This window comes from Diabrotica virgifera, chromosome 2 (genome assembly GCF_917563875.1).
Source record: "Diabrotica virgifera virgifera chromosome 2, PGI_DIABVI_V3a".
Lineage (NCBI taxonomy): Eukaryota > Metazoa > Arthropoda > Insecta > Coleoptera > Chrysomelidae > Diabrotica > Diabrotica virgifera.
In genome coordinates, this window is record NC_065444.1 from 30114333 (window position 1) to 30257240 (window position 142908).

Below are 142908 nucleotides of genomic sequence, written 5' to 3' on the forward strand. Positions count from 1 at the left end.
ATGCCACTAATGTTCTATTATTTGAATATGGTACATAAATAGGCTGAAAAGTTGTATTCACTAATTGAATATTCTTGGTTTACAAATTTGGCTAAAATTCCAAAACAGTTTCAACAACAATTTCTATAATTTGTAGAAAATATACAGGGTGTAACAAAAATACAGGTCATAAATTGAATCACATATTTTGGGACCAAAAATAGTTCGATTGAACCTAACTTACCTTAGTACAAATGTGCACATAAAAAAAGTTACAGCCCTTTGAAGTTACAAAATCAAAATCGATTTTTTCCAATATATCGAAATCTATTAGAGATTTTTTATTGAAAATGGGCATGTGGTATTCTTATGGCAGTAGTATCTTAAGAAAAAATTATAGTGAAATTTGGACACCCCGTGAAAATTTTATCGGGGTTTTGTTCCTTTAAACCCCCCCAAAGTTTTGTGTACGTTTCAATTTAATTATTATTGTAGTACCATTAGTTAAACACAGTATTTTAAAAACTTTTTTGCCTCCCAGTACTTTTTCGAAAAATCAGTTTATATCGAGATATTTTGAATATTTTTCAAATCCACCACATATTTGTATATGGTTAAGTACGATTATGGAGACTTGGTAATAATATGAACATTTTATTTATGACTTAGATTTTTAGATATATTTTGACCATATTAAAAAAGAAGCCACATCTTGAAAAAAATGCCTTATCGGAAAAATACAAAGAGATAAAAAAGTTTTAAGAACACTGTGTTTAACTAATGGTATCACAGTAATAGTTTAATTGGAACGTACACAAACATTTGGTGGGTTTAAAGTAACAAAACCCCCATAAAATTTTTATGTAAACATATTAAAAAAGAAGCTGCAACTCGATAAAAACTGCCTTATCGAAAAAATACTAGAAGGCAAAAAAGTTTTAAAAATATTTATTTCAACTAATGGTACCACAAAAATAATTTAATTTGAACGTACACAAAAGTTTGGGGGGGTTTAAGGGAACAAAACACCCATAAAATTTTTATGGGGTGCACAAATTTCACTATAATTTTTATTTAAGATGTTCCTGCCATGAGAATGCCACATGTCCATTTTCAATAAAACATCTATAATAGTTTTCGATATATTCGAAAAAATCGATTTTCATTTTGTAACTTTCATAGGGCTGTAACTTTTTTTATGTGCATATTTGTACTAAGGTAAGTTAGGTTCATTCAAACTATTTTTGGTCCCAAAATATGTGATTTAATTTATGACCTGTATTTTTGTTACACCATGTATACCTACCTAACTCAAATTAGCAACCAGCAGTTATTTGTAAAAATATTAATATTGCTAAAATTATTATATTATACCTAAATAGCTCAGTAAATGAACGGGAAATACGGCGATACCCGATACCGTGGAATTTTTAGGGGCAACTCCGAATTGCATGAAAATTTGGATGTAGGTTCTACTTCAAAGTTGAATTTGTGCCGTTGGTTGCTTTTACTTGGGAAGTGACAGTAACCCCTTCTTGGGGCTGAAAAAACATACGTTCAAGATAAGACCAAGATAAGACCTTCTTCTTCTTCTTCTTCTTCTTCTTCTTCTTCTTCTTCTTCTTCTTCTTCTTCTTCTTCTTCTTCTTCTTCTTCTTCTTCTTCTTCTTCTTCTTCTTCTTCTTCAGGTGCCATCTCCGCTACCTAGGTTGGCAATCATCATGGCCATTTTAAATTTTGAGGCAGTAGCTAAGATAAGACCGGAAATGGATAAATTGACTGATCATAAGCAACTTTCATTCTACAGTCGAACCCGCTTATTGGAATGGCCTTCGTGCCATGCAAAAGTATTTCTATATTCTTAACCGATCATTGGTGGCTAATATAATATAGTAACGTTCCGGGACCTCAAAATTTTTATTCCTTCAAGTGGGATATTCCTATAAATGGTATTCTAATAAGCGGCTTCAACTGTACAGAGTTTTTTATGTAAGTCAAAACTTTTCGAGTTATTTGCGATTGAAAATGTTTATTTTTCGAGAAAAAAACTACGTTTTTAGACGGTTTTTCGAAAATAACTCAAAAAGTAAATATTTTATCGAAAAAACTATTTTTAGCAAAAGTGTAGCTTAGAAAAAAACAAAAAGAGTTGTGTAGTCGTGAAGTGTATAGATCCATCAAAAGCAAATATGTAGCTCATGAAAAATACGTTTTTATTCGTCCAATTCCAAATCGAATATTTTATCGTGAAATAACCAAAAAATTAAGCACTTTTCGGGAAAAACCCATTTAAATTTTAAAAGGTGTTTAAAAAAAGCTTTATTTTAACTGTTTACAAAAGTCTAGCGTTAAGAATAAGCGAGTTACGCTCAAAAGAAAGTTGGCCCCTTTTTTTTGGTAAAAAAAATCATGAAAATTTCCCCGTGTTTAGCTGGTGTTTTTTTTTTATAATCTACACTTTTGCTAAGAATATTTTTTTCGATAAAATATTTACTTTTTAAGTTATTTTCGAAAAACTATCTGAAAACGTAGATTTTTTGTCGAAAAATAAACATTTTCAATGGCAAAGAACTCGAACAGCATTGACTTACATAAAAAAACTCTATAGAACGAAAGTTGCTTAGAATTATTAGTCAATTTATCCATTTCCGTGCTTATTTTAAACACGCGTTTTTTCACCCCCGAGAAGAGGTGACTGTCACCCCCCAAGTAAAAGCAACCAACGGCACAAATTCCAATTTGGAAGTGGATGGTAAGTAAAACCTAAATCCAAATTTTCATGCAATTTGGAGTTGTCCCTGAAATTTACACTCCAATTCGGTCATTTACTGGGCTAAAATTAGCATTGCAGTTAATTGTTAAAGTTAAATAACATTTGTTTCATTCGATGGGGAAAAGTACAGGTGACAAAAAAGACTAAAAACAGCCGAGTTGAAAAGATATTATAAGTAAAAGAACAAGCCAAATAATATGAACTGTAATTAAATAGTAATAGGCTACGGTACTGAAAACTAAAAATATTAAGAATAAAAAATTTAAATTAAATTAAATTAAAAAAAGGTATTTTTACAAAACGCTGCGGCCCCCTTTTGCTTGCGGCCCTAGGCCGCGGCCTAGTCGGCCTAGTGGTAAATCCGGCACTGAAGACATTATAAAACATCGATTTCATCTTTATCTTTGTCTCCTGTTGGAGCGTAGACCTGTATCAGGTTTAGGCTATTGCGTTTTTTACTTGCATTAATACAGCAATATCTTGATCTGAAAAGGGAGTGTAGTTAAGAAAGAATGGAGTTTCTCAATTTTTTGGATACCATGGCAACCCTGTAACAGAAGAAACAGGACATAAAAAGACATCAACATAAAAGAAGAAGAAGAAGAAGAAGAAGAAGAAGAAGAAGAAGAAGAAGAAGAAGAAGAAGAAGACGAAGAGTTTATATGCTATAAAAGGTAATGATTTACCCTAAAAAATTATAAACTAAACACTATCACTTGAATTTACACAGAAAGACGTTAATTATTTTACGTGAATACATCGCGCGTCACCTTTCAAGCATAATATTTTTTAATATAAAATTAACAATAATAAACAATAATTAAATTATGACTTCATGTTAACAAAGTTCATATTACAATAATTAATTAATCGTAAACCAATTACTCTTAATATATTTTTAAATCTTGATGCTCCCTGTACTATTCACTATTTCTACTTCCCGAAATAAAATATAACAAACATTTGTAGGTACCTTTTTAATCTTTGGATTAAAATTAACATTCTAATGGCAGGGGAGCCCAAGCGGGGATTTTTGCAGTTACTCGAGCGCGTCAGATTATCATATGGGGAGAAACCTTGTACCCTGTAAATGTACCTCTACCATATATTGGCTCTTAACACATGGGAGTTTGTTAAGGGGGACCCGAATCTATCCTTAGAAAAACTCAAAATCGTCAGCATAAGATAAGGTAAGACATGCAAAAGAGTGTATATTTAAAAAATCTGACGATTTGAGCGAGGCGTAAGGAAATGGGTGAGTCACAAAGTTTTACAAAAAAGCGAATATTTCGCGAAATGAACGTCAGATCGAAAAACTAAAAAATGCGTGTTCAATATTTTTCAAAAATCTATCGAATGATACCAAACACAAACCCCACGGAGAGGGGTGGGGGATAAATTTAAAATTTTAAACACGAACCCCGCGATATTTCGCGAAATGAACATCAGATCGCAAAACTGCAGAATAAACGTATTCAATATTTTTGAAAAATATATCGAATGGCACCAAACACGACCCCCTACGAAGTGGAGCCGGGGGTTATTTTAAAGTCTTAAATAGGAGCCCCCAATTTTTATTGCCGATGTGGAGTCCTTATATAAAAATAAGCAACTTTTATTTGAGACATTTTTCGAATTATGGATAGATGGCGCTATAATCGGAAAAAACGATTGTTGGAAATGGAAAATTAAATTAAAAAATGGAAAGTCCCCACTAAAATGAAAAACTTAACTTAACTTTTTTTGGTTTTAGGACTTACTCTTCACAACCCAATAGGTCGCCAAAGCGCTCGAGTAACTGCAAATTTAGCATAATTTCCTCCGCTACTATAAATAATAAAAAGCGTCAAAAAACTGTTAAACACGTTTTTCAAAATTCCTTCCGAATTTTTAACGTTTACCCAAACATTGCAAAATTGACAAATTCATTCACATGTTGCATTGGGTGCAGATCATAAAAAGGCATGTATCCACTATGCTCCGCTCCTACAACTGCTCTACATAGTAGATACATTCGCGCTTACGGATCGTGCAACGGTGCGCTTCAGCGCTCCAATCGGTGGCGGTTTATATGTAGAGGAGCGCATGGCGCATGTCGTATCCATAGGAGCAATTGCAGGGAACACCAAGCGCAAGAGATTCTCGAACATAGTGGATACGTGCCTTTAGGTTAATAGCGGATTAGTACGAGTTTTTATCAAATTTGCAATATGATAGTGAAAAGTTGACACGATTAATTGATTGCTGACTACCAATTAGGTGAATATTATTTGGAATTGCATATTTGTTTGAGAATATAATAGGCCTGTCACTGAGTTGCAACTGAGATCTGAACTCACATTTATTTGTACCTATTTTTCAACATTTCAAATCCAACTTCACACACAAATTTCTGTCCCATCAACTTCCGGTAAACGATCTAATATAAAATTTTTTACGAAATAAAAGGCAGATATCGAGCACTGAATTTTATTTAATCTTGCCCAAGTATACTTTCGCTCCTAGAGCATCTTCAGGGGCATTTCGTTAAGAAAAGGAAGGTATCCTCGAATGTCATTTATTATATGATTGGTGGCAACTTAAATTAACATATATCTAACAAATACATTACACGAAGTACAAACAGATAAATTTGAGTGCCGGTATACTTCTACATTTATTGAAGATGGGAGGTACAATGATCTCTGATGGAGGACATAATATCTTCTTCTTAGGGTGCCTGTCCGTTCCGAACGTTGGCGATCATTCTGGCTATGATGACTTTGTTAGTTGCTATACGGAATAGTTGTGTTGAGGTCTTTCTATACCATGTTCTCAGGTTAGCAAGCCAGGATATTGTTCTTCGTCCTGGGGACCTTTTTCCTTCAATTTTACCTTGTAAAATGCACTGGAGTAGCTCGTATCTGCCTTGATTTCTCATTATATGCCCTAAGTACTGCAGCTTACGGCCCTTCACGATGTTGACTAAATCTGCGGTTGTGTTCGTCCTCCATAGTACTTCTTCATAGGTGACTTTGTCTGTCCATGGTATCTTCAGGATCCTTCTGTACAACCATAACTCAAAAGCTTGAAGTTTCGATAAAGTTTCCGCCTTCAAGGTCCACGTTTCTACTCCGTATAAAAGCACTGAGTACACGTAACATTTAAGGAGCCTTATTTTTGTTTTTAGAGTGATGTCATGGCTCTTGAACACAGAGCTCATAGTCAAGAATGCACTCTTTGCCTTTCCGATGCGACATTTAATCTCTTGAGTATTGTCCCATGACTCATTGATTATAGTGCCCAAATAGTTGTATTGTGAGACACGTTCAATTCTCATTTGGTTCACATACAGATTTACTCCAGTTATGTTTTGCTTGCTGATGATCATTAGCTTGGTTTTGGTGGTGTTTATATCTAGTCCATAGTTCTACTGGTTTCAGTTATTTTATTCATTAAGTTTTGCAGCCCTTGTATGGTATTGGAAAACACTATTGTATCATCTGCATATCGCAGGTTACTGAGCTTGACTCCATTTATTGAGATGCCTTCATCAATATCTTTTAGAGTTTAGAGCCTCTTCAAAAATGTGCTCTGAGTACAGATTGAATATCAGCGGTGAAATTAAGCATCCCTGTCTCACTCCCCTTAAGATTTTGACCTGATCTGTATATTCTCCATCTATTCGGAGCACTGCTGATTGATTCCAATAGAGGTTAGCTATTATTTTCAGGTCTCTTCCGTCAATCCCTGTTCTCTTCAGCACTTCCAACAGTTGTTCATGTCGGACTCTATCGAAAGCCTTTTTGTAGTCAATCAGGCATGCAAAAACATCACAGCTGACATCTCTACATTTCTGAAATAACACCTGCACACTAAATAAAGCCTCCCTCGTACCAACGGCGTTCACAAATCAAAACTGATTGGGCGCAATTTGTTCTTCGCATTTTCGGTAAATTCTATTATGGATGACTTTTAAAAACAGTTTGAGAAGATGGCTCATTAGGCTTATGGTCCTATAGTCTTCACAAACTTTTGGTCCTGGTTTTTTGGGCATAATAAGTATAAAAACATATTCCTAGAACATAATATAAAAAATACAAATAACACTTCTGCTTTTAGATCTCATGCAGTGCTATAATATAGAGCGCTTATACTCCAGCAAAATTGCCTTCCCCTCTATGCCGTCTCGACACCAAGCGATCATTATGACTTTAAACCATAGGTAGTATTGTTGCTCCCAAAAACTTGTGCCATCTGCAAACTTCTTGAAAAAATGATAAACAAAGCAGCTGTAGATTTTTAACCAATATCAGATCGAATATGTTACTTGAGAGTAATGTATAGAAAGATAAGTATCATTCATACATGCAGTACCGGCGCTAGGGTATAAAGCGCCCGCCTGCAAGACTAGTATAGGCGCCCTTTGATTTCTATTAAATTAATATTTTGTATAACAACAGCACAAAAAAACGCTCATTTTGGCGCCCCTCCAAACAGGGACGCTCGCCTGCAGTGCATCCTTTGCAGGCCCGTTATCGCCGGCCCTGCATACATGCATCTACTGAAGATACAAATTTGGAAACCGTGTTCTACAATAGAATATAATAGAATAGAAATATGTTTTATTGTCATGAAAAATTTAACAATTTTATAGACAAAGCTTACAAGAATCATAAATAAAAACAATAACAAATACAAATTGCATAATCTACTTTAAGAAATTTAATAAGTTAAGCTACTGCATATGACACTCAAATATAGATTAAGATTCTACTTATACATAAGAATACTGTAATTTCTTAGTTATTGGTTAAGAAACTCTGCTATTGAATAATATGGTCTTTCAGATAAATAGGCTTTTGTCATTTTACGGAACTTGGGGAAAGATGTTGCAGATTTAAGTTGTAGAGGGAGATGGTTGTATAGTTTTTTGCAGAATATAATATATTTACTAACTCACTGGACGGGATCGGCAAATAGATGTCAAAGCTAGAATTTCTGGTGGAATAGTCATATCTAGGTCTTGCTGGAAAGACATGTAGATGTTTACGAATTAAGCAAACAGTTTCTAAAATATATAAAGAAGATAGTGTTAGAATCTTGTGATCTTTGAAGTAGCTTCTGCAATGTGTTGTTATTCTGAGGCCAAACAGATATCTTATTGCTCTTTTTTGTAATTTAAAAATAACATCGGATTGGGCAGCTGTACCAGAACCCCAAAAAGGAAGACCATATCGAAAATGGGACTCGAACAAAGAAAATTATGTTATCTTGGAAGAGGCTAAATTCATCTTCTTCGAAGCAGATATTGCAAAGCAAGCTGAGGATAGTTTCTTGCTTAACCCGTTAAATAAATAAATAAATAAATAAACACCGATATGAAGGGACCATTAAAGGTTGCTATCTAAAAAAATACCAAAAAACTTTACAGAATCAACGATAATGATCTGGCTGTAATGAAGGGGTAAGGGTTGAAGAGCTCCTTTATAGGATAATGCTACTGTTTTATCTACGTTAAAAGAGAGTCAATTAGAAGCGGACCAGGACTTTATTGTGAGTAGATCAGAAGTTATAGTAGCATGAAGAGTTGCGATATTTGAGTTGCTCCAAGTGATACTGGTATCACCAGCAAAAAGAAAAACTTTTCCATCGATTTTTAAACTAGTGATGTCTTTAATAAAGATAAGGAAAAGTAGAGCACCCAATACTGAACCTTGTGGTACCCCACATACAAAATTTTTGAGACTAGAGTCTGTATCATTTGCTTTAACCAGTTGTTTCCTATTATACAAGAAGCTAAGAAGAGCTAAACTGCTAGTCTACAAGACAATAATTAATGTACCCACAGTAATGTACCTATACCAACTAAACGTGGATCATGAACCAGCAGGAAGAACGGAAAGAAGAGATAAGAGAAAAAAGGTGATCAGGAAAATCTTTGGAGGAATACAGACTGCGGAGAATATTTGGAGAAGCTGAACAAGTAAAGAAACAATGAGATGTATGGAAAACCAATAATTAGGTCAAAAATACGAACCCAAAGAGCTAGATGGCTTGGTCACATATTGCAAATACTAGAGAACCGAAATGTTAAAACAAGACTGATGAAGGGAGAAATGGGGAAGAAAGAAGAGGACGCCCAAAGAAGAAAGGGCTGGAGGCAGTAGGTAAAGTAAGACTTGTTAGAAATGCTGTAGGGAAATGTTGTTAGAAATAGGCGTGAGAGATTGGAGATGAAAAGCAAGGGACCGGAAAAATTGGGGGGAAATAAAAGGTTTCCGAAGCCAAGGGCCTACAAGGCCTGTAGCGGTGTTATAACAATTTTCAACTAAACATCAACGCTTACATAGAAAAACAGTAATTTATTTCATGTGAATACACTGCGCGTCACCTTCCAAGCTTGATATTTTTCAATGTAAAATTAATGATACTAAACAAAAACCCAATTATTTTAAACTTACTATTACATTAATCAAATAGCAAAACAGTAAACCAATTTCGCTGAACATTGTAATTTACCCGTGTATACCGTTTTGCTTAAATGCACTTCTAACGAAAAACCCCACCTTTAGAATAATTCGGTAAAAACGAAAGTAAGTCACCATTACAACCGATTGCAAACGCATTAGGTTAGTCGAATACGACGACAAAGAACAGTTGCACTTGCAGTTTTTCTCGGTGACAATAATTTGTTTTCCTAAATAGAGGGGCACCGTTTGACCAGTTCGTTAGATAGTTGTGGGGTATTCGATAGTTGGTTATTGTCTGAAACAAATTGTGACAATTATTATTGCGCAGAGGAGTTTGAATCAAAGTGAGTTATTTTTTTTTGAAATTTTAATAATTTTTGAATATATACAACAGTAAAATAATTATACAAATTTATTATTTTTAATAATATTTTACGATATTATTTTATTATTAAACGCTTTTATTTAGTTCAATAGTTTGCGTCAAATCTTTAGACGTTAATTTGACTGCCTTTTCTTCAATGCAAATGAATGAAAATTTGCAGACGTATGCATTGGCGGGAACAATACACGAATAGTCAATAAAAAAAGTTTCATGTTTATTAATTGTTTAAATAAAAAAAAAAACGATTTTAATGGAAAACGCTTAAATTCTCTTGTTTTTTACAATGTAAAAACTTGAAACTGTTACGGATTGTATAGCTAATGATATGAACAATACATAATTTCACTTTTTACGTAAATTGTTTACGTTATGCTTAATAAATAAACAATAATGTTTCAAATTTTTTGCCGATTCCGACTACGTTTCATGTTTGTACATCATATGTTTTATACATATTTTTATAAACATGACGATATATTTTAATGTTTGAAAAGTGTAAGACTAAAAAGTAAAAAATAAAAAATATGAAAAAAAAAATTAAGAAACGCTTTTCTTTAGTTACGAGTGACTAAAATTAAAAATATTATAAAAAAATCAACGAAAAAGCAAAAAATAAAAAAATAGAAAAATCTAATACATTCGTTAAAGAAAAGCGTGGGGGAAAACCGTTTATTCGATGAACACGCGCCACGCTTTTCTTTGACGGATGTGGCAGATTTTTTCAATTTTTTTTTTATTTTTTGCTTTTTCGTTGATTTTTTTATAATATTTTTAATTTTAGTCACTCGTAACTAAAGAAAAGCGTTTCTTAAAATTTTTTTTTTTCATATTTTTTTATTTTATAATATATCATAATCATCATCATGGCATCTACCCTCCTAGGGGAGAGATTGCCATCCTCTTTGGGCTTTTTCGATTCGTGTGTTGCGGGAAATCAGTCCAAATTAACAAGACTTGGCGTCTTCTACAATATTTTTCAATAGTACGTTCTTTAAAAGTAAAATATTGCAAAACCTCTAAATTTAAAAAAACCGCTTGGATTGACATGAAATTTGGCATACACATAGCTAACAAGTCAAAGAAAAAAGTGATATTGTGTCGATGTGTGCTTTTGCCCTAGGGGTGAGTTTCACCCCCTTGTAAGTGTTCACCCCCTAAAAATATATGTTCGAAATAAGTCCGGAAATGGATAAAATGACTAATTCTAAGCAACTTTTGTTCTATAAAGTTTTTTCACCAAGTTAAGACTTTTCGAGATATTTGCGAGTGAATATGTTAATTTTTCTACAAAATAACCACGTTTTCAGACGGTTTTTCGCAAATAACTCAGAAAGTAAGTATTTGGTCGACAAAAAATCGTATCAAAAATATAGCACGTAAAAAAGTGAAAAACATGGTGTATATATTAGGTCACTATACCCAATAGAAGCAGAGTTATAGCTAATGAAAAATAGGTTCCAAAAACCAAACCATAGGTTCCATAACCAAAAAACGAAGCACTCTTTTGGGGAAAACTCATTTTAACTTTTTTCAAGTGTTTAAAAAATGCTTATTTTTGTTAAAAAAAAAAATTAGCATCAAAAGTAAACAAGTTACGCTTAAAATAAAGTTGGTCCCTTTTTTTTGGTGAGAAATCGGGAATATCACCCCCTAATTAGCATTTCAAATGAACTTAATTGTTACCACTTCACGAGTTTTTTACTCGCGTATGTATTGATCATATTATGATCTGTAAGTTTCATCGGTTCAAAGTCCTTATTTTGAAAGAGCTGTAGTTAAAAGGGCTTGAACGAGTCACTTATCATGAGTGTATGCAAATTTAGAAACACCGAATCCTAACCAATTTTTGTCTTACAGAAAAACAAAAAAGTACAAAATATTCAGAAAAGTAAATATAAAGCCGACTTTTCTTATTGTTTAAGATTTTTGGTATCTCTAACAACTTTTATACTTTGAAACTTTTTTACTTTGAAAAAAGCATTTTTTTCAAAATTAAAATTATTAAAAATTTTACTTTAAAACCAAATTGACAGATCATATAAACACAACATAAGTAAAGTAATTTGTGAAGCGGTAACGATCAATTTCATTAAAGTTGCTAATTGGGGGGTGATCTTCCTGATTTTTTTGCCAAAACAGAAGGGACCAACTTTATTTTGAGCGTAACTTGCTTACATTTGATGCTAGAAATTTTTTTTATAAAATCAGAAATAAAGCTTTTTTTAAACATTTTAAAAAAGTTGTAATGTGTTTTCTCCAAGGATGCTTCATTATTTGGATATTTCACATTGAATTATTCTATTTGGAATTTTTCGAATATGAACCTATTTTTCATTAGCTATAACTCTGCTTTTGCTAGGTATAGAGACCTAATATATACACCTTTATTTCACTTTTTTATAGGTTATAGTTTTGCTAAGAGTATTTTTTCGACAAAATGCTTACGTTTTGAGTTATTTGCCAAAAACCGTCTAAGAATGTGGTTATTTTGTTGAAAAATGAACATATTCACTAGCAAATAACTCGAAAAGTATTGATTTGGTGAAAAAACTCTATGGAACAAAAGTTGCTTAAAATTAGTCAGTTTATCCATTTCGGGACTTATCTTGGACATATATCACTTTTTTTCTTTGCATTGTTAGCTATGCGTATGCCAATTTCATGTCAATCCAAGCGGTTCTTTAAAATTTACAGCAAAAACCGTGAAAGAATGTAGTATCTCTAACTCCCATCTTCTTAAGGTCCGCAATTATCTGGTTCTCCCATCTCGTCTTCGATCTTCTTCGTGGTCTGCTCGATACTGGTCTCCATTTGGTGATTTTCTTGATAACTGCTTCTGGATTTCTCCTTTCTATATGTCCCATCCATTTGAGTCTCTGTGCCATGACAAATCTGACGATGTCTTCTTTTAAGAGTTATATTATTTCGTTTTCTAAATTCATTATTGCCGAAGTTTAGTGGTAGTCCAGAGAAATAAGATTTTTCTCGTGACACATCCCCCTCCAGGCCGAAACCAAATTTTTTGAGTATATTAGTCTATATTAATAACCTTTATGTTTCCTGCAGCCGATTTTGATGATATGTATACATAGTTATAAACAAATGAAGATAAAAAAACGGTAAATTTTCGCTTTTTTCGTCTATAACCAAAAAGTTAAGCAGTTTAATGAAATTTGAGAGTAAGAATCTTATAAATCGTCTAAAAAGTTTTAATATGGCGTTCGCTGAATATGTCTATCCTTGTTGGTTGCTAGAAAATTGCAAAATAAATCATAAATTTTGAGTTTTTATAAATATTCATAACTTATGTAAAAATTAACTTAGAACCTTCTTATTACACAAATTGCTGAGACTTCTAGTGTTTAAATTATATTTTAAATTTCAAAGGAATTGATCAAATAGTTTAAAAGTTATTTAATTTGTTTATCCTAAATTCATTTTTTTTGGAACACTATAAGTCAGAAAATTATAAGGTTACAGTAAGACTTCTGGCAGTTTATGGAAGAAGAACGTTTATACTATTGACTTAATTAAAAAAAATTACAAAAAGTAATTTTAATCAGTGTAAAATTATTTTGCAAAAACACGTCGATTTTTTGCTTACTTATAAACAATTAGAATAACTTTTAACCGTTACCCGTAGAAAAAAAGTTAGCACCCCCCTCATTTTTAATTCACATGTTTTTGCAAAATAATTTTGCAGTATTTAGAATTATTTTTTGTCATTTTTTTTTTAATTAAGTTAATAGTATAAATTTTCTTCTTTCATAAACTATCCAAAGTATTAGTGTAACTTCATCATTTTCTGACTTATAGCGTTGCAAAAAAAATTAATTTGGGAAAAACAAATTAAATACCTTTTAAATTATTTAACCAATTGCTTTGAAATTTAGGGTATGATTTAAGCACCAGAAGTCTCAGCATTGTGTGTAATAAGAACGTTCTAAGTTAATTTTTACATAAGTTATGAATATTTATAAAAACTCAAAATTTATGATTTATTTTGCAATTTTCTAAGCAACCAATAAGGATGGACATATTCAGCGAACGCCATATTGAAGTTTGTTATACGATTTATCAGTTTCTCACTCTCAAATTTGTTTAAAATACTTAACTTTTTGGTTATAGAGGAAAAAACGAAAATTTACCGTTTTTTGATTTTCATTTGTTTATAACTGTGTATATCATCAAAATCGGCTGCAGGAAACATATAAGTTATTATTATAGATGTCCATGCTACTCAAAAAATTTGGTTTCGGCCTGGAGGGGGTTGTGTCACCAACAGGATATTTTTTTCCCTTATTTCTCTGAACTATTGGCCTGCCATTCTTCGAATTATTTTTCTCTCTAAGATCCTCAATAGTGCAGTCATTGAAGCTTTTTAGCTCAGAAATTTTTTACTATGAACCGATTTACTTGAAATTTTAGAATTAGGGTTATCCTACCCTTAACTTCAAAAGTGATATTGTCCCGAACTCCGTTTTCACCCTGTGGGTGGTTGCCGCCCCTTTTCGGTGGTGGACATTTTTTTTAAATAGCCTCAGATATCGATAGGAAACCTATTTTTAAGCAAAAAATGTTGTATAAAGTTTTTTCAAAAACGTAATACTTTTCAAGATATTGGCAATTGAAAATTCGAAATTTTCTCACGATTTTCAACAGTTTCTTGCAAATACCTCCAAAAATATGCATTTTAACGATAATATTATACTAAATAAAATTGTAGCAGGTAAAAAAATAAACAAATTGGTTTTTTAAGGAGTGTTCTAGGAGCCAGATTAAGCGAGATATTGAAGATCAAAGCCGTTTTTTATTTTGTGTGAAATTTAATCGATGTATTCAATGCCATCTAGCGGAAAGCGAATAAATTTTATGCATGCTAATGAGAAAGGACTTTATAGTGCTTAAAATTAGCTTTAAAATGAGTACTGTTAAAAGTCTTTTGTATGTAAAATGAGTAAGCTGTAATGAAAAAAAGAGGAACATCTAATGGTTTTTTTTTTAAATCAATGGATTTCATAAGTGTCATTTCCACCAAAATTAAAATTAATCGTATTCCATCTAGAATCAACTTTAATATAGAGTTTGATGGATTCTCGCAGTTTCGCTGCTTTGGAACACATACTTTTTGAAAAAATCACGATTTTAAGAAAAAAAATTTTCGAATTTAAAAAAAAAAACCAATTTCTTTTCATAATATGAAAGATATTCAAAAATAATGAAAGATACGTAAAAAAGTTTAATAATAAAAAAATAGGTTTTTTTTCTGACAAAAATGTCTGTTAGTTGTTGTTTGGTTTGTTTATTTTTCATATCACACCAAAATTGACGAAGATATGATTGATTAAAAAGCGCGCGGTAGCGCAACCAAAGTCTCTCTCGAGCCCTTTGATCCTTCACCGTTTCAAAATAAAAGGTTTTTCACTACATATTATACTGGAAAAAGTTGTAGCTCTTTTAATTACCTTTAAAATGGTTTTTTATAAGTTGTGATAGCTTCAAAATTGAAGTAGTTATGACCCAAAAACTAAATCATACATATTCAATGTTTTAATTTAGGGGTAGTTTTAAGGGTTAAAGAACTTGAGCATATGATTTTCCAGCATACCTTTTTCGAGAACGTGGACGTGGAACTCTTCGTGGACATTTAAATCCTTTTTAGTTTATCAAAAGAATTTTTATACAATTTTTAATCGAGGGGTTCATTTTAAGGGTTGAAAGGGGTAAACAATTAAATAATTAAGATAGAGAACGTAAAATATTATTTACTCTATATTTAAGTCTTCTTATCAAGCCAAATTAAGTTTTTGGAAATTTTTTCTATTTAGGGGTTGTTTTTAAGGGTTGAAAGGGGGTTAACAATATGATAATTAAGATAGAGAACGTAAAATATCATTTATTCTATATTTATACCTTTTTATGTCATACTAAATTAATTTTTTGTAAATTTTTTTGATTTAGGGGCAATTTGCAATGATTTTACGGTTTTCAAGGGGATGAAAATGAGTGTAACATGAGGTTATTGTGTTAGAAAACACTTCACAATGTCACTCTTTATTAATTAACACGTTTTCCAATTTTTCCATTAAGGGGTTGTTTTCACCCCTTAAAAATAAAAAGCGGAGTTCGGGTCAATACCACTTTTGAAGTTAAGGGTAAGATAAGCCTAATTCCAAAATCTCATGTATATCGGTTCATAGCAAAAAATTTCGGAGGTAAAAACCTATTTTACGTTTCAATGACTGCACTACAATCTTTCTTCATCTTTCTTCTTTATCGAGCACATTATTTTAGCATCATATAAATGTGATTACTGGTCTAATTGCTACTCTGTAAATTTTCAGTTTAGTATTCTGAGTAAGCTTCTTATCTTTGAGGAAGTTGTTATATTTCCACTAGGTTATGTTTCCGCCCAGGATTCTTTCATTTAAGTGCTCTCCCTTTTCAAACTAATATTCGCCAAAATTTAACCTTGTCACATTAACTGTATTTTTTCTTGAGCATATTAGGTATTTTCTTTTATTTTGATTTATTGCCATACCCCTTTTGCATGTTTCCTTGTACAACTTCGCAAATTCTTCCTTTAAACTGTTTAGGTTTCTGCTAATCACTGCTATGTCATCAGCGTACGCCAGAAGTTTTGACGTCAATGTTATAATTTTATCTTATTTTGGTAGGACTTATTGTTCCTTCTATAACGACATTAAATAGTGACGTTGATAGAGAGTCCAAAGCCGGGGCATCTCAGGCATCTGGTTATTTCTATCCTTGCTTCTATAACTCGGCAGGAGGTATAATTTACCTTTATTCTTCTTTATTCCACATCGACCACGGTACTTATCATCCCTCTTACTTCGCCTCGTGTCTCGGTCCAGACTTTTACGATGTCGCATGCCCGCTCTTTACCTGCTGCTTTTGGGTGTTCTCCTGCGTTGAGTTGAGTGAGATTTCCTGCAGCAAGGTTCTTTTCTTTACGATGTCTTCCTTTGCCACAGCTCTCCCTTCCTCCCCTGTTTTCCTTCCTCTGCCCAGCTTCAGTGATATTCCTTGGTTTCTGCTCTGTCTTATCCTTTTTATATCGATGCTCTTTCTTCATGCGAGGTTATTTTTTTTGCTTCTGTTATTAGATCCACAAATTATGTTTCTTTGCTTTTACTAATGATTATTACTCCATTCTGTCCTCCGGGCTGGGTGTTGATGTTCGCCCACCCTCTTCTAGCTTTTTTGCCTAGGAGCGTGATCGTCATACTCCTTCTTCCTCTTGCAACCTACTCCAGGATTCTCTTCAATGTCTCGACTCCTAGTACTGCTGGCGTGTAGATTCCCACGTTTTATCTTCCTAGCTCCTCCATATTTTGTACCAGTTTCCTGCATGTGTTGAGGAACGTCATCGGCTCGGATTCTTCTTTTTCGTTTGGAAGACGTTTGAATCCATACCTACTTCTCCTTGTCAATCCACGTTTCATCTTTATGGGCAGACATCGTGATTCTCATATTTCCCAGGCCACCATCCTCGTCCACCTCCGTTGGAGCGCATGGTATCTCAGGAAATATACCTTTCATCGTTTCCATGGCTTTTTTGTCAGGTTAATTCTTGGTAACAAAGACTTACACGTCTGCTATTATTTCAGAAATGTCCCCCTCTTTGACTGTAGTTCTCGTGAAGACGTTATCCGGTCAGTCCTCATTTAGGATTGCCGTTTTGTCTGCGATAGTGTCCATCCTCCTTTTAAAATTCTGTGTTCTCTAGGTCAACTTGAATACCCATTGTCACCATCTTCTTAACTTTCAAGGATTCCATGATGGTATGCATGCCTCTGGATGTCGTGCAAACAGACTTCCTTGGAACCTCTTTTTGTTGCCCTTCACTTCCTTGGTATACTCGAAAAACCGATTTCTCAGGATCTCCACCTCACTCTTTCAGACTAGCTTTGTATTTGTAACCTCGACCATATGTAAGTTTCTCAAGTGCAGCTACACTATCTTGAAGGCGTTCCAACTTTGATCTGGTTTTGTAGTTGAGTGTGTCTTACTCTTCTTCCGAACTGGTCGTTTCTGTTCTCTTGTTTAATCTTCCTTTTGTTGATTCCTGTTTTTGCCACTCATCATCGGAGCTGCTTCCGCTGTCCGAACTGCTCGTGCTCCCTTCTTCTTGCTTTACGTTTTCTTTCCCTAGAATCTCCTTCCTTTCATTTTTTCCATCCTTCTGTCTGTTCTCTTCTCCCTCTTTATCTCTTTCTGTTCTCTTTCTTCTTCTCTCTTAATATGCTGTTTCTGTCTTTCTTCTCCCGTTTCCCTCTTATCTTCTCTGTCTTTTTAGTTGCTTTTGCTTGTGCTTTCTTTACCTCCGATTTCTTCCTTTTGAAACGAGTAAGCGATGGACTACCCCAGCTAATTGAAACAATAGTCGAAAATATTACCCCAATCAACTAAGATAGCCATCGCTACACCCTTAGCTTAGCTCAGTCACTCAGGTGTGTGTTCGTCTTGTCCTAACCTTAGATATGAACCCTGAAAATTTAGAATGGTAGCAAACAAAACAATATTTTTAACTAATCATGTTTATTGTTCATAAATATATAATAAATAAAATGACTTAGTAAATTGCATTAACAAATGTATTCAAATTCTTGCCAAAAACTAACAATTCTGGATTATACTTATGACTTTTGGTAGCTGATGGTATCTTCTTGATGTTGAATGGTACTGCTGCTGGTTCTGCAACTGGCTCTGGAGACGTGGATGTTCTAGGCCACCAGGCCTACAGGTGTTGATTGGTTGCAGTCAAGATGGAATGTGGTTGCAGTCTAGATGACATGTCCCTCGTTGTTATATCGCCGGCGATTGAGGATTCCTGAAGCTCCCGGAGGGAGGACGTTGATTTTTATCCCAAAAACTAGAAGAGTAAAACACATATCAACGATCAAGAAGTTAATAACCAAAGTGTGCCAGTCTACCATTCTTCAAGATATAATCAAAAAGAGTAGCAGATGACAAGAACAAATTACTTAAATGAAATTAAGATGAGGAGAATAGTTAAAATTTGATTCACACATAAAAAAAATATAAAAACCAAACACATGATAGAACATTTGAAGGTTAGATATAAAAAATGTTATAAGAAGGAATGGAATGGATGGAATATAATGACTGTAAGAAATTATTAAAAAAAACTATATGTAACTCACCCCAAGAGGAAGATTTTTTGAAATAGAAATGACTTATTTTTGAAGCTGCTCTGCCTTTTAAAACATTACCCCTCCATTTTGAGAATGAGATATGGGGGTTGTCACTGTCTGACATGACAACGAACCTTGAACCGAAATTTGAAATAACGAACATGGAACACAAGAGATGATACAATGTAAATAGGGTTGCCTATTATAAAACGGACGCCAACCAATTTTTAAAGGGGAAATGGGTAAACCAAATAGAAGAAGATAATTATTAATGAAATATTAAAGAAAATAAGATAAAATAATTATTTAAAAATAAAATATCAAAGATGTGACGTTTGCAACGTTACACTTTTCTTCAACTTTTCTCCTCCAGCTTTTCTACTCTCGAGTTTCACCCATTTGTTTTCTTCCCCTCTTCTGTGTTCTCTTTCGCTTCCGCTGCTCTCTCTTCAGTATTTATTGCTTTTTTTCATCTCATTTTTTTTCCACGAGTTGGGTCGTGCTGATGGGTCCAGTGGGGCAGTGTGCCTTTGCCCCTCCAAGGCTGTTTCTTCCCCTCGGGTGGTTACCCACCTTCTAAACCACTATGTTACCCCTGGGATATGCAGCCCTTCGGCACGATGGTGTTACACCTTGAGGTTGGGATGGAGGTATCTTAGGATGATGTATAGTATAGATGTATATGCCCCATGGATATTCGTTTGTTTTTAGTGATTTCCTCCACTGGTTTTTATATTCGTGGATGTTTTTTCTTCAGATATGGGTGTGGGTATCAGGACGTGTATGATAGGTAGACATGGTTATCGTATGATAGTTGGGGGTATTAAGTATCACACAGGTAAAGGCTAGGAACTTGGATAAAAGTCAGCGGACAGCTACTCTGATTTGTCGCCTTTTACGATGAACAGGAGAAGATGTGGAGGTATTTTAGTTGAACGAGGAGGGCATTTCAGATACCTGGATTTGTCACAGTCCATAGGTCTTTTTTTTATTTCTCTAATATATAAGTGTGCCATGTAAAATTGACAGCAACCTAATTAAAAAAAATGGCGTTTATATCAATTTGTTATTTTATAACTGAGACATAGCAATTTTTCAAATGAAGAAATAAATAATTAATTGATGATAATTTTGATATTGTTTCATTGCAAACAAAACTTCATGTTATAAAATATCTGTAGTAACTAGAAATTATATAATTAAAAATATTAATTGGAGTAAATGTTGTCTATTAAATATCAATATATTATTAACTTTTATCAACACGTATTTTCTGTCAGAAATTATTATACAGGGTGTCCAGAAACTCTACCGACAAACGAAGACGGGAGATACCTCAGATAATTTTAAGACAATTTAACCAAATTCACCTAGTCCGAAAATGCTTCCTAAGGGAGCTAGAGCTCTTTGAAGATGGCGTCTTTTAACTAGTTTTTATTAAATACATCCAGAACGCTTCTAGTTAGAAAAACGAAAATTGGTACACATATTTATCTTCCAGAGTTAAATCGATTCCATCTATTGTGAATTTCTAGTACTAATCATAGGCGTCCGTTTTGGGTGGGACAACGGTTATTTTATTGCATAACTTTTTTGTCTTTAACTTTTAAGCTTTTTGATACTGGATTCTTAAATTGTGAGGTATTTTAGTACTAAAAGGTACCCTTGCTTTAAGTCGGTAGGACACACCGTTTTCTAGAAAAATCGATTTGAAAATTTTTCGTTTCCTGAATTTGATAAAAAAATTGAAAATTTGTTTAAAAAAAAACGGTGTATTTTACCAACTTAAAGCAAGAGTAACTTCTAGAGCTAGAATACCTCATAATTTAATAATTTAGTGTCAAAAATGCTTAAAAATTAAAGACAAAAAAGTTATGCGATAAAATAAGCGTTGACCTACCCAAAACGGACACATATGGCCGATATTAGAAATTCGCAATTAATAAAATCGATTCATCTCTGGAATATAAATAAACGTACCAGTTTTCGTTTTTCTAAATAGTTTTTTTTTTGAATTTTTTTTGATATTCAAAAATCGAAACATTTTCAAATCGATCTTTCTAGAAAACAGTGCATCTTATCGACTTAAAGTAAGAGTACCTTTTAGTGCTATAATACCTTACGTTTTAACAATCCAGACTCAAAAATGCTTAAAAATAAAAAACAAAAAAGTTATGCCATAATATAACTGTTGTCCTACCCAAAACGGACGCCTATGACCGGTACTAGAAATTCGCAATGGGTGGAATCTATTTACCTTTGGAAGATAAATAAGTGTACCAATTTTTGTTTTTCTAAATAAAAGCGTTCTAGAGATATTTAAGAAAAACTAATTACCAGACTCCATCTTGAAATAGCTCTAGCTCCATTAGGAAGCATTTTCGTACTGGGTGAATTGGGTTAAATTGTCTTAAAATTATCTGAGGAATCTCCTGTCTTCGTTTGTCGGTAGAGTTTCTGGACACCCTGTATTAAAAAACATAATCGTTTTTCTCACAATTACAAAGATGAAGATAAGCATCTTATAAAATAATAGCATATAAGTATGTACCTATACAGGACATGAAATAATTTAATTACAGGGTTTATAAAAAATTTTAAAAATCTCAAGAGTAATTATTTTTGTGACGATGGTTCTAATGAAGCAATTTGAAAGTTTGCGTGCAACAAAAGAGTTGAAATAGTATAAAATAAAATATTTTAAGAAACGCGTTGAAATTGTAGGGTTTTAAAATTTTTTATTAAGATTATTTTTATTTTTGATAACTGTTTCAACACTACAGTTCGACAAGAAATTGTAGAGGGTGACGCATAAATTTATCCTGATCTACTAATTGTACGATGCCAAAATCAAATACGTCGTTTACTAATAAGAAAATCAAAAAAGTCAATTCCTTTTCTATGTTTATAGTTATACTCGTTTACTCAACACTCTTTATTTTATAACGTTTTGGTTTTCAGTTCCTCAGGTAGCTTTACCTCCGTGGCTGCGTTAGTCGTCGCCCTGAAAGGCAGGGTCTTTTAACATTGTTGCCAAAAAATGGCAACATTTCTCCTGTAGTGATCCTTTCCCAAGTTAACATGCTACTTTTCTAACTTGCTTACATCATACTGAAGGTCATTTATGACTTCTTGTAACCATATAGGTTTTCCACGTTTTCTTTTGCCAGATGGTCTCCATTCCAATATTGAGAATATCGACGTAGTTGATCCTGATCTCCATATATATCGTAGCCATTTTGTGGATTGCTTTTTTATTTTACACACCATATCTTCCTTAATTTCTTCTAGTAGTTCAAGGTTCGTTTATTGTCTAAATTCATTTTTATTTATTAATATTGGTCCTAATATTGCTCTTAGTACTTTTCTTTCTTGGGTTCTAAGGGTTTCCTCTTGTTTTTTGCCATGCTTAGAGTTTCGGCATTACTTTTCCTTCTCTTACCATTTCGTTTAATATTCGTTCCGTTGTTTTTCTATTTTTTGTTATTAGCACAATATATTCAGCGTATGCTGTCCTTCTCTTATTCTGAGGGTACCTTTGTTGATTTTCCTGATGATGTATTCTATGGTAAGATTACACAGAGTTGCTGATAATGAATCTCCTTGTCCAACCCCTTTATTTATGACAAATTCTTGTGTGTCTCGTACTTGAGTTTTTAAACTCACTAGAGTTCTACTCATTGTCGATTTTTATTGTCTTAATTTGTTTTGTATTCCCATTTTTTTCAGAGCTACCATTGATTTTGATCTTTTTATTGTATCAAATGTTTGTTGAAAATCTATAAAAAGCAGTTCAATCTCTGTTTTATATCCATGACCTTTCTCCATAACTTGTTTAACCGTATGTATGTCATCTGTTGAAGACCTAAATCCTCATTGATGCTGTCCTATTGTATTCGTCACAGTATTTTATATGCTGTGTTTAATAGCGTGAATCCCCTGTAGTTATTACACATTTGTTGGTCTCCATTTATATGAATCGTGATAACTTGTCCTTTGTACCACTCTTACAGCATTTTTTTTTCGTCTCATATGTATTTTATTAAATAGTACAATTTTCTTTTCATTCTTCTCCACCCTATTTTATAAGCTTCGTATTGATACCGTCCGGTGCTGAAGCTTTACCATTGCTGCTGCTATTTAGAATCTCCCCAAGTTCCTCTTTTGTTGTTCTGTTAATAATTCTTTAATATAGTTGGTCCAAATTTCTTTAAACTCTTCATCATTTTCTGATACTTTTCCATTTTTATCTTTTATGCCTTTTATATTTCCTTTAAAGATTTTGTTCTGGTTAATAATTTTCTTATAGAATGCTCTTGTGTTTCTGTTCTTACTTTATCTATTTCTAAATATGTTTTAAACTTTTCGCTTGACCTGTTATTTGTTATTTTGTACGTTTAATATATTCATCAAATAATTATTATTATACGTTTAATATATATACTCAAATAATTTTGAAACAAAGGAAGGTTTAAGACAAGGAGACCCACTATCAACGACTCTTTTTAATGTAATATTGGAAGGAATAATTAGAAAAAGCAAAATAAACACACAGGAAACGATTTTTAAAAATGGCCATCAATGTATAGCATTCGCAGACGATCTAACACTATTAACGACAAGTAAGACAGAGCAAAAAAAATTAATGAGAAATATAATAAAAGAAGCAAAAAGTTTGGTCTCCTCACAAATAAGGAAAAGACAAAATACATGATAATGGGAGAAACAGATAAAGAAAAAGAGGACAATTTCACAAGTTAAGATAGAAGGAGAAAATTCATGCTCGTTTAAAAGAGTTTCAGAATTTACTTATCTGGGTGTAAAAATATATAAAAAGGGACATGGGGAAGGCGAGATAAAAGCAAGAATAGCAAAAGGAAACAAAAAGTATGGGGCATTGCGATCATTAATGAAATCAAAATATGTCTCAAGAAAAACAAAAATAAGAATCTACAAAACCGTTATCAGACCTACAGTTTTATATGCATGTGAAACATGGGTGCTTAAAAAATCAGAAATAGACCCTTTAGAAAGATGGGAAAGAAAAATACAAAGAGCAATATATGGAGGCGTGAAAATAGATGGTCAATGGAGAAGAAGAAATAATAAGGAACTTGAAGAACTCTATAACGAACCAAAAATAACGACGGCAACCAAAGCACAGAGAATCCGATATTTAGGACACATTGAAAGAATGGGAAGGGAAAGAATGCCAAAAATGGTACTATTACGTAAGCCAATCCAAAAAAAGAAGAATAGGTAGACCAAGAAGGAGATGAGCAGAGAGCGTATATGAAGACTTACAAAAGAGTAATATTGTGAACTGGAAAGAAAAAGCTTTGGACAGAAAACAATGGAAGGAAGTGGTCAAGAAATGTATGGAAAGTCTATAAGGAATATTAAGTGTTTTATATAAATGAATGTAATATTGTATACAGGGTGTCCAGAAACTCTACCGACAAACGAAGACAGGAGATTCTTCAGATAATTTTATGACAATTTAACCCAATTCACCTAGTCCGAAAATGCTTCCTAAGGGAGCTAGAGCTCTTTGAAGATGGCGCCATGTAATTAGTTTTTCTTAAATACCTCCACAACGCTTCTATTTAGAAAAACGAAAATTGGTATACATATTTACTTTCCTGAAATGAATCGATTCCATCCATTGCGAATTTCTAGTACCGGTCATAGGCCTACGTTTTGGGTAGGGCAACGGTTATTTTACTGCATAACTTTTTTGTCTTCAACTTTTAAGCATTTTTGATACTGGATTATTAAATTGTGAGGTATTCTAGTACTAAAAGGTACTCTTACTTTAAGTCGATAGGATACACCGTTTTCTAGAAAAATCGATTTGAAAGTTTTTAGTTTTGGGAATTTGAAAAAAAAAGTTAAAAAAATAAAAAAAAAACCGATGTATTTTACCAACTTAAAACAAGAGTAACTTTTAGTACTCGAATATCTTATAATTGAATAATCTAGTGTCAAAAATACTTAAAAATTAAAGACAATAAAGGTATGCTATAAAATAACTGTTGACCTACCCAAAACGGACGCCTATGACCGGTACTAGAAATTCGCCATTAATGAAATCGATTAATCTCTGGAATATAAATAAATGTACCAGTTTCCATCTTTCTAAATAGTTTTTTTTAATCTTTTTTTTTTTAATTCAAGGAACGAAAAATTTTCAAATCGATTTTTCTGGAAAACGGTGTATCCTATCGACTTAAACTAAGAGTACCTTTTAGTACTAGAATAACCCACAATTAAATAATTCAGAGTCAAAAATGCTTAAAAATTAAAGACAAAAAAGTTAGGCGATAAAATAACCGTTGCCCTACCCAAAACGGACGCCTATGACCTGTACTGGAAACTCGCAATGCATGGAATCGATTCATTTCTGGAAAGTAAATATGTATACCAATTTTCGTTTTTCTAAATAGAAGCGTTCTGGAGGTATTTAAGAAAAACTAATTACATGACGCCATCTTCAAAGAGCTCTAGCTCCCTTAGGAAGCATTTTCGGACTAGGTGAATTGAGTTAAATTATCTTAAAATTATCTGAGGAATCTCCTGTCTTCGTTTGTCGGTAGAGTTTCTGGACACCCTGTATAGTTTAGTAGTATTATAGGATACAGTGTTGTGAATATATAAGCCCTAGGTCTTAAACTCCTGTTGAGGTTGATAAATAAATAAATAAATATAAATATATTCATGTTAAGCTTTATATGGCTATTTATTTGATTTAATTTATTCTTTTATATACATATTTGGCTCATTTTTGTGTATTGTATAATAGTCATTCCAAAATTTCACATGTTTTCTTATTTCTATGCATAATATAGCTAAACTGGGATAGTTTATTTAAATTACAACTTAATCATTTAATAAAAAGCAGGAAGGAAATTAGGCACTCATTTTATCAAATGATACAGCGGTAATTACTAATGAAGTTTAAATTGATCAAGCAATTAATAAAGGAGTGAATGTCTTCATATTAACTAATTAAAATATTGGCAACGCGATGAAAATGAGAAATAATTGATAGTTCAGTTTTTTGATCGAATTAGAATAATAATAATTACTTTTCTACCACTTTTTTAGGGGGAGGGTGTTTGGAATTTACTCGTTTCCTGTCGCTGATAATCGAAATAAACACTAGTGGACTGTATGATACTTGTAATTAATTGAAAGAGGTACAAATTACACAAAATACACTTCTTGGTTCGCGTATTCGTCTGTAGTCTGTTTTCTTGTCTACACTCTTAACAACATTAGTTCCCGAATTCTAGTTTTTAGGTGTCACTGAGGCGCGCGCGGTGTTGCCACCGTTGCCATTTTTTATAAAGGTTAAAAGTCCTAACAGAGGGGGTCCCGTACTTTAGTATATTATTGTACCTGAAAAAAGTAGCCCATAGCTAATTTTTTACCCCTCTAGATGACCTTGGACCCTAAGATATGTCTCTCGACAGGGTCAAAAATAGCCCTTTTTACCCTATATTTAAAGAGCTATATCTCTGAGCCCAGTGGACCGACTATAGGGCACACGGTCTCATTTTTCTTCTTATAATGTCAACCTTTTTGGCGAAATAATTTGCAAACCCGCAAAATATACGTTGTATTTTATAGGTTAACTAATTATAGAGGTTATAACTACACATAGTTTCAAAAGTTGCAATGATATGCATCACCCCTCGTATTCACGATGTTTACGCTTTTATAAATCCGTATCTTTATCACATATTTAATGAGCCTTTTTATAAAAAATATACCTTTTTTGGTTTTTTATTTTATTTGAATACCCACTTAATCGACCTGGTTTTGCCAAGGTGTAAACATTTGAAAAATTTATTCTGGTGAAATTTTTGAAAACGTGATTAAAAATGAATCGTACTTTAATTTCTGAGTTGGACCCTATAAGAATTATCGATTTAGTTGAAGAAGGCCATTCACAGCGTTTCGTGGAGGAAAGAGTGGGTGTTTCTCAGAGTGATGTCTCACGGATATGGAATAGGTTCCTGGAGACAAACTCGATACGGCATAGAGCTCGGTCTGGTAGACCCCGAGTTACCAATGATCGACAGAATAGATATATCAGAATTTTTATCTGTAGAAATTCTTCTATGTCTGTACCAGACCTCCAAAGAGAATTCAGGCATGCTACAGGAGTCAGAGTATCGTTGGCTACAATAAGAAGAAGAATTTTAGACTCAGGTTTGAGGAGTCGTCGACCAATAAGAGTTCCTCAGCTACAATCTAGACATGTTTTGGACCGCCTCCAGTGGGCTCAAGAACACATACAGCTTCCCCAACAGTTTTGGAATTTTGTGCTTTTTTCAGACGAGACCAGAATCTGTTTAAATAGTGATAACCGGCGAATTCGTGTGTGGCAAGAGCCAACAAAAGCTGCACAACTAGCCACACACGAATTCGCCGGTTATCAGTATTTAAACAGATTCTGGTCTCGTCTGAAAAAAGCACAAAATTCCCAAACTGTTGGGGGAGCTGTATGTGTTCTTGAGCCCACTGGAGGCGGTCCAAAACATGTCTAGATGTAGCTGAGAAACTCTTATTGGTCGACAACTCCTCAAACCTGAGTCTAAAATTCTTTTTCTTATTGTAGCCAACGATACTCTGACTCCTGTAGCATGCCTGAATTCTCTTTGGAGGTCTGGTACAGACATAGAAGAATTTCTACAGATGGAAATTCTGATATATCTATTCTGTCAATCATTGGTAACTCGGGGTCTACCAGACCGAGCTCTATTCCGTATCGAGTTTGTTTCCAGGTGTTTAATATTTAATATTCCGATAACTAATCGAATAAAGGATTACAGATTACGGTAAATATTTATTAAACATATATGATTACAAACTTTTGTACATGTTTTATTTTAGACCGTGACAAGTGCTCTGCTCTGATTGACGTTGACAATGTGACAAATACACTGACACCTAAAGGTGTGTTCACACTATACACTAAACACCTTCCCCTTAAAGATCAAGTTTCACTGGGGTTTTAATAGATCGTCCAAACCGAGATCTTTGATAACCTGAAGTACCTGGGTCAGAGATTACTTGTTCATTTTTATTAACATCTATTGTCCTAAATAATAGATTGATATCATCTACAATATCATTATTACTTATAGGAATCTGATTATTCAAATATGTTTTTTGTTCAGGTATATACTGGTCGGGAAACAATTCGGGTTCCAACATAGCATCATAATTTGATTTTGTTAAAGATGGTTTTAATTGACTGCTGTTGCGCCTAATAACTTTATTATTACTTTCCTTACGTATCCAGTATGCTCTTGGTTCTCGAGCTTTCTCTAGAACAACTGCCTTATACCATATTTTATCTCTATTACTTTTAACTACTACTTTATCTCCCTTTTTATATTCTATTAAGGATTTAGGACTCGTTTTATCATAATGTATTTTCATCTTTTGTTTTTGTTCATTTAGATAATTGACAATATGCATTTGAATTTCTGGTTCTAATTTATTTTGGGTCACTGGAATTTGTGTTCGAAGTGTTCTACTTTGTAAAATTTGAGCTGGGGAGGCTTTTAAACTAATGATAGGGGTATTATTGTATTCCAAGAGCAAGTCTCTAAAATCACTTTTTTCTGCTAAACTTTTCCGTAAAATTTGTTTTCCTAAGCTAACAGCCTTTTCAGACAAACCATTGCTCTGATGATGGTATGGTGTACAAGTAGAGACTGTGATATCCTTGTTCTTGTAATATTCCCTGCATTTTAATGATACAAAGGGTAAATTATCTGCGATTAAGTGCTGAGGGTAACCAAATTTTGTAAACGCATTCTGCATCGCATCTATAACAGATTCCGAAGTTTTATTTTGTAAAGGACATATTTCAATCCAATGAGAGAAATGATCTATTAAGATTAGATATGCCTTTGCTCCAAATTCCAGTATGTCTGCTCCTATTTTATTAAAACGTAGTTTTGGGACTGAGTGGGGTAATAGGGGTTCCCTACGATTACTTGGCATGTACTTTTCACAAGTTCGACATTGTTTGATAAATAATGTAATGTCAGATGACATATTTGGCCAAAAAAATAACTGCCTAGCTTTATGTATAGTTTTATTAATGCCTAAATGCCCTTTATGTATTAAATTTAAAATAAAAGACTTTAAACTATTTGGTACCACTATCTTGTCACCCATAAAAATCAGACCTGCTTCAACATATAAATCATTTTTCAGGACATAGTAAGGCTTGCACAATGGTGAAATACTATTTATTCTTGATCAACCATTATAATAAAAATCTGAAATTTTCTTTAATATTTTATCATTGGCAGTTTCCCTTCTAAAATTTAATTTTCTCTCATCAGACATAGGCAAATGTATTGATACAGTGTGTACCATTTCTAACATCTCAAGATCAAGTGTCTTGACTTTAAGACTAGCTCTGGATAACATGTCTGCAAAATGGACATATTTCCCAGGGACATAATATACATTTAAATTATACTTTAATAATTTTAATCTTAAACGTTGTAAACGTACAGACCCTATCTTACAAATCGGTTTTTTCATTATCGAAATTATAGGCTTGTGGTCTGTCTGTATATCTACTGTTGCACGATAAATAAAATCATGAAATTTTTGTGTGCTAAAATATATTGAAAGCAGCTCCTTTTCAGTTTGACTATAGTTAATTTCATGGTCGTTCATTGTACGAGAAGCGCATGCTACTAATTTAAGAGTATTTTCGTGCTCCTGAAACATACAACACCCCAAACCATTTTTAGAGGCATAACACTGAATAACAATTTTTTTATTTACGTCAAAAGAAACTAGAGCTGGTGCCTCATTAATAATTTTTTTTAAATTTTCAAAAACTTGTTGGTGTTTTGGCAACCACTGCCATTCAATATTAGACTTTAATAATTCACATAAAGGACTCATGTATTCAGACATATTTGGGACATATCGTCTCACATAATTAAAAGAACCAATGATTCTTTGAAGTTCTGTTTTATTTTTAGGCGATTCTAATTTATTTAGGGACTCAATACGATCTGGATTTATTTGCATACCATTTTTTGAAAATATTTGACCCATAAATTTAACCTTTAATTGACAAAATTGAAATTTCTCTTTGTTAAATTTTGCGTTTACTTGTCTGGCCCTCGCTAGTACTTGTTTGACTGCCTTGTCATGCTCCAATTGAGTGGCTCCAGAAACGATCATATCATCATGACAAATTGTAACATTTTCAAGATCACCAAAATGTTATTCAACTTCTTCTTCAAACAAGTCTTGTGAGTCTGAAAGTCCATAAGGTAACACCTTGTACCTATATACTCCAAAGGGGGTAGCGAAGCAACATTTCCAGGATGATTCTTCATCAAGCTGTAAATGATGATAACCTTCCGATAAGTCAAAGACTGTAAATATACTTTTACCACTTAATTTTAAACTTATTTCTTCAATACTTAAATTTGTACGGGGTTTTCTAATTATACTTTTATTTAAGTCTAATGGGTCTAAACATAACCTAATCTTTCCATTAGATTTCTCAACTAAGACTATTCTATTTATACTCGCTCTATAGTCAATTTGTTCAATTTTTTCTATGGCATTTCTTTTAACTAATCTGTTTAACTCGCTTTTAAAAGCATCACGTATGGCTAAAGGTATTTTAGTTGGGGGATGACTAACCGGTTCAAAATTTTTGTTAGTGGTTATATGGCATGTACCAGGGAAAACACCTGAACCTGAAAAAATATCCATATTTTTCTCTATAACTTTTAACTACTACTTTATCTCCCTTTTTATATTCTATTAAGGATTTAGGACTCGTTTTATCATAATGTATTTTCATCTTTTTTTTTTTTTTTTTTTTTTTTTTTTTGTACGGTAAATATTTATTAAACATATATGATTACAAACTTTTGTACATGTTTTATTTTAGACCGTGACAAGTGCTCTGCTCTGATTGACGTTGACAATGTGACAAATACACTGACACCTAAAGGTGTGTTCACACTATACACTAAACACCAGGAACCTATTCCATATCCGTGAGACATTACTCTGAGAAACACCCACTGTTTCCTCCACGAAATGCTGTGAATGGCCTTCTTCAACTAAATCGATAATTCTTATACGATCCAACTCCGAAATTAAAGTACGATTCATTTTTAATCACGTTTTCAAAAATTTCACCAGAATAAATTTTTCAAATGTTTACACCTTGGCAAAACCAGGTCAATTAAATGGGTAATTAAATAAAATAAAAAACCAAAAATGGTATATTTTTTATAAAAAAGGCCCATTAAATATGTGATAAAGTTAGGGGTTTATAAAAGCGTAAACATCGTGAATACGAGGGGTGATGCATAACTTTTGAAACTATGTGTATTATAGGCTACGTAATTCGAAAACTTACAAAATGATTTCCAACTACGTATCAAAATTTAACTAAACTAGAAAAAAATGTAAATACCTTCAAATGAAAGCGTTTTTAAATAGGTACCTTTCAAACGAGCATTGTTAAATTAAAATCCATCTAAGCTTTGTTTTTAAACCAAGAGGAGTAAACTAAAAAGACAGATTCACACACAAGAAAGTCACTAGTAATATCACCATGCATCTTCTTTTTTGGTTGATCATATCGGCTTTCAACGGTAATCCATACATATTATATTATACTAATACGTCGCTAAAGAGTTCTAAAAACAACTGTTTAACAACTTAGTAATAAAAGCAGACTAAAAATCTAAAAATTAAAGGAATAACGCAGAAATACAAAAAATCGCTGAAACACAAAAAACACAAAAAATACAAAAAAATAGTGTCAAAATTTTATAAATGTCATTAGTGTCAAAATTTGATAACAGTGGAATAAACCATAGAGGTATATATTAACAGAGTGAGCCTAACCTTTGCGCTTCCTGACGACAAGATCACTTGGACTGGGTTGCGGTATCTTTTTCTACCACGTTGTATCGAGAAACTAAGATGACATTAAGTGTGAGTATAGGCACGGAAGGGGAGGACTACTGTCTCAGCTTTACTATGCGTAAGAGTGAAACAGCACTGAGTCAAATAAAAAAGATGGTGTCGTGACTTCGCTCTGAATGACACTCTGTCTATGATAATATATAAGTCTATGGAGTAAACTTGCCTAAGGTTGGACCAATTACAAACAAGCTTTACGGCGCGGGAAATTTGAATTACTCCTGTTGATTTAACAATAGACTATAGTACCTATATTCGAAGATACAGCTGTTGCAACAAAATAATTTTGGCCAAGGGAGGTCTATATGCATACAACAATCTCTTATTATTGCATTTCTTGGACCGAGCCTTTAATTTTTTTGACCGTCTAAAAATTGAGCTTTTTGCTTCATAAGTACGTTGTTGTTAATGATTTCTCTCATATGTTTGATTATTCTGCAATATTAGAACTCGACGAAATATTAAAATAGATAACATCTCTGATATCATTGACATCTCTGTTGTTAGTTGCATAAAGTGCTGTCACATTTAAGGCCTTAAGATCTTTAATCTTTATGCGAACTATTCTTTATGAAACAATCTTCAACTTGGTTTGCAAGTTTCTAATATGTACTTGTGTGTATTTAGTGTACTAATAGGGCGACTTCTTCTTTGGCTTTGGATTCCTAAAACAACACCACTGTAGAACATTGATCTAAGACAATTTGGCTTTTTCCCTTTTTCTTTGTCTCTTGAAGTGCACAAATGTTTCGCTTTAAGTTCTTTGGTTATTTCTTATTTTTTGTGGTTAGTGTTAGTTAGGTTAGTTTTTCGTTTTTCCTTTTCCTCGCATTGGTCGTCACCGTTGAATCCGTCTTGTTCCGAGGCATATCCATGTCTGTATGAACAAAATATTTATAACCATCAGTAGGATGCTAACTGGAGATGGGAAAAACCTACCGGTTATAACCTAAAACCGGTTTTTCCTCAGCAACAATCGGTTTTTCCGGTTGTTTTTTTTGTCCCGGTTATAACCGGTTTTTTCTTTTTAAAGTAATAACCGGTGAAAAACCGGATAAGTGGAAAAAATACTGAATTTAGAGAAAATGGGAAAAATGTTCATCCCCGCGCGTAAATGAGAAATTTTAAGCTGGCTGAAACCGATTTCACAACACTGATAACTGATTGTTATACTGATATGGACTGATATCCATTCGAATGGAGTATCGCAAACTAAAGCGCAATGCAAATGTATCCTATTGGGTATTGGCCATGACTAAAAAAACCGAACACCGGTTTTTGGAACAACCGGTTTTTGAAGTTATACTTCGTTACCGGCGATAGAGGGTGAATTTTTATATGTTAAAACCTATCAGCCCGGCGCATGCGCATTATAACTTTGTTGTGATTGGATGTTCAAATGACATGTCAAAAATTATCCGATATGGCAGCTGTAGGACAGCTGTGGTTTGGAGGTAAAGGTAAAGGTAAACAAATGTATAATATATTAGTTTTATTGTTGTGAGGACAGAAACAAAAAAGTTTATAATATTGTAGTGACTTTTAAATAGTTTTTAAAAGCAACAGGCACGTAATAATTGTTAATGTATCATGGGTATAAACCTACCTATTTGATCTGCCAAAATACATAGTAGGTATGTAATACTTTTATTTATATAATTTGATTACCATCAAAATTTCTATCAATATTCACCTAATATATTGTTTTCTTACTCTATGTTTTGTTGTATTTTTTCAATTCTAAATCATTTCAATTCAAAATTAAAATAATTTGATCAATTTTCAAAATATCAAAATATCACAAGTTTAATCCGTTTAGTTAGTCGATCTTCGTAAATAATGACACATAGTGTCGGTGGCTAAGCGTTGAAGGCGAATGAATTCCAATACCAACCGCGCTTATCAGCGCTGGTTCGAGTCCCAATAGAAACTTTCTTTTTTGTTTTTTTTTAATACATTTTATGATTGTAAGTATATTTATTATATAATTGTATTTTCAGAAAATACGTATTTAGTTAAAAAACTTTTCGACAATTAATGTTCAGACATCATTTGTGGCTTGTTTAATGTGTTTGTGTGTGTATTATTCTTTTATTATTTTAATTTTTGGCACTGTTCTAATAAAAATGTTTGAGAAGTAGTAAGTATAAATTAGTTTAATATTTAAACAAAATATAAATAAAAAGTATATTAATTTCGTTTAAATCATATAATAGAAGTATAACTTCTTACGTGCGTACAAAGTACACACACATTCTTTTTTGACCGGTTATAACCGGCAGGTAAAACCGTAGGTAAAAAAAACCGGTATCAACAAAAACCGGTATTTTGTCAACAACCGCCATCCCTAGCTAACCTTGCTGAAGACTCCCTCCTACTTTATTCGGATTTGGAACGCTCTATAAAATAGGTGTTTGAATATATTCGAAATCCTTGTCGCCCGAGACATCGATTTAAAAAAAAAAGATCAAAATCAGATAGCAGGAAGCCGATAAAATATAACTTTTGGAATGAGTTGTGATTTTGAACACGCCGATTCACATTTTGCTCCACCACCATAACATTAAAAAATAATCTAGGCGCTCCTAATTGAGCGATTTAAATTTTTCAAGTACGTTTGAAACCTTGAGCCCTTCTTTATATGAAAAACATTTTTCGGCTATTTAAAGTGCTTATTTTGGGCCCAGCATAATTCTGAAAATTTGCAATTTCTTGCGGACTCTGGATTGTCTTCTTCTTCCTTCTTGTATGTAGGCTTTAAAGCCTGTTTCTTCTTCAATATTAGCCTCCTAAATTGTTTAAGTTATCGCACCATCTTTTTCTTGGTCTGCCAATACTTCTCCGTCCATTTGGTGACTTATCTCGTGCTATTCGTACTATCCTATCCTCTGCCATTCTATTACTAATGTGTTCGTTCCACTCCTCTTTCCGTTTTGTCACCCATCTATAAATATCTTCTACATTGCAAAATTATTATGAACAAATTATTAAACCAATCCTAACGGGTTTCAGTCGTATTATAAAGTATTTCTAGATGGAATATGAATACTTTATGTTATGTTTAATAGGTCGAAAAAATTTAAAGCAAAAACTTCATTTTTTGCACCATTTTTTTCCAATTATTGCTATTTTTTAAACAATAAGCATTAAATTTTAAATTTAGAGCTACTAGTAAAATATTATGCAAAATTAAAAAAAAAGGATATTACTACCTTCTATAATTTTTTTGTTGGAGCAATACCTCTTGACTTGTAGGTAAAAATGTGAGTACAAAAAGCAAAATATTTACTATTAATTAAAAAAATTAAGCACAAGGTTTGCGACTGGCGCGTATCGTGATTATTGATGCAAGATATATCTTAAAGTAATTCCATCAAAAAAGTAGACTGCTATGAAAGATGTCCATTATTCAGCCGTGTGATGAATCGCTCACGTTAAATATAAAGCAAGTACGACACTCTCGGCGAAGTTACTTCGCCAAAGTTGACCGAAGTCCGAAGTACCCTACTACACACTCGTTGTACTTCGCGAGGAACACATTGACGCCGGGTGACAAGGACTTCATTTCTTTGACTTGATCGCAGAGACCGCCACCGAATGGAAGTAGAACGAGGCGCAGCAAAGTAGCATAAGGTGGCCGTCTACACTCTCGTACTTGTTGAACTTCGATCGACTTCGGCGAGAGTGTAGACGGCGTTTAACGTAAAGTTATCCTGTATTTAAGTTATAATCCTCGAATTGGTGTGATGTATCATACATTTAACTTAACTACTTGCGTTATATGTTGACAGTTCTTGAGTAATCTGATATATCAACTGTCACTTTATAACGCGACGTTAAACCTCAAGTTATGAGATAACTTTGCAGTTATGTAAGGATGTGTAAGGAAGTTCATCTTTTGACTTGTTTTTAGACAGAAATCAAAGGAATTTAGAAGCTAATAATTTAATAATTAAGAATAGAAGGGTAATACAATTTTAAAAATTATACATAAATCAAATCGAGAGATATAAGTTGAAATTTTATTAACATAGGGATTTTATTTTAAGTACGTACTGTTCTTTCTATGCAGAGTTGCCAGATGAGATTTTATAAATCCCCCGCTTAGAAACTGAAATTTACTCAAATTGAAGCTCAAATCTGCCAAATTTAAATTTTTGCCGTATTTTAATAAATTAGTAGAAAAATGAAGAGAACAGTAAACCAAAATTATACTACTTATCAACGAGGGCCCTTGAAATAAATCCTAGTTCCTATCGTCTTCGATTATATGGGAGTATAATATACTATGTAAATTCGCAAATTTAATTTACCATGACCCTTTAGAATTCTCCATAATTTTCCGCCCCCATAAAATCCCACTACAATTCCTGCTTAGAAAAATTTCCCTAGACGCTTTCAAATTACCCCAAAATTGTGGGAAAATACACCAATCTGGCAACCATGTTTCTATCTACTTTTTGATACACCACCGAACCCACCCGAACAGCTATTTGCTGTTCGGTCATCGGCGGTGGCCGACGACGGGTATTTACTTTTACGGTTATCTACCCATCCTGTACCATGTTCCGAACAATCTCTCGCACCCACTCCAACTTGTACTATTTCTACATAAGGTTCTCTTTGTTACTTCAAACTTTGTTACTCAAATGTCATTTCTCTTTTAACGTTTAATAAATAACTATCTCATAACGGTGACGGATACATCACACTGAATTTACGTAAATAGTTATGGGCATCGTTATACCTGAGAGTTATCTTAACTTTAACTCAAACGTTAAAGATAACTTCGGTAATCCGTCACAGGGCTGCTCTACTTGTTGCCAGATTCCGCCTGGACTAAAGCTGGAAACCGAAACGTAAAATATAATAATTAAAATTTTGGATTATTCCCAATAATAATAGCAGAAAATATGGAAATAATACAAGAAAATAGTTTCGGAACTATGTATTATGACGTCATTTTTGAATAACCAAAGGTTTAAAAATTCAATAGATTATATTTTGAAGAAAACGTACACTGGAACATTAGCCATTTCCTAAGCTTTACGTCAACGATAGACGTTTGAATTAAATATTTCAATTTAATTTGTATTAATTGAATGATGACGCATGTGCGCATTTTAAGGCCAATGACCAATATTATTAGTACCTAATAAATTTTTTTTAAAAAGTATGGAGTATTTGGCTATATTTAAAAAAATTATGATCATTATATCGTAATAGCTATTTGTATAACAAGGGAGGAAAGTGCTACTTTTCCTCCCGAGAATGAAGTTTACTGCCCGACGCGTAGCGGAGGGCAGTAATCATTCAAGGGAGGAAAAGGCACTTTACTCCCATGTTATACATATGGTTTTTCCACCTTCCTCAAATAACAAGTCATTTTTTCATTTTTACAATTTATTTATGTAACTAACCAACAAAATTTGTTAGAACTAAAACTAATAAGTAGGTACAATATAACTGTCAACTGTCAATAATATAAGTCAAATTATTAATGTAAACATTGTTAAATCAGAATAACAATTTACTGTTTTTTACCATTCTGCAAAATACAGAGTGTTTTTAAATAAACGTTAAAATGTATAGATACTTACGTAATAGAAAAAATAGATATTGTACAGGGCGTCAATAAGTTATATTTCATGAATGAAATACCATGACGTCACTTTTACTTTTCCTCCCTAGGGAGGAAAAATATTTTCCTCCCTAGGGAGGAAAAGTACAACTTTGCTCCCTACAATCAGGTCCGGAAAAGTATACTTTCAGTAGAGGTAGGTGGAAAAATATTTTTCCACCTACCTCTACCGAAAGTATACTTTTCCGGACCTGATTGTAGGGAGCAAAGTTGTACTTTTCCTCCCTAGGGAGGAAAATATTTTTCCTCCCTAGGGAGGAAAAGTAAAAGTGACGTCATAATATTTCATTCATGAAATATAACTTATTGACGCCCTGTATAATATCTATTTTCTATTACGGAGTATCTATACATTTTAACGTTTATTTATAAAACATCCTGTATTTTGCAGAATGGTAAAAAACAGTTAATTGTTATTTTTATTTAACAATGTTTACATTAATAATTTGACTTATATTTGACAGCTGACAGTTACATTGTACCTACTTGTTGTTTTAGTTCTAATAAATTTTGTTGGTTAGTTACATAAATAAATTAAGTAAAAATGACAAAATGACTTGTTATTTGAGGAAGGTGGAAAAACCATATGTATAACATGGGAGTAAAGTGCCTTTTCCTCCCTTGAATGATTACTGCCCTCCGCTACGCGTCGGGCAGTAAACTTCATTCTCGGGAGGAAAAGTTACACTTTCCTCCCTTGTTATACAAATAGCTATTTAAGCAATGATCTTGGAAGTATAATTACCAATGATGGAAAAATAGACATTGAAGTAACAAACAGGAAAAAAAATGAACAAACTATATATACTATTGTCCTTTTCATGATCATTTTTCAGTGCGTAACAAATGATAGGAAAAAGGGTAAGTCCGTGATAATACACATTTATGACATTTATTCTAACATGACATTTTAGTTAAATCTGACAGTTGTCACATTTTATTTTCAATTTGGAATAAAAACAAATCAAATGCGTTTCTTGCATTTATAAAATGGTATTTTCTTTGATTTGTATAGTCATAAATTATACAGATTATATTTGTAATATTATTATCTAATTAAAAAAAATTATTTTTTTATTATGGCGCCATCTATCGACAACTAGAATAACTAGAGTAAATGTTATAAAAATGTCACCGACGAAATGTAATCACCGACGTGCCTTTTTTTCTGTCACATACAATTTAATGCGTTAGAAAGAAATCGAAAAACTGTGACGCACTGAAAGATGATCATGAGAAATATTGTAAATACTAGCGCTAGTTCTGAGAAAAACGAAATGTCCCACGAATCACGAAACAAAAATGAAAATATATCATGTAGAAAAAGCATAATAGTAGAATAAACGCAATGCAGTAGTTGGAAAGATCAAATGGGATAGGATAATAAATGATACAATAAGAGGGATAACAAAACAGGCACCAATAATGAACAAAAGAATAAAGAGATAATTAAACTGGTATGGACTCCTGATGAAAATAAAACCTAGTAGACTAACGAGAAAAACGCACGAAACAAGAAATACGACAAAAAATAAAAACGACTGACTGAGGAAAAATGGAGACATCAAATAGTAGATGCGGGAAAAATTAAACAGAAAACGCATAAAGAAATGAAAATAATAGCACGAAGCAGAAAAGAATGGAAGAGATGTGAATATGTAGCATAACTGAACCCAAATCCGACACTTAAAAGGGTATAAGGAAGGGGAGAAAAAAAAAAAGATTTAAAATGCGTTTATCTCGAAAACAGTTGAGTTTACCGAGATGAATGTAGTATACCTTTTTTAAGTAAAAATATTACGAGAATAAAAATTTTGATTCAAAAAGTATGTAGAGTGGGGGATAAAAAAAAACTGAACGTATTAAATGAGCACTGAAAGACGTATGTGGCGCCCTCTGGGTCATACATCATTTTTGGTGGCGAATTTAGATTTCTCGTCCCAAAAAACACCCGCTTACCAAATTTCGTGTTGATATCCCATGCCTGTCAGGAAATATTCAAGAATAAATAAAATAAAAGTTTAACTTTGACACCCTGTATTTCAGTTAATATCAACTTTTGTACTAAGGTAAGTTAGCTTAAATCGACCTATTTTAAGCTCAGGAATATGAGGTTAAGCTATGGCCCATTCTTTACCAAACACCCTGTATAGGCTTCCTGCCATTGTTTAAGAATGTCGTCTACATTTATGGCGCTTTCCTTGATTCGTCATCATTTTTCTTAATTTCTCTGTTCCATATTTAATAATTAGCTCCCCCACAATTCCTTCTGGTCCTCCAGCTTTATTATTCGTTATGGAATTTATTGCTTATTTCATCTCTTTGTCTGTTTGAATATTTTTTCCTCCTCTGTGATCATTGTTTTTTGTTCGTCTGGTTCCATGCTGAACTCTGATCTTTGTTCTATCGTAGATTTTTATATTGGTTCTTCCACTCGTCGTCCTGTATGCATTGTATACAAGTTTTCTCTTTACCGTTGGTTTCGTAATGATTTTACAATTTTCCAGGGTTCTGAGCTTCTTGTTCCTCTCATATTCTGTTCTATGCTTCTACACGACCTTTTCCATTATCATGTGCACATTTAGTTCAGAGAAATAAGGGAAAAAATATCCTGTTGGTGACACAACCCCCTCCAGGCCGAAACCAAATTTTTTGAGTAGAATGGAAATCTATATTAATAACCTATATGTTTCCTGCAGCCGATTTTGATGATATACATAGTTATAAACAAATGAAGATCAAAAAACGGTAAATTTTCGCTTTATTCGTCTATAACCAAAAAGTTAAACATTTTAAACAAATTTGAGAGTAAGAAACTCATAAATCGGATAAAAACATTTAATATGGCGTTCGCTGAATATGTCTATCCTTATTGGTTGCTTAGAAAATTGCAAAATAAATCATAAATTTTGAGTTTTTATAAATATTCATAACTTATGTAAAAATTAACTTAGAACGTTCTTATTACACGGAATGGTGAGACTTCTGGTGCTTAAATCATACCCTACATTTCAAAGCAATTGGTCAAATAATAGTTTAAAAGGTATTTAGTTTGTTTATCCCAAATAAATTTTTTTTGCAACGCTATAAGTCAGAAAATGATAAAGTTACACTAATACTTTGAATTGTTTATGAAAGAATATTTATACTATTAATTTATTTAAAAAAAATTACAAAAAATAATTTAAATACTGCAAAATTATTTTACAAAAACATGTGAATTAAAAAAAGGGAGGACTAACTTCGTCCCTAATTGTCCTAGGACAATTGTTTTTCTTTCTAAATGTGTATAAAAATTCAGTCTTTCCAAATATGAAAAAATAATTTTTCTACGGGTAACGGTTAAAAAGTTATTCTTATTGTTTAGAAATAAGCAAAAAATCGACGTGTTTATGCAAAATAATTTTACACTGTTTAAAATTACTTTTTGTAATTTTTTTAATTAAGTCAATAGTATAAATGTTTTTCTTCCATAAACTGTCAAAAGTCTTACTGTAACCTCATAATTTTCTGACTTATAGTGTTGCAAAATAAATGAATTTGGGATAAACAAATTAAATAACTTTTAAACTATTTAACCAATTGCTTTGAAATTTAAAATATAGTTTAAGCACCAGAAGTCTCAACAATTCGTGTAATAAGAAGGTTCTAAGTTAATTTTTACATAAGTCATGAATATTTATAAAAACTCAAAATTTATGATTTATTTTGCAATTTTCTAAGCAACCAATAAGGATGGACATATTCAGCGACGCCATATTGAAGTTTTTTATACGATTTATGAGTTTCTTACTCTCAAATTTGTTTAAAGTGCTTAACTTTTTGGTTATAGACGAAAAAAGCGAAAATTTACCGTGTTTTGTTTTTCATTTGTTTATAATTATGTATATCATCAAAATCGGCTGCAGGAAACATAAAGGTTATTATTATAGATGTCCATACTACTCAAAAAATTTGGTTTCGGCCTGGAGGGGTATGTGTCACGAGAAAAACCTTATTTCTCCGGACTAATTTTATAACCAATCTTAGTAGGTATTTAAAAAACAAGTACTTGGATATAATTAAAAAATTTATGATCGTTATATCGTATAATATTTTTAAGCAATGCATCATTAACAATAAAAATTGCAATAGCTACTTTCATTATTTCCTAATTTACCTATTTCAGCACCAGCAATTTTTGCTTAGATGACCTTAAGTCTTCAGTTAACGAAAAAAGTTTAAGTACTTTTGTACTTGCTTCTTTGTAATTCTTTCATCGTTAATATTTCCACTTTCGTTTAATGGTGCGATATGAGCGTACTTACTTCAGTTGTGTAAACATTGAGACATTGAAAGTTATATAAGAGAAATACAGAGACCTACATATCGAGAATTTAACCTCAATATGTTTGTGTTTAAAGGCAGTCGCTCTAGCGGAAAAAGCGATCGAGTGCTCGAATGAAATAGAAAAGTCTATGTCCTCTGTCTAGTCGATATAATTTATCAATGAAATTATACCAAAAACATTTTTGTTTAGTAACTACCTATACAAATAATAATTGTAATCAGTGCTATGATTCCCTTTATAGAATTATAAGATTAGGGATCACTAGTAAAATAGTAAAGAAATGTAGGGATCCCTTGAATTATTTTAGACACTGCTAACAGGGCCGCGTTTAGGTCAATTGACGCCCTAGGCAATTCTCTAGTAGCCGCCCTTCAAGCATGTACCATTTTTGCCAAAATAAAATTGCAAGCAGATTTTTTTATTTAAATAAGAATACATAAAAATTGGCATTCGAGTTCGATCACATCAGATTTCTTTCTTGATTTTTCTTTGGAAAAATCATCTATAATGTCGTCATAATTTATCGCCTTTGTTACGTCACTTTCTATGGACAAAATCGAAAAATTGTTAAAACGTTCTTGCGTCATACTTGATCGGAAATTATTTACATGACTATTTTAAATTCTTGACATTTTCGAAAATTACCTTTCAGCGGACACGTTGGTTGGCAACTGGGAGGCACAAATAAATGCGCAAAGCAATATCAAAATTAGGGAAAATATCTTTCAATCCACTCTTCTTTAAATATTTAGATATGTCAATTATTGGTGATTGGTGATTTTATTGTTGTATTCAAATGAACCTCTAAGTAAATGCATTCTTGTATGAATGATGTAGGTATCTATTAGTGCAGTCAGTAAGGGTATTTGGCTCCGACTTCCATCCTACTGCATTAATTTACTTGATATCTTCACTGTAAGTAGGGAATAGCTCAAGAAACAAAGTCTACGCTACATCCTATGACGCTTTTAACTTAGGGGTGGTTCCGACCCGTTGTCGGAGGTGGAAATTTTTTTTTATCAAACTAATACCGGAAGTGGCATGAGAACCTAATTCTAAGCAATAACTGCCATTAAAAATTTGCCATTTTCATTGAAAAATGACACTTTTCGGAGACTGCTTTTTTGGGAATACCATAAAAATTGTGCATCTAATGAAAAAAACTATATAATAAAACATTTTTGTAGTTTATGAAAAATCAGAGAAATTCATTTTTTCATAAATCTTCTAGTTTTAATAAAAAAAAGAGATGATGGTAGGCGAAAAAAGATTTTTTTTTGGTGCATGCTCAAATCGGTGTATTCAACTAAAAATAACAGAGAAATTGTCGATTTTATAGGGGTATAATGCTACGAATCCCTTTTGTAGTGCTTGAAAAGACCTTTAAAACGAGAACTGTTAAATAAATGTCGGTTACATTCAAACTAAGCGAGATATGGTGTAAAAAACTAATGACTAATGCATTTTAAGGGAAAATGAGAAGTATATTTAACCCATCATCCACCAGAATTTAAATGCATCGTTTTTCTTCTAGAATACCTTCTACTATAGTATTACATATTTCTATATTCAAAAAGTTGGACGGGTTTAAAATGAATGGTTTTTGAAAAGAATAAGATCAAATTATAGAGCGCATTTTTAAATTTTCTTAAAAATTTTCCTTTTTCTTCATGTAATTCGAAAGTGATAAGAGATACGTAAAAAAATACCTTTCAAAAATGTAGGTTTTCTTTTAGATAACAATTTTATTTTTCTTTCATTACTGTATCTCATTATCATTTTCGAGTTACATGGAGAAAAATGAAGATTTAAAAAAAAATTAAAAATGCTGTCTATAATTTGATCCCATTTTTTTTTCAGAATCCATACATTTTAAGCCGGTCCAACTTGTTGAACATAGAAATAACACTATAGTAAAAGGTATTGTAGAAGCAAAACGATGCATTTAAATCGGGTGGATGAGGGGTTAAAATATACATACTTCGCATTTTATCTTAAAATAAATTAGTCATCCTTTATTGTTGCACCATATCTCCCATTAGTTTGAATGTAATCGAAATTTAACAGTGCGGTCGTTTTTTCAGGCAGTAATTACAAAAGATATTGATAGTATTATACCCTTAGAATCGACCATTTCTCTGTTATTAAGTTGAACACCCATTTGAGCAGGCACAAAAAAAATTCATTTCACCTACCATATCTCTTTTTATGTTATCACTAGAAGACTTATGAAGGAACGAATCTCTTTGATTTTTCATAAGCTACAAAAATGTTTTATATAGTTTTTTTCGTTAGATGCATAATTTTTAAAGTATTCGTAAAAAACCGTCCGAAAAGGCGACATTTTTCAATGAAAATGGCAAATTTTCAACCACAAATAACCCAAAAGGATTCAGTTTAAAAAAAATTATAGATCAGTGCTCCCGCTGCCTTTGCTGTGCTGCCGACGACGGCCCAGTAATCCCTAAATTTACGACTTCTGTTCTTTTTGAATGAATAGTGTTAAGAAAATGCAATTTGGTTTCTAGAAATGAATGCCCACTTATATTCCATTAATGGATGTACGATGTACTTAAATGTTATTCGATTTTAATTTTTATATACAAATATTTGTTGTAGAGTATTTTTGCCGCCCTCTCATAATTCGCCGCCCTAGGCAACTGCCTATATTGCCTAATGGATAAAGCATTAGACTGCTAAAATATACCGTCAGCTTTCAATACTAAGTTAAACCGCGATTTTATCCCTTATGTCTTTTTTTAGTTGTCTGCTAATTTTAGTTGTTAGTTTAGTAGTAATAGTTAGTTTTAAGTTAGTATTTAACAAGTTGACACCTCTGTAGTTTTCGGGCTTTTATCTCCTTTTTTGAACAGTAGAATTAGTTCACTCGTTCTCTATACTTCCGGTATTTATTGTGTTTTATAATTAGGTATGTTGATTAATATTCTTAATTGTTTTGTCATTGCTATTCCACAACATTTTTTCCTCCACAGCTTTTCTGTTCTTCAGCTTTTGAAATGTCTTTTGAACTTACTGTGTACTTATCTTAACTTCTTCATTTGTGGTAATTTCTGGTGTTTTCGATTTCTGCCTTTTTATGTTCTGAAATTATCATATTTATGAGATAAGCAAAAAAGGAAATTTAGAGTTGAAAAGGGTTCGTTTTCTGAAAACCCAATTTTTCTTACTTTCCGCGGTATGGTTTCCACGGAATGTTTCCAAGGTAAAATTTTTCGTTTTCATGATCTGCGATTATGCAATTTTTTAGAGGTTCCTTATCATGAAAACTGGCAAGCTTTCAAGTGGTATGAAAGAACTAGGCGAATTATGAAGCCCCTAAATGCAATCTATGTGGTTTAAAATCATTGAATAGGAAAAGGCTTGTTTTCCTACTTTTTTGTATTTATTGCTATTTTGCAGCAAGGGTAATAAATTAAAACTTTTTTAACCCATCGTATGTCATAGGAAATTTAATTATCTTTATTTTATTTTACTATAACTTTGCTCCGTTTTAAACGTCGTTTTAAAGTTATAAGCAAGGAAAGTAAAAAAAAACGATGATTCAGTAATTTTCAAATATTTTAGTTTTTTAATGTCCTGGACCTATTTAAGAGGGATGATAAGTCAATTATTATTGCTGAAGTTAGCATATAACTTTTTCTGCAAAAATCTGAATGCCACTTGTTACATCAAAATTTAGACGTTTCTTCACATATCCGCCCTGGTCTACCTGTTGCACAGAAATTCGATAACACCCTTCAGCTGTATTCTATGAAATGCTTTCCAAAAGTCTACGAAAAACAAGAATACTTGTTATTTTAAGCCACACAGCCTTGTTGATATTTTACTAATATTGTGAAAATATTTATTTGTTAAAAAAATTGATTAAATATACAGTCAATATAATTAAATTAAAAAAAAATGTCAATAACATATTTTCAAACATTTATCACAATTACAACATTACATCATAATTATGTGTTTTCTAATAAATTTTCATATAGGAAAAATATTATATTTTAATGACCCATTATACCATTATAGGTACACGTGTTTTATACCCTGGGACATAAATTGTTCTACTTAAATGATTACAGTTTTGCAACTATTATTTTTTGGTTATAAAATGATTTTTAAACAAATTAAACATTAATCTTTTATTGACAGAACATTAACAAGTGTTGCAATAACTCATTAAAAGGGAAGTTGAGCAAGCATCTAATTTTCATAGCTTGTTTGCATTTCAAACAATTAAATATTAGGACATACTTCCTTCCTTAAGCCGTCCTCTTATACTTTATTGTGTCGAGGTAAGTGGAGAAATCAGACGTTTCCATGTCTTTCGGTCAGTAGCTAGTCTTTCTGCCTTTCTGCACCCTTTTCAATAACTGCGTTCCATGTTCTTGCTGGCCTGCCTCTTAGTCGTTTTTATCTGATGCAGCTTTCCATACCCTTTTTACACTTCTACCTTCACTCATTCTCGCCATATTGCCGAACCACGATAACGGTTTCGTTTCAAGTTTTTCTAAGGTCATTCCGATACCGCACTTTTCGCGTATTTCTTCGTTCCTTTACGATCGTCTCTGGTCACCCCAGGTACCGTTCGCAAATATCGCATTTCGCATGCTTGAATTTTACTACGAAGTTTGTTGTTCACGTATCAACTTTGACACTTGTTCAACCCGAGTTCTGTTTACCTTACCTCTATATTATTTTGCAATTTTAGTGCGTTGTTATTCCTTAGAGTGATGAATAATAAAGGAGTTAGGACACCACCCTGTCTTACACCTGTAATCATATATACTCTTTATTGCTTGGATTAGCTTCAGTTTCACATGTCTACGGTTTAACATTTCCCAGATTTTGTTACGTGGTGCACGAGGCTTTTTCCATGTCCACAAAATAGTAAAACAACTTACTGTTATGCTCTAGGGCTTTTTCTGATAGAGGTCGGCTGTACCTCGCCCAGGAGTAAGCCACATTGACTCATCCATTGTGGCCTCGATATTTTCTCTCGGCTTTTTCTCTAGTATTATTTCGTAGATTTTACTAGCAACTATTAAAAATGATATTTCCTTGTAGTTTGAAGACTTGTGTTTATCACTTTTTTGTAATGGGAGAATTGTTGCAAGAGTCCAATCTATAGGTATGCATCCGGTATTCCAACAGATCCTTATGATTTTTCATAGTAATTGTAATCCTTTTCCTTCCATATATTTAATTCGTTCAGCCATAATATTAACGTGTCCTGCAGTCTTAAAATTAATGAAATCGCATATCAATCGACGCAAAGTTACACGAAGAGTTCAAATTTCACCTTTAAGTTCTACTTCTGGTCACGTTGGGTAAAAACCTAGGACTTACGAAGTCCAGTTACTTGTTTGTACCATCAATCGATTACCTAAATTACGTTATTGGTCATAAAAAACTTTTAATTGTTAAAGTAAGGTTATCACGTAATTGATACACACAATGACTATGTTTTTTTATAATGGTTAAATTAAATAGAGTAGAAATCTGTGGAAGCCTCATTAAGTTTAAACAAGAAAAATATTATTAAATGTGACAAAATTGTCTTTTAATTATTTTTTTCCGGTTAATAACTATATACAATACATAAAGGTAAATAAATCAATTTGTAAATGAATACTTCAATGCTAATTAGAATTTTTGTGTTGTAATAATAGTTATTCTTTTTAAGGCAACAACATTGTACAACATAATTTTATAATGGTATACCGACACAATAAGTGCGAAATATTAAATATACGGCTTTTGATTAACCAACAACCAATTGACAGGGTGGACAGCTATATATACCTTTAGTCCAATAAGGTTTTTTCCATGACACTCGAGCAGCCAGGGTACTGAAGCGTTTTTTCGACAGGTAATACCTATGAGAACAAATTGTAACTATTTCCTGCGTAAGATCTGGCGGCCATTTTTATTCATAAACAATTTAGTGTCAAAAACCGCCTTTTTTCCTTTTTTTTTTTAAATCAAGGAAAACAGTGGACCTTATGGTTACTTTAGAACAAACATCTTAGAGAGCATGGAAAAAGCTTTAAAATGACTTATTACAAAGGTTGCTATACTTATTTATTGTTAATATAATTGAGAAAAAAGCTCTAAATTGCAAAAAAATTAGGGCACTCGTGGGAGTGCCGACAGAAGTGAAAACTTCTTACGAAGCAAGCCCCTTCGGGTACACACTCTATCCCTCCTCCAACCATTATAACTTCGGTCGAACTTATAAGCAATTCAACCTATAGTATGTATATAAATTACTGATATTTGCCGTGTCGATAACGATCGCGAGTTCAATGCTGTTTCCCCATCCAAAGAGAAGTGATATACCTACATTATAGACCCATAGGGTGCATCCCATACTATTTATATATACATACACATAATACATAAACGTACAGAATGTATTTCGGCGAAGCGATGACGGTCACGAATTCAATGCTTTTTCCCCATCCAGAAAGTGTACAAAATCGCTACAGAAGTTTTCACTTCAAAAATACTTTAAACTCTAATCACTTATAATGATTGGAGTAGGGACCGTGTGGCCCCTTATGCGCTTGCTTCGTAAGCTCCTTCGGGTACACACTCTATCCCTCCTCCAACCATTATAACTTCATTTGAACTTATACATACGCAATTCAACCTATAATATATAAATTACTAATATCTCGCCGTAGCGATGACGGTTGCGAATTCAATGCTTTTTCTCAATCCCAAACGAAGTTTTATACTTATATTATACACGCGTTGCGTACGTCCTATACAATATACAGGGTGTTTCATTAATAATTTTATATATAGTAACTGGAGAGACCTTAGCACAAAATACGAAGATTTAACCTAAAACACTTAAATAAAATGTGGTTCCTTACTGAGTTACAGGGTTTTTTATCTAAAAATTTAAAAACTATTTTTGCTCAGCATTTTGAAACTATTCGACGTATCCTTTTCATACTTAGCAGAAAGTGCGACTACTATACAGTACGGCCTACTAAATTATTATAAACAAACGTTTCTAGCTACTACCACAGTACGACAGGCGTACTACAGGGGATAGAGGCTGGTTGTCCCTTCCCAAATTCTACGCCACTGACGACATTGCTATTTTAGTGTAATTTTTGATTTTCCGATAAATTTTATGTAAATAATTAAACGTTCGTAACGATAAAATGATTAGTTTTCGAGATATTTGAAATTAAAAAAGAAGCGACACAATACATTAATCAAAATAACCGTTTCGTTTCATTTTTAACTTCAAAGATCTCGAGAACAAATGACTTTATCGTTACGAATGAAGAGTATATTATTTTTATAGAAAGTATTGGAGAATCCAAAAATTGAACTAAAATAGCAATTCCGCCAGTGCCGTAGAATTTGGAAAGGGTCACCCATTCACTTTCCCCATCGTACGCCTGTGATCATATCCAGAAACGTTTGTTTAACATAATTTAGTAGTTTGTACAGTACCTATACTTCCTGCCAAGTATGAAAAGGATACGTCGGATAGTTTTAAAATGCTGAGCAAAAATAGTTTTTAAATTTTTAGATAAACTCAGTAAGGAACTCAGTAACTCAGTAAGGAACCACATTTTATTTAAGTATTTTAGGTTAAATCTTCGTATTTTGTGCTAAGGTTTCTCGAGTTACTATATGGATAATTATTAATGAAACACCCTGTATATACATACACCTAATATGTAGGTACCACAAACGCGAAAATTTCAAACCAATAAGCCTGTTGCCACATCCGTATAGAATCGTGACCCGTCAAAATAGCCCGGTCAAAACAGCCCCGTCAAAATAGCCCCAACACAAAATAGCCTCGACAAAATAGCCCGCAAACAAAATAGCCCCGACAAAATAGATCGCACACAAAATAGCCCCGGTCAAAACAGCCCCGGCTAAAATAGCCCCGGCTAAAATAGCCCCGGCTAAAACAGCCTCTTATAAACAATTACATAATTATTTATACAAGGTGTCCAAAAACTTTTTTTTAATTTAAATTATTTGACAAGAAGGAAGAATGTATTTAATTTATTTAATTTAAAATGCATTTTACTGTTGCCCGAAAACAGAAAAAAATGTTTATATCATAAATTAACATTGATTTTCGCTTAACTTAAATGTTCAAACTTCCAAGAGGGAGGAAAGACAGGACTCGAGTTCTCTGAAAAGACAATTTTTATTTAATGTGGTTAAGATAAACATCTGAATAGAGGATAATTACCATTTCCGAAAAAATGTATTTTTAAGGAATTATTTCACGATGAATTCTGAAGGGTGTTTTTTTCGGGGCTATCTTGACGGGGCTATTTTGTCGGGGCTATTTTGTCAGCGGGCTATTATTCCGCGGCTATTTTGTCTGCAGGCTATTTTGTCGGAGCTATTTTGTGTGCGGGATATTATGTCGGGGCTATTTTGTCGGAGCTTTTTTGACGGGGCTATTTTGACGGGGTACCACAAAAGTGATGACAAATCAGTATATCACAATCGACTTAGATGGAAGTGATATCGAAAGTGTCGAAAAGTATACCAAGGTCACACGATCAAACTATGCAAACATAATCAAACGGCAGAAATAACTAAAAGAATCCGAATGACCTGAAAATATACCAATAAATCCAAAGAAAAGGGTATTCAACAGTTGTATTCTACCAATTATGACGTATAGAATGGAGAAGATGACACTTACAGAAGTATCAGCCAATATATTGAGAACGACACAGATCACTGAGGGAACATAAATATAGAAAATGAGGACGTGCGAAGCAGGACGAAAGTGGAATATGTAATTGGAAGAATTGAAATGCAAATGAAACGGACCTGGGTAGGACACAAAACATCGAAGTGGACGAGAAACGTTGTACATTGGAGACCACGCGAGCAGTCATAGTAGAGAAAGACCACAAAAACGATGGCTAGACGACATCAAAGCAAAAATGGTGAGAAACTGGCACCAAATAGTACAAAACAGAGAAGAATGGAGAACTCATGGGGAGGCCTTTGTCCCGGAGTGGATGCAAACAGGCTGAAGAAGAAGATAATATATATAGATACAAAATTTATTTCGACCAAACGATGACGATCGCGAAATCAATTCTTTATCCCCATCCAAAAATAGGTGTTATACCAATATTATATAAGCGTTGCGTGCCTTGTACACAATTTATATATACATACACATAATAATATATGTATACGTACAAAATTTATTTCGCCGAAGCGATGACGGTCGGAATGACGGTCGCGAATTCAATGCTTTTTTCCCATCTAAAAAGTGCACAACGTCCTTAAAGAAGTTTTCACTTCAATAATATTACTATTATTATACGTAGATTATAATAATATACGTACAAAATTTATTTCGTCGAAGCGATGACGGTCGCGATGACAGTCGCGAAATCAATCATTTCTCCCCATCCTAAAATAGATTTTACATTTATTTGAAATTTAAATATTTCTACACAATTTATATATACATACACTTAATAAATATACGTACAACATTTATTTCGCCGAAGAGATGACGGTCGCGATGACGGTCGCCAAAAAAATCCCTTTTTTCTCCATCCAAAACTAGGTTTTACATTTATTTTAAATTTAAATATTTCTATACAATTTATATATACATACACATAATATACATACGTACAAAATTTATTTCGCCGAAGAGATGACGGTCGCGATGACTGTCGCCAAATAAATCCTTTTTCCCCATCCAAAAATTGGTTTTACATTTATTTTAAATTTAAATACTTCTATAGAATTTATATAAATATATACATACACATAATGTATATACGTACAAAATTTATTTAGCCGAAGAGATGACGGTCGCGAAATAAATCTTTTTTCCCCATCTTAAAATATGTTTTACATTTATTTTAAATTTAAATACCTCTACACAATCTATATATTATACATACACATAATATAGCATAAGCTATGACGGTCGCAATGACGGTCGCGATGGCGGTCGCCAATTCAGTGCTTTTTCCCCTATCTAAAAAGTGCACAACGTCCCTAAAGAAGTTTTCACTTCAAAAATTAATTTTTCAATAACTAGTGTAAAAATTAGTGTAGAGCTTTGAAATTTTTGTCAAATGAGAGTTCTTTGGTGCGTAATATGGGACAGAAATTTCGAAGCGAATCATTTAATTGTTTATATTTTATTCAAATTGTTTATCCTAGAGAGCTTTTTTTGCAATAACATAAGTCAGAAAAACATACTGTTAGAACCATTCTGCAGGTGTCAAATGAAAGAGCATAAGCTAAACTTTTAAACTTGTTTAAAAAAAGTTAATAAAAAATGCACTTATTAGTAATAAATAGTTATGAAAAAGTCTCGTCAATTTTTCCTTATAAACAATTTGAATAACTTTCTTGTTATGGCCGGTACATTTTTTTTACACATTCTAAAAGATGGCATTTTTACAATAACTTAAAAAAAATAAGTTAGCCTAGGTCAATTCTGTACCTTGGAAGAAGAAGGGCCAAAGTCCAATTTCTTACTTTTGAGTAATTCTACTTATTATTCTCATTAGGTTTCTCGCCCTTAAAATTCGCTCTGTTCCTTAGGGTATTTTATATACAGGTTTTGTTTTATTGCAGCTGTATTTGTATAACAAGGACCATTAGTGGTGTGAATTTATTTTTCAAAATTTAGTAGAAATGTTATTTTATGTGGATATTGGCCTTTTTCAATTTACCGTATAATAATTTGGTTTGGACTATGGCCCTTTTATTGTGCATCTGTGCCACTCACTGTCTTGACTTTACATGGTTAATGAAATAATAATTTCGATTACTAATAAAATTTATTCAAGAGAAAGTTCCAGGTTTACAAAGTATGGGTATTATTAATAATAATAATAATGATAAAGAACAAAACACTATTATTTTTAGCCGTCAGAATATGAAAAATCATCTTCTTCGTGTGCTCGAAAATCATCTAAGTTTCCTTCAGAATAGCTAATTTCTTCATAAAATCGTCTATGGTATTGACTGATGCAGGGAAATAGTTCCTTAAGGGCAGCCAAAGTCCGAAAATTGAATTTTTTAAGTTTTTTTGGGGTAATGATTAAAAATTATTCTCTGAAATCTTCTCTTTCCAACGATATATATTATAGTAGAAAATATCCATGGTTACAAATTATTTGTTTTTTGAACGTCAGCACTCAATTTATCGTATACCGGTAGCTTTATAGCCTATTAGATTGATATATGTTTTTGTGCTTTCCCGCGAGTACTAGGTTTTTAACTTTGATGTCAAATATCTCTGAATCGTTATATGATAGAAGGTCCAAATTTTTACGGTAGTTGTAGATAGATAATATCAAGTCCCGCGTACAGTTTGATTGAAAAATGCACAAAAACAAGTAAAATAAAAAATAGAATCTAAACTTTTTTGGGTTTTTTTTAAAGAGCATTTAAAAAAAAATAAAAATAAATGTTTCTTTCACTCTAACTTTACAGAAATCTACGCGGGACTAAACAATGCATCTAGATTCAAAATAAACAAAAAATTAGGTCTCTAAGTGCTTTGGTTACAGAGCTATGTGACATAATGTTAACATTATCGTTAAATGGGACTTAGGGTACCCTTAAGGCTTTCATTTTAGGTTCAGGTAATGGTAGAGGTTCGCTATTAATGGGCGCCAATAAAAAAATCTATTTTCCTTTCTCATTTTCGAAGTGATCCTCTCCTAAGTTCAACTTTTTTGAATTTCGTGGCATCGAAGTTCGTACTAGAGAAAAAAACAAATGCTTCTTTGGTGAATTTTAGCCACTTGATTTAAATCCATGGTATTACTTCACCTTCTTCGTTCTTTTTCCTGTGAGCAAGCTTGTTAGTCAATAGCTCGCCAAAATTTAGAAAATCAGTTTGATTCATTTCGAGGACATTTAAAGCGGATTTTCTCTGTACACTCCTAATGAAATTGCACCAGTCATATGGTACCTCAATGTCCATTGTGATTTTCTTTTTTATTTCCTCTCAAATGAGGCATGAATTGTATCTGCTTCCATGTGTATGTACCAAGGCTCCATAAACTTATAATTAATTTCAGTTACGGAACCTTTTTCTTGCATAAAAGTACAAAATATTGTTATTAAGTAGATGTTCTTATTTTGTCCTGAGCATGAGCTGCAGTAAAAATTTACTTTTGTTATTGATTCTGGTAAAGACAACACAAATCTTCTAACACTTCTCTTCCAAATCAAAAGAAGCTGTAACTGTTGCTCCATCCCTTTTGGAACTTTCTTTATCTGATGCTTTCATTGAGTAAGCTTTTTCTGCGAGAAGCAAATGGTCCTCTTTTTGTTTTTCCAGCATCACTCCTTCTTCCTGTTGTTGCTCATTAACCTCCTTTAGACTAGCTAAGGATTTGAGAGCTAAGTTAATCCTGTCACACTTAGAACATGTGTCGTTAGCAGGATGATGAAAGGACAGGTTATATTCTTCGTTAAATATATGTCTGTACTGTCATTCCAGTTGTCCAGAAATGCTAACTCTTCATCTGACGAAAACGTCGCATCAGTTGAGTAATACCTTTCACAACAATAATTGCACTTAGGTTTGATTTTGTAATTTAATAAATTTTAGAGATGGTATTATATCCATATAACTGTTATTTGTCTACATACCTTGGTTCTTTGTCATTTCAAGTATTATCCGAGTCCTGTCTGAATACATATTTAACGCCGTTATTATAAACTGGAAACACAAAATAAAACACACACACACAACAGAAGTAACCGACTTCCATAAAAGTAAGGTTATGCGACTGCGTGCGTAAAACAAGTAGAAGGGCCAATCTCCACATTGGCTTAGCTTATCCTGCGTATTGAAAGGGCCAAAGTGACACATTGGCCTTTATAAAATTCAGTTAGTTGGCACATTGGCCGTTAAAATAGATGTTTAATTTTTAAATGATCAATTTTAAGAGATTGGCCCCTTTACTACTGAAAATATGAAAAAAGACATGAATATTGGTACCATAAGCTAAAAACCGCAATTTATGGAGATTGGCCCTTATTCTTCCAAGGTACAGAATTAGGGCCAAAGTTAGCAATTTTTTTTTAAAAATTCATAGCTAATTTGTTTATAATAAATATGGATCGAAAATAGCGCTCTATCGCTTTCAAAGACACGAAGTATTAAAAAAAAATTGGTTGTATTTTCTCTTTAAGGGAGTCGGCAAAGCTTCAAAAATAAAGTACAAACGCGACCCGCTTGCAACCGACTAAGTAGAAGCATAAAATCCGTGCCACCTAAAATTGAAATACCAACTTCAAAATCCTACAGTTTTTTGTATCTTGGGAACCAACCAATGGATTTTAATGTTTTTTAATTCGTATGTACTTTTAGCGTACTTTACAAATATGGAGTCAGTTGATAGACCAGGGCGCATCTGTAAAAATATTAGTACATTTGGACGTTGAGAGGTGACTCAAATTTTTTTGCAGAAATTGCTTGAAAATAAATCAAATAATAATATTTGAGTTATCCTCCCTCTCAAAAAGGTCCGGAACATTGTTTAAATAATCAAAATGTCAAGAATTGAAGGAAAAATTCGATTTTTTTCTTGGTTTTTGATTATAACTTTAAAAGTATTCATTTCCGAGAAAAGTTGTACTGACAAAAAAGTTGCGTAATTAAATTGCCTACAATATAGAATTGGTTAAAAATTTAAGAAATAGTCACCCTTGTTGCAAAATAGAAATAATTGTAAAAAAAACATACAAAAACAAGTATTGGTATTTTACGTTTTTCAACCATTTATGCTACACTTAGGACCTCCATATTTCACCCTGAAAATTTTTATGATACAGTAAAACAATACTGTAAATTTCATTAAGATCGGTTCAATAGATTTTGCAAAATAAATTTTGCAATCCAGCTTTCGTAAAAAAAATTCATTTTTTCAAAATGTTACAGGACTGAAAATAAAGCAGATAGCAAGTTGAAAATTTTTTTGCATATAGAAGTAGACTGTACCTTTCATTTGCAATTTTGCAGAATTAAAATCGCTTAACACCACGGCGTCAGGAATTTTTTTTAAATAAACATTAATTATTGGTGCTACGCGCAGGACAGCGGATAGGTTGCTATGATTGGGCATTCCAATGACCTTTGATAATGATTGATACATTTTAATTTTTATGACATTTCGATATAAATAAATAAATTTGTTTATTGCAAAATAAAAACACATACTCTATCCTTTGAAATAACACTTTTATTAGCAAAAACTTTCTTTGTTCATATATTTTAACTTAAATAATAAAAGTTTATTATTTTTAAACATATGCAATTGTTTAAACAATATTTCACAAACAATAATAAAATTAGTTTGATTTTTGTGGAATTAAAAAATTAAAATATAACAAAATATAGAATAAGAAAATAATATATTAGATAAAGATTGGAAGAAATTTTGGTGGAAATCAACCTGTGTGAATCGAACACCACTGTCCTGCGCATAGCACCAAAAATTATTGTTTATTTCAAAAATTTTCTGACGCCGTGGTAATTAATCGATTTTAATATTTGAAAATTGCAAATGAAAGGTACAGTACACTTCTATAAGCAAAAAAAAATTCAACTTGCTATCTGCTTTATTTTCAGTCCTGTAACATTTTGAAAAAATGAATTTTTTTTGCGAAAGCTGTATTTCAAAATTTATTTTGCAAAATCTATTGAACGGATCTTAATGAAATTTACAGTATTGTTTTACTGTATCATAAAGTTTTTCTGGGTGAAAGATGAAGGTCCTAAGTGTAGCATAAATGGTTGAAAAACGTAAAATGCGAATACTTGTTTTTGTATGTTTTTTTTCGCAATTATTGCTATTTTGCAACTAGGGTGACATTTTTTTAAATTATTAACCAATTCTGTATTGTAGTAAATTGAATTACGCAACTTTTATGTTAGTTCAACTTTTCTCGGAAATGAATACTTTTAAAGTTATAATCAAAAAACGAAGAAGAAAATCGAATTTTTCCTTCAATTCTTGACATTTTCATTATTTAAACAATGTTCCGGACCTTTTTGAGAGGGAGAATAACTCAAATATTATTATTTGATTTATTTTCAAGCAATTTCTGCAAAAAAATTTGAGTCACCTCTCAACGTCCATCTCAAAACAGATCCGCCCTGGACTATGATTCATAAATTATGTAATAAACAATTTAACTTGTTTATAAAAAATTATTTAAAAATAAAATTTTTTTTACCGTGTTTTAGGTGCACAACTATAATGTTATGTATGTAATAATTGATAAAAAATTGTAATAAATATATATACAGAGTTAGTCCGTAATTTGGAATAAATTCAATAGTCAAACACTGATTGTTTTCTTGAAAAATACTCAGACCTGTCAATTAGTATTTCAAATCTAAATTTTTTACATACAAAAATAATTTATACAGGGTGTCCCAATTTAGAGATATGACGTCATCGTTGATTTTCTTAAATAGCAACACTGTTATTTTGATAGCTATTTAAATAGGGCGTGTAAAGTTACACATAACTGCAAAATATCAAATTTTATTTACCACCATTTAAAAGATAATAAAAAATAAAGTTGTGTCTGTAATTTGGAATTAATTTAATAGTTAAAATACTAATTGTTTTTTTTTTGAACAATGCTCAGACCTGTCGATTAGTATTTCAAATCGAATTTTTTTACATACAATAATAATGTATACAGGGTGTCCCAATTTCAGATTTAAAATTATGTTTTATTATCTTGCTAATGGTAGGGAATAAAAAATTGATATATTGCAGTTATGTATAACTTTACACACTCTATCAAAATAGCTATCAAAACATCAGTGTTGCCATTAAAGAAAATCAACGATGACGTCATATCTCTTAATTGGGACAACCTGTATACATTATTATTGTATGTAAAAAATTTCGATTTGAAATACTAATCGACAGATCTGAGAATTTAAAAAAAACAACTAGTATTAGAGCTATTGAATTTATTCCAAATTACACACTCACTATGTATAAATTACTAGGTATATAAAAAAGAAAAAATTTAATAAAGTGCGACTTTTACTCTATAAATTTGTTTACAGTTGCAGTAATTTGAATCTTTTAATTGACTATTTAACAAATCATTAACATGCCTTAAAACCCCCTCTATGGCTCAGTGGTAAGAGAGCCTACCTTTGGATCGAAAGGTCCGAATGGTAGTGAGGTCGAGTCTCACCATGGTCAGAAATTTTTAGTTTATTATAAATTAATAAATAAAAATAGTTTCTGTCCTTGCGGAATCGGTACTCACCGGAGAGACTACTGACGTTCGCATACAATTAGCGTCTCTTTGCAAAGATAATGACGTCGAATTTGCAAAGTAACAAGACACTTACTCAGCACACACACTACACATGACACTAGGTACCTAACTGCAAAAATTCACCGTACCTACCATGCCAATGGCCATTAGTTGTCGAGGCATTAGCTAAGTAAAAAAAATCATGCCTTAAATTAAAAATATATGGGAAAACGTTATGAAATTATTATAAAAACAAACATTAATTTTTTTTCTTTTCAAATAAGTACAGTGTTTTACATTTATAATTGTGCACCCAAAACAGGGTAAAAAATTAAATAAAATGTTTTTTTTTGTTTAAACAAATTAAATTGTTTATTATAATTTACGAATCAACTGACTCCATATTTGTAAAGTACGCTAAAAGTACATACAAATTTAAAAAACATTAAAATCCATTGATTGGTTCCCAAGATACAAAAAACTGTAGGGTTTTGAAGTTGATATTATTCCAATTTTAGGTCGCACGGATTTTATGCTTCTACTTCGTCGGTTGCAAGCGGGTCGCCTTTGTACTTCAATTTTTGAAGCTTTAGTGACGACTTCCTTGAAGAGGAAATAAAACCAAAATTTTTTTATGAATACTTCGTGTTTTTGAAAGCGAAAGAGCGCTATTTTCGATCCTTATATATTATAAACAAATTAGCTCTGAATTTAAAAAAAAAAATGTTAACTTTGGCTCTAATTGACCTAGCCTAACTTATTTTTTTTAAAGTTCGTGTAAAAAGGCCATCTTTTAGAATGTGTAAAAAATATTTTTGTACCGGCAATAACAAGAAAGTTATTCAAATTGTTTATAAGGAAAAATTGACGAGACTTTTGCATAATTATTTATTACTAATAAGTGCAATTTTTATTAACTTTTTTTAAACAAGTTCGAAAGTATAGCTTATGATCTTTTATTTGACACCTGCAGAATGGTTCTAACATTCTGTTTTTCTGACTTATTTTATTGCACAAAAAGCTCTCTCGGATAAACAATTTGAATAAAATCTAAAAAATTGAAGGAATCGCTTCGAAATTATTGTCACATATTATGCACCAAAGAACCCCCATTTGACAAATCTTTCAAAGCTGTGCACTCATTTTTACAACAGTTATTGAAAAATTAATTTTTTTGCAATTTAGAGCTTTTTTCTCAATCATATTAACAATAAATAAGTATATCAACCTTAGTGTTACGTCATTTTAAAGATTTTTCCATGCTCTCGAAGATGTTTGTACTAAAGTAACCACAAGGTCCACTGTTTTCCATTGATTGGAAAAAAAAGGAAAAAATGCCGTTTTTTGACATTAAATTGTTTATAAATAAAAATGGCCGCCAGATCCTACGCAGGAAATAGTTACAATTTGTTCTCATAGGTCTTACCTGTCGAAAAAACGCTTCAGTACCCTGGCTGTTCGAGTGTCACGAACAAGGTATATTTTTGGCTTATTACCCTGGTCTACTTGGTACTACCAACATAAACAGCCAATAAACAACCATAAAGAGCGTTCATAATGATGAAGTCTCTTTTCAGTATTTACGTTTTACCACTCTATCGGTACCAAAATCTCTATCGTCAGATGCTATGCATTTTCTACGTTATTATAATATGGAGGCTGGAATTTTCCGAAGCTTCTTTTTGAAAACTCGAGACATTCGAGATGTGGTGTTACAGAAGCATTATAAGAATTTCGTGGGTGGATCGTGTGACTAATGTTGAGGTCCTACGTAGAATGGGCAACGAATGCGAGATTATTATTATGAGGAATGAACAGAGCAACTCACTCTTCAGGCCAAGGTATACGGAAAGAGGGGACCAGGGAGAAGAAGAATATCTTGGCTTCAAAACCTGAGAAAGTATTTCAATATATCGACAAAAGGATTATTTCGAATAGCAGCAAACAAAGTTAGGATAGCCATGCTGAATGCCAACATCCGGAACGGATAGATACCGTAAGAAGAAGACACAATTATTATTAACCAACTACATAAAATAATAAGGTATCTCTATGGTATACATGGCGTATCAAGCCGTGTTGGAATAGTATATTGTGCAACAAGTGCAGAAAGGTACTAATTTCTCACGAGTTTGAAAAGTTGCGGTACGAGCGCAAGCGAGTGCCGCAATTCAAACGAGTGAGAAATTACCTTTCTGCACGTGTTTCACACTATACTTTTTCTACAAGCACAGTTTTTCCTAAAAATAAAAATCACAATTTCCAAACGACGATTAATTATAATAGGTACCTATGTGATAAATTTTAAACTGTATTTAATTAATACCTACTAATCAATTTAAATTCCTTATACCTAAATAAATTGCACAGAAATCAGTTAAAAAATTAATGCACTGCCTTAATTTGTTTAAATTTAAACAATTATTACACATTATTGACATTATATTTATGCAGTCACGGATTTACACAAAACCTACTTCATTCGACGTCTCTTGCACAGGTTGCTAAATCCTTATTGGTTATTTGATAATTATAAAATGTTTAATAAGAATAAAATTGTAAAATAAAACAGTTGTAACATCCATAATTTAGTTTCTATGCTATAGTTAAATATAATAATTGTCTTATAGGTTATATATTTGTCTAAAGTTTAACCACGGATGTAAACAGAATATAACGTTACTCAGAATGCGGTAGTCAACTGTGCAGAAAAGAACTTTGCGGCACAGAAACGTCACTTTGCGGCACAGAAACGTCACTTTTCTGCACACTAATGTCAAATATCTTATACTGTGAGAAAATATCAAGTTTGCTAACATAAAACCGTGCAGAAAAGTGCACTTTGAATAGTGGTTGTAGAAAAAAGGTTTTTGAAGCATAGAATTATCTAAAGGTCTTTTGCGATATTTGGTATCTTATGATCTTAAAAATATCTCTTTATTGCGTATTTAGGACGAGGTACAAAAAAACTACAGAATTTTAGACGTATCTCCTGTCACAAAAGTCTTGATGCAAGGATGTTCTTTATCTTCAACTTTATTCAAAATCTACATTCAAGAAGCGTTAAACAATTGGAGGAGATAATGCACATGGGTGGCAGTTAATAGAACTTTGAAACAAGTACATAACAAATCTTTTCTTCGAAACGATCAAGTGATTATGGTAAACGATGAGGAAGCGATGGAGTATGATTAGAAAGTTAATGAAATAATAAGAATATTGAAAATAACCATCAAAATTAACAAAATGGAATGTCTTCGAATGTTTTCGAAGTCTTCGAATAAAGGACGAGGAAAGAGGCTCACAACACTCGATTAGAAATATAAAAAAATGCGAAGAATTGAAACACCTAGGGACGCTGATAGCGAAGGAAGGAAGATCGAAAATTAATATTTAGCATAAAATAAAATAGGACGAAATGTGGCACAAGCTCATTACTTTGGTCTTCTAAAATTAGTTTACAAACAAAAATGACAATCTACAAGTCGGTTCTAGAACCACCTTGATCCGAATGTTGGCAAATGACAATTGGCGAGGAACCGCAAAGTGGGGGACGCCTGGTGGAGAATTTGAAAAGGATCAACTCAAGGAAAACATTGACTTTGCCATTAATTTGTGTACATATTTGCGGTCAGTTTATGTTGTAACTAACAATAATTTCGACTTAAAAAAACCATTGCAGTGTTTCTCAGTATTCATTCCTATTATACTCTACACTCTACGTAATGACCTAAATTAACCAATGTGAAATCACACATTTTGTTAATTTAACGTTTGTATTAAACGTAGTATTTTTTAATGTTTAAGCGACTGCAAAATTAAATAAATAAATAAAATGTAGTATATATTCTGTACATAGAATGTACATTGTTATGCAAAATATCCCGACCACTTCGTAATTTCCAGAACACAATTATTATAAAATAAATTCACCTATTTAGTTTCCAAGTTTCCAGTTTTTATTTAATTAAAAATTGTTATCTGTTGGTGTAAAATAAACTGTAGTGCACCTATTAATTAAATTAAAAACAAAATTAGAAATCCTAAAAAAGATTAATAATTTTTAGAACGCTGTCTGATTATCGGGGGGGGGGGCAGATTTTTTTATGAAAAAAAGGTAAAAACAAATCAGTAGTTAGCATCAAATTTTAATGAATGCATACAGATTAAACATAATTTTGAGTCATCCTTAACTTATAAGATGTCTTAGTTGCAAAACTTAGTGGTTACTTTGGCAAAACTCTCCTGTAAATAATTTTAATTTAACGTTTTAGAACTGTGAATTCAAATGACAAAATGAATTGTTTTCCTAGAGTTGTCGTTCATCTTTGAAATTTTGACCGCCCTCTGTTGGAATTTAATTTTGCGAATAAACAAGAAAAAAACTGGAACTCCAGATTTTTTAGTGCTTTTCTTATTAGGGTTTGGAGGTCTAGTCCTGTCCGATCCTTGATGTTACGTAGACACGTCATTTATCTTCTGCTAGGACCACATTTTCCTCCTATTTGACCTTCCGTTGTTAGTTGAAGGATGTTATATCTCTCGTGTATGAATATACAGGGTGTAACAAAAATACAGGTCATAAATTTAATCACATATTCTGGGACCAAAAATAGTTCGATTGAACCTAACTTACCTTAGTATAAATGTGCACATAAAAGAAGTTACAGCCCTTTGAAGTTACAAAATGAAAATTGATTTTTTCCAATATATCGAAAACTATTAGAGATCTTTTATTGAAAATAGACATATGACAGTCTTATACTAGTAGTATCTTAAGAAAAAAATTATAGTGAAATTTGGACACCCCATAAAAATTTTATGGGGGTTTTGTTCCTTTAAACCCCCCCAAACTTTTGTGTACGTTCCAATTTAATTATTATTATAGTACCATTCGTTAAACACAATATTTTAAAGACTTTTTTGCCTCTTAGTACTTTATCGAAAAGTCAGTTTTTATCGAGATATTTTGAATATTTGTCAAATCCACCACATATTTGTATATGGCTAAGTACGATTATGGAGACTTGGTAATAATATGAAAATTTATTTATGATTTACATTTTTAGGTATATTTTGAACCATATTAAAAAAGAAGTAATATCTCGATAAAAAGTGCCTTCTCGAAAAAATACAAAGAGGCAAAAAAGTTTTAAAAACACTGTGTTTAACTAATGGTACCGCAGTAAAAGTTTAATTGGAACATACACAAACATTTGGGTGGTTTAAAGGAACAAAACCCCCATAAACTTTTGATGTAAACATATTAAAAAAGAAGCCGCAACTCGATAAAAACTGCCTTATCGAAAAAATACTAGGAGGCAAAAAAGTTTTAGAAATATTGAATTTAACTAATGGTACCACTATAATAATTTAATTGGAACGTATACAAAAGTTTGGGTGGGTTTAAGGGAACAAAACCCCCATAAAATTTTTATGGGGTGCACAAATTTCACTATAATTATTTTTTAAGATGTTCCTGCCATAAGAATTATACATGTCCATTTTCAATAAAAAATCTTTAATAGTTTTCGATATATTCGAAAAAATCGATTTTCATTTTGTAACTTCAAAGGGCTGTAACTTTCTTTGTGTGCATATTTGTACTAAGGTAAATTAGCCTCATTCGAACTATTTTTGGTCTCAGAATATGTGATGAAATTTATGACCTGTATTTTCGTTACACCCTGTATTTATGTATGCCTAACAGTACATTATTTGACGGTTTTTGCTGTAAATTTTAAAGAACCGTTTGGATTGACATGAAATTTGCATATACATAGCTAACATGTCAAAGAAAAAAAGTGATATTGTGCCGATGTGTGCTTTTGCCCTGGGGGTGAGTTTCACCCCTTCTCGGGGGTGAAAAAATATATGTCCAAAATAAGTTCGGAATAAGATAAACTGATTAATTCTAAGCAACTTTTATTCTATACAGTTTTTTCAATAAGTCAATATTTTTCGAGTTATTTGCGAGTGAATATTTTCATTTTTCAACAAAATAACCACATTCTTAGACGGTTTTTGGCAAATAACTCAAAACGTAAGCATTTTTTTTACGCAAAAACACGTTTTTAGACAGTTTTTCGCAAATAATTCAAAAAGTATTTTATCGAAAAAACCATTCTTAGCAAAAATATAACTTGTAAAAAAGTGAAAAAAAATGGTGTATACATGAAGTCTCTAGACCTAGTAGAAGCAGAGTTATAGCTAAAAAAAATGGGTTCATATTCGTCAAATTTCAAATAAATATATTTCAACGTGAAATAACCAAAAAACGAAGCACTCTTCGGAAAAAAACTCATTATAATTTTTTTTAATAGTTTAAAAAGCTTTATTTCTATTTTTATAAAAAAAGATTCTAGAATCAAATATAAGCAAGTTACGCTCAAAATACAGTTATTCCCTTTTGATTTGGCAAAATAAAATCGGGAAAATCATCCCCTAATTAACAACTTAAATAAAATTAATTGTTACCGCTTCACAAGTTGCTTTATTTATGTTGTTTTTATATGATCTGTAAGTTTCATTGATTCAACGTGCTTATTTTTGAAAAAAATTGATTTTAAAGTAAAATTTTTAAAATTTTTAATTGTGAAAAAAATGCTTTTTTTCAAAATAACTTAAAAATTATTAGTAATACCAAAAATCTCAAAGAGTAATGAAATGTACGTTTTGCTTTTCTGGATATTTTAGATTTTTGTTTTCCTGTTAGACAAAAATTGGTTATGCTATGGCTGTTCAAAATTTGCATACACTCGGGATTAGTGACTCGTTCAAGCTATTTTAACTACGGCCTTTTCAAAAATAATCACTTTAAACCGATGAAACTTGCAGATCGTATAAAGATTAAATAAGCAAAGTAACTTGTGAACTGGTAACGATTAATTTTATTTGGGGTGCTAATTAGGGGGTGCTTTTCGCGATTCTTTTTACCAAAAAATAAAAGGGACCAACAATATTTTGAGCGTAACTCACTTACTTTTAATGTTAGAAATTTTTTTAAAAATTAAAAATAAACCTTGTTTTAAACACTTTAAAAAAGTTGTGATGAGTGTTTCCCAAAAAGTGTTCCGTTTTTTTTATCGGATATTTCTCGATGAAATATTCGATTTGGAATTTGACGAATAAGAACATACTTTTCATTAGCTACAACTTTGCTTCTACTGGGTCTACAGACTTTATATATGCATCATTTTTTCATTTTTTATGAGCTATATTTTTATTAAGAATATTTTTTTCGACAAAATACTTACTTTTTAAATTATTTGCGAAAACGAAAACCGTCTAAAAACGTGGTTATTTTGTTGAAAAATTAACATATTCACTCGCAAATAATTCGAAAATTATTGACTTGGTGAAGAAATTCTATAGAACAGAAGTTGCTTAGAATTAGTCAGTTTATCGAATTCCGTACTTATTTTGGACATATATTTTTTCACTCCCGAGAAGGGGTGAAAGTCACCCCCAGAACAAAAGCATATTTCGGCACAATATCACTTTTTTTCTTTGACTTATTAGCTATGTGTACCTACGCCAAATTTCATGTCAATCTAAGGGGTTCTTTAAAATTTAGAGGTTTTGCAATATTTTACCGTTAAAGAACGTACTATAAGATAACATGTTTTACGTTTTTTGATAAGTTCTTAGAAGTTCACAATCTGTATTTATACGTCTTAAAACTTCTTCATTTCTAACATGGTCAGTCCATGGACTTTTTAAAATATAGCGGAATATCTACATCTCAAAGTTTTCCAGGTGTCGTAAAGAGCTAATTGTCAACGTCCAGGCTTGTAGTAAAATATTGGGTACATAACATTTAATTATTGGATATATGTAGTAGAATTAGAACAAGATCTCGGTTGGTGAAACATTGTTTTATTTTTACAAATGCTTTTCTGGCCTGGAACTTTTACCTTCTAATAAAATGAAAATTTACATTAAAGTTAAATAACATTCCTTGTCCATAGTTGTGCTTTTATGCTGATTTGACTAAATGTTTACTTATTTAATTACCTAATTAATTTAAAATTTAATTGGAAACAATAAAACGTTAATGTCTAACAATATTATCAATAAGTCGAGCAACTTTCTCAATGTCTAAATTGCCGATTGCGGACATTTTATGTATACCTACTGAACGAAAGAATACTCCAGGGAAATAAGCTAGAAATAGACCATGTTCGAGACACTCAAAGATCCAAGTAGTTGACTACTTTTTTAGTTATTGTAGACCTATAGGAAGAAAATCTACCTGTTTCCTGACTAGAGTTCGCGTCAGTTTTTTAATTATTAACAATTTAGTGCAAAAATCGCGATTTTTTCGATTTTTTTTTACCCCATTCAAAAGCTAAACAGTTGACATAAAACTACAAAATTTAATTTTTTAGAACTTTGAAAAATCTTCGAAATGCCTATTTTTGAAAGTTAAAAAGTTAATTTGTTGCTACGTAAACTGAAAAATAAGTGAAAATCGTTATTTGTTAATAACTTTTACTAAAACTAATTTAGAATTTTAGTGTTTTACCCAACGCTGGGTATTGCGGTACTTAACAAACCCTCAAAATTTGAGACCGATCCAATAATTAGTTTAAAAGTTATTCTATTTGTTTATCCCAGAGACCTTTATTTTGCAATTACATAAGACAGAAAACAATGAAGATAGGGCAATTCTGCGTATGTCAAATGAAAGTAGAAAAGTGAGGCTATCAAAATATACTAAAAAAAGATAAAAAAATTATCTAATACAGTCAAAAATCTTAATGCCAAATTTTTTAAATTTTTTAGTTTATCAACATTTAGAATAGCTTTAAAAATATTGTAAGTAGAAAAAATCATTTTACATATTCGAAAATTTGGTATTTTACACGAATTTTTAGTAGAATGTAGTTCAATTGGTGACTAGTCGTGGTAAGTGAAAGGTTAGCTGGGAGCCGACAAATGCACGAGTTCAAAAACTAAAAAAGGCAACTTAAAACTACTAGCATTTTCTATATCTCGGGATCTACTGAATATATTTTGATCTTTTTTTTTTTTTAATTTGTAGGTATGTAATTTTTCTGTACATTACAATTTGATATTTATTAATTAATAAACAGTCTAATTTGTTTAAACAATTTTTGAAAACATAATTTTTTCACAAAAATCCATGTTTTTAATCATACTATCATTTTATTCATATAAAAAGTCAAGGTGTACTTTAATAAATAAATTATCTTCAATAAATAATTATCCAATAAAAATAACTTATTTAGTAAAGTGTACTGTAACTTTTTATATGATCATTAATTATACTATGATTAAAAAAATAGATTTTTGTAAAAAAATATTTGTTCAAGAATTGTTTAAACAAATTAGAATGATTATTAATTGATAAATTTATAAATAAATTGCATATTTGTAATGTACGTAAATTACATACAAATTAAAAAAAGAAATATCAAAATCCATTGAGTCGATCCGGAGATACAGAAAATTGTATTAGTTTCAAATTTCAAATTCAAATTCAAATTTATTCAAAAATATGTGTGTACAATATTTTACATTTAGATCTTATATTATTATTAGTATCGACTGACTCAGCACCATGCCTAGGCAAGATTTGCCTGTTTTGCACTGTACTATGTCAATCGAAACTGTATCAATTGTACATAAAAGTAGTATTAAGGTTGGAACTAAGAAGTAACATACCTAACTATCGAAGAGATAATGCAGTTTGAAATCGCTTTTTCGATATTTTAACTCGGTGGATTCGTAGGTTCCACCTAGTAACCGTTTGAAATACATTTTTGAAAAATCGTAGGGGGTGCTGTGAAGGTACAATGTTGTGCAAGGTTTGTGCAATTTTTTTAACAAAATATACAAAATCACATTCTTTAAAATGGCATCAATAAAATTATTATAAACAAATTAGCTGTGAATTAAAAAAAAACACATGGTTAACTTTGTCCCAAATGAACCCAGGCTAAATTTTTTTATTTGATAATTCGTGTTAAGATACTATAGGTCTGGATCCCGCGTATGAAAAAAAAGTTAATTAGTAGCAAGCTGAAAATTTGTTAATAGCTTAAGGGTGTCTAGTCGGACAAACTTTGATATATGGGAACACTGAAACAGGGGAAGTTTTAATTGTGTAACAGGTTAAAAATTTGGAACGGTCAGACCACGAAAACGTTACATGTATTTTGTCCGACAGAACTTCCAATTGATTTGTTACCCTTTCATTAAACTCTCATGCAAAAATCAGACTGCTATTTATCACCTGTCATAATTCCTGTCATTTGACATGTTCTACGTGTTCCACTCATTAAAATGCCCATTTGGTGATAAATAGCTGTCTGATTTTTGCATGAGAGTTTAATGAAAGGGTAACAAATCAAGTGGAAGTTCTGTCGGACAAAATACATGTGACGTTTTCGTGGTATGACCGTTCCAAATTTTTAACCTGTTCCACAATTAAAACTACCCCTGTTCCAGTGTTCCCATATATCAAAGTTTGTCCGACTAGACACCCTTAAGCTATTAACAAATTTTCAGCTTGCTATTAATCAACTTTTTTTTATACGCGGGTCCAGACCTACTAGCTTTTCGAATATATAAAAAGATTGTTCCTACGGATTATACTTTTAAAGTTATTTTTGATTATATTAATTAATTTTTTTATCTTTTTTTAATACATTTTGATAGTATCAGTCTTCTACTTTCATTTGACTTACTTAGAATTGCCCACTGTTCATTAAATTCTGTCTTATGCTATTGCAAAATAAAGGTCGCTGGGATAAACAAATAGAATAACTTTTAAACTAATTAATGGATCGGTCTCAAATTTTTAGGGTTTGTTAAGTACCTCAATACCCAACTTTGGGTGAAACATTTAGTTTTACTAAAAGTTATTAACAAATAACGATTTTCACTTATTTTGCAGTTTGCGTAGCAACAAATTAACTTTTTCTCTTTCAAATATCGGAATTTTGAAGGTTTTTCAATGTTCTTAAAAATTAAATTTTGTAGTTTTATGTCAACTGTTCAGCTTTTAAATGAGGTGAAAAAAATCGAAAAAATCGCGATTTTTGCACTAAATTGTTATAGTCTAAGAGCTAGTGAACCCTCCGCCTAACGGTCGTCCTGTAAGGCTAGAAATTTCTCTAGTGATAATTCATAGCACACCAAGGCTAAAAACCATGACCTGGCAGGCCTCAGTGGTGCACGTGTATCTACCAGGTGAATCGAAAAGTGCAAATTTAGGGGATAAAATAAACTTTCTCCTGTAAGGTTTAAATTTAAGTATGTGTTTGAGTAAGTCATTCAGAAGAAATGTGTACAATGACAGGCGATTCTGAAGAGCATAAGACCTTGCCAGGCGAGGGGAAAGATTAGGGGATTTTCCTAAAATTATTCTTTTTGCATCGAACAAATTTTTTTTAGGTTTTTTGAATCATTCCAAACAGAAAACGTCTTTAGTGATTTTTCTCTAAAATTCATAGTTTTTGTTATATAAGCGATTGAAAATTTTGAATATTGCGAAATCGGTCATTTTTAACCCTAAATCGGACATTTATCTAAAAATTTCAATGTTGCCAAGATACCTAGATATTCTTTAAACATTGATTGATGAAATCCCGAAGAGTTTTTTGCAAAAAAATATCGAAACCCCCTTTGTTTTTTTAATTGCTAATCAAGCAGGTGCGACACTGTAGTATAAGTGAGGACGTTTGAGTTTGCTTAAATTCATTATCTCGAGAATGGGCAAATTTCAAGAGAAATCCTCAGATTTTTAGATAAATGTCCGATTTAGGGTTAAAATGGCCGATTTCTCGATTTTCAAAATTTTCAATCGCTCATATAACAAAAACTATTAACTTAAGAGAAAAATCACAAAAGACGTTTTCTGTTTGAAATGATTCAAAAAACCTAAAAAAAATTTGTTCGATGCAAAAAGAATAATTTTAGGAAAAACCCATAATCTTTCCCCTCGCCCGGCAAGATCTTATGCTCTTCAGAATCGCCTGTCCATTGTACACATTTCTTCTAAATGACTTACTCAAACACATACTTAAATTTAAACCTTACAGGAAAGTTTATTTTACCCCCTAAATTTGCACTTTTCGATTCACCTGGTAGATACACGTGCACCGCTGAGGCCTGCCAGGTCATGGTTTTTAGCCTTGGTGTGCTATGAATTATCACTAGAAAAATTTTTAGCCTTACAGGACGACCGTTAGTCGGAGGGTTCACTAGCTCTTAAACTATTAATAATTAAAAACGGGCGCGAACTCTAGGCAGGAAACAGGTAGGCTTTCTTCCTATAGGTCTACAATAACTAAAAAAGTAGTCAGCTACCTGGATCTTTGAGTGTCCTGAGAAAATCCTTATTTCTCTGGACTATAAATATAATAACTGTATTTTAAAACTGCATTTTTCTTTTGACTTCATTTTTGCACTAAATTGTTAATAATTAAAAACGGGCGCGACTCTAGGCAGGAAACAGGTAGGCTTTCTTCCTATAGGTCTACAATAACTAAAAAAGTAGTCAGCTACCTGGATCTTTGAGTGTCCTTATTTCCTTGGACTATAAATATAATAATTGTATTTTAAAACTGCATTTTTCTTTTGACTTCAGGGACAGTAAAGTTCAAAATAATTTCTTCACAGTTTCACTGATATGTTACAAACTGCAGACTATGCAACTTTTAGAGATCTCTGATAGATAGAGATACTGAAAATCTCTGCAAGGCCATATATTACTAGAAGTATTTTATGTTTCCTCACTAGCAATTTATGTCCTTCTTTTTTGTTAACTACCATACGTGACTGTTCGTATTATGGATTCGTATACCTGGATTTTTACATATTAATTAATATAATCAAAAATCCTAATGCCAAATTTTTGAAATTTTGTAATTTATAAACATTTAGAATAACTTTAAAAATATAATCCGTAGGAACAATCTTTTTATATATTCGAAAAGCTAGTAGGTCTGGACCCGCGTATAAAAAAAAGTTGATTAATAGCAAGCTGAAAATTTGTTAATAGCTTAAGGGTGTCTAGTCGGACAAACTTTGATATATGGGAACACTGGAACAGGGGTAGTTTTAATTGTGGAACAGGTTAAAAATTTGGAACGGTCAGACCACGAAAACGTCACATGTATTTTGTCCGACAGAACTTCCAATTGATTTGTTACCCTTTCATTAAACTCATGCAAAAATCAGACTGCTATTTATCACCTGTCATAATTCCTGTCATTTGACATGTTCTACGTGTTCCACTCATTAAAATGCCCATTTGGTGATAAATAGCTGTCTGATTTTTGCATGAGAGTTTAATGAAAGGGTAACAAATCAATTGGAAGTTCTGTCGGACAAAATACATGTGACGTTTTCGTGATATGACCGTTCCAAATTTTTAACCTGTTCCACAATTAAAACTACCCCTGTTCCAGTGTTCCCATATATCAAAGTTTGTCCGACTAGACACCCTTAAGCTATTAACAAATTTTCAGCTTGCTATTAATCAACTTTTTTTTATACGCGGGTCCAGACCTACTAGCTTTTCGAATATATAAAAAGATTGTTCCTACGGATTATATTTTTAAAGTTATTCTAAATGTTTATAAATTACAAAATTTCAAAAATTTGGCATTAGGATTTTTGATTATATTAATTAATTTTTTTTATCTTTTTTTAATACATTTTGATACTATCAGTCTTCTACTTTCATTTGACTTACTCAGAATTGCCCACTGTTCATTAAATTCTGTCTTATGCTATTGCAAAATAAAGGTCGCCGGGAAAAACAAATAGAATAACTTTTAAACTAATTAATGGATCGGTCTCAAATTTTTAGGGTTTGTTAAGTACCTCAATACCCAACTTTGGGTGAAACATTTAGTTTTAGTAAAAGTTATTAACAAATAACGATTTTCACTTATTTTGCAGTTTGCGTAGCAACAAATTAACTTTTTCTCGTTCAAATATCGGCATTTTGAAGGTTTTTCAATGTTCTTAAAAATTAAATTTTGTAGTTTTATGTCAACTGTTCGGCTTTTAAATGGGGTGAAAAAAATCGAAAAAATCGCGATTTTTGCACTAAATTGTTAATAATTAAAAACGGGCGCGACTCTAGGCAGGAAACAGGTAGGCTTTCTTCCTATAGGTCTACAATAACTAAAAAAGTAGTCAGCTACCTGGATCTTTGAGTGTCCTGAGAAAATCCTTATTTCTCTGGACTATAAATATAATAATTGTATTTTAAAACTGCATTTTTCTTTTGACTTCAGGGACAGTAAAGTTCAAAATAATTTCTTCACAGTTTCACTGATATGTTACAAACTGCAGACTATGCAACTTTTAGAGATCTCTGATAGATAGAGATACTGAAAATCTCTGCAAGGGCCATATATTACTAGAAGTATTTTATGTTTCCTCACTAGCAATTTATGTCCTTCTTTTTTGTTAACTACCATACGTGACTGTTCGTATTATGGATTCGTATACCTGGATTTTTACATCTTGTGAGAGAAGTTTTGATCTCAAGATGTTGCATTGCAAAGAAATATCTGCTTCCCGCCATTATTTGTGTTTCTACTTCTCGTTCTATTTTGTTTTCATTGGTGAATGTGGCTCCTAGATATTGAAACTCTTCAATCACTTCGAAGTTATGCGTTTATGGTAATATTTTGCCTTATTCACCGTTGTTATTTTTTAAAACGACCATGTATTTTATTTTGTATTCATTTATTTTCTGACCTATTTTTAATGCAGCTTCTTCAAAGCTCGAGAAAATATCCCTCATTTTGATTACGCTACTGTATCTACGTCATCGCATTGAGGTGATCTCTGGAGGATAAGCTGAAGAATCTCTAGCACAAAACCTGAAATAGTCAATCATATCTTGCATGCATGTAAGGCCAAAGATTGAAGTCAGCAAACACTTTTTGGAAACTACCAAGTGACTCCAAAATCATATGGTGCTCATCCAATAGATCTGAATAAGTTGGTACAGGGTTCCAAAATCCTGGAAAAAACTTTTGGGACAAGTTCAAAATATGTACATACATATTAACATCTTTTATGTATCTTTGTAGAACTTCTTTCATCCACAATTTTTTATCAAAGCTGCATATTTAAGTAATTTGAAAATTTTTTCTACCTTTACCATATTAAAAAGTATCTCATAACATATGGATGGTTCAGGAATATATTTCGTAAAAGTTAGTAGTCTGAATGTTCTCCAATGTTGGATGTTGTGACCTATTAATAATCATTACGAGAAAAAAGTGTAAACACGTGGTCATAATTTTTAATACCTATATTGACACAAAATGTTCTCAGTATTGTTATTAAAAAACGCTAATTACTTTTGTCAACTATAGGTTTGTTAAAGTTAGACTTCGCTTCCATGAAGTATGTCGTGTTGGTAAACAAAAACTAAACTGTTCAAAGATCAAAAATCTTCAAACATGTATCATTTACGTATATTTTCCTTGGAACTAGATGACCATTCATTCTAATTATATTTTCCCCATAAGATTGGTTTTGTAATTGATGCTAGTAGGTACATTCTTTATGTACGATAACTTACCCATTATGAACATAAATATTTATTATTATTATGTTTATTTTAATTTTATAGTAAAAACAGTCCCAGAAAAATATTGTATAGGTAAATATTATTCAAACTGTACTTTACCTCTCTTTTCTGAACAAGGTAATTTACCTTATTTTCTTTTTGTTCAACATACACTTGATTTATTAAAAAAACTGTTAAGCAGACAACAGACATTACATACTTACATTAAAATGTTCTTTCCGCATGTACGTAACTCACGTACTCTAACTTGTGGCTTCCATTATCTCCTATTTTTTTTTTATACTAGTTAGCTGTATGTGAATTATTAATATTAAAGTTCATAAATTGTCAGTAGTAATTGCACAAGAGCTCTAAAATTATAGTCCATTCTTTCACGGTTTTTGCTCTAGATTTTAAAGAACCGCTTGGATTGACATGAAATTTGGCATACGCATAGCTTACATGCCAAAGAAAAAAAGTAATATTGTGCCGATGTGTGCTTTTCCCCTGGGGGTGACTTTCACCCCCTCTTGCGGGTGAAAAAATATATGTCCAAAATAAGTCCGGAACTGGATAAACTGACTAATTTTAAGTAACTTTTGTTCTATAGAGCTTTTCCGCCAAGTCAACACTTTTCGAGTTATTTGCGAGTGAATATGTTCATTCTTCAACAAAATAACTACATTTTTAGACGGTTTTTCGCAAATAACTCAAAAAGTAAGTATGTTTTCGAAAAAACGTTCTTAGCAAAAGTATAGCATGTATAAAAGTAAAAAACATGGTGTACGCGATAGGTCTCTGGACCTCGTAGAACCAGAGTTATAGCCAATGAAAAATAGATTCATATTCACCAAATTTCAAATAGAATATTTCAAAGTGAAATATCCAAAAAACTAAGCAATTTTTGGGGAAAACCCATTATAACTTTTTTAAAGTGTTTTATTTTTGTTTTTATAAAAAGTTTCTAGCTTTAAATTTAAGCAAGTTACGCTCAAAATAAAGTTGGTTCCTTTTGTTTTGGCAAAAAAAATCGGGAAGACCACCCCCTAATTAGCAACTTAAATGAAATTAATCGTTACCGCTCCACAAATTATTTTACTTATGTTGTGTTTATATGATCTGTAAGTTTCATCGATTCAAAGTGCTTATTTTTAAAAAAATTTGGTAAAATTTTTAAAAATTTTAATTTTGAAAAATATGCTTTTTTCAAAATAACTTAAAAATTGTTAGAGATACCAAAAATCTCGAAAAACAAAAAAAGTCAGCATTGCTTTTCCGAATATCATGTATTTTTTTGTTTTTCTGTTAGACAAAAATTGATTAAGATTTGGTATTTCTAAATTTGCATACATTCGTGATCAGTGATTCGTTCAACTCCTTTTAACTACAGCCCTTTCAAAAATAAGGACTTTGAACCGATGAAACTTACAGATCCTATAAACGATACATACACGAGTCAAGAAACTTGTGAAGTCGTAACGATTAAGTTCATTTGAGATACTAATTAGGGGGTGATTTTCCCGACTTTTTTACCAAAAAAAAGGGACTAACTTTATTTTGAGCGTAACTTGTTTACTTTTGATGCTAGATTTTTTTTATAAAACAAAAATGAAGCTTTTTTAAACACTTTAATTAAGTTGTAATGAGTTTTCCCCGAAATGTGCTTCATTTTTGGTTATTTCACGTTAAAGTATTCCATTTGGAATTTGACGAATATGAACCAATTTTTAATTAGCTATAACTATGCTTCTACTAGGTACAGAGACGTGATATTTACACCATTTTTTAAAATTTTTACAGGGTATATTTTTGCTACAAATGTTTTTTCGACAAAATACTTATTATTTGAGTTATTTGCGAAAAACCGTCTAAAAGCGTGGTTATTTTGTTGAAAAAATGAACATATTCACTGGCAAATAATCCGAAATTATTGACTTAGTGAAAAAAATCTATAGTACAAAAGTTCCTTAAAATTAGTCAGTTTTTCCATTTCCGGACTTACTTTGGACGAATATTTTTTCGCCCCCAAGAGGGGGGTGAAATCCACCCCCGGGACAAAAGCACATATCGGCACAATATCACTTTTTTTCTTTGACTTGTTAGCTATGTGTATGCCAAATTTCATGTCAATCCAAGCGGTTCTTTAAAATTTAAAGGTTTTGAAATATTTTACCGTTAAAGAACGTACTATTATTGGATTTTTCCCGAGTGACACTTTGACAGTTTTAATTTCACGAGCCGAAGGCGAGTGAAATTATGTCAAAGTGTCACGAGGGCAAAAATTCTATATTAATTTTAGAGTTCGAGTGCAATTTGTTGCGATTATTTCATGAATAAAACTGTTCAAAACCAAAATTTTATTGTAATTTATTTATGTAAGTACAAATTAGTACAATTAAACACAAAGATTTTATAAATACTTGACGATTGAAAGTCATCACTTTTATAATTTTTAAAACATTAATTGTCATTAATGTCACTGAATGTATTTTTTCGTAGCAACGAAGGGCATCTGACGTAATATACTTAACGACGGGCAATTATCAAAAATTATCAATTTAATTCAGATTTATGTAGCTTTCTATTGGTCAGAATCTCCTATGAATGACATAATCGTTAAAACTTAATTATCATATCTGAGAATTTGGTGCATACAATTTTGTAACTATACTATAGTTCAATTCACAATTACTTTGTGTCAATCCTCGTATACATTCTGTCATTCTACTTTAAATTATTTGATATTAGAGTAACTGTTGACATTTGGCAACAAAGCCTCCCCCACTTTATGGTAGACAATAGAAAGTAGTTTTGAATTTGAAAATATTTAAATGGTCTTCCATGGTAAAATATTTCATTTTTCGTTGTTATTCTAACTTTTACTTGGGGTAAGTTTGATCATTGTTCATTTTTAAAAATAGGTACTTTTTGTTTGTTTTTCAATTTTTCATTCTTGATTTTTCCGAAAAAGTTTCTTATATTTGAATTTTTATCCCTAGCTTGTATAATCATGTGATTTTCGAATTTTGCAATTATATGCTTTATGATCTGGTTTTTTTGTTTTTCAGTTTTTCATTCGTGATTTTTCCCAAAAAGGTTCTTATATTTGAATTTTTATCCCTAGCTTTTATAATCATGTGATTTTCTAATTTTGAAATTATATGCTTTAAGATCTGGTTGAAAACTAGAAAGATGTTTTTGAAATCCAGATTTATTCCCAAATAATTTACTTTAAACTTTATATCGACTTTTCATTTCCTAGTCACTAGAAACCTCGGAAGATTTAGGAAAACAAATAGAAGTATCTATATATTTTAAGTTATTAATTTCCTTTCTTTATTGTAACCTGTTATCAATATTACAATAAACAATATGTTTGAGAGACAGAAAAAGTGACACAGATACAGTGGGAGCTACACAAAGTGGTGAGCACCCTTAAATTTTTTTTAATGCAGGAGGATTATAAATAATAAAAAACGTGAAAAACGTGTGTAATTTTTATTACAATGAACTGTGGTTTATTCCATATAAGTTTATTCTTGAGGAACGTCACCACTTGTTATTTGGATTTCAATGGAGAGAAGAAGAAGAGAATGGAGAAGAAATTCAGTGTCAAAATATTACATATCAGAGACAATAATCGAAAATAAAACTGAAAAGTTACATTTATTTTGTAGAATCGTATAAGAACTGGCAGCGATAAAGTTAGTTTTTTAGTATTCCTCTGTTAGGACAAAGAACGATTGAGTATTTTTATATGATGAATTAAAGATAAAATTCTTGGTACCGGTGTAATAAAAGAGTACCACCTTTACGAGCTTGAGATTTATATCATTGCATTTTGCGTCATTCTACGTCAGTGATTACTGTACAATTAGTCTAGTAAAATAAAATTCCACTACATGTAAATCACAATGTAAATTCGTACAGGTTGAAACTAATTTTATATCAAAGTTTAGGTGGATACAAAAGATATTTTCAAGAAAGTATCCAAATCATACAAGGGGATCATTGTTTAAATAATTAAAAAGGGGTCATTTTTGCAAAAAAAAATACTTTTTAACTGCTGAGGTCATTCAATTACTAATGAAATTCTATATGATTTTTTTCTGCAAAGTTGAAGGGAAAATCTTTCTCATAAGACTTGCTAAATTAAATTTGACCTCCTATTTATTTAAATAATTATATATAAATCTTTAAAAACAATTTTTGCAAAAATTATTTTTAGCATTTTAAATAAACGTTACAAAATATCTTGTTTTACAGTAGAAGTTGGGCTATGTTATCAGTATTAATAAGAAAAAAGTGGGTCTAAAAATATTAAATATTTTTTGAGATATTGAATTTGTTTTTTAAATGTTACTCTATTTTCAACTGCAAAAACGCGGTTGTTGCCAAAGAAATATTCACCTGCTTAAGATCTCATTATTTTTATTTTTATGTATATTTTCGATAAATGCATTGATAAATTAAAATTTTAATTAAACTTCCCCCTAAAATGGCCTTTGAAAATTATTCAAATTTGTTTATAATTTGTTTTTTTAATAACATCGCGTAGATTAAATATTTTAAAATGCCGTTTCAATAATCGGGTTCCTGGGAATTTTTCACTAATTATCAATTTTTTTGTCTTCTCTTCTTCTTCTTTTTTTTCTTGGAGTTATATGTATTAAGGGCCCTTTTAGGGTTAAGTTTCATTAAGAAACTATTAAGTTAAAAATATTAAGATTGGTCTAAAATCACTTAAATAAAATGTGGCTACTTACTGAGTTACAGGGTGTTTTATTTAAAAATTTAAAAATTATTTTTAAAAAGTACTTTCAAACTCATTGGCGCATCCTTATCATACTTGGCAGAAAGTGTGGCTACTATACAGTCTACTAAATTGTTATAAACAATAGTTTCTATCTACTACCAGAGGCGTACGACAGGGGATAGTGAATGGTTGACCCTTCCCAAATTCTACGCCACTGAGGGTATTACTATTTTAGCGAAATTTTTCGATTATTCAATACTTTCTCTCTAAATAATATACTATTTATTGGTAACGATTAAGTCATTAGTTTTCGATATATTGGACGTTCAATATGAAACGGCATAGTTATTTTGATTCATTCATTCATTCATTTTAAACTTCCAATATCTCGCAAACTGATGACTTTATCGATACCAATAAAGCTACTTACATACAAAGTATTGGAGAATCGAAAAATTTCGCTAAAATAGTAATTTACTCAGTGGCGTAGAATTTGGGAACGGTCAATCATTCACTATCCCCTGTCATACGCCTCTGGCAGTAGCTAGAAACGTTTATTAATCACAATTTAGTAGGGTGTATAATAGCCACACTTTCTGCCAAGTATGATAAGGATACGCCAAATAGTTTTAAAGTACTTGGTAACAATAATTTTTAAATTTTTAAATAAAACACCCTGTAACTTAGTAAGTAGCCACATTTTATTTAAGAGATTTTAGTTATATCTTAATATTTTTAGGTCTAGAATTTACAACCCAGAGATTCGACATTCTTAATGAAATTTAACCCTAATAGGGCCCGTAGTAACATAACTCCAAGAAAAAAAAAGAAGAAGAAAAAACGACAAAAAATTTGTTAATTAGTAAAAAATTCCCAGGAAACCAATTATCGAAACGGCATTTCAAAATACTTAATCCCCGCGACGTTATTAAAAAAACAAATTATAAACAAATTTGAATAATTTTCAAATTTCATTTTAGGGGGGAGTTTAATTGAAATTTGAATTTATCAATACATTTATCGAAAATATACCTAAAAATAAAAATAATTGGTTCTTACGCAGGTGAATATTTCTTTGGCAACAACCGCGTTTTTGCAATTGAAAATATAGTAACATTTAATAAACAAATTCAATATCTCAAAAAATATTAAATATTTTTCGACCACTTTTTTTTGCTTAATACTGGTAACATAGCGCAACTTATTCTGTAAAATAAGATATTTTATAATGCTTATTTAAAACGCTAAAAATAATTTTTTGCAAATTTGTTTTTAAAGTTTTATATACAATTATTTAAATAAATAGCCTCAGCTTAAATTACCTCAACAGTTAAAAAAGTATTTTTTTTGCAAAAATGACCCCTTTTTAATTATTTAAACAATGATCCCCTTGTATGATTTGGATACTTTCTTGAAAATATCTTTTGTACCCACCTAAACTTTGATATAAAATTTGTTTCAACCTGTACGAATTTACATTTTGACTTTTTTTTATTTTATTAGGCTAAATGTTCACCGTTAAGTTTTTTTGTATTGCCATTTTTAAAATGTGTCCTGTTTTTTAACCTACAGCAATAGACCTGGATCCCGCGTACCAAAAGAAAGTTGATTAATAGCAAGCTGAAAATTTGTTAATAGCGTGTTTAACGGTGTCTAGTCGGACAAACTTTGATGTACGGGAACACTGGAACAGGGGAAGTTTTAACTGTGGAACAGGTTAAAAATTTGGAACGTAAGACTACGAAAACGTTAAATGTAATTTGGCGGAAAGAACTTCCAATTGATTTGTTACCATTTCATTAAACTTTCATGCAAAAATCAGACTGGTGTTTATCACCAACTGGGCATTTTAATGAGTGGAACAAGAAGAACATGTCAAATGACAGGAATCATGTTGGTTAGTAATAGCAGTCTGATTTTTGCATGAGAGTTTAATGAAATGATAACAGAGTTTAATGAAAGGATAACAAATCAATTGGATGTTCTGTCCGACAAAATACGTGGGACATTTTCGTAATCTGACGTTCCAAATTTTTAAACTGTTCCATAATTAAAACTTACCCTGTTCCAGTGTTCCCGTACATCAAAGTTTGTTCGACTAGACACCGTTAAGCACGCTATTAACAAATTTTCAGCTTGCTATTAATCAACTTTTTTTTGGTACGTGGGATCCAGGTCTACAAGAAATGCCAGTAATGACAACCTTGGCAAATGCGCAATGAAGATTTTTCTAGCCAGTGTTGATTTTTAATTAAATATTTTAATTTTTAATTTTTTCCTATATTTTACAGAAAATAATTGTTAAAATTGCTGCTTTCTTACCAGAACACTTTATATTTTAATTAAATTTTACGACAAGTCAATAAAAAATACTTGGAGTGTTGGGCCGACAGCAGCCTAAATCCTAATTTAGAAATATGATTGATAGTCTAAGATTCGAACAGGAGGTCAAAATGTACCCCATCTGCTTTCCGGATGAAACATTTTTTTTATGAAATTTCATACATAGACAAACACGACCAGCATGGGTTGCCTATCAAAATCGTGTCATAGCTATCCTTAAGGGGGATATCCTTAAGGGGGGGGGGGCGAAGGGGTTGATCAATATTTCAAAAACATTTTTTTTTGAAAGTATGGTAGAATTATTTTATTTTTAAATTAAATAGGCATATTCAGTACAATTCATAGATTACTCAAGAAAAAAATTAAGGAAAAATACTGAAAACTAAGCCAACTGTGGCAAATTTTTAAATGACACCTCAAAATATAATGAATTTTGCGGTGGACATCAGAACTCATCATTGGATCATGGTAAACAAAAAATTCAAAAAGATTTTATTAGCTATACAGTTTCTCGAGGTAACGCTGTCCAGTTTTTTTAGTTTTACTTAATTTTGACTTTTTGATACCACTCAGAACTCAAAACAACGAATTTTTTTTGTAAAAAGGGTGAAAATTAACATATTTATTATTGTTAAACAAAAAATAAGAATACAACAAAAAATATCTCGACAGCTTTACCTTCGAAACATGGGGATATTCCGTCCAGTCTAAAAAGGATGTCTGAAGATATCTTACGTTTTAAAAAATCCTATTATGCTTGCCTAGAAGCGACAGGCACATAGCAGGAAGTCTGTATCTGAAGTTTGAATAACTGAACCCAAAGCACCTGCCTAAAAGCGGCAAACGCTTGTGGAATAGATCCTGGCTCAAAAGTTTCACCAGAGCAGCGGAGAAACGTAGCTAGAAGTGTTATCGTATCTCTGGTCCTGGATCTAGCTGGATGAAGCTATAATATACTAAAAAAATTACTAAAATCGGACAACAGGTTTAGGAAATGAGAGACATAAAAAATGTCCCATTTGTAAGGTGGTGAGTTAATTTTGTTAATTTTTTTTTAATTTTTGTAATTTTGTAAGCGATTGATGTTGGTCTCTGTATCGAAACTAAATCTTAAACTCTTTTTCTTTACCTTCGTTTACTCACAAATTGAGTACTAGGAATCAAATCCGTTGGAGTTTTGCTTAGATAAATTGAAGTGTTGTGGAATGCAAATTGTAGATTCCCTTCGTCTATCCATTTATCGTCCGTGTGCTTTGAAAGCTCGGATTTAAGCTGTGACCAGAATTTGTTTTCCATTGTAAAACATTTTTAGATCACTGGCTCTTTGGATTCCGTTTTGTTTTTTTAAATTATTAAATTTATGTGCTTTATAATCACATTAGTTATCTAAGCATGTTTTTGTTTTTTTAGGTTAAAATGACAAATGACGCAGATATAAACAGTTATCCAGACAGGATTGCTGACTACTACAAGAACAAAACTCTATTTATTACAGGAGGAACAGGATTCGTAGGAAAAGTTCTAGTTGAAAAATTATTAAGATCCTGCAGTGATTTAAAGAGGATGTATTTGTTAATTAGGTCCAAAAAGGGTAAACGACCAGAAGAGAGGATAAAAGATCTAGTTAATGATCCAGTAAGTAGAAAACTCCTTTTAATTTTAAAAGTCAAAACATTTTTCTCCCTTATGACTTGTATGCTTCTTTAGTTTTATTTGGAAATGCAATTATAGGACGATTTTTTAATAGCTACCCACACAACAATTTCATGTTTTTAACAGATTCATAGAACATTACTTTCCAGATAAAGTGTATGTTCAGAATATGTTGAATTACCATTGATAATGAGTAGAGTAGATGCTAAGCGTAGGTTTTATTACAGTACTTAAATCTTCTGTTTATGTACTACCCCAGATCTTTCCAGCATATGGCAAGAATAAACTTTTTAGAATATTCCAAGGAAGTTCACACCATCATCCTGCACAATTAAATTCGGTAATCAAAACTGTATTCGTAGCATTCGAGATAGTTGAGTTTAAAGTGAGCAGAGTATCGGCCTATTGCACCCGAGTCCAGTGCCAGTGATCGAGATCACATATATTGGAGAGGAGGATAAATTAAGTAGGAGAAGTGTTATCTGGAAGCAACCAGATTTTACTACCCCATTTAGACTCCTGATGGAAATCAACTGAGAAAATTTGAGAGCAAAATACTAAGAAATATATTGTAATATGTATATGTATATATTGTACTAAGTAATGCAGAGCGCAGATATTGTTAGACTTGTAAAGTCACAAAGAGTAAACTGGCTTGGTTATTTAAAAATAATGCCAGATAATCGAGCTGTAAAAGTAATCCGGAGAGGGAAGCCCCAAAGAAATAGAACAAGAGGAAGGCCTCGTAAAAGATGGGATGTACGACGTAGAGGAAGATATTAAAACTGAACATCAGGCAGTGGCGAAGGAAAGTATCCAACTGGGCAGAATGGAAGAACATTGTTAGGCAGGCCAAGATTAACAAAGGGTTGTAGCGCCATTAGAACAAGAAGTAGATGCATAGAACACTAATTTCCAGAACAAGTATATATTCAGAATATGCTTAATTACCATTGAGAATGTGTAGAGCAAGAGCAGATGCTAAGTATAGGTTACATTACAGTACTTAAATATTCTGTTTATGTATTATCGCACATCTTTTCAGCATATGACAAGAATATACCTTTTAGAATATTCCAAGTAAATTCACACCATCATCCTGCATAATCAAAACTATAATCATAGGTTCCAAAAAACTGACAGATGAGGACCATAAAATTGAGGAAATGTACAGTTAAAACAACTTTAACAAAAAATAGCTTCACCCCGTCTACGATTGAAAAGGCCGAAATTCCGAAAGAAAATCGGAGATTAGGTAGAAGAAGAAAAATCAACTAGATAGATAATAATATATCAAATTTAAATATGTTTAACAGTTATTTATCTATTTGACTTTTAACAGTTGATGGTTATTTTTTAATAAATAAAGTTCATTATCCAAGCGTATATTGGTATCTTAATTGTTGTTAAAAACGAATTATCATATTAACTTACAAAATACATTAATTTGGTTGTAAATTATGATACCTCCTAAATTTGCAATAGAAAGTTGCTCAGTGTTGACAACCAGATATGAAGAGGAAATCCATTGCAACATCTCTTGCACATACCATACTGTGTTTTGCAAATCACTTAACGGATAATATTCAACAAAACATTTATTACATATAAAAACATTAGGAAATTATATGTCAATGGTACATTTAACAATAAGATTATTTACTGCCAACGTAATGTTCAATCATTTTATAAGAAGTAAGAATAAAAAATTGGCATTTACTGTATAAAATCTTACATTATTTTGTTATTGGATTTTGAAATATCTTAATTGTATGTGCAAATTATTATACGGTAGGAAAGGAAGCATTTAAAAATTGAAAAATTACTAAAAATTATTTTTAACTGAAATATATAGGGGAAATCCATAGAAAGGCGTACCGTCTGGTGGATATTGAAATTTTTTACTGTCATAGTTTTTTTTATTAACATTTAACCATAAAAGCTACTTTTTTCATTCATTTCAATATTGTAAAAAATTACGCATTCATCATCACTCTCTCTTTGCCTTATCCCTTTGCCTTTGCCTTTGTCATATCAATATTTACCAACATGTCCTGCCTAACCTTCTCCCCCCAGGTATTCTTTGGTCTTCCTCTCCTACTTCTTCCAGGAATCTATACTTCAGCAATTCTTCATATTGGGCGATTAACGCCTTGACGTTGAACATGATCAAACCATCTTAACCTATGCTCTCTCATTTTGATATCAATTGGTGCCACACCTAGACATCCTCTGATATACTCATTTTTAATTTTATCCTTTTTTGTCACTCCACTCATCCATCTAAGCATTCACATTTCTGCCACATGCATTCGTTGTTCCCCTTTCATTTTCACTGCTGAACATTCAGTTCCGTACATTATAGCGGGCCTTATGGCTGTTCTATAGAATTTTCCCTACAGTTTCATTGGATTTTTTTCTGTCACACAAAACACCACTCGCTTTTTACAATCATTTCACCATCGAAATACACCACTTTTTGTCCTACTTTTGTAGTTTAAAGTTTTAAACCTTTTTCCTTCAGAGCTTGTCTCCACTGTTCCAGTTTTTGTTCTAAGTCTCTTTCACTATTTCCTACTAACAGTACATCATCAGCTTACATTAAGCACCATGGAATGTTACCCTGTAGTCTTGCTGTTATCTAGTCCAAAACTAATGAGAATAAATAAGGACTAAGCACTGAGCTTTGGTGCAATCCTACTTTAACATAAAATTTATCAGTCTCTCCCACACCTGTCCTAACACTGGTCGTTACTCCCTCATACATATCTCTCACAATCTTTACATATTCACCAGGGACTCCTTTCTTATTAAGTGCCCACCACAGAATCCCTCGAGGAACTCTATCATATGCTTTTTCAAGATTAGTGAATGCCATATGAGTGTTTGTTTCTTAATTCCTGTATTCTTCCATCAATTGCCTTACAATGAAAAATGCATCTGTTGTTGATCTGCCCTGCATAAAGACAAATTGATATTTCGGTTCCTTCATGTATTGTATCTGCCTATCAATTACTCTCTCCTATATTTTCATGGTGTGGCTAAGTAGTTTTATGGCTGTGTAGTTTGTACATTGTTGTATATCTCCCTTGTTTTTTGTAAAGACGTGCTAATATATTGCTTTTCCATTGGTCTGGCAATTGTCCAACTTTCATAAGTCTGTTACATAAACCTGCCGTCTGTTAAACGAGTTGCCAACTAATTCCTGTCTCTCCTAATGCTCTCCACACTTACCCAGGGATATCGTCTGGTCCAACTACTTTTCTTTTCCTTATTTTTTGAAGTGTTTAAAGTTTAAACCACTTCCTCATTTGTTATTTTGGTGACCATTGCCGGTATTGTCTCCGGTAACTCACCTGGATTTCTGCCAAATTCTTCATTTAATAAACTGTCAAAGCACTGTCTCCGTCTCTTTTTGACATCCCTTTCGTGAATTAGTATTTTGTGAAAATTAGTATTTTGTTAATCTGAAAAAAAAAACTACGCATTGGTAGATGAAAATGTTCAACTTAACATAACGTTAACCTTTTTTTAGCTCTTCGATTTAGTAAAGAAAACCAGAGGAGCTGATATTGTCAAAAAAATTTTCCCTATTGCTGGAGATGTATCTCTACCAGATTTGGGGATTTCAAAAAAAGACCGTGCCACAGTTACGACAGAAACAGATTTTATATTTCACTGTGCGGCTACTATTCGATTTGATGAATCGTTAAAGAAAGCCGTACTATTAAACGTTAGAGGAACAAAGCTTATGTTAGAACTGGCCAAAGAATGTAAGAAACTTGCTGTAAGTATATTTGAAAGTATTTTTAGTCACAAGACACCGCGTACATATTTTGGAAAATGTAATGTCACTCAAATGCAATAAAATTTACATGAATAGATTCGTCTCGAAATTACAGTTATTCTATATCATTGCGTCAACTCTGAATTTTGATTAATAACGGCGTAAATTGTAATTAAAGTTTATGGGAAACACATTTTTGAAGTCCATAAAAGTATCATTTATAAATACTATTAGTCTATTTGCTATTGGAAACAGCTTAACCCAGCGTGAGCTAAGCCGATTAGGAGAACTATATACTCTGGTACGAATGAGCATATTACACCTACTTTATTATCTGTAAGATTAAGCGTCTGCCTTAATATCTGCAGAAAGATTTATGAAGTGAAGATTCGCAAAATCTCTATTCTTTCTCTAACCCATTTTAGATTTTAGATTTATTAACCCTAACAGGACCAATCTTTTAGTAGAAACAGCGAGGACCAAAGGGGGTCAATAAATGTCCACACATATATTAATGATAATAACACTTTTACAAATAAAAAAAAGTATTCCTAGACGTTAATGGAACGGTTAAAGATAAGAGTTTATAATTTACCCAGAGTCTTCGGCTTAAGTGGAATTGGCATCATCGTAAGATACAGAAACCTTGCTGTGCTTACCTCATACATACTTCTGGCATTTTGAAAAATCTATGGTTGTCTTTGCCAACTTATTGGGCTTTTCCCTTTTAGATTTTGCTAATTTGCAACATCAATGACATCGTTCCTTTCCATGTTGGGATGGTGTTGAGGGTACTTAAGGGTACTTAAGGGTGGTTATTTATAGTCCACCGTAAAGTTTTTATAAAGGAAGAGGAAATAAATTAAAATCCACAAGGAAGAAAATTGAAGAAAAATCTGCGTAAAAGGTATTTTTATTTTAAAAACCCCCAAAAATGGCTACAAATACAATACAGAGAGATATAAGAGAGCATCATCAGTGTTCTTTGCTAGCTCTAGATGCTAAGCTACCAAAAATACATGGGCTAAAACCCTTAAAATGTCGACTAAATGTCTTACATTAAAATGTTAAATGCTAAATCCTGACGATGGATGAAATTACTAAGGATCTACCCTAAGGCATTATATGACCTTCCACGAAGCACGTGGGTTGTTGAGTAAAATTCTCTGTCTTCACATAGAGAAAGGTTTCATAGAGGATTCACATAGAGTTGGCTTTTACCTTTCTTAAAAAATTTTTTTTTCATTGTACGAATCTTGTTTACGTTTATATAACTAATTATTCTTTGATTCTCTTCGACTTACGGTTGAGGAACACCTTTTTTGTTGTTTCTTACTCATTCTTTTATTTTTATTGTATATAATAATAATTTTAGTAAAAGTTAAATACCCAAGTAGTCGAGGCATTGAAGCACAAAAAAGGCCTTACTGTCGATTTTTGGCGCAGTAAGACGGATTTTAATGCGTTGGATTCATGAGAGTGTCAGGAAATTTTGTGAACTAATATAATGAATATGAAATCTGAAATTGCATTTGTGCATAAGAAAAATGCATTTTAAAAGTGCATTATGAAATAGCCAATTATTATAAATTTGCAACTCGGTAAATTTTCTTACTCGGGGGTTTTTGGGGTCGCTGAAAACAACGAATATAAGGTCGGCGAGAGTGTGCAAACTACCTGGTGCCTGCAACGGGTGTAATAAACGTCTTCCTCTGGAGTATTGTGGTAATTTATCATATAATTGGCTTAAACTCATTACTCGGGGGGTTTTTGGGGTCGCTGAAAATGAATATGAGGTCGGCGAGAGTGTGCAAACTACCTGGTGCCTGCAGCAGGTGTAATAAACGGCTTCCTCTGGACTCAGGAAACCGAATATTTCTGAGCAGTTTAAACTGAGTAATATCCAGTTAGCTGAAACTTACCGATACAGAATGTACTTAATGGCTATTGCCAAAAATAAAAATATTATCATGGGAAAAATTCTTTCATCTGTTGATGCATTTACCCAGCATTTAAAAAGGGTATATTTACAAACACAAATTTGGCTGCATGGAGAGGACAGTAACATGAACCCAACCGATTGGGGATGGGAATTACAAAATAATGTATTAATTCCAGTTAGAATGACTCAGCCACCTGGTCCTCCAAACATTTTAAATTTAATATTCTGTAGTTGTAAGTCAGACTGCGGCAACTCATGCGGGTGCAGGAAGCATGGGTTAGTTTGTAATTTAGCCTGCAAAAATTGTGCAGGCTCTGATTGCACAAATATTGCATTGGACTCGAGAGAGGAAGGCAATAATGAAGATGAAGATGACAGTGATGAAGAAAATGAATTTTAAAGATAAATTACGATAAATTTTGTATAATGAACTTTTTTAACCATAAATATATTATAATAATAAAAGTTTATGTTTATTTATAATAAAAATACCACCTTTTTCGATTACTATAGTTACATCGAAGAAAACAGATTACCCCAAAAACCCCCGAGTAACGAGTTTAAACTAATTATATGATAAATTACCATAATACTCCAGAGGAAGACATTTATTACACCCGCTGCAGGCACCAGGCACTTTGCACACTCTCGCCGACCTGATATTCATTTTCAGCGACCCCAAAAACCCCCGAGTTACAAGTTTGGGCCAATTATTTAACAAATTACCATAATACTCCAGAGGAAGACGTTTATTACACCCGATGCAGGCACCAGGTAGTTTGCACACTCTCGCCGACCTCATATTCGTTTTCAGCGACCCCAAAAATCCCCGAGTAAGAAAATTTACCGAGTTGCAAATTTATAATAATTGCCTATTTCAAAATGCACTTTTAAAATGCATTTTTCTTATGCACAAATGCAATTTGAGATTTCTTATTCATTACATTAGTTCACAAAATTTTCTGACATTATCACGAATCCAACGCACCAATCCGCATTAAAATCTGGCTTACTGCAAAAAAATCGACACTTCAATCCTTCAATGCCTCGACTAAAATGTGCCTTTAAAAATTCAATTTTTTTACGATTTTTTGAATATCAATTAATACATCATAATATTTATTATATTCCAAATTTTTCTAGATATTTTCCCATCTTTCGACCTCCTATTGTCATCTTCACGAAAGAGTGTTAAAAGAAAAAATCTATCCACCTCCAGCTAATCCACATCATGTTATTAAAACGGTGGAATGGATGAAAGACGATGTAATTGATGCTATTACACCGAAGTAAGTCATATATTTGTTTCTATTAAATGTTTAGGACGTTTACCCACAATGTGGATTTTAATTATTTGAATTTGGCCTATGGCTATTTGAATTATTTGATCTTGGCCTGTTCCAGGATTCTTCGCCATTCTGACTTATTTCTTGATTTTTTATGCGTCAATAAAGCACGTCGCCAGATTATTAGACAACCGATGGAAATGTATTGTCGAGTGGAGTCCACTCGACTCCAATCAGAGTAAACATGTACATGTTTACTCTGATTGGAGTACGAAGGGAACCATTCTCGTTGGAACTTTACCGCGCTGAGCAGATGGGACGTGAATTATAAATTGTAAAATTCCCTCATCTTCCTTAGTCTCAGCATCCGTTATGGCTTGCAAATTGTAGAAGCCTCGGGATGTTACCAGAGAAGGTTCCCATTTTTTTCAATCTGGTAGGATGTAGAGTAACATTTTTGGATGTTGTTTTATGTGCTATTAGATTGAAAACTTAGTTTTTTTTTAACCTTTATTTTAACTTTTAGAGGGTGTCCATGTTTCTGAACTATATGTGTGTACCCGTTTTGGGTATTTTGTTTTTATTGCGACGGCCTCTGACCTTAGATGCTTAATGAAGCCATAATAAAGTTTATTGTCAATGAATATTGACCTCTTCACTTTCTCTGTAACGTTGTTATCAGACCTAACTATTCGTCTCTATCTTCCGCTTTTCTTAAAATAAAAGCGTCTATGTGTTTAACCCGGTCTAGTCGCAAATGTTTCTCAGCCAGGATATTTGTCGTCTACCAGGAACCCTTTTTAAGGCTGCTCTTGATCGCTCAATTTTTGATCGAATTTCTAATTCGATTCGATCGATTTAGATCTTCCGTAATCCAGACTAAGTATTTCATTTTGTCCATTTGTTTTAAAAGATGTATAAGCAAAACACCTTTTTGTACCAAAAATAAATAAGTATATTATTGACAATTGTTTGCGTTTTAATTAATATTATTTTATATAATTGTTTCCGTCAACACACACACACCTACCGGAACAGTTTGATATCTTCATTTTTTATCTGGATCCTTGTAATGACTTTACCCCTCTTGCTGATCACCATGCTATTTGTTTTCTTTCTGTTTCTTGTTAAATCAAACTGTTACCCAGTATCACAAATTGTATTTAGAAGCTTTCTCTAAAAATTAATGAAGAAGAAAAATTAGACGAAAACATATAAATTAATTGCTGAAAATACAAACAAACTTAGTTCATTGAGAATACAATCTTCGATCATTGTACAATAAAAAGTGTCCATATAAGTTTTCTTGTAAATAAAGGGTGAGTCATGAGGAACTGTACGTACTCCTACCTCGTATAGAGGCCCCTATGTGGAATAACAAATGACCATTAAAAAGTGTCTGCTCCCATTTTTTAATAATATACAGGGCGAGTTGTTAATTTTTACAGAAATTTTTTTCGTCATAATTTTTGAACGGTAAGATCGATGTGTCTCTTATTTTGGTCAATCGTTACACTATTACCACCTAATCAACTGATTTATTCAAACTATAAAAAAATCAGGTTCGGCTTTAAAAAATTAGTTCGTTTGGGTCTTAAAAAAAATTTCACCCTGTATACACTTTTTGAAAACTCTGATATGAATTTTACAAATTAGACAAATAGGCAATTAAAATGGCTTATTTATTTTTCCCCACACGATTACTTAATTTTTTATAAAAAAATCAAATTTGACTATGAATTAAAAGTTTGGTAAAATGAACCATAGATTTAAAAAAATTAACTTTTATTACAAAAATTAACTTTTATTACAAAAATTAACTTTTATTACAAAAATTAATTTTTTTACCAAAATATTTAATTTATGTTACCACCCAATCAACTGATTCATTCAAAGTGGAAAAAAATTAGGTCTGGCTTTAAACAATTAGTTCGTTTGGGTCTTAGAAAAAAATTCACACTGTATACGCTTTTTGAAAACTCTAATATGAATTTTACAAATTAGACAAATAGGCAATTAAAATGGCTTATTTATTTTTCCCCACAAGATTACTTAATTTTTTATTAAAAAATCAAATTTGTCAAAATCGCAATTTTACCATAAAAATAAAAAAATTAAACAACGGTTTTCTTAAAATTAAAAGTTTTACCATTTTTTTTCTATAACACGTATAGATCTAAAACTCCCCATGACACTTCTCTTTGGATTCTATAGTTCAACATAGACGTGATCAAATAGATAAATTTTAAATTTCTTCACTTAATTTTTGTGATTTAACTTTGCAATTTAATCTGCACCTTTTATTTTTAAAAATTCATAACTTTTACGAGAAGGAGACTGAAAGTCTACAACAATTTTCATAGTCTTCACAATGGTAAGAGATATGTGCTATAAAAATTTCAGAAAAAAAATATTAAAATGGAACATAGTTGTAGCGAGTTAATCCGTGATTTCCTTTTTTTTTCATTTTTAGCTTAAAATTCCGATATTGACAAATTTGATTTTTTGATAAAAAATTAAGTAATCGTGTGGGGAAAAAATAAATATGCCATTTTAATTGCCTATTTGTCTAATTTGTAAAATTCATATTAGAGTTTTCAAAAAACGTATACAGGGTGAAATTTTTTTCTAAGACCAAAACGAACTAATTTTTTAAATCCGGGCCTGATTTTTTTCTAGTTTGAATAAATCAGTTGGTTGGGTGGTAACATAACTTAAATATTCGTTTAAAAAAAATTAATTTTTGTAATAAAAGTTAATTTTTTTAAATCTATGGTTCACTTTACCAAACTTTTAATTATTCATAGTCAAATTTGATTTTTTTTATAAAAAATTAAGTAATCGTGTGGGGAAAAATACATATGCCATTTTAATTGCCTATTTATCTCATTTGTAAAATTCATATTAGAGTTTTCAAAAAGCGTATGCAGGGTGAAATTTTTTCTAAGACCCAAACGAACTAATTTTTTAAAGCCGGACCTGATTTTTTCTAGTTTGAATAAATCAGTTGATTAGGTAGTAATAGTGTAACGATTGACCAAAATAAGAGATACATCGATCTGACCGTTAAAAAATTATGACGAATACAAATTTCTGTCAAAATGCGAAACTCGCCCTTTATATTATTAAACAATTGGAGCAAACACTTTTTAATGGTCATTTGTTATTCCCCATAGGAGCCTCTATACGAGGTAGGAGTATGCACAGTTCCTCATGACTCACCCTGTATAGCAAAATATGTTTTAACAGCAAAATTCCGATCCCAGTTTCTTCTGAACGGTGTGGTCTATGATATTGTCTCATCGTCTGTACCACAAACATTGTTTAAATCGGTTTACTTACCGCATACTTTACTAGACGTAACGTAATTTTCTTCGTAGTGGATAACGAGGTCATGAATACATATTTCTTTTACTTTCATTATCATTGGTTTCTATGAATTGCAACATGTTACATTTTTTCTGTGTATATGTTTAGAAGATTTTTTGGCAAATGTGTTATTGATATTTTGCGTATTTTATATTTTTTTACTTTTTTTATTTATGATTTGCTACAAATTCATTTTGATATTATGAATTAATAGGCCTGGATCCCGCGTACCAAAAAAATTTTTTTTAATAGCAAGCTGAAAATTTGTTAATAGCTTAGCGGTGTCTAGTCGGACAAAATTTGATGTACCTACGGGAACACTGGAACAGGGGAAGTTTTAATTGAGGCACAGGTTACAGGTTTTCGAAGGCCATCATCATGTATTTTGTCAGGCAGAACTTCCACTTGATTTGTTACCCTTTCATTAAACTCTCATGCAAAAATCAGACTGCTACCACCAATAGAATTGCTGCCATTTGACATGTACCACATGTCGGTAAAATGCCCAATATATGTATTTGTCGGACATATATTTTTTCATATACATATTATATAAAGTTTGCTATTGAATAAACTTAAAAACAACCTGCTAGTTTTCACAATCATAAACTTGTCAGGGTGACCCGTTTCTCAATTAAAATTACGTTCTGCAATTAAAACTTCCCCTGTTCCAGTGTTCCCATACATCAAAGTTTGTCCGATTAGACATCGTTAAGCTATTAAACAAATTTTCAGCTTGCTATTAATCAACTTTTTTGGTACGCGGGATCCAGATCTATAATTTTTAGAATTCCTTTTATTAGTGCTTTTGATTAAATTTATGCTATAATGCATGCTATAGGATCCGAATAAGAGGTCGAAATGTACCCATCTGTTTGACGGATGAAACATTTTTTTTATTAAATTTCATACATAGACAAATATTTCTAGCATGGGTTGCCTATCAAAATCGTGTCATAGCTATCCTTAAGGGGGACCGTAGGGGTTGAAATCAACATTTTAAGCATATTTTTGTGAATTCTTTTTGAAAGTATGAGAAAATAATTTTATTTTTAAATTAAATAAGCATATTAAGCATAATTCAAAGAATATTCAAGAAAAAATATTGAAAGATAAACCAAAGGTGGCAAATTTTAAAGACACTTCAAAAAACAATGAATTTTGCGGTGAACATCAGAAATTATTATTGGATCATGGTAGACAAAAAATTCAAAAAGATTTTATTAGCTTATGAGTTTTTCGAGGTAACGCTGTCAAGTTTCTTTAAGTTTTAATGATCTTTGACTTTTTAGTATCACTCAGAAATCAAAACAACGAAATTTCTTACAGAAAAAAGGGTGAAAATCAACATATTTATTATTGTTGAACAAAATATAAGCATAAAACAAAAATATATCGACAGTGTTACCTCAAGGAATGTCTAAAGGAAATATGTACAAAATTCTAGGCGAGTTGGTCAAGTAGTTTTTGAGTTACAATGTCTACAGTCTTTGAAAAAAGCAGTTTTGAGAAAAACTCTTTTAAAGTATTGTCAACTTTTATTCTCAATTTTTTTTGTCTGTCAAATCGTAAAGTGATGCGCACCGGAATATGTTTTTGAATCTCGGGGTAATTTACAAAAGAAAATGAGAACAGCTGTTCGCTGGCACGAAGATGCTGCAAAGCGAGTCGAAGGTAGGCAGAAAGTGTTGAATATCGCTATCTTCGACTCGTTTTGCAGCAGGTTTGCGTTAGCACCCTTGAACGTAATGAACAACGGTCAACAGTTGTTCTCATTTTATTTTGTAAATTACTCCGCGATTCAAAAAGATATTCCGGTGTGCATCATTTTACGATTTGACAGACCTGAAAATAAAACAGAAATTGAAAATAAAAGTTGACAATATTTTAAACGCTTTTTCCTCAAAACTGTTTTTTTCAAAGGCTTTAGACATTGTAACTCAAAAACTAGTTGACCGACCCACCTGGAATTTTGTACATATTTTCTTTAGACATTCTTTGAGGTAACGCTGTCGATATATTTTTTGTTTTATGCTTATTTTTTATTTAACAATAATAAATATGTTGATTTTCGCCCTTTTTTGTGCAAACAATTTCGTTGTTTTGATTTCTGAGTGATAATAAAAAATCAGAAATCGTTATAACTAAAAAAACTCGACAGAGTTATCTCAATAAACATATAAGCTAATAAAATCTTTTTTAATTTTTTGTTTACCATGATCCAATGGTAAGTTCGGATGTCCACCGCAAAATTCATTTTTTTTTCGAGGTGTCTTTAAAAATTTGCCACCGTTGGCTTATTTTTCAATATTTTGCCTTGAATTCTTTTGAGTATTCTTTGAATTATTCTGAATACGCTTATTTAATCTAAAAATAAAATAATTTTATCATACTTTAAAAAAAAATTCAAAAAATGTGATTGAAATGTTGATTTCAACCCCTACGGCCCCCCTTAAGGATAGCTATGACACGATTTTGATAGGCAACCCATGCTGGTCGTGTTTATCTATGTATGAAATTTAATAAAAAAAATGTTTCATCCGGCAAGCAGATGGGTACATTTCGTCCTCCTATTCGGATCTTAGACTATTCGCGGCGTGCAAGTACTTGGAAGGGAAACGAGAAACGACCGTGCGCGAGTCGCGGAGAAATATTGCAACTATCTTAAATAATTCATATTGTCAATTGAAATTGTCAAATTGACGTATATTTCATACCTTCTATCATTGAAGCAGAAAAATTATATATTGCTCCACAATATTGATATAATATGCAATTATTATATAAAGGTAAATTTAATTAATTGTATTTTGCTTGCAGTACTGCATTTAATTAACTAATTTTATTTACTACATACAATTGTTTGCGTTTGCATAACATAACCTGCATCTTATTTTTTCTTCTTATTATTTTTTTGGACTATGGCCTTGACAATTATCCAGCAACCAGGACTAATATAATTGGCCAATATACATAATTAAAATTGCGAATAAAAGTACAGAGCGTAGAAATAGAGGTCGCTTTGCCGAACTTGCACGGTCCCAATACTTCTTTAAAATACATACAGAATAAAGTGTATAGACCAGGGCATCTAGAATAAAAAAATACCGGAAAAGATCAATTTTTAAATACATCACCTATCGACTTGCAACTTTTTGCATTGTGTTCGGTGTGATGACGCCAGGAAATATAGTACGTTCTTTAAAGGTAAAATATTTCAAAACCTCTAAATTTTAAACAACCGCTTGGATTGACAGGAAATTTGGCATACATATAGCTAACAAGTCAAAGAAAAAAAGTGATATTGTGGCCATGTGTGCTTTTGCCCTAGGGGTGAGTTTCACCCCCTTTTAGGGGTGAAAAATATATGTTCGAAATAAGTCCGGAAATGGATAAAATGACTAATTCTAAGCAACTTTTGTTCTATAAAGTTTTTTCACCAAGTTAATACTTTTCGAGTCATTTGCGAGTGAATATGTTAATTTTTCTATAAAATAACCACGTTTTCAGACGGTTTTTCGCAAATAACTCAAAAAGTATTTGGTCGAAAAAAAAAATTCTTATCAAAAATATAGCACGTAAAAAAGTGAAAACCATGGTGTATATTAGGTTACTATACCTAGTAGAAGCAGAGTTATACTAATGAAAAATAGATTCATATTCGTCAAATTCCAAATCGAATATTTTAACGTGCCATAACCAAAAAACGAAGCACTTTTTTGGGGAAACCTATTTTAACTTTTTTAATGTGTTTAAAAATGCTAATTTTTGTTTTTTTTTTAATTTTTTAGCATCAACAGTAAACAAGTTACGCTCAAAATAAAGTTGGTTCTTTTTTTTGGTAAGAAATCGGAAAAATCACCCCCTAATTAGCATTTCAAATGAACTTAATTGTTACCACTTCACAAGTTCTTTACTCTCGTATGTATTGATCATATGATCTGTAAGTTTCATCGGTTCAAAGTCCTTATTTTTGACAGAGCTGTAGTTAAAAGGGCTTGAACGAGTCACTTATCACGAGTGTATGCAAATTTGAAAACACCGAATCTTAACTAATTTTTGTCTTACAGAAAAACAAAAAAATACAAAATATTCAGAAAAGTAAAGCCAACTTTTTTTATTGTTAAGATTTTTGGTATCTCTAACAATTTTTAAGTTATGTTGAAAAAAAAAACATTTTTTCAATTTTTTCAAAATTAAAATTTTCAAAAATTTTGCTTTAAAAACAATTTTTTTCAAAAATAAGCACTTTGAATCGATGAAACTTACAGATCATATAAAGACAACATAAGTAAAGTGACTTGTGAAGCGGTAACGATTAATTTAATTTAAGTTGCTAATTGGGGGGGGGGGGGTGATCTTCCTGATTTTTTTTGCCAAAACAAAAGGGACCAACTTTATTTTGAGCGTAACTTGCTTACATTTGATGCTAGAAATTTTTTTTATAAAAACAGAAATAAATCTTTTTTTAAACACTTTAAAAAAGTTGTAATGTGTTTTCCCCAAGAATGCTTCATTATTTGGACATTTCACATTGATTTATTCATTTGGAATTTTTAGAATATGGACCTATTTTTCATTAGCTATAACTCTGTTTTTGCTAGGTATAGAGACCTAATATATACACCGTATTTTTCACTTTTTTATAGGCTATAGTTTACTAAGAATATTTTTTTCGACAAAATGTTTACGTTTTGAGTTATTTGCGAAAAACCTTCTAAAAACGTGGTTATTTTGTTGAAAAATGAACATATTCACTTGCAAATAACTCGAAATGTATTGATTTGGTGAAAAAACTCTATAGAACAAAAGTTGCTTAAAATTAGTCAGTTTATCCATTTCGGAACTTATCTTGGACATATATTTTTTCACCCCCGAGATGGGGTGAAATTCACCCCCAGGGCAAAAGCACACATCGGCACCATATCACTTTTTTTCTTTGACATGTTAGCTATGCGTTTGCCAAATTTCATGTCAATCCAAGCGGTTCTTTAAAATTTACAGCAAAAACCGTGAAAAAATGTACTAATAGTCTACAATAGAAAATAGAGTGGAAATGCATAATTACATTTACAGTGCATGAAATGCATCCAAAAGGGCATGTAATTTTTTGGACCATATCGAATTTTATGAAAACATGTCAAAATCAGTACGATCCAGATTTTGTTATTCGGGAAGTTTTTGGGGTTGCTGAACAAGAATACGCCATCAGAACCGAAACTCGGATCATCTAATGTCCAGAATGACTCGTATGCACGTTAGTCTAGGCGCCAGAGGGGTCACCATGTCCTTTTCAATTCTGATGGACAAACTCAACGGTGTCATATGGATTTTTAGCTGCTGATTACGAATTTCGAGGGTGGATTTCAATCCGAGTGGTCAAAAAATTGTTATAAAAAATTTAATTGTATATAAACTGTTTATAAGGCTCTGGCTCATAAACTAAAAGAGATAAAAAGGAATGTTTCAAATAAAATTTGTTTGTTAATAAAAAACGAAGGAAAAAACGTTTACTAAACTTAAATCCAACAATTATAACTCAAGATATTGTAAAATTAGTGCACAATGCAAATTGCAAATTGCAAAATAAGTATTTTTCGAAGCTTTATCGATCGTAACTCGGCTTCTACGTATGAAAATTATTCTTAGAGGATCTCATTTTAAAGCTTTATTAACAGGCTTCCAAACAAAGTTTGTTAAATTACTTTATCTTTATTTGTTTTAAAATTATACCCGTTTGAAGTAATAATTTTCTTAAGAAAATTGTACATTAATTTGTTTATAAGGGTTTCAAATAAATTTCAGCTCTAAACATTTATACTTTAATTAACAATAATGATAAAAGAACTCAAAAGGAATAATTTGAGCTTAAGTACATGTTTGTAAGTTTATTTTTGGTCAAGATATCGATATTTTAATGGCGCGCTATGAGGCGCAACATCGGCTCACAGTTAAGTATTTTTCGACGCTTTATCGATCGTAACTCGGCTTCTACGCATGTAATTGAGCCAATATGTGATATCCATATAAAAATAGATCGAGTTATTTTGCAGCATCATCATTGCATATAAAACGAGCATTTATGTTGTGGCCGCATACACACAATTGACGTGCCTTGCTGATGCTGCAAAAGATCTAGATCCACTTTATATGGATACTATCCACTATCCACTGGATATCTATATGATATAGATTATATCTATATCATATAGATAATTAGACTCTGAAGCCCCAGAAAGTTTTAGTTTTACTGCGTACAAGAACAGACTTAGTACCACCATGTAACTGTAAAAATTGCTGTAAGAACTTATGCAGATGTAAAAAAGCTGAGATTCCCTGTATATTTCGATTCAGATGCATGAAACAAAAAGTTTCTAAAAATAGTATTAATAAATAATATCAACTTACTTTTTAGTTCTATTTCTAAAATATTAGTTTCTAATGTTTTTTTCTCATTTAGTACAAAAAATAGAAGACAAAGTAAATATAATGAAATACGAGATTACAGTATGATGATTTAATTACAAGAATTATAGGATAAAATTTTATTAGGATCTTCAAAAATTAAAAATGAAGATAACGTATATGTACATAGAAATTATAATTTGCATCGAGAAGTTAGCGCATGAACCTTTACGCGGTGAGCTGATCTTGCGCCTCAGAGAGCACTATTAAAATATCGATATCTTGGCCAAAAATAAACTTACGAACATTTTCGTAAGCTCAAAATGTTGCTTTTCAGTTCTTCTATCATTATTGTTAATTAAAGTTTAAATGTTTTTAGCTTAAACTTGCTTGAAACTCTTATAAACAAATTAATGTACAATTTTTTAAAGAAAATTATTACTTCAAATGAATATAACTTTAAAACAAATGAATATCAAGTAATTTAACAAACTCTGTTTGGAAGTTTATTAATAAAGCTTTAAAATGAGATCATCTATGGTTCACTTGCTTGCGTAGAAGCCGAGTTACGATCGATAAAGCTTCGAAAAATACTTATTTTGCAATTTGCAATTTGCATTGTTCACTATATCTTGAGTTCTAATTTTTGGATTTAAGTTTAGTAAACGTTTTCTTTCTTTGTTTTTTATTAACGAACAAATTTTATTTGAAACATTCTTTTTTATCTCTTTTAGTTTATGAGCCAGACCCTTATAAACAATTAAATTGTTTATCACAATTTTTTGACCACTCAGATCGAAACTCACCCTCGAAATTCGTAATCAGCAGCCAAAAATCCATAAGAAACCGTTGAGTTTGTCCATCAGAATTGAAAAGGACACGGTGACCTCTATTTAGCGCCTAGACTACGTTGTCTTCTGTAATTTCAAGGCTTTCCGACACCAAATTGATGGATGCTAACAGAGTACTCTCTATGTAGTTGTTTTCGTCCCACAAGAACATATTATTATGAATAACCTCAGTAACCAATATTTAGACCCCCTCATTATTGTATAATGCAGAACGCCAGTTGAAAAATCTTCTGCATACCAGCGTATTCTTATAATTTGTTTCTTTTGTATATCATTAAAAGATGAATAATTGTATGATGTCTATATATTTTTTAGAATTTTGGGAGATATTCCTAACACATACGCGTTTACAAAGGCTTTGGGAGAATCCCTTGTCGCTGACGAGATGAATAATTTGCCAGTGATTATTTTAAGGCCGTCCATAGGTAAGTTAATTTTAAATGTCATGATATAATAAAGAACATTTTATTTCTCTTTCTCTCTCGATCTCTCTTCAGTCCTAAGCCCGGAAGGAGTGTAGTGGTCCTTGTGATGTCGCTCATTGTCCGTCTCCAAAGATCTCTACCTTTGATCATTTCTTTTAACTCGTGCATAAATCTTTTGCATATTCCTGTAATTTGGTCGATCTATGTTTCTCGAGATCTTCAGTCTTCTACCTTTCTTGGATAATAAGTTTTTCCATATTTCCTGTGTCTCCTCTCATAATATGTTTCCATGTCCATGGTATTTTAGTTGTTGGAGAGCCGTTTCTTCTTCATGTAGGCACCATGTCCTTTCAAAACGTTGGTTACCATCATAGCTATCTTAACTTTATTCACTGCCACCTAAATAGCATCCTTGTATCAATATCGCATGTTCTTTAACCATGAAGTCCTTTTTCGTCCTGCACTGCGTTTGCCTGCTATTTTCCCTTGCATAATATTTTGTAGCAACCTATATTTGGGACTTGGACCTCTCATTAGATGTCTGAAGTGCGTTAGTTTTGTCTTCTTGATGCTTTTTATAAGCTCAGTAGGTAGTCTTGCTGAGACATTCTATTATTGTGGAGTTTCGAGTTTTTTCCACCCAAGAAACTTTCAAGATGCTTCTATAGCACCACATTTCGAAAGGGCGATTTAGATCGATTTTATTCACAATTCAAGTCTCGACACCGTAAAGTAAGACCGAAAACACGTAGCAGCGTGGACGTCCTTCTAAAAGCGGTACTGTCCTGCTCAATTCTAGATTTAATTTCACCGTGAGTTTTTGCGTTACAATTTAACTGATATTCCAGGTAAACAATTTGATTAACTTACTCAAGTTTGGCACTATTTACATAATATATAAACGGTTTTATATTCTGTTGTTTACTTATTACGAGTATGTTGGTTTTCCGTATGTTCAGATCTAGACCTGTTTCCATACAGCTCTCAACGTCACTTAATATCAAGTAATGTTTGCAGATATTTTTGAGTGGAAGCTAGGAGTACTGCGTCGTCCGTATATCGCAAATTATTGATAACTTCCGATAACTTGATAACTTCACCTTTCATAATTATTATTCCTTCTTGTTTTTCAGAAAATTTCTGAATTTCTGCATTTCTGAAAATTCTTTCGAAGTTAACGTTGACAAGCAGGGGCGACAAGAGACATCCCCGCCGTACTCCTTTTATAAGAGCATGTGATTCCTAACCGTCTACTAAAACTGATGTTGTTTCATTCCAATAAAAATTTGTAATTATGCGGACGTCTCTGCCATCCAAGCCAATGTCTCTTAGAACTTCGATCAGTATCAATATAGAGTGCTTAACATGATCAAATGCCGTTTGAAAGTCAATAAAACAACAGTACATGTCTACAGATATATCGCGACATCTTTGAGCAAGTAATGATCCCAACCAATCCCTCTCTCGTTCCAAACCCGTTACGGAAACCAAACTGTGCGTCACTTAGGTATTCCTCGCATTTATTGTAGATACGGTCATGTAGTACCTTTAGAAAAATATTTAATAAGTGGCTTAACAAACTGATGGTTCTATAATCAGCACAGGTTTTTGCCGTAGTCTCTTTGTAGAGCTATGAAAAATGAATTGGACCAACCATTAAGTAGGTCTCCGCTGATATAAATAGTATTGAAAAACGAAGTTATAGCATCTAAAACATAGCTATCATTTTGTTGTTTGCTCCCCAGCCAAATGCTCTCCAAATGTCATCAAACATTAAAAAACACTTTATTTATTATAGTGTATAATATTGAGTATATTTCAACTTGTAGTAATTCCTATATGGAAGGAGCCCATTCCAGGCTGGACAGACAATATAAACGGACCAGCGGGTTTGTTGATTGGTGCTGGAAAAGGAGTAATCAGAACCATGTATTGCGATTCTGATGGATATGCTGATTTTCTACCAGTTGATATTGGAGTAAATGCTATGATAGTGAGCACTCTGGATTACCACATATATGGTGGGTAAGTAAATTTTAGTACCTAGTAAATTATCAAAATTTATTCAGACCAAATAGAATCAATATAGGCAATGGAAGGGTTCAAGGAAATTGATCCTGAAGCAAGCAAGAAAAAGAGGGCTTAAAATAAGCGAAACAAAAACGAAGTACATGACCATCAAAATAACACCTGAGAATGAAAATAATATCGCAATAGACAACTATATCATTGAACGTGTGGATGCCTTCACATATCTGGGCACATAAATCAATCAGAAGAATTCCGTAAGTAGCGAAATTGATGAACGTATTTCCTGTAGATATCTTTACCGGGTGGTGAATCATAAAACTAGGAATGCATTGGAAACTCAATGTAAAATTCTAGACTGTTGAATTCCTGCTTCCCTAATTATTTTACATCAAAAGTCATGAGAGAATATTTGTAGAGTGTAGAGCAGCGGTTCTCAATCTTTTTGTGTCATGTACCACCAAATACTTTTTATTATTTTTGGTACCACCTAACTGAAATACATATCTAACTAGGCGATCTAATTAACTATAATAGTGGTGCTTATTTTGGCTGTTTTTGCGTTTTGTGTACCACCTCAAAAAATGAAATGTACCACCAGTGCTACATGTACCACGGATTGAGAACCGCTGGTGTAGAGGATTGAAATCTGTATTAGAATCAAAAGTTAAAATTGTTCTACAATTTAAACGCATTCCAAAATTTTAAAAAATATAATACATTTTGCCACAGTAGGTATGTTTGTAAAAGTTAGGCCACACGTTACTATTTAACTGACAGTGCTAACACCATTGACTGAATAAAAAATCTTTATTATTAATACTTTCTCCGCAACTGTAACTGAGGGTATCTTATCAACTGTATTGTTTTTAAACAATATAATATGAAAAAATAAAAATATTGACAGTTCAAAAATGTGAAAATAATAACTTCATTGTGACATATTATTGCACTGTGTGTGGTCAAATTTTTGGCTGAAAAACGTATTACATTTTTACAAAATTTTGGAATATGTTTAATTCGTAGAACAATTTTAACAGTTGTTTTCAATACAGATTTCAATCCTCTACAAATAGTTTCTAATGTCTTTTGATGTAAAATAATTAGGGAAGCAGGAATTCAACAGTTTATACCTAATTTTATAACATTGAGTTTCCTATGGCCCGTTTTTCAATTCACCACCCAAGATACTGAGAAAGGTAGGTAGGACGAAATTAATGAATTCCATCAAGGATTCAAGGGTACGATATTATATGATTTGTGAAAAGTCAAAGACTGTCATAGTTCTGTCATAACTGTAGGAACATGTCCAGCGATAGGAAGATACAAAAACAACGAAGAAAGTATGACAATGGAAGCCGATAGCAAGACGACAAAAAGGAAGGCTCAGAACGAGATGATGGATGACGTGAAAGACGACCTGTAGACTATGAATGTAAGAAAATGGAGGAGAAGGGCACAAGAGATGCTCTAATGAAAGGACATAGCAAGTTTGGTAATAACCCATGCAGGGTTATGATGTCAAAAGAAGATGAAAAAAGTAAACTTTAGGTCAATGTGGACTTTCCCCCATATCTTTAAATTACCATAGCGTTGCTATTTTGCTCCATATCTGGAATTGCTCTATCAATTCTAGATATTTTGAACAGTAGTTAAAAAATCTCATTGTTTTTGTTTTCAGGGTCCGAAGAATCTATAATTTAACAAGCTCTGCAGAATACAAAATTTCATGGTCAGAAATTATAGAAATAGGAAGGGAGGTAATTGAAAAAAGAATTCCATTAAACAATGTAGCCTGGTATCCCGGAGGATCTATGAAAAAATCTAGATTCGTGCATAATATTTGTTTTTATCTGTTTCACATGCTGCCCGCCATATTCGTTGATGCACTATTGATGCTGTTAGGATATAAGCCAATGTAAGTTTGAAATTAATACGAGTAGGGAAATATATCCCGTAGAATTACTTTTCTGTTGTACATTTCTCCATGTTTCTCTAGAAATTAATATGGATTCATCGATAATTCTATGCCTTAGCTTGGTCATTCTTCCTGGTTTAGTTTTAGAAATTCTGCTTTTCAAGTATCCCAATAAAAATAATCTTTAGGTTTCAAATCGGGTTAACGAGGAGACAATTACCTAATTTACCAATCCATCGTCCGGGAAATGTCTTATTTAAAAAACGCCGAACATTTACTCCAAAATGAGCTAGAGCTCCGTCTGACTGAAACAACATCTCATTAAAATTGGCTCCAAACTTATCTTTCAGGGTACGGACAATTTCATTTCTAAGTAGCATTTCATAATTATTGATCGGTAAATTTCCTTCTACAAAAATCGGCCCAATTAACTGAGTACCCACTATATCTGACCATACATTTAGTTTTTGCATTCTTCGAGTATGACTTTACCATATTCCAATACATTAAATTTTGGCAATTTACATTTCCGCATAGTGTATGATATGAACTCTATGATATCTGTGACGCCTTTCCTTCTTATTATTTCCTCGGTTCTAACCCTGTCTCTAACTCCAAGTAACGACCATTACTTTTGTGGGTCACTCTAATTTTGGTTGCTGTAGTCTGGGTTAAAGAAAGAGCTGTAAGTCAAGACTGGAAGCAAACATTGGTCGAACGTCTTCTTTTTTAAATAATTTGGCCTGTTACTTAAAGTCTGATATAGTTCCATATGCGGCCCATTCTAAAGAGATTATTCTTTAAAGTTCAGCAGTTTAATTGTCTCTGGCAATTTGTATTTCATAACCTAAGTATTTATATTTATGAACCAATACTATTTCAGTGTAGTAGACTTTTGGATTTGATCTTGCTACCAGGTTTGTCATTTATTGTGTATTTCCAATACCCATGTTCAAATCAACTTCCTTACAGGTGGCATCGAACTAAGTCTAATCTCTTTTAAGTTATCTGCTGTCAGAACGGGTAGCGGGTAGGTACCCCTCTATGATCCCGATAGAGAGCAGACTTACTTCAGGGATTTAGCGCCCCTGCCCACGCGAGCTCCTGGTTTTTTCCTCCATTTTCTATTTAGAGGTAACCAGGCCCCAACCTCCGTATTATCCTATCCAAACCCCAAATTCCTTCCCTAATATCCCCTCCCACCCACCAACCCGTCTGGCCAGCGTGGTGGGTTATGGCCAAAACCTCCACAAATCAAAAATGTCGGTTTCAACAGATATACGGAAGATACCCCAGGTGGGTAGGAAGTTTATTCCACAGTCCCACACCGAAATAACGGTCTGCCTCGAGGATTCTGGGGGAGGCAAGTCGACATTGAAAAAGAAGAACAACAAACAACTCCATATAGCAACTTACAACATCCGTTCCATGGCAAAAGACGAAAAACTCTACGAACTAGAAGAGGAATTAGGGAATATGAATTGGGATATAATGGGACTATCAGAAGTTAAAAGAAGAGGTGAAGGGTATGTGGACTTACATTCAGGCAACAGGCTCTATTATAAAGGCAATGAAGACTATACATACGGTGGAGTAGGTTTCTTAATCAACAAGAAGAGAAAATCACAAATTCAAATAATTGACAGCATCTCAGACAGGGTTACATACATGATTTTAAAACTAAATCCAAAAACCAAATTAAAGATTTTGCAAGTTTATGCTCCAACTGAAAAGGCAACTGATGAAGAAATAAATACATTTTACGAAGATCTTAAAAAAGCTATAGACACCAACAGAGAATCCAAAATAATAATAATGGGAGATTTTAACGCCAAAATTGGAAGTAAGATTGAAGACTCTGAAAGCAAGATTGGAAATTTTGGATTCGGCACAAGAAACACAAGGGGAGAAAAACTTATGGACTTTCTGGAACAAGAAAACATGTATATTATGAATACCTTCTACAAAAAGAAACCTAACAGAAAGTGGACATGGGTTGCACCTAACGGAACCACCAAAAATGAAATAGACTATTTTCTCTCAAACAACAAAAGAATATTAGAAGACGTAACAACAATAAACAACGTAACAACGGGTAGTGACCATCGTATAGTTAGAGCAAAAATAAATATTAACATGAAAGAAGAGAGGAAAAGAATATTTAAAAAAAACAACGCGAATAGATGCCTTTAAAGTAAAAACAAATGAAGAGCAATTCCGAGAGGTCTTAGCGGATAAGTTCAAATATGATCCTTCACATAATCAAGATGAAATTGACGAAATTAACAAAAACATCAATAAGAACCTTCTCGAAGCCGGACTACAGGTCGCAAAGAAAACAAGTACTAAAGAAGACAAAATAAGCAACGAAACTAAACAACTGATGACGGAAAGACGACAACTACTAACGCAAAACAAACGCCATACTCAAGAATACATAGAACTTAATAAAACAATTAGAAAAGAACTAAAACGCGACTTACAAAAATGGAACGAGAACTTAATAGAGCGAGTCATTGAAAACAACAGAGGCTTAAAATGTCTAAGACCCGCATTGGGTGTTCAAAAAATCATTAAAATTAAAGACGCCAATAGTAAGGAAGAGAAGGACAAATATAAAATAACAAAAATAGTCGAAGACTTCTACAAAAGCTTGTACAGCTCGCAAAGCCAGCCTAATGAATCAACAAAGGAGAACGTCAAAAGAAAAATAAAAAACGTGGGATCAGAAGTACTACCAAATATAAAGGGATTCGAAATAGAAAGAGCTTTAAAAGAACTAAAAAATAATAAAGCTCCAGGACAGGACGGTATAATTGCCGAGCTCTTGAAAACAAGCAAGACAGTAACAATCCCTATACTAACAGAGCTATTTAATAAATGTCTCCATAATAGCAAGATCCCTAAAGACTGGAACGAAAGTCTAGTAATACTTTTACACAAAAAAGGGGAAAAATGTGACCTACAGAATTACAGACCGATATCGTTGCTCAGTCAAGTATACAAACTATTCATGAGAATTATTAACAACCGGTTGACCTACAAAATGGACAATTACCAACCAGTGGAACAGGCTTCCGCAAAGGATATAGTACATCAGACCATCTGCTGACAATGAGAACATTGATAGAGAAGGCAAATGAATACCAACTACCCGTATTTCTTGCCTTCGTAGACTATGAAAAGGCGTTTGATAGTATCGAGATGTGGGCCATAGAACAAGCTATTAATAATTGTAGAATAGATTCGAGATATAGACAACTAATACATAATATATATGAAAATGCAACTATGATAGTACAACTAGACGAAAATACAAATCCCATCCCTATTAAGAGAGGCGTGAGACAAGGAGACGTAATATCGCCAAAGCTTTTCAACCTAGCACTAGAAGACGTCTTCAAAACGACAAATTGGTCAACCTATGGCATTAACGTTAATGGCAAGAAGCTAAATCACCTCAGATTCGCTGACGACATTGTGATTATAGCGAGCTCATTCGAGGAACTGCAAATTATGATAGAGGAACTCGCAGGCAGCTCCCAATACGTCGGTCTAAAAATGAACATGAAGAAAACAAAAATAATGACAAACACAGATGACCCCAGACGCATAACTATAAATGGCAGTGAGATAGAAAAAGTCCAGGAATATATCTACCTAGGCCAAATCCTGAAACTTGACAAAGAAAACCAAAGTGCGGAAATTAATAGGAGAGCAAGACTAGCATGGGCAGGATTTGGAAAACTTGGTTGGATACTTAAGAACCGCAAAATACATCAATATTTGAGGACCAAAGTGTTCAACCAGTGCATCCTTCCTATCATGACATATGGGTGTCAAACCTGGACCCTAACCAAGGCAAATATGAATAAACTAGCTACAACAGAAAGAGCTATGGAAAGAGCAATGTTAGGTATACGACTGTCAGATAAAAAGAGGAGCGACTGGGTAAGATCAAAAACAAAAGTCGAGGACATAACAACAAAAGTTGCCAAACTTAAATGGAGCTTTGCAGGCCACACTGTTAGACAAAAAGACCAACGTTGGAATGCCACGATACAACATTGGAGACCTTACCAAAGTAAACGACCGAGAGGAAGACCACAGATGAGATGGGTTGATGATATTAAAAGAGTAGCCGGAACGAATTGGAAATATGTTGCTCAGGATAGAGACCGATGGAAGGAGTTGGGAGAGGCCTATGTCCAAACGTGGACGATAGAAGGCTAAGAAGAAGAAGCTGTCAGAACTATCTCATCCTTTGGGAGATAACGAGTCTCCCTGTCTAATTCCTCTTTTGATTTTTATACATTTTGTATCTTTGTGAAGTCTTAAGGTCATGGTTGCATTATTTTATACATTATGTTCATGAACAGTTTGGAGTACCCATAATCTTTACGATTTTCTTCCAACGCTGTCATTATGCTGTACATTTCTATCGTATCGAATGCTTTGCCAAAATCTACAAAAGCCAGGACCAATAGTCGTTTGTCTTCGATGGATTTTTCTATAATCCCTTTTATGCAGTGGAGGTGGTCATTAGTGCCCAAGTTTTTCGTAAAATCTCCCTCTTTCATAAGTTGGTACAAATCTAATTTTATTTATTTGTTATGATTTTTGTGAATTATTTGTAGAAAAGGTTTAAAAGGCTTATGGGTCGGTAATTCTTGAGCTCTGTTAGATCGCCCTTTTTATATGATAAAATAGTAAGGCCACAGTGCTATCTCGTAGGTGTTTCACTTTGATGCAGACATATGTAAGTTGAACAGTTCCTTTATACAGTTTTTTTGTTTATACAGTACTTTGAACAGTTCTCTAAAAGTCTGTCTCTTCCAACATTTGCCGCTACTATAACGATATTAGCTTATATCTCTCTTTTTTCTTTTCCTTTTCATTAGTGCGTTTCTTGTTTTGTCTCTTATTATATCAGGCACCAAACCAAACCTTAGTTGACTCATCTTTTTCCTGAATTTTTTAACTGTTGTGTTAGTTGCTCATCATGTTTTTACTCTTGTTGCCCTTTATTTATGTGATGTAAAAATAGTAGGAGCAGTGTAAGTAAAAAGAACAATTTGACTTATCCTGATTTTGATTTTATAGCTTGATGCGAGTCCAAAAAAGAATATCAAAAGGTTTCGAAGTATTCGAATACTATGCCAATAATCAATGGGACTTCGATAACGATGGTTCATTAAAAGCACGCAAACTTTTAAACCCCAGAGAGAAATCAATATACAAATTGGATGGTGATGGAATTGATTACGTTGACTATTTTACTAATTGTGTACATTCTACACGATTGTATATCCTTAAAGAAACTGATGATACTATCCCAGCAGCTAAACGACATATGAAGTTGTAAGTATAGTGAGATTTAATTAGTTAAACTGTCTTTTAATAAAGTCATCATTCTCTTTGCCTTATCTTTATGCGGAGTCGGCTACCCTAATTGCATTTCTCTATACAATTCTATCTTGGCTCATATCAATATCAATCCCCTTTACCAACATGACCTGCCTATAATCGTCTCCCCAGGTCTTCTTTGGTCTTCCTCTCCTACTTCTTCCAAGAATCTGCACTTCAGCAATTCTTCGTATTGGGCGATTAAAGTCTCGACGTTGAACATGACCAAACCATCTCAATCTATGCTCTCTCATTTTGACATCAAGTGGTGCCACATCTAGATTCCCCTAATATACTCATTTTTAATTTTATTATTTTTTGTCACACCACTCATCCATTTAAGCATTTCTGCCACATGCAGTCGTTGTTTCTATTTCTTTTTCATCGCCCAACATTCACTTCCGTACGTCATAGCCGGTCTTAAGTTTTTTTATAAAATTTTCACTTCAGCTTCATTGGAGTGTTTCTGTCACACAACACACCATTTGCTTCCTTCCACTTCATCCATCCAGCCCTAATTCTACTGCATGTATCTCCATCTATTTCTCCATTTCTCTGTAATACCTATCCCAGGTACTTAAAACTATTGCTTTTCACAATCAATTCACCATCCAAAGATACCATTTCAATTGTGGTAACTCCAGATTTAAATGAGCATTCCAAATACTCTGTTTTTGTCCTATTAAGTTTTAAACCTTTTTCCTCCAGAGCTTAACTGTTCCAGTTTTTATTCTAAGTATCTTTCACTATTTCCTATTAACATGACATCATCAACATACATTAGGCACCATGGAGTGTTACCATTTAGTTTCGCAGATTTCTGGGCCAAAACTAATGAGAATAAAAAATGACTAAGCACCGAGCCTTGATGCAATCCTACTTTTACATGAAATTTATCAGTCTCTTTCACACCTGTCCTAACACTAGTCGTTACTTCCTCATACATATCTCTCACAATCTTTACTTATTCAGCAGAGACTCCTCTCTTGTTGAGTACCCACCACAGAATCTCTCGAGGAACTCTATCATATGTTTTTTCAAGATCAATGAATATCATATGAGCGTTTGTTTCTTTACTCCAGTATTTTTTCATCAATTGCCTTATAATGAAAATTGAATCCTGTTGTTGATCTGCCCTGCATAAAGCCAAATTGATTATCGGATATTTCGGTGTCTTCACGTATCCGTCTATCAATTACTCTCTCCCATATTTTCATGGTGTGACTAAGCAGTTTTATAGCCCTGTAGTTTTCTTTTAATATAATATAATAATCTAATAAAGTATAACAATTAAATTAGTTTTAAGGTCTGTAAGACATAACTTTATATAACATTTGAAAAAATCTTAGAATTCTCTTATTCTTTTGGCATTATAACCCTGGATGGGTCTTTGTCTGTCTGGCTATGTCCTCCATTCAGACCTCCCTTGTGCCGTTCTCTTCCATTGAACATTCATAGTTTTAAGGTCATCTTGCACATCATTCATCCATCTCGTTGTAGATCTTCCTTTTTGTTTCCTCTTCCTATTGGCTTAGGCTTATCGGAAGTTAGTACTGAGAACTATATAATTACCTGCCGCTACGATTTGTGCAACCCTAAGTTCATTTTGACTGGTTTTAGTAAGCAAACTATGGATGTCAACTATATTTACAAAAGTTTTTTCATTTCCTAGCCTAGCATTAAAATCGCTTAATATTATAACAGCATCGTGTCTTTGATTTTATCACATTCTTCCTCTAGTTCTCCATAGAATCTATCAACCTCTTCTTCATCGGCCTCTTTTGTGGTTGCATATACATTCTCCATTGTCACGCTATGAAATTAATATCGAAAGTGAAAAGATAGTTTATGTTTCCTTTCGATTCAGAGGCGATAGACAATCTCCAGACAGCTGTTTCTGTCTTATGGCGTCCTCAGTGGAGCTTGCACACGCACACCTTGTTACGGTTTTTTTAAACATCCACAATTTATTCATGTATGTTAAACTGAAAGATATTTAAATACTTGAAAACTCCCTGGTTACGCCAATGGTAATTACTATAAAATGGTTGGTTCGTTTGCAAAATGGGTCTGTTGAGTTGTTTTAGGAATGTCTGAGAACATAGAACTGTGTGTGTCTTTTTCTGGTTCACGGTCTTTGTGTAGGTCCTTGTCACGTAACTGAGTCAACCATGGTGTACTTCGATGTTCGTTTGGGGATCGAATGACATGGAGGTAAGACTGATGATGTACCCTATTCCACGAACATACGCCTGTTTTGGATTACTTCGACAACGAATATTTTATTGTGCAAAATATGAAGAACGAAAGTAAATTGCAAATTACATTGTTGTTTATTGGAATAATTATTAGCGCCATTTACTTTCGTATTTCTTATGTTACACAGTAAAATATTCGTTGTCGAAGTAATACAAAACAGGCGTATGTTCGTGGAATGGCCCATATCAGGCCCGTCCATCTTGGTTTTGGTTTTGACGACAGTGATCGGGATTGCAGAATTAAGCTGTGCTTGCTAATCCTTTTTCCGTCGGTGAGAAAATACGGTCCAAGTTTATGAAAACTTATCGTCTGGAAGAGTTTTTGCCAGTGACCGATTTGGGGCCGTATATTTTGTAGTGCCGGTGAAAATTTTAATTTGTTACGAGCATAACCTCAACAACCCTTATTCTCTTGTGGCCACCTAACACCAACATGCCAATTCCTTGGGGACATTTACCACGACACCTAGCAACTAGTCACCACGACACATACAGGGTGGTGAATTGGAAAACGGGCCATAGGAAACTCAATGTAAAATTCGAAACTGTTGAATTCCTGCTTCCCTAATTATTCTACATCAAAAGACATGAGAAACTATTTGTAGAGGATTGAAATCTTTATTGAAAACAATTGTTAAAATTGTTCTACGAATTAAACACATTCCAAAATTTTGTAAAATATATATAAATGTTATCAAAGTATTTGCCAAATTTAGGCCACACACAGTGCAAGAATGTGTATAAGGTTGCCTTCGGTCAAAATGAAATTATTATATTAACAATATTTTGAACTGTCAGTATTTTTATTTTATCGTTTTTATTGTTTAACACGTTCGCTGCCGACTATATTTTCTAAATCAATGGCTCCTTGAGCCATTCCTTTTTTTAAGTGCGCCTATGAGCCACCATATAACAAATTTGTTCAACGTTTTTGACTTATATGGGACCACATTTGTCATATTCCATAAATCGCACAAATTCTGTATACAGCACATAGCTTGTAGGCCTCGTTGGTTCATTCCCATGACTAAATAAACACCAACGGCTCGGTACATATCTGAATAAATGTTGGTTCCATAGGGTCAACATGGCCTGTTAATGCAAAACTTGCGTTGGTCCCATTGGACCAACGTGGCCTATTGAAGCAACATCAGCGATGGTCCCATTGGACCAACATGGCAGCGAATGTGTTAAAAAACAATAAAGTCGAAAAGATGTCCTCAGTTGAGGAGAAAGTAGTAATAATAAGGATGTTTTATTCAGTCAATAGTTTGCGTACTGTCAGAAATAGTAACGTGTGGCCTTACTTTTACGCACTTACTTAGGTATGGCAAATGTATTCTACTTTTCAAAAGTTTGGACTCTGTTTAAATCGTAGAACAATTTTAACTTTTGTTTTTAATACAGATTTTAATCCTCTACAAATAGTTTCTCATGACTTTTGATGTAAAATAATTAGGGAAGCAGGAATTCGACAATTTAGAATTTTACATTGAGTTTCCTATGGCCCGTTTTCCAATTCACCACCCGGTATAGCAAGTAGTCACCACGAACCTAGCAACTAGTACCTGGTAACCAGCACCAGTAACCAGCCCTAGTAACCAACATCTAGTACCAGAGTAAGCAAGGACAGGGAAAGTCAGTACCCTTAAAATATCTTTCTTTTTAAATGTAAAATAACTAAAGTCAAAGTAAAAAAATATTTGTATGCAACCTATATAAAAAATGTACTGGTCAGTTTTTAAATATTATAAAAAATAAAAGGAAAGTAAATATTGTAAACCAGATTCCGTGTATATTCAATATAGGTATATGGGTTGTATGCTGTGACAAGTTAGGTAACTATTATATTTTATAGAGAAGAAGAGAAAAAAAATGAAAACACAGTGTTAGGTGGCCACAAGAGAATAAGGGATGTTGAGGTTATGCTCGTAACAAACTAAAATTTCCACCGGCACTACAAAATATACGGCTCCAAATCCGTCACTGGCAAAAACTCTTCCAGACGATATAGTCCTGTCGCCAGGGGGGGTACAACGGCCTCGTTAATTCAGATGGACTTACTCAAGTTTTTTTTATGTATTTTGACCCGTAGAACACGAATTTTTTGGGTAACAGTTGATCCGGATGTCGATAAGATTGTTATAGACCAAGAACTTGAGGAATCAAATAACAGCGATTTTTGGCAAAACAAAACAATATTTTGTATTTTTTGGGCCATTTTAAGTAAAAAATATTTCTACAAGTTTTTTCGTAGGATGCACAGTTTTCGAGATAAACGCGGTTGAACTTTAAAAAAATCGAAAAATTGCAATTTTTGAACCCGAATAACTTTTGATTAAAAAATAAAATAGCAAGTCTGCTTACCGCATTTGAAAGTTTAAGTCAAATTATATCGGTTTTGATTATTTGCATTGGTAAAAATTTATTTTTTTATTGTTTAACAAAGCTATAAACACGTAGGGTTTCCCGTGCTTTTACATGCGTTTTAACGCATGTAACGTAGAAATAGTCTTGATTGCACTAGTACCTATTCTACCTACTCGTTCGATTTTAAATGAGAAATCATAGAAACATCACTCACGCACTAGTTGTTTGTAGCTTTGTTTAACAATAACACAATAAATTTTTAGCAATGCAAATAATAAAAACCGACATAATTTGACTTGAACTTTCAAAGGCGCTAAGCAGAATTGCTGTTTTACTTTTTAATCAAAAGTTATTCGGGTTTAAAAATTGCAGTTTTTCGATTTTTTGAAAGTTCAACCGCGTTTATCTCGAAAACTGTGCATCCTACTAAAAAACTTGTAAAAATATTTTTTGCTTAAAATGACCCAAAAAATACAAAATATTGTTTTGTTTTGCCAAAAATCGCTGTTATTTGATTCCTCAAGTTCTTGGTCGATAACAATCTTATCGACATCCGGATCAACTGTTACCCAAAAAATTCGTGTTCTACGGGTCAAAATACATAAAAAAACTTGGGTAAGTCCATCTGAATTAACGAGGCCGTTGTACCCCCCCTGGCGACAGGACTAATAAGTTTTCATAAACTTGGACCGTATTTTCTCACCGATGGAAAAAGGATTAACAAACACAGCTTAATTCTGCAATCCCGAGCACTGTCGTCAAGACCAAAACCAAGATGGACGGGCCGGATGTCATCCGTCTTACCTCCATGTCATTCGATCCCCAAACGAACATGTTACACCATGAAGTACACCATGGTTGACTCAGTTACGCGACAAGGACCTACACAAAGACCGTGAACCAGAAAAAGACACACACAGTTCTATGTTCTCAGACATTCCTAAAACAACTCAACAGACCCATTTTGCAAACGAACCAACCATTTTATAGTAATTATCATAGGCGTAACCAGGGGGTTTTCAAGTATTTAAATATCTTTCAGTTTAACATACATGAATAAATTGTGGAGGTTTAAAAAAACCGTTTAACGGTTTCATGTATGTTAAACTGAAAGATATTTAAATACTTGAAAACCTCTGAACCAAAACGAAACTAAACTGTCTATTTAAGTGAAATTTCAAAAATAGTTCAAAATCCACTATTAGGATGCAGCAGCGATATCTCTTAAAGAAAAGAGAAAAGTCCCAGATACAAAATTCTCTAATAAAATAATAGTAAATAATTATTTAAATCTAAAAACTTTTCTTATTGGTACCCCTTCCTGGTAACATCCCCTATCTCTGTATTTTACAATTTATAAGACAAGAGAAGACGAATAAAGAAAGCGAAAAACACTCTTACAATATGCAGTCACATTCCGCTTTCATTCATTTAGGAAAAATGTCTGAAAGAAAGTTTCTAGTACTCAAAATTTGAGTAAAGATAAAAGTGAAAAGACAGTTTATGTTTCCTTTCGATTCAGAGGCGATATACAATCTCCAGACCGCTGTTTCTGCTTTACGGCGTCCTCAGTGAAGCTGCGTGGACACCTTTAAACCAAAACGAAACCAAACTATATTTAAGTGAAATTTAAAAAATAGTTTTAAAATCCACTATTAGGACACTGCAGCGACATCTCTTAAAGAAAAGAAAAAAGTCCCAGATACAAAATTCACTATTAAAATAAAAATTAAAATAGTAAATAATTATTTAAATCTGAAACTTTTCTTATTGGAACCTCTTTTTCCTAGACGAATGAAGGCGGAATGTGACTGCATATTGTACAGTAATTTTCGCTTTCTTTATTTTTCGTCTATTGTCTTACAAATTGTAAAAGTCAGAGAGTAATGATGTTATCAGAAAGAGGTTCCAATAAGAAAAGTTTCAGACTTTACTATGTTAATTTTTATTTCAATAGTGAATTTTGTATCTGGGACTTTTCTCTTTTCTTCTGAAATTAATATGTTTATCAATATTATTTAATTAAACCATACAATTTTTTTTTCAGAATGTGGTTTGTTGACAAATTGTTCAAATTTACCTTTATATTTGGTATGGTTTACTTGTTATGGACAAGGATTATGAAGCCTATTATGGAGTGGTAGTCGCCAATATGGACGAATACAATATATATTTCAAACAGCGATCTAAGCAAAAACTATTATTGTAGACCTGATAATTTTAGTATTATATACATATGGTTTTTATAAGTATACACCTTTTTTTGTACAACAATAAATATTTAATCTAACACGTTTTTTTAATTATTATACAAATAAACATAACCTTTTACATCATGTGAATAGTCACAGTATTCTTTTAGACTTATGTTATAACAGTAGGGTCATGTTAATAAATTTAAAATATCTTTTTCCATCAACTTATGTTATATTAGTATGTCATGTTAGTAAATTTAGAAAAAGATACAATGTTTTTATGTGCAAATTGTAAACAATGCACTGCCATTTTGCAAATTCAAGCAAATTGGCAGTTGTTTGGTTTGCTTGCATTGCTTTACAAGGTGATAATAGATCACCCGAATGAGGAGTAAAACTAAAAAACTAATATGCAATATATTTGATACTACTGATGAAAAATTCGAAGTACAAATATGTATTAAAAGTATATAAAGGTATGTATATGGGGTGTAACAAAAATACAGGTTATAAATTAAATCACATATTCTGGGACCAAAAATAGTTGGAATGAACCTAACTTACATTAGTACAAATATGCACATAAAAAAAGTTACAGCCCTTTGATGTTACAAAATGAAAATCGATTTTTTCGAATATATCGAAAACTATTGGAGATTTTTTATTGAAAATGGACATGTGGCATTCTTATGGCAGGAACATCTTAAAGAAAAATTATAGTGAAATTTGTGCACCCCATTAAAATTTTATGGGGGTTTTGTTCTTTTAAACCCCCCAAATTTTTGTGTACATTCCAATTAAAATATTACTGCGGTACCATTAGTTAAACACAGTGTTTTTAAAACTTTTTTGCCTCTTTGTATTTTTTCGAGAAGGCACCTTTTATCGAGATGCGGCTTCTTTTTTAATATGGTTCAAAATATACCTAAAAATATAAATCATTAATAAATTTTCATATTATTACCAAGTCTCCATAATCGTACTTAACCATATACACAAATATGTGGTGGATTTGACAAATATTCAAAATATCTCGATAAAAACTGACTTTTCGAAAAAGCACTAAGAGGCAAAAAAGTCTTAAAAAGAGTGTGTTTAACTAATGGTACTACAATAATAATTAAATTGGAACGTACACAAAAGCTTGGGGGGTTTAAAGGAACAAAACCCCCATACAATTTTTATGGGGTGTCCAAATTTCACTATAATTTTTTCTTAAGATGCTATTGCCATAAGAACGCCACATGTCCATTTTCAATACAAAATCTCTAATAGTTTGCAATATATTGGAAAAAATCAATTTTCATTTTGTAACTACAAAGGGCTGTAACTTTTTTCAAGTGCACATTTGTACTAAGGTAAGTTAGGTTCAATCGAACTATTTTTGGTCCCAGAATATGTGATTAAATTTATGACCTGTATTTTTGTTACACCCTGTATATTAAAAGAATTTATTAGAAATTTATTAGAAATTTCATTGAAAATAAAATGCAGGAATTGGAAAGGAAATTTGCTAAAATTAAAAAGAGGTTATGTTTCATTTCAGTTTAGAGATGATTCACCATCCCCATACGTCCGTTTCGGTCTCTCTAGATATCTTCAGAGGGGTACATGGTACATGAACACCTCTGAATCGAAACGAATCCAAGCTGCATATATTGAAGCGGAATTATAAAAATAATTGTGCGTATCGGACACTGTAGCAGTAGCAACATCTATTAAACAGAAATGAGAAGTCCCAGATCTAAACAATCTTCTTCTTCTTGTAATGCCTATCCGTTTCGGATGTTGGCGACCATCATGGCAATCTGTACTTTGCACACTGCTGCTCTTAAAAGATTTGTAGCGGTTGTGTTGAACCACGTACGTAGATTTTTCAGCCAGGAAATCCTTCTAAACAATAAATCTGAAAATTCTCTTGAAACCACTTTCTGGTAACATCCTTAATCTCTGTCTTTTACAATTTATAAGGCTAAGAGACGACGAATATAAGAGACGAAAGGGACTTCACAATATGCAGTCACATTGCATCTATTCGTCTAGGAAAAATTCCAACGAAAGTTAATTCCGTGTACTCAAAATATGAGTAAAATGGAAAATTAAAAACAGCTTATCTTTCATTTCAGTTCAAAGATGATCCAAACTTCTCTGAACTTATGAAGAGGTCTGGAGAAATCGAAACGGACGTACCCACATAACAATGATGTTCGCATCATGTTCTAAGCATATCCTACCAACATTCGTCGAAGTATATCCTTTTTAGTATATGCGTAGTACAAGCATAGCATGTACCATAAAAAACATTCTAAATTTCATGTTCTTTGCATGTGCCTCAAAGAATATTCTTGCACCGAATATACTGAGCACATTCGGGTACGTAGTATCTCGGAATGTTCGTAAAAGTTTATTCTTAGAATATACCTTAATCGAATATTCTTAGTATATGCGTAAGTATATACAAAAGTATATACTTAACACATACCTACTTGTATATACTTTTAAAATATCTAAAAAATAATATACTGTATGTACGTAAATACGTACCTATAGGAAGAAGAATAATGTGAGCCTATAGATTATCAACTTCGTGTTAAGAATAATTAATAAAATTTATGTATTTTAGTAGGTACTACTGAACTATCTAATTCATTTTTTTAAACCGTTTTAATTGTATGGTAAAAAGTTTAACTTAATTCTATTGTGAAGAAAAATGAGAAATTCTCGTTTCGTTTTCAGTTGAAATGAATATACCATTTTGATTTGAGTTTATACCATAAGTAAAATAATTTTCGGGAATCCGGAAACGGCCATTCATTGTCATTCTGACCCTTGCATTGCATTTTATACCTGCACAAGGGAAGGGGGTAGGTAACAAAAGAGCAAAATATGAAAATAGTTTCCAGTACAGTTATGCATTTATGTCTACGCTGTTAGGTAGGACCAAGTATTTCTAGCTACAAGGACTAAAACATTTTTAAGAACATAAAAAGCAGTTTGAAAATAATAAATTCATATTGGTACTTCAATATTTCCTAAATACCTAGTAAGTAAAAGTATGTATAATGTATATAGATACCTATAAATTTTAGTAATTTACATACATATTATAATATATTTGGCTATTATATAATTATATAAGCAGCATTTTTATTTTGATGTGCACATAATAACTAAATATATTACTTATATTTTATATATAGGCTACTTACCCATATAATATTTATTATACATAGGTACCTATATAACTAACTAAAGTTTATATATTTTATACTTACTTTTTACGTAATATTGTAGAATGTAATAACTACATTCTCATATGCAATTAGAATATGTAAATATAATATATTAGTAGAACCAAAGAATACTAACACACCCTGTGGGTGTGTTAGTATTCTTTGGTAGAACCTATAGGATGAGATTGGGTGATGTTGAAAACATACTTCTGAGAAATACAGCACATCCTTGGAATATTCTTCCCATATACTAAAAATATGTGCGATAGTACATTCTAAGTATATACATAGAAGGTATATAGCACTTCCTTGGAATATTCTTCCCATATAATAAAAATATGTGCGATAGTACATTCTAAGTATATAACTAGAAGGTATATAGCACTTCCTTGGAATATTCTTCCCATATACTAAAATATGTGCGATAGTACATTCTAAGTATATAAATAGAAGGTTTATAGCACCTCCTTAGAATCTTCTAAAAAGTATGTTCTTGGTATATACTGAAAAGAAGTGCGGTAGTACATTCTAAGTATATACATAGAACGTTTAAGTACTGTAATGTAGTATATACTCAGTATATGCTCTGCACATTCGCAATGGTAATTACGCATATTCTAAGTATATACTTTTTCTGAAAAGTATGTTCTATGAATCTACTAAGAACATGAAATTGTTATGTGGGTATAGAGATGGTAGAAAATCTCTTGGACAATCTATAACTTTTCTATTTAGGAACATTTTCGGGGCCGCTTCGAAAATATAGAGGTAAAACTTTGGTGCGTCCGACAACTGGAGTACCTACCCTTAAAAATTTGTCAGATAATATTACCAGTTGTATGCGCAGTTTTCCTCCCATAAGTACCTTCTTAGATTAATGCTAGTATTAGTACAATAGACTCCCTCTATAACGAGAACTGAAATGGCGGACTAATTACCTCGTTATAAGTGGATCTCGTTATATCAGATAACAATAATATTGTGCATACCACCACCACTGAAATGTTTTTATGCTTCTTCCGTAGTTTATTAGGTGTCGATGATCGACCACAACAATGAAACTCGGCCTTCGTAAATTGTAAATTTCCTACAATATTCAATATCGGTCGATAGATAAACAACATAGAAGAAGTTTATTACAGGCGGTGGATTTTATTACAGCACTGGTCTCGCTAAGCACACAGATGTTGGGCATTCCTGGATACAGCAAGTTGGGGTATTTATTTATGGCCATCACCACGCCCAAAATAGGTAAAGAAACATATTCTTCGATTTCATGTTTCCTCGTTATAACCAAATATACCTCGTTATAGAGGTGTTATAGTTCAATAGAAATTTTATGGGATATCTAGTGTACCTCGTTATAAGCGAAACGTCGTAATACCCGTGTTCGTTATAGAGAGAGTCTACTCTATTAGAAAACTTTTATTCCGGTGTAGCTATAATATCAAATTTATTCTTGTTTACTTCTGAAGCCAAGTGTTTTAACTTCTCGCGTGTCTAGAACTGTTAAAAATGGCATTTGTCAGATGTCAGTTTATCGACCTTTAGTCTGGGCTGATTATTATCGGAGAATAGGCCATTTTTGGGAAAAGTTATTTACCAGCAATTTTGTTGCTAGAATCGAAGCTTATGATTATATATATTATTAATATAGGTATGCAAAGTCTAGAGATAGTGTGCTACTTTTTTTATTAACAAAATGGCGCCTACAAAACGTGTTTTTTCAATTTTTGCTCCATAACTCCGAACATTTTAACTTTACACCAAAAACACCCTAATAAAAATTCACCGAAATTAAATTCTGAATAAAGAAATGTTTTTTTCCATCTGCTCCGACGAAAATTTTCCTTGGAAAATGCGGGTTTTCTCAACAAAATCTATAAATTTCAAAATAAAATTTTAGATAAGTAAATATCTACCAATAATTAAATAACTCAGTGACATAAAAGCTTTCTTGGTTTAGATTATAGTTCCAGAAGCCGGTGAAAATTAAACGAATATTTTAGCAACAACTCAATTGTTAATTAATAATTTACGGTCGCAATAATAACCAAAATAATTATGATACACTGATCAAACTTTGAAATCTTATAAAGATGAGATGCCTATTTAATATTTTGTCGACAAAATATAAATTTTTAATTTTTTTGAATAATCTTTAAATGTTAAAAAAATAGTTATAAACAAATTAACGTTCCTCAGAAAGTTTTTATTATATTCTAATTAAAAAAAAAATAGGTAAAATGCGTATTTCAAAGATCTTGCAAATGAATGCTTTAAAACTTTTTTGCAACCATTTGCAAAAAAGTTGTGAAACAGCAAAATAAACCTACGATTACTACGTTGTTTATATTTTTTTTTAATTCTTTCAAAGCGTAAAAGTGTGTTTAAAGTACAAGCTAATCACTTACAAAAAATATCGATTATTAGTTTAATGGTTATATTTTAATTAAAGATTATAAATATTTTTTTTTGTAATTTACACGCTCGAAAGTAGACTAATACAGTACCGTAGCTAAATTTTCACTCGAAGCGAAGTACTTTCGCGCTAAAAATTACAAAAAAAAACATTTTAAATATTTGATTAAAATATAACCATTGAACTAATGTTTGTAATTTTTTGAGAGTAATTAGTTTGTACCATAAACTCACTTTTAAGCTTTGAAACAATTAAAACAAATTATAAACAATCGTATGTTTACTTTGCTGTTTTATAACTTTTTTGCAAATGGTTGGAAAATTGTTTTAAAGCATTCGTTTTCAAGACCCTTGAAATACGCATTTTAAGTATTTTTTAAAATTATAATATAGTAAACAATTTCTGAGAAATGTTAATTTGTTTATAACTACTTTTTTAACATTTAAAGATTATGCAAAAAAATTAAAAATTTATATTTTTTCCACAAAATATTAAATAGGCATCACATCTTTATAATCTTTCTAAGTTTGATCAATGTCTCATGATTATTTTGGTTGTTATTGCGACTGTAAATTGTTAATTAACAATTGAATTGTTGCTAAAATATTCGTTTAATTTTCACCGGCTTCTGCAGTTATAATCTATACCAAGAAAGCTTTTATTTAACCAAGTTATGTTATTATTGATAAATAATTACTTGCCCAAAAAATTTATTTGAAAATTCGAGATTTTGTTGGGAAAACCCACATTTTCCGAGGAAAATTTTCGTCGGACCAAATCAGAAAAAACATGCCTCTATGTAGAATTAAATTGGGGTGAATTTTTATTTGAGTGTTTTTGACGTAAAGTTAAAATCTTCGGAGTTATAGACCAATAATTGAAAAAAACACAATTTGGGGGCGCCATTTTGTTAATAAAAAAGTAGCACACTATCGGCGGACTTTGCATACCTATATTATTAATATATAGGATCATAATATTCGATTCCAGCAATAAAATTGCTGGTAAATATCCTTTATTTGTACTTTACTAATTAGACCAGCGTATTATAACTATTTTTTTTTCCATAATTTAAAGATTATGCAAAAAAACGAAAAATTTATATTTTGCCGATAATATATTAAATAAGCATCTCATCTTTATAATCTTTATAAGTTTGATGAATGTATCATGATTATTTTGGTTATTATTGCAATCGTAAATTGTTAATTAACAATTGAATTGTTGCTAAAATATTCGTTTAATTTTTACCCGCTTCTGGAATTACAATATATACCAAGAAAGCTTTGATGTCACTAAGTTATTTAATTATTGATTAATAATTACTTACCTAAAACTTTATTTTAAAATTAGAGATTTTGTTGGGAAAACCCGCATTTTCCGAGGAAACTTTTCGTCGGAGCAAATCGGGAAAAACATATTGGTTCGTCCACACAAGTAGGAATAACAATTTTTAATTTTCTTGTTTTTGTAAAGAATATTTTAATTCATTTTCTTTTCAATATCATATTTAATTATTAGGTACTGAAAAAATTTATTATTTCCATTGTTTCTAATTATTTATTAGTTTGGGGACACCCCGTATATACGAGTAGGCCAATATCTAATTCAGTGAGTATGTATTAATTTTTATCTTTATTTTCAAGTAAAAACCTTAAGTTTTTTGTATATGTTATAGTCAAAGCCCGAATTTCAGGCATTCCTAGGTTTGACTAGGCAATCCTCAGGTCTGACTGACGGTCTTAGTCAAAGCCCGAAATAAATTACAGTTTCGGCCTTTGACTAGTCAAACCTAGGAGATACTAAGTTGGTCAGGCAAAGGTCGAAATTTAATTTTATGAAATCGGGGTTTGACTGGTCAAGGCCCGATCAGCTATTAAAATGTCGTAATTTGTTAGATTAGGTTTAATAAAACGTCATTTTTTAATTGTAATATTTATTATTTTTATACTGTCGTAATTAAAATAAAAAAATAGAGTTTATTCTCACATATTGATGTTGAGGCATTATGGGATTTAGAGTTACACAATAGGTTAGACCAGCTGCTTTCAATTTTTTGAGTGATGTACCTACCACAAAATTCTTATAATTATTTTTGGTACCACCTAACTAAAATACCTATGGCGGTAGTTAATCTAATTAACTATAAATATGATAAACTTTTGCTGTTTTTGCGTTTGTGTACCACTACACATAATGATATGTACCACCATTGGTACATGTACATACCACAGATTGAGAAGCCCAGCGTTAGAACTTTTACACTTACATAATTTTGAAGAGCAATTCTTATTGCAGTAGCATTTTATAAAGCCTTGTCCCCAAAATTTAGATCTTTTGTACTAATTTCTCTTAGAGACAGAACGTCTTCGAAATTAAGAAAATTTTCTTTGCAGTCTCTTATTTGTTGAAAAAAGTGTGTTTATTGTTCCGTATTTCGTACCAACTCTACATAAACCGTCAACTGTTGTATCTTGTATGATACCCAAAATATTTAGAGTATCTCCTTTAGCTCTATCAAAGCTGGGAATAGGTATGGTTAAAGTTTCTCTGATCGAAATTGGAGGAAATTTTTTTCACTTAATTGTTTCGTAGCATTGGCCTGGGCATAAAGACCTTCAATCGCCTTTCCCTTTATTTATTTTAATCTTTTCTGTCTTTGCACAACGCATGTCTATACCATCTGGTTACAAATTATGCTCGAATATGCGTCAGAGCTCTCTTTTTGGCAAATACAACAAACCACACCTGAAGAAGTAATCTGAATTGTTTGACAATTTTCTTCCTCCACTAGTGACGACGGTCCAGGGCATTCGTTAGTACTATGCTGATCCTTACTTTTGATAGTGCTCAGCCTACAGGTGGGTTGACATTACGAGTGTATTACATTTATGCAATGCATAGATACAAATGTACCTACTGCTTGATATTGAAAATAGATAATAAAATATCTGACAATAGCACGGGCAAAATACGTAAGTGTAACCCGCCTTAATGCTATGAAACAATTAAGTGAAAAAAATTTCCTGCAATTTCGAATGGAAAAACTGTAACAATACCTATCCTTAGCTTTGATAGAGCCAAAGAAGGTGCTCGAAATATTTTGGGTATCATAAAATATAAAACAATTGACGGTTCATATAGAGTTGGTACGAAATAGGGAACAATAAACACACTTTTTTCAAGAAATCGAATAAGAGAATGCAAAGAGAATTTTCTTAATTGTCTCTAAGAAAAATTAGTACAAAAGATTCTAAATTTGGAGGACAAAACTTTATAAAATGCTACTGCAATAAGAAATGCTCTTTATAATTATGTGTAAAAGGTCTAATGTATTGTGTCTAAATGCCATAATGCGTCAACATCAACATGTGAGAATAAACACTAATAAAAAAAATTTATTTCGACAATATAAGAATAAAATTAAACATTAAAATTAAAAAATGACGTTTTATTAAACCTAATCTAGCAAATTACGATATTTTAATAGCTGATCGGGGTTTGACTAGTCAAACCCCGATTTCATAAAATTAAATTTCGACCTTTGCCTGACCAACTTAGTCTCTTCTAGGTTTGACTAGTCAAAGACCGAAACTGTAATTTATTTCGGGCTTTGACTAAGACCGTCAGTCAGACCTGAGGATTGCCTAGTCAAACCTAAGAGTGCCTGAAATTCGGGCTTTGACTATAACATATATAATTACCTACCTACTCGTATCATTTTAAAAAGACAATTCGCCAACCAACTCTTTTGGTTAACAGTCACTTACAATTATTCCGAAAAGTGTATAGAAACTCAATATAGTCCTCGTGAGTGATTTATACTACTCAGCAATAGCAGTACGAGGAATAGCAGGCCTGCTCCAGCTTGTGCAACGAGAAATGACAAGGTAGGAGATATTTTTATTGCAATTTACTTTAAGGTCTGGTTTTTTTTACTGTTATTTTTTTATTTTATTTTAAATTCACCCCTATGCTAAACAGTCCACTAATAAAGTTCTCACTGAGTTAGTAGTCTTCTCCAAGATGATTTACATATCTCTATGCAGAATTTAATTGCGGTGAATTTTTATTTGGGTGTTTTTGATTTAAAGTCTTCGGAGTTATAGAGCAATAATTGAAAAAAATACGATTTGTCGGCGCCATTTTGTTTATAAAAAAAGTAGCACACTATCTGCGGACTTTGCATACCTATATTATTAATATATAAGATCTTATAATTCGATTCCAGCAATAAAATTGCTGGTAAATAACTTTTCCATGAATTTTGCTAATTAGCCCAGAGTACTTCTCGCAAAACAAACTGGGAAACATATCAAGTTGCCAGCATGTCAGCGTTGGACAACTGTCTGGAGGTAGTTAGGTATTTTAATAGAAAAGTACCCTGGTGGAATGATAACATTGCAATTCAAAGTACAAAAGTTAGACAATAATTTAATTTTGCCAACAGATCAGGTGAGTGAGGCGATTATCGCGAAGCTTTGACTAAATATAATAAGCAATTGAGAAGGGCAAAAAGAGAATTGTGGAGAAAGTATTGGGAGGAGATAGATCAGACTGCAGAAATGTCAAGGTTAAGGAAGCCTTAGTTAAACATATCTGCGCTACGAAAAAAGTAAGATGGTGATACTCATACACCCAGAATGGTGAAAAGACCTTAAAAAGAGTGTACTTTTCAGAGTATGAACCAAACTGATACCACTAGACAAATGGCAGATTGGACTGGATACCATGACTTGTGGTTCTAGGGAAAACTGGCATGTGGCAAACGAAATAGTAAACCAGGACAATAGGACAAAATCAAAGGAGCAATAAAGTAATTTGAGCTATATAAATCACCGGGTCTGGACGGTATTCATCCAATACTCCTACAGAAGGAAAATTACCTTCTATACAAAAAATTATGTATGATTATTGCAGGCTAGCTTAGAACTTCAATACATACCAAACGTGTGAAGGCTAATAGGGGTGGCCTTTAATACCTAGACCTGGTAATATCAAACAAGAAAAAAGTTAGGTCCCTTCAGTCGACAAGTCTGATGTTATTTGTACTTAAGACTTTAGAAAAACTGCTCAATGTGCCTATTGAGCAGTTTTTCCAAAGTGATGGTGTAATGGTCGATACATAAGGGACATTATGCCTACCAAGACTCCACAGAAACGGAATAGAACCATCTCATACAGAGGGTGGAGTATGTCCTCGCAAACAAAGAGGTGATGTTGGGCTCATTCCTCGATATAGAGTGAGTCTATTTTTTACCTTTTCTCGGTGTACCTAGATTCTCCCATTTTCTTTTTTAAACATTTCATTATAATTTTTTAGCTTGGATTTTGCTTCTATTTGTTTTACTTCTTTTGTAACTTCTATTTTTATTCTTGTTTGAGTTTTTCTTATGTCTTTGGTCTTCGCTGTATTCGTCGTTATTCATTTGTATTTGTTCAATCGTATTTGACTGACAAGATATTTTGTAACATTTATCGATTCTAGCTAAGTATTTTAAGGGATCGTTACAGGGATTATCAGTATTTATCGCGGTATGTATAAGATAATCCACTACTCTTTAAAACTGGCGGAATAGCCCAGTTAGCTCTATCAACGTAGACAAACACAACCTGCGTAAGTCTTACTAATAAGATAAAAAAAAAACGAAAAAAATACAAAAAACTAATAGTTCAGTCGATTGGTCGAAAAAAGAGGGTTGTCTGGAAAGTTTTCCGGGAGTTTCAACTTTGCTACCTCGTATCTCCGCCGCTCGTGCCGCCATATTGAAAAAATGGCGCCTAATAACAGTTTTTTGGGATTATCTCCTTTCCGACGCATTTTACGAAAAAACATTTTGAACAAAATTGAACTATAGAAAATTTCCTATAATTTATGTATTTATAATTTTTTCTGTAAAATCAATAGTATTCGCGTACCAGCGTAGAAAGTATTATTCATCTACACCATCACGTGTTTTCGTATATGTATTTTTCTAAAATATTCTACTATTACCGCCGGTATTAATCCTTTTCAGTCAGATGATCTCATTTTGATGATCTCTAATTTCTGATGTCGTACTCTTTTGATAGAATACGACATTAGAAACTCGTAGAACTTTAAAAATAAAAGAATGTGAACAGTCGAGATATACGGGTTATTGTTAATCTGTACTGCAATCAAAAAGCAAAGGTTAGAATCGAAAATGTCGAAACAGAAATATATAAATCAAAAGATGTGTTAGACAAGGTTGGGTGTTTTTTTCATTGTTATTCAATCTGTACAGCGAAGCATTCTGTACATACTTTTTGACGAGACAATGATTCCAACTGTGTCACAAGGCAAATTCCTGGGGAGTGATATGAACAAGAAACGTCTCATTAGAATGTTGAAGAAAACATTTGAAGCGGAAAATTTCATGGTCTCACAAGTCACGGAAGATGCGGATACACTAATCATCAATACCGCAATAAATGTTTCGCCAACATTCGATACAGTAATAGTGGGCGAAGATATAGGTAGATCTTCTGATTCTTTTCACAGCTGTATGTACGCGATCAAACGTGTATTTTCTCAACCAGGAAAAGGAAAAAATTCCCAACAAATATATTCCACTGAAAGTATCTTAGATAAAACAGCTGCAGATCATATTTTATTTTTGCATACCTTCAGTGGCTGTGATACAACATGTGGACTCTTTAACCAAGAAAAAATGAAATTCATTAATGTGCTCCGAAAAAATCCTGATTTGAACGAGGTTATTGACCCAGGCAACCAAGTGACGTCAATAACGTCGAGGAAACGTCAGTTTTTGGTTGAATATGTACACGTGTTTGAACATTACGTCGTATAAACGTCTTTTGTAGGTCATTTTAAATACGTAAGATTAATTACGTTAAAATACGTTTAAAAACACGTTTTTATTTCAGACAGCCCAAGTCTGACGTCACAAAAAAGGGTGGAGCTTAAAGAGTTAATGCTTATAATGCAACATTATTGTCAATGTTGTATATTGACAGGACTCCAAACTTCATTTATTGTTTAGGTACGTGCTTTGTGTGGTAAAATAAAACTTTTGGTATTTTGGTGTTTATTTTCTGTTAATGAACTAATTATTATGTGTTGTTCACGATTCTTTTTTATTTAATGGGCAGCGTTACGTTAAATTAAGATATTATGCTGGATAATTTGTTAATAAATTATTTATTAGTTTATATGCTGTTTCAGTTTTGACACAGTAAGTATATCTCTATAAAAAGTGAAAATTCTATAATGTTGCATTGAGGGTATTTGTAATTTTATTGTAATTATATGCATTTTTTATAAAGTCTTCCATTTGGTTTTAATTTTAGTCTAAAGCTAAATTTAAAAAAGGGTAATGAAAAATGCCAATACCAACAATGCTCATACGAATAATTATTATTGTGTATTTTTAAAACCATAAAATGAAAAATAATCTAAAAAAAGACATAAAAACTACGTTTTTGATATCACATGTCTAAAACGTGATAAAAATCACGTCAGTTATGGTGGGACATATTCACGTGACTTTCGACGTCGAAAAAACGTGATAAACTGACGTGGTTTGGTGATAATTATAACGTCTTTTCAACGTTTTGTAAACGTTATTTGGTTTTCCTGGGGAGGTATTTAAAAATCCAAACGTTTATCCAAAGTTCATTGCTAAAGCAGGAGAACGTTTCCTCCTTCAATTATACGGTTACAGTGATGTGAAAAGTAAGAAAAACATGTCTTTAAACGAATATAGATATGTATGCTTCACAAAATCAGCATATATTATAAAAGTAAATTTAATATTGCGTCGCTACCACCAACAGAAGCAGCAGCACGACAGAACCTATCACCAGGTGAACAGAACTAGAATGAACAGAACATTCATTCCGAACCTATCACCAGGTTCAGAAGTGGCACGAGAATGAAAATAATGCAGAACAATGGTGATGAAAAAGAAACAAAAATGGACTAATTTCTGGTACGATGCTCCAACTCCCCGCTCCAGAATTGGGTTTATTGAAACTTAGTTCTTCTAAGTGTAGAAAGGGATGTCTGAAAGCCTGTGAATGTAGAAAAGCTGGATTAAAATGCTAGGTTTTATACACAAATTGTAGTAGTACTTGTATTAATTCGCAAATTGCATCATATAATTACGATGAGGCAACCAAATGACGTTTTTACAACGTATATAACACGTTATAAACATGACCAATTGACGTGTTTTTATGACGTAGTACCGACGTTGAAAATCACGTGTATTTGTCTCATCGATTTGACGTAAAAAAATTGACGACTTTTATACGTCGGTAAAATCACGTCTTTAATACTTTTAAAAAGTAACCTCTTTCAGATGTTTCAAGATAGGTAGTATAAAAAATAGGTAACATGAAACCCGTTCTACGTCCCATGTGTCGAAGATATTATACTACCATTTGTTTAAGATCGCTTGTGCATTAAAAGCAATCTAACATTGATTCTGCATGATTGTACCAGTCCTCGCATTATAGAATTTTCACTATTTATATAAGTATACCTACCTACTTACTGTGTCAAAACTGAAACAACATATTATATAATAAACTAATAAATAATTTATTAACAAATTATGCAGCATACTTAATGCCTTAATTTAACGCTGTCCATTGAATCATAAACAACCCATTTTGGAATACCTGTATAAAGTAGTACATGAGCGTCATTTTTCTTTGCCATTTCATAGCTAAATCTTGTAGACTGCTGAAGCAATCTTAGAAGACTAAACATTAATTTAATTAAACTCGATAATAGATGATTAGTTCATTAACAGAAAATAAACATAACCTCAAGCAGTTGTCAAGAAGCATATTGCATTAAACTATCATTAAACTAACTCATTGAGCAAAAATGAATACAAATCTCTTAATTAACACGTTTGTTCAAGTAAATATCTAAATGAAAAGTCTTATTTTATTACACAAGACACAAACCACGTAAACAATAAATGAGAAATTTCTTATGAACATTATTTAACGAAATTGTTTGGAGTAATACAAACAAGCTCCTCCCAACTTTGTGACGTCAGACTTAAACTGTCTGAAATGAAAACGTTTTTTAAACGTATTTTAACGTCATTAATCTTACGTATTTAAAATCGTAATTTTCGAACACGTGTATATATTCAACCAAAACTGACGTTTTCTCGACGTTATATGACGTCACTTGGTTGCCTGGGGATGAATAGGAAGAAACCGCGACTATTTTTGCAAAAGCTTTCGACGAAATCGAAAACGAAGAGGCGTGTGATGAGCCTTACGTAACACCTGGTCTATCAGGAACAGCAAAACGAAAGAGATTGCGCTAAATTTCTAAATTAATAAATGTATCATATGTGGATTAGGGCTACAGGTCGCCTTAAAGCTGCAACAGACACAAATAATGAAACCTGGCGATCTAGTGGGCCATCTTAAAATCTTGGAAGAAATTCCTTTGAATTCTAAGGATAAGCCGACAGACGTCATGCCAGTCAAATTCGACTTCGAAACACCATTTGAAGTGGTCATAAAAAACCATCAAATGGCTGAAACAATTGAACCGAAACTGGAGGAAGGTTCACTCGTACGGTATACGGATGGATCTAAGATAGATGAAAGGGCAGGAGTGGTAGTTACTGGGCCGAATTTCAGGCTATCCAAATCTCTTGGAAACGCCCCAACTATCTTTCAGGCAGGCAGAAATACATGCCATATATGTAGATTATTGCCCAATAATATCTCAACCGAGACACTCGTAGGGCAAAAGTCTTCATTTTATCAGACAGTCAAGCTGCATTAAAGGCTCCAAAGTCATTTAATTGCGAGTCAATGTTGGTTTGGATATGTAAACAATCCCTTAAGAAGCTGGCGGAACGCAACAAAGTAACTTTGATGTGGGTGCCAGGTCATAAGGGAATTGCAGGAAATGAGGAAGCTGATAGCCTCGCAAAAGAAGGGGCTAATACCCCATTCCAAGGTCCAGAACCCTTCTGTGGACTACCAAAAAGCCACATCAGAGAGGAACTCCGGACCTGGGAACTCAATCAACTACAACTATACTGGTCCAACACACCAGGACAAAGGCAAGCAAAAAGGCTCATAAAGGTGTCGCCTAGTGCAACAAGCCACCTTCTCGAAATGAGTAAAAGATATTATATAAAAATGGTCACCGGCCTTCTCACTGCTCACTGCCCCCTGAGATACTAACGACCTCACATAATCTAATCTAACTCTAATCTAGGCCTACAAAGGAAACCACAGGTGGTGTGGAAATGAGTTTCTTTTTCCAAAACGTCTATTAAAATATAATTTGCGGCGCTCGTAGGCCAAAAACGATTGATTTTATGAAAAAAATATATAAACATAAAAATGGTAGGAAATAATTTCTAGTTTAATTTTGTACATAAATGATTTTTTCGTAAAAGGCGTCGGCAAGGAGATACATATTCCAAAAAAACCGTTATTAGGCGACATTTTTCAATATAGCTGCGCAAGCGGGGAATATACGAGGTAGCAAAGTTAAAATTCGAAAAGAGGATACCTAAATCCATAAAATTACCAATTTACCTTTCCACGTAAAACTACCATATGATTGGGCTATAACAAAAACCTGCGCAAACCACCAAAAAAAGTAACAAAACCAAAATACCCGGGCACGTAGGGCCCAAACCCTTGAGAACCTATTCTCCGAACTGGGCGTAGCCCAGAACGGAGGCTTTAGACGCAAGTAACCAATTTCAGTATCGCGGATAAGTCACAAGAGGCTAGCAGGAATAAAGCGCCTCACGCTAGCCTGTATTTTATTCGTTTCGGGAACCAAGTTGGAGTTCTGTTACCCAGGACTCCCACATAAAGAGCATTTGGCTGATAGTGTACCCCTATAGCGCATCAGAGTACTATAGGGGGGAAAGGGATGTTCTGGAGCATTGGGCGCGTTTTTGTGATTTCTGTTTTATACACAAATTAATACATCTCGCTCAAATGAATTGTTAAGGCACGTATCCACTATGTTTGTGCTCCGCGCCCCTGCAACTTCTCCACATAGTGGATACGTTGGCACTTCCGGACCGCGCTACAGTGTTCGCTCCGCTTCGGCGCTCCAATCGGTGGTGGTTTATATATAGAGGAGCGCATGCTGTATCGATTGGAGCAGTTGCAGGGAGCGCGGAGCGCCAACCTAGTGGATATGTGCCTTTATACCCGATTGTCATTTTAAGCGCAGAAACAGATGAACCACTCTGCAGCGCTACTCTGTGGATCCACAAAGTGGCTTAAACAGGGATTTTGTAGCCTCAATGATTTTGTAATCGGCGCCACAGTGGCGAGAATCGGCGACAGTGGCTAGCGCCACGGAGTAGCGCTGCAGAGTAGTTCGTCTGTTTCTGCGCTTAGAGGTGAAAAAGTCTCTCGGGCTGGTTTAAATCGTTATGCTGGGGTCACATTAACGTCTAATGCCGTTAATTAACGCGTTATTTGACTAACGCGTTAGGTGTAGCCATGACGCTAATATGTTAATGCCATTATTAATACCGTTAAACGTTAGGCGATAGATCGGGTGGCGGTTTCTTTCGACAATACAAAGAAGTTACTCCATTACTTATCGCGTTGTTGTGGCTACACTTGCACTGTTTCAATAAGTTCTAGCTTGCAGCGCAGCAGAGTAATTTGTTTTGTGAAATTTAGGTAGGTACATACTATTCTACGAAAATGGAGTGAAGTAATGAGAAAATAATTGAATTTTTAACAGTGTTTGAAACATAACCTTGTTTATGAGATCCCCGACAAAAATCACACAAAAATCGTGGTGTTCATGGTGACGCTGTATTTTTATCATCCACCATCTTCTTTTGAGTCTTGGTTTTTGCTTTATCCGTTTATAAAATAATAAAAACATACAATAATAATTAGCAATCATAAAATATAACAGCGTAGCAGCTTCGACTTCCATCTTGAAATTATTGGATGAAAAAACGCGTTTTCTGCTGACTACGCGCTAAAATAAGTGTGGCCAGTCACTTTAACGCGCAGTTTATTCCATCATTTTTGGTGTGTTAATTAATACGATAATAGACGTTAGACGTTAACGTTACTGTGGCCCCAGCATAATATTTCAATCAACAAATGAATGCTTGCTTGGTACCTGGCGGATTTTTTACGCGTCGGTCGCGTCAAGATGAACTGAGAAACGCCGGAATAAAATTTTATTTGTCTTGTAAGATATTGCATCACACTGCGATAATTAGTAACTTAAATAATCATAACGGTATTATTCGTTTTATTTGTTCGTTCAATATTTATTATTATAATTTAACATTTTAGCAAATATTAAACTGCGCGTCATAGAAAACGGGCACCCTAAAAAATGGTTAATTTTTCAGGTTGCGTATCTCCTAAACCTGTTGTCCGATTTAAGTGATTTTTTGAATATCTTATAGCCTTATTCTTTGTCAATATTCTTGTAATAATATTTTTGCTAAGCAGGTAAATTTTTATTGTATACCGGGTGTACGAATCAAACTCTGTTTTTTTCTCAAAGTTCGCAACACCCTGTGGAATATCCTAGCATTTATAAAATACTGAAATTAAAACCCAACTATTGAATCAGATTTTCTCAACATTATGTTTTTTGATTTATTCGCTTATGTTGGATAATACAAAAGTTAGGTACTTTAACAATTAGCCATGTTCTTTTTCAGTACAGGGTGTTTATAAACAAGTGCGACAAACTTTAAGGGATAATTCTGCATTAAAAAATAATGACAGTTTGCTTTATAATCGTATGTCCGCAAATGCTTCGTTTGCGAGATACGGGATGTTGAATTTTTTTCTTACAAACTGACGATTTTTATTTATTGCTTTAAAACCGGTTGAGATATGCAAATGAAATTTGGTGGGTTTTAAGACGTAGTTATTGCACATTTTTTGACATACAATTAAGAATTTTATATTCACCATTGGCGTGCATAAGGTTAATATGATCGGTCATATTACCCTCATATGCACTCATATTGCACGCCAATAGTGAATATAAAATTCTTGATTGCAAGTCAAAAAATTCGCAATAACTATCTCTTAGAACCTAGCAAATTTCATTTGCATATCTTAACCGGTTTTAGGGCAATAAAATAAATCGTTAGTTTGCAAAAAAAAATTCAACATCCCGTATCTCGTAAACGAAGCATTTGCGGACATAAGTTTATAAAGCAAACGGTCATTATTTTTTTATGCAGAATTGCCCCTTAAAGTTTGTCGCACTTATTTACAAACAACCTATACTGATGAAGAACATGACTAGTTGTTAAAGTACATAACTTTTGTATTATCCAACATAAGAGAATGTGTCAAAAAAAAGAATGTTCAGAAAACCTGAGGCTATAGTCGGGATTTACTTTCAGTATTTTATAAAGGCTAGAACCACAAACCATACATACTCATAGACGTTTCACGACCATGTTAATCTTTTGGATCGAATTAACGCCATCTCTTGATTGGAATGGGAACTAAATTGACAAATTTTAGTTACATGAGAATTTCAAATTATAAATTTTGCGGGATTTTTGATGAAATTTCGCAGGAAATTAAAACAACAGAAAGACAATTCAATGTTTTACTGAAAACTTCAAATATTCCAATTTGTTTTCAAAATGCTAAACACTACTGCCATGTGTCACGTGAAAGCAATGAATTGAGTTGAATGAAAATTTTTGAAAGAATCTTGTAGGATGATTGTTTAGATAAATACCTTATAATCTTTTACAAACTTCCAAAAATATATAGGCCCGAAATGTTGATGACACACTTGTCTATTGGAATAAACTGTTTCAGGATCTATTATATTGTTTTTTTAAATGTGGAGAAACACAACACGGGATGATCAATGTAAACTAAAAATTCTACTCATAAAAACGGAGAGGAGGTTAATACAATTGATTAAAATTGTGATTAAATCTAATTAAAAACGTAACACCACTATAATAAAATAATTAAGCCACAAACTGTAAAATAAAAAGTAAATAACAAATTAATTTAATTGTCAACGGTCAGTTGTTAAATATGACAAGAGAATTGACTGACAGCGACATCTCTGGATTGGAATGGTAACTAATTTGCTGTCTTGACCTTGACAATTTACGTGAAACGTCTATAAGTATGTATGGTTACAAAGTATGGTTTGTGGCTAGAACATTCCACAGGGTGTTGCGAACTTTGAGAAAAAAACACAGTTTGATTCGTACACCCGGTATACAATGAAAATTTACCTGTTTAGCAAAAATATTATTACAAGGATATTGACAAAGAACAACGCTATAACATATTCAAAAAATCACTTAAATCGGACAACAGGTTAATGAGATACGTGACATTAAAAATGACCCATTTTTTAGGGCGCCCGTTTCTATGACGCGCAGTGTATATAAAAACACGTATATTAGTACTAATGAAATTAACAAAATATTTTTCATAGCTGTTAATGGTTGTCACATAATTAGTTCGATGGAAATATTTTGTTATATTAATTTATAACACTAATGTATTTTCTAAGAAATTACCCATTGCTTATTTACATTTATTATCAATTACTATTGTAATTAATAGTAATTGACGTACTTATATTGAGGAGCTAAATTATCCTAAAATTATGTTTACATTTCTGTTTTGAATTTTTCATGATAAGTGACCTTAGCCACGTTTATACTATTAATTAAGCATCTGCTCTCCATATAAGTAATAGTCATCCTGTTTTCATATCCAACATAGAAGAACTTATTCAAAACTAACCTAAAAAAGTAATAAACCATTAATTAGTAAAAGTGATAAACTTCTTATAGCCATGGCTATACCTTATGGCTATATTAATATCGGGCTATATTAGTATCGGAAAAAATTGCGCAGTCAGTCATAGACTTCATCCCTCTAAGCTATCCAGTAGCAATTTTGAAAGTATGAACAATCAATAGAAACCTGAATATTATTTAGGTTTATGCTCCAACAAGTGACAAGTCAGAAAAAGAAATCTAAAAATTTTATAACAAGGCTCATAAAATATACCTACTTTCGAAAGTCTGAGCATTTTATGATTCTATAAATAGATCTAGTCTTTTGAAAAATCTGGAAAAAATCATTTTATTAGTGGTTTTTTTAACAATGAAAAAGCCCTCATAACCAAGGAGTTGTCCCTTCCCTTAGACTACGTCTAGTTAAATGTTGCATTTTTCCAATCTTACTATATGGTATGATGTGGTGGCCTGGACGCTGATAGAGGTGCTCATGAAAAAACTAGAAGCATTCGAAATGTGGTGTACCGACGCGTTCTTTGTATCCTGGACCGAACATGTCACCACCATAGAAGTAATCCGCAGAATTGGAAGAGAAAGAAATTGAAAAAGAAAGAAAAGAAATCTCCGCTACGGAAGTTGGCAATCATCATAACTATTTTAATTTTTGAGGCAGTAGCTCTAAATAGTTGTTTTCAGCTGCATCCAAACCATTCTCTCAGGTTCTTCAGCCATGAAATTCGTATTCTTCCGATGCTTCTCCTGCCATCAATCTATCCTTGCATTATGAGTCGCAGGATGCCATACTTCTCGCCCCGCATCACATGTCCGAGATACTGTAGCTTTTTTTCTTTAATTGTAAGTTAGACTTCCTTCTCTTCACCTATTCTTCTCAGTTCTCAGTACTTCATTGTTCGTAACTCTATCTACCCAGGAAACCCTCATAATTCTTCTATAGGTCCACATTCCAAAGGCGTTAAGTCGTCCCATTTTCTCTACATTTAACGTTCATGATTCCACTCCATAGTATAGTACACTGTATACATACGTAACACTTTGTTAGGCGTACTTTAAGAGCTAGTGCTTTTTCGATTCTGACTTTGATTTTTGCAGTGTAGTCATTATTTTCTATTATAAGTGTTCCTAGGTAAGTGTACTTTTTACTATTTCGATCTGCTAGCCCTCTACTATCAATTTTCATAAACTTCGTCTTTTTGTTTTTTTCATTTTGCTCATGAGTCTTCGCAGGTCTTGTAAACTATCGGCTACTATTACTATATCATCTGCATATCTGATGTTGTTAACTAAGACTCCGTTTACTCTTATGCCGGCTGTTTCATTTTCCAGAGTTTCTCGCATTACCTCTTCAGAATAAGCGTTAAATAATAGAGGTGATAGTATGCAGCCTTGCCTGACTCTTCCCTTTATTTCCATTTCTTCAGATGTTTCTTTGTCAATTCTTACTATTGCTCGCTGATTGTAATAGAGGTGTGTTATTAGTCCTAAATCTCTTTCATCTAGGTTTTTAGGTTTTATAATTTCCATGAGTCGATCATGTTTTACTTTATCAAACGCTTTATGGTAGTCTATAAATCAGACGTAAAGAGGACGGTTAATATTCAAACATCTCTATACCAACACGTTGAAGGAAAAAAATGCCTCTCTGGTACCCATACCATTGCTATTGATTATCCAGGGAAAAATAGACAGTAATCATTGGCCAGGCAGGAGACGACACTTGTGGCTCCAAAATCTGCGGAAGTGGTACAGGCTCGCATCGGTCGAACTATTCAGAAGTGCGGTAAGCAAGATCAGAATAAATTGCCATGTTGCCAAAATACTTAAGAAAATGGAAGTATTTTAGTGAGTATTTAAAAATGAAACGACACGGTTATTTTGATTAATGTATTGTGTCGCTTCATTTTTAATTTCAAATATCTCGAAAACTAATCATTTTATCGTTACGAATGAAGAGTATATTATTTACATAAAAAGTATTGAAAAATCAAAAAATTAAATTTGGGAAGGTTCAACCAGTCACTATCCCCTGTCGTACGCCTCTGGTAGTAGCTAGAAACGTTTATTTATCTTAATTTCGTAGAGTGTACAGTTAGTGGAGTCAATGAAGGTTTTCACCTCCGATTTCGTTGAACCTCCATCGATTTTCATGAAAATTGGTAAGTATGTAGAGGATACCTCAAGAATCAAAGGTGACATGGTGCCAACTTGCGCTTTTACCCTGGGGGGGGGGGGATGCCACCCCTTCTCGAGGGTGGAAATTATTTTATTAAAAATAATACTACCAATCGATAGAGGGACAAATTATAAGTAAAATTTGTTATATAAAGTTATTCCAATAAATCAATAGTTTTTGAGTTATTAAAGATCAAATGTTTTGATTTTTCCTGAAAAAAATCCATGTTTTAAAGCAGTTTTTCATAAATAACTCAAAAACCATAAGTTTCTTTAAAAAAGTTGTTATTACCAAAATCGAAGATAATATAAAAATAAATAAGCTCCTTATTCGAAAAATCCTTTATTAGATATACAAAGTGAGTTATATGCAATTGAATGTATATTTTTTTTCCGCGAGTACTCGAATCTTAGTATTCAAGCTTAAATAACAGGAAAACGATGCACTTTGTTAAATATAGATACTAAACATTTTAATAAAGTACTTAAATGTAACTATCAAAAAGTTATATAAGAAGTCGATAGGATCAAAATTAAGCAAGTTATGATGGAAATAAGAGGACCCTTTCAGATTTTTTAGGGAAGAATGAAAAATGAAACATACGTCATTTCCACAAAAATTAAAATTTATAGTAACCCATTTAAAAATTTATTTATTTTAACATGAGTAATAACTTCAACAATTTTGACCGGTTTAGAATGCATATTTTTGAAAAAAATACGATTAAAAAAATTAGAATTTTTAAAATTTTCGTGAATTTCATATTCTTTTGATAATAACTCCAAAATACTCGATATACTTAAAAAATGGTAGAGAACAAAATTTTAGTTTTAACTTTATTTAAGCTTTTTCTTTTTTTAATATTTTATTACGAGAAAAAATAACCGAGGTAGAAACATTTAAAACCTAAATTTTACTGCGAGAACCATGTAACCGGGGCCATTTCACCTTGTATTAAAAAAAAATAAAGGATTTAGAAAATTATGTTTAATACATTGTTATAGACCGTTTACTTAGCTCTGTAATGGTTTTTGGATAAATCTCATATTTCAAAAATTAACTGAGTTATTTTAAAAAAACCAATAACATTTTCTTTGAAAAAATTTTATAGCGGAGATTTTGTATGTATACAGGTTGTGGGAAGTCCAATTAGTCGTTTGTTGTAGGAGATACGAAAAAAGTTTATTTAGGTGAGATTGGGGCATAGATAATATCAGAATTTAAATACATTTCCAAATATACAGGGCCACCCATATTGACAGGGTGAAACAAAATTATCTTTTGTTTAATGGAACACCCTGTATATTTTTACATTTTTGGATTCTCCTCTATGTTTTATTTCTTAAAATATCAGGTTTTGTGATGTTATACGAAGTAGTTTAAAAGATAATTACGTTTTTTTTTTCAAATTTCATAGCAATATTCACCCCCTGTATAATTGTAGTGATTTGACATCAGAAAATCAATTTATGCTCAAGTGATTTTTAATATTATTGTTAAGAATTGTTAATCTAGCAAAACGTTTAATTTTAGCTAATACAGGGTTGGTCGAAACTGAATGAGTGTTTTCTCAAAGTTTGAGAGTATGAGTTTTCTCAAACGGAGCAGCCTGTAATGCCTGTAATGAGCATTATAATGAAATGCTATTGTATGGCACTTTATTATTTCCCACCCTGCCAGTGAGAACTGAATTTATTTTTGAAATCCCTAACTTTATGTCTTTAATTATTTTAAATATTGTAAACGATTAAAAAACAATCAAATTAAATTGAAATGAATAACCAGTGTATATCTTCCACATTTACTTCATATTTAACGTAGCCTGTACCATAACATTGCACAGACTATTATCCCTGTATAGCAACGATATACCATGAATGTGAATTCATACTTGATAAATGTCCTATATCCAGTCTCACAAAAAAAAAGGGATTCTTCAAACATAATATATATGCAGACAAAATCAGCCAAAGTGATTTGCGATCTCTAATTAAAGGCCGTACCAAGTTGGTTTTGTTGAATATAGTATGAAAGCACGACGATACTTTAGTGATAAGCGTATTTTTCGTAGTAGCTATAGTATGTTGTTTTATATTATGTATTACCTATATTAAATTAGTTTTAGTATGTTTCGTTTATCTAAAAAAATGTAAAACAAACAGAAATTCTGTTTTTCTTGTAGTTGTTTTTTCGTATAGATATTATTTTATATTGTAGTAAATTGAATTTAGTTTTAGTATGTTCCGTTTGTTTGTAGAATTATATTTAATTAGATTTGCTTTAATTACTAAAATAAATAAATTTTCAATTATATTTTATGTATTTGTGGAAAAGGAAACCTAGCATTAGCGGCCACATTTCTATAACGGCCAATTGTTTTCTATTTTCAGTGGCCGTTATTGGCAGGTTTTACTGTACCAATAATATTTTATTAAATTATTAAACATTATTTAAATAAAAAATTTATAAACTTGATAAAAGAAAGTTTGCTTAGAATTTACTCCTCTATCTAATTATGGGGTTATTTTTAATAAAATAGTGTTCACATATGAGAAGGGGTAACATCCACCCCAAGATAAAAGCGCAAGTTGGTACCACATCATTTTTGTTTCTTGAGGTATCCTCTAACTACTTACTAATTTTCATGAAAATTGATGGAGGTTCAACGAAATCAGGGGTGAAAAGCTTCAGTGACTGCCTTTTTGGAAATATATAAAAGAATCATTTTTTTCGTGATTGTCGATTTGCTAATTTTCTGATTTTTGGTTGCTATAAGGTTTGAAAAATTAATAAAAAATATAAATCATGCACATAAATGTAAAAAAATATTTATTTTACTTAATTAAACGAGATTGCTTGAGCCAGAATGCTGAAATCTGCATTTTTATCATTAAAAAAAGTGGATTTCACCCCTAAAATGCAGAAAGCGCAACTTGGTGCCATATCACTTTTGTTTTTTGAGGTATCCTCTAACTAATCAACAATTTTCATGAAAATCGATGAAGGTTCAAAGAAATCGTAGGTGAAAACATTCAGTGATTACACTTTCAGAAATATAGAAAAATAAGGTTTTCGTGATTTTCGACTTGTTAATTTTCGGATTTTTGGTTACTATAAGGTTTCAAAAATTAAAAAAAATGTAATTCATGCACATAATTATAAAACAAATATTTATTTTTCTTAATTAAAGATTACTTGCGCCATAATGCGGAAATCTGCATTTTTTACAATTTAAAAAGTAGGGGTGTATTGGACCCCTAAAATGCAAAAGCGCAAGTTGATGCTATATAACTTTTATTGCTTGAGGTATCCTCTAACTACTTACCGATTTTCATGAAAATCGATGAAGGTTCAACGAAATAGGAAGTGAAAATTTACAGTGACTGCACTTTCAGAAATCTAAAAAATAATTTTTAAAAAGGTGTGTATTTCACCCCTAAAATGCAAAAAGCGCAAGTTGGCAATATGTCACCTTTGTTCCTTGAGGTATCCTTTAACCACTCACCAATTTTTATGAAAATCGATGGAGGTTCAACGAAATCTGAGGTAATAACTCATATCCACCTTCATTGACTCCACTAAGTACCTACACTTTCTGCCAAATATGACAAGGATATGACAAATAGTTTTAAAGTACTGGGTACAAATATTTTTT

The 142908-nt window shown here is 32.3% G+C and overlaps 1 protein-coding gene across 2 annotated transcripts; it reads left to right on the forward strand.

Moving 5' to 3' along the window:
• The first annotated feature begins 9304 nt into the window (after positions 1 to 9304).
• LOC114335796 (putative fatty acyl-CoA reductase CG5065) lies at positions 9305 to 116719 on the forward strand. Of its 2 annotated transcripts, none has more exons than XM_028286084.2 (9): positions 9305 to 9548; positions 82142 to 82366; positions 85920 to 86171; positions 89257 to 89402; positions 100340 to 100449; positions 102279 to 102474; positions 104159 to 104395; positions 109499 to 109756; positions 116477 to 116719. In XM_028286084.2, exons 2-9 carry the CDS (start codon positions 82148 to 82150, stop codon positions 116571 to 116573), a joined length of 1515 nt encoding a protein of 504 aa, XP_028141885.1. In that variant the 5' UTR covers positions 9305 to 9548; positions 82142 to 82147; the 3' UTR covers positions 116574 to 116719. The 2 variants fall into 2 exon arrangements, with proteins under 2 accessions (XP_028141885.1, XP_050498469.1); XM_050642512.1 differs by lacking the exon at positions 9305 to 9548 and adding an exon at positions 76502 to 76520.
• Positions 116720 to 142908: the final 26189 nt, after the last annotated feature.

What these genes read in the sequence shown, in the direction of transcription:
- LOC114335796 (XM_028286084.2), top strand. Translation starts at nt 82,148, where the DNA reads ATGACAAATGACGCAGATATAAACAGTTATCCAGACAGGATTGCTGAC. An exon ending in AAGATCTAGTTAATGATCCA is followed by an intron (nt 82,367 to 85,919) that starts GTAAGTAGAAAA and finishes ACCTTTTTTTAG; the next exon opens with CTCTTCGATTTAGTAAAGAA. An exon ending in TATTTTAAGGCCGTCCATAG is followed by an intron (nt 100,450 to 102,278) that starts GTAAGTTAATTT and finishes TTCAACTTGTAG; the next exon opens with TAATTCCTATATGGAAGGAG.